The sequence below is a fragment of the Schistocerca americana genome, chromosome 1, assembly GCF_021461395.2.
Source record: "Schistocerca americana isolate TAMUIC-IGC-003095 chromosome 1, iqSchAmer2.1, whole genome shotgun sequence".
In the NCBI taxonomy this organism is placed as follows: Eukaryota; Metazoa; Arthropoda; class Insecta; order Orthoptera; family Acrididae; genus Schistocerca; species Schistocerca americana.
In genome coordinates this window covers 864090744-864234922 of record NC_060119.1, presented here as the reverse complement: position 1 = coordinate 864234922, position 144179 = coordinate 864090744, and the positions used below count along the sequence as shown (strand labels likewise).

Here is a 144179-nt window from a genome sequence, read left to right as displayed (position 1 = left end):
CAGTCCGATTATAATTACTTGATTAGTTGATGTCTGTTACTTCCCACCACGGTGCGGCTACGTTGGCTGCCGGCTACTGCTCGATTATAGGTGATACACAAAAACGGCAAACAGCAAATAAAAAAGTCAATACAATGATGAGAATGACGTCAAACAATTAGAAATAAAACAGTTACTTTCAAATCCATTAATCGAATAAAAATAATAATCGCACTCTTTGATTAGATTTAGAAATAAAAAATTCATTGTATTTGATGAGATTAGAACCCACGACCTTCTCCATGTTAGGTTTATGCGGTAAGTGTTGCGCTACGTCACTGAGTGAAGTAGTTGTATTTATGACTGTGGTGTCCCATTCACAACGATGAATTGCAACCTTCAAAAATTCAGCTTTTGTCGTGCGAAGCTGATCTAATGCATGCGGATCTCCGTGTTTATGATGAGTGTATATGCGACGCTGGATTCCGTCTTATGCAGAAGTGTACACTAGTGTTTGGTTAGTGCTGTGTATGAAATCTGTGTATTCTATTAGCATCGTGATGTGTGGTGTTATTTTTCGTTTGGTTATGATATGTGATGAAATAAGAAATAAAAGTGCCAGACCGATGACTCGGCATCCTAACACTTCCTGAAGGATGCAGGACAAGGCCTTGAAAGGGACCTGACCAACTGTCGTGGCGGTTTGGCAACAGCGAACGGTTCGGGCGTGACGTTGGGCGCTCTGATTGGAGGAAATCAACTTCAGCGCGTGAAATGTCAGCCAATTTTAATAGGACTACCAGAGAACACAGCCCGAGAATCAGAACGACTTGAGTAATCATTTATATGAAGTGTGTAATGGAAATGATTACAGGGGAGAACATAAGAAAAAGAAAGATTTTACAACTCTCATAACGGTTTAACTCATGAAATATTCAGAATGTTGTCAGCGCCTAGTTGGGCAAAACGGCCAAGTACCCAGTTCCACATTAGGTGTAATTTGTGCAGCTGCACTTTTAACAAAATCTGAGTCTTGTACAAGATCTTGTAAGTTCAGCATTAATGTGCTCTGCTGGTCTGACGAAACATACACTCACAGCCAAAACATTGTGACCAGTAGCTTAACAGCATGTTGCTCCACCTTTGGAACGCAGTACAGCAGCGATTATGCGCGCCATGGATATGAAAGGTCCTCGGTAGATTTCCTGAGGTACGTGGCACTAAGTGTACTACTTACACGTGGCGCAATTTCCGTAGATAGCGGGCCGGGGGTTTGTGGGCGCGGAGCTGTCCTCTGATAACGCCCTAGATTTGTTCCACCGGATTCAGATGAGGCGAATTTGATGCCCAAGACAATAACACGAGCTCACTATCGTGCTCCTCATTATAGCTTTATGCCATGGACAGTTACTCTGCTAGAAGACCTCATCGGGGAAGACAAACGTGAAGGGACGGAGGTGGTCCTTAGTACTGTTCGTGCAGTCCACAGCCGTCATTGCACGTACGGTGACTGCAACTCCTATGAGAGTACAGGCGAATAACCCCCATTGCATTACATTGCCCGTACCAGCCTTGGTTTTACTGTCCATCAACCACTTTCCACGGACACTCGCGACAGGAGACGTGAGCAGCCGACCAGCGTCGACGTTTGCTAGATACGCACTGAGCGAGGTGGAGCGGTGATTAGCACACTAGGCTCTCATTCAGGACGACGTGTCCGGCCATCCAGATTCAGGTCGACGTTCTTCTCCATCCGCGACATAATCAGAGCTTGTGCTCAGTCTCAAGTGACCTCTATGTCGATTGGACTTTGAACCCTAATCTTCCTCCCATTTTCTACGTGCTCATTTCCAGGAGTCGAGCAATAACAATTCGATCTTTGTCGAAGTGCCTAAACGTCATTGGTTTTCGATTTGCGTCCTTTATCATCACTATGAAGATTACCCATTCGACTCTGCTCCAGTTACAAACTTTCGTTACAGAGTCACGTGGCCGCAACGCCACCAGGTGGGCAGTGGTCATAATGTTTTGGTTAATAATTGTAAGTTCAACCAATGTTGGAATTAACATCGGTTAAATTATCATTTAATCACGTTACGTTTTCATGAAAAGTTTTATAAAAAAAGCGTAAGCGCTGTTAAAAATTGGTTTGGAGTCAAGTACGACCACAAAGCGGAATTAAGCGATTCGGTTCTTGAATAAAATTTTCCGCGCGATGTTCGGTTGGTTGGTTGGGGGGGGGGGGGGGGTGGACGCAGGGGTTGCAAGGGACCAAACGACGACGTCATCAGGCCCCTCGATTCAAGGGTAATCCATCCGGAAGTAGAGACGTCCACCGAAAGATTTTTCTGATCTAGTCGGGAATTTCACAACAGTAAAAGCGAGAAGGCTAAAAACTTACTGGACATCTTTCGTACCGTGATTAATAAAAGCAAGATCTAGGAAATAGGGACGTTAGCAGGTCGGCGTCCCTGGGGCTCTGCGTGCGAGAGGAAACGTCCCACCCTCAGCTGTCCCACTTCTGATCCATTGCGGTCAAGAGCGCCCACTATCCGTGATGTTAGGTAGTTGAGTAAGGTAATACAGAAAGCAGGCGGAACATACGAGAGTCGAGGGGCAGGAAAGGGAAGCAGTGGCTGAAAAGCGAATGAGACTGGGTTGTAGCCTATAAACGATGTTATTCAATCTGTACATTGAGAAAGCAGTGAAGGAAACCGATGAAAAATTTATAGTTGGAATTTAAGTCCAGAGAGAGAGAGAGGACATAAAAATTTTGAGGTTTGCCGACGACATTTTAATTCTGTCAGAGACAGCAAATGACTTGGAAGACACCTGAACGGAATGAAAAAGGAATATATAAGATGAACATCAACAAAAGCGAAACAGGGATAATGGAATGTTGTCGAACTAAATCAGCCGATGCTGAGGGAATTAGATTAGGAAACGAGACAATTAATGTAGTAGATGAGTTTCGCTATTTGGGCAGCAAAATAACTGATGATGGTCATAGTAGAGATGATATAAAATGTAGAAGAATGGCAATGGCAAGAAAAGCGTTTCCGAAGAAAAGAAATTTATGAACATCGAGTATAGATTTAAGCGTCAGGAAGTCTTTTCTGAAAGTATTTATATGGAGTGTAGCCATGTACGGAAGTGAAACATGGACAATAAACAGTTTAGACAAGAAGAGAACAGAAGCTTCTGAAATGTGGTGCTACTGAAGAATGCTGAAGAGTCGATGGATAGATCGCTTAACTAATGAGGAGTTACTGAATTGAATTGGGAGATAAGAAATTTATGTCACAACCTGACAAGAAGAAGGGGCCGGTCTATAGAACACATACTGACACAACAAGGCGTCACCAGTCTAGTGTTGGAGGGAAAAGTGAGGTAAAAATCGTAGACGGAGACCAAGAGATGAATACAGTAACCAGACTCAGAAGGATGTAGGTTGTAATAGTTATTCGGAAAAGAAGAAACTAAGAGGTTTGCACAGGGTAGAGTAGCATGGACAGCTTCATCAGTCCAGTCTTCGGCCTGAAGACCACAACAACAACGACAACAACAACAACAGCAACAGTATTATGGTAAATCCTTTTAGAAAAAGTCTGGGAATGCGATTCCTAGCATTGCCGCTTGTTACGTTCGCTCGAGGTTGATTAGGAATGATTTGCAACAGCTGCCAGTGTCGCGGGTGAGCACCTCGTATAATAACCAATAACGGTACCACTTTACGTCACAGTCTTGCCACAAGCTGAGGCTGTACGTGGACTCGTATTTTGGAGGTAAGAAAAATCCCAGGACCAGTTGAGAGATGAAGTCCATACGATTCTCGTGTTGTATCGATGCTTGCAGAGCCAATTTGCAGATACCAGGTAATAAATTATATACTTTAGTTAAATATAACTGGACGAAGACTCTTCTTTTTGGTCTCTCACGAGAGAAAAAATACTTGCTCGCATTCTGTTCCCTCTCGCGGAGGAGTCCGTTTCGTCCATGAATAATTTAGACGGCGCTGTGTTCCGACGCGCGTTATTTATACCGGACACGACCGCGGGGCACGCCGGGAAATAAATGCTGACAACATCTGTCTGGAGGAAGGAGCCGGCGGAATTCCAGAGACGCGGCCTGGAACGGGTCCAGCGCCGGGACAACGACAGGGATCACCGCCCGTCTCCAGCCAAGTACAGAAGCGCCGCTAACAGCGATACAAATTTCATCACGAAATGTGTGACCCAGGACAAGTATTGTGGGAATCACTAATATCCTATTATTTATAATCAAGAACGTGACCCAAGAGTACAGAAAGCTCAAACTACAAAGCATACACGTTACGCGACTTCTGTTATCATAGTTTCTCAATGTGTATAAACTGATCGCTTTCGGTGTTTCATTCTTTGTCAGCTTGTTTATGCCTCTGGCTCTTAAGGAATAAGTACGACGAGAAGTCCATGTAAATAATGAGAAGAAACAACGTACCTCGCAAAGCTGTTGCCGCACAGAATTTACATCAGGCTTATCAACTGGGACTGAAAAAAAATGCAAGTCTTGGCTAACATCAGACTTTTACACTGGGGCTCCACGTTAACGTTTTAGACGTGCTAGCACATGCAGATATTTACGGCTCGTTCTGATATAATTATTTCGGTTGCGTATCTTTCTGTTTGTGTTACGGAATATTTCTGTTCGTTAACAGCTTTCCCCTTCTGCGTATGTGTTAATACATTTGCTAGATTCTAGATACCGAAAATCACATCTGCTTTACTATAACGTAAGTGATCCTGCTTGTGCAAGCTATTTTATCCTCGTTCCGGGAACTTAACATTACTATTGTCTTTCTTTCGTTCCTCTGTAAGCAACATTATTTGTCGAGATGGTATGTCCAGCACTTTCTGCAGTCGTAAATATTTGTAAGTTGGCACTAGGACGACTACGATATTTGCGAACTGTCACACATTACTATTTTACTTTGATTCATAACGTCTATTTCTCTTCTTTCATTACCTCTTCAGCACTCGCGCTAAACAAATAAGCTGATAAAGTACATAATTGTCTTAAAACTATTTTGCATAAAAAGTTGTATGTTAACTTGTGTCAAATTCAGAAAAATCTCAACCTTTCGGTTATTGAGGCAGTCATAGACGTCAGGGGCAGATCAGATTGCCCTGAACCTGGCAAGGTTCACACTTTTCTTCCTTGAGTATGACATCATTGTCTAGATTACGCAATGCCACCCTTTGCATCCAGAGATTACATTTTCGCTCGCCGTACAGCGTCGCTTGCGGCGCCTCCACTCGCGTGGAGCGATAAATTGCATGAAGTCTTCCCCGGTGATCTGTCTTCGTCAAGCGCACGGTTCCATGGAGAGCAGGTGTCCTTGTTGAAGTTTCTGTCAAAAAACCTTATTTTCTTGGCCTTCCTAATCACAGATTCCCAATGCGTAGTTAGAAGTGTTAGTCAGAATCTTCATGTATTCAGACATAATCTTGTGTTTGTTTATTGGGCTATTAGTGGACATCGCTGGTTTTTAAAGATAGTCGAGGTGACGCTGATGTTTGGTACGACACGAAGCAGTAGTCCGTATAGAGTGACCCATGAAATTGCTGAGACATTTGCATCCCCCAGAGAGTTCCAGGCCGAGATTATCTTCTACAGGTCACAAAATTTAATTTTTCTAGGTGGCTGGAATAGATGTCTGATTCCTTACCTGTTTAAGCGCTGCACGAAGGCATTATCTGAACAGGGTGGAGCCGGCCGGGGTGGCCGAGCAGTTCTAGGCGCTACAGTCTGGAACCGCGCGACCGCTACGGTCGCAGGTTCGAATCCTGCATCGGGTATGGATGTGCGTGATGTCCTTCGGTTAGTTAGGTTTAAGTAGTTCTAAGTTATAGGGGACTGATGACCTCAGCAGTTAAGTCCCATAGTGCTCAGAGCCATTTGAACCATTTGAACTGGATGGAAATCGGTAGGTGCGATGTACATGTTCAGCCAAACAAATGATTACAATTTCGGGAAAAGCGATGATTTATTTGAAAGAAAGAGCTTCACAAACTGAGCGACTTAATAGCGCGTTGGTTCACCTGTGGCCCTAACAAGCAGTTATTCGGCTTGGCTTGACTGATAGAGTTGTTGGACCTCTTCCTAAGGGATATCGCGCCACATGCTGCCCAGTTGGTGTATTTGTCAAAATCCCGAGCTGGTTGGAAGGCCCTCTCCATAATGCTCCACATGTACTCAGCTGAGGAGACATCCAGCGACCTAGGTGACCAAGATAGGGTTTGGCAAGTACGAAGAGCAGCAGTAGAAATTCTCGCCGTCTGCAAGCAAGCATTATCTTGCTGAAATGTAAGCCCAGGGTGGCTTGCCATGAAAGGCGAGAAAACGGGAAGTAGAATATCGTGGACGTACCGCTGTGGTGCAAGGGTGCCACAGATGACAACCAAAGGGCTATGCTAGAGATGAAATGTCACCCCCGATCATCACTCGAGGTTGTCGGGCCGTATGGCGGGCGACGTCAAGGTGGTATCTCACCGCTGTCCTGGGCGTCTCAAGACACGTCTTCGATGGTCATCGGGACTCAGTTCGAAGCCGATCTTACGACTGAAGACATTTGTGTTCCAGTAATGAGTTTACAAGGCGAAGAGGAGTCGCCCAGGATAGCTGTGGGATACCAGCCTAACTGTGGCCCGACAACTAGGAGTGATGGCCAGGGGTGCCACTTCTTTTCACAACAGGACCCCTTTGGTTTTCATCCGTGGCACCCTTGCTGCACAACAGTACGTCGTCGATATTCTACACCCGGCTTTTGTTGCCCTTCATGGTAAGCATCCTGAGCTTACATTTCAGCAAAATAATGCCTGTCCGCTCACGGCGACAGTTTCTACTGCTTGTCTTGTTTGTCAAACCCTATCTTGGCCAGCAAGATCGCCCCGGATCGCTCCCCAGTTGAGAACATTTGAAGCATTAGTGGGAGGGCCCTCCAACCAGCTCGGGATTTTGACGATCTAACGCGCCAATTGAACAGACTTTGACACTATATCCCTCAGTTGGTCACCCAATAAATCTGTCAATCAATGCGAAGCCGAATAAGTGCTTGAATAAAGGCCAGAGGTGGACCAGCGCGTTATTGACTCGCTCGATTTGTCAAGCTCTTTCTGCAAGTGGGCTGCTTCTGTGTTGGCAGCGCTGTGTAGAGCTTTGCATTGGATCTCTGACTCCGATTTCTTTGTAAGAGACTCTGTGGCTGGTTGGACTCGTCGTTGGAAGTTAATCGCCAGTAGTGTTGGGCAGTTGGAAGTTAGTCGCCAGCAGTGATGGAAGTACTGTTGGGCAGTTGGAGGTGAACAGCCAGCAGTGATGGATGTTACATATGAGAAGTTAGCATTGATGGAGGGTAGAGGTATGAAGTGTTAGCGTAGGCTAACGATCTGTACATGTTCGAGATCGAATATTATTCATGATTGTACTAGATGTACTAGATGTCAATGACGATTTATATTCCTATTTGAACTAGATGTCACATTACTAAGGTAAAAAAATACATTATTTGGTTTGCAACAAAATCTTTTCTTTGCTAACCACATGCCTATTAGAAACTAGTGGCTTTAGTAGTTAGACTCTTTTATTTAGCTGGCAGTATTGACGCTCGCCGTATTGCAGTAGTTCGAGTAATGAAGATTTTTGTGAGGTAAGTGCTTAATGAAATGTATTGGTTATTGTTAGGATTTCTTTTTAGTCAGGGCCATTCTTTTGATTAATTATTTGAAGTCAGGTTACCTTTTTTTTTTTTTTTTTAGCAATCAGATTGCGATGCGCTAGGATGTTGTGGGTCTCAGTCATTTAGCAATTTAAGTACAGATTCACTCACTTAAATAAAGAAGTTTCATTTCTTTTGAATAAATCATCCAATTTTTCTGAAACTGTCATCACTTGTTTCTCTTTACATGTACATCACATCTACCGATTTATGTCCCATTTGGCTAATTCCTTCGTGGTGAGTCGTTTTTTCTTCTTTTTATTTATCTTAGAGAATAGAAATCTTATTCGTTCTTGTACTGCAGAATGGAATTCGCACTGTGTGTTGGTCATCCTGCCTCGGTTGAACTGTTGATGTGTTGGCTCCCCAGGCAGCACGGACTTAATGTCACGGACTGAACAGACTTGTCCTCGGAACACTGTCTTCGTGTCATTAATTCGGAGCCGAAGAGACCCTCGTCCAAATTTGCGCTGGCTCTGTGTATTAGGCTATTCAACATATTTCTTTTCTGAGGTGGATGATGCAAGCTATATCAATTGAGATAAAGGTTCGTGTGCGCCTATTTCCAATACAGAGAGTGCTTTTGTTCATTCAGCACGTTTAAGAAAGGCAGCTTTCCTCCTCCTCCGCCCTCCCCTTTCGTGTATCACCGCTGTATACATGATGTTTGGGTATATATTGTTTATACGGTAGTTAAGTTGTTGTATCACCTCACCACCATTTGACAAAACTAAATGTCTATCGTCAATATACCTTAAGAAGCGAATGGTCGGAAGGATGCTCTGTTCAGTGCTCGTTTTTCGAAAACCTCCATGGAGGAAAAAAAAAACCGCTAGTTTGATACGTAGTATTTTCCCTTCCAGATCTGTTAGCTGACTGTTGCATTTGTGGTCACAGCAGAGCATTAATGTAGCGGAGTTCTTAATCTCCATTCCCTTTGTAAACACCTCATTCTCAAAAATTTCCGTGGGTATATGAAGGTACGCTCGTTTCTCGTCGCACTTCGTTCCCTTTTAAATCAAAATAGTTTCTCCTGTGTCTCTACCTTCCTTTCGGCAAAGCTTACTGTCCAGGTTTCAACATTTTTGTCGCCTTTCTTAAGGACTAACCTGTTCCAAACATAAAAGTGTGAGATAGAATGGTCTGACAGTGGTTATCACATACATACAGGCCATTTACTTCCAAAAATATCCATACGTATATGTTTAGATAGCATCAATGCATGTACATCTGAGACCGCTGTCTTTCAGTCAGAAGCAATGTTACGCCACGCATCTTCTGTAAGCGGCAGTTTAGTCCTTTCCCTTCAGGCTGCTTTGTGGCCAGCAGGCAAGTTCCGGACCAGCTGTGACGTGTCTGTGTCTGCTGCGGACCGGCGTCAGATGCCCCGTGATACCACAGGGGGCCAACTGAGTCATCGTCTGGCGCTATTACGCCGCCTGCCGGAAATGCTGTTGATCGTCGCCATGGGAGCTGCTCGGCTGGAGAGCAGAGCGGGCGCGCGGGAGGGGGCGCAAATGTACTCTGAGGAGCGCTCACAGGCCTCGTGTTGGTCGCTCCTACTGCCTAACTTGCCGTCTCTTTTCTATTTTCTATTTAGTTTTTTAAGCGTACCACCGAACACCGAATCCGCACCGTGAGGAAAACCCGCCCATCGCGCAATGCGAGTATATGCTTTCTGGCCGTCGCCTCTAACTGCTTTAGTTTCGACGGAACGCTAAACCCTAGGCTTCCTTCTTTCTGCTCGGATATTCTTCCTTCTGCCACAATGTCACTACAGGCTACATTTGTAGAGAGGAGGGACATACCACCGCCATAAATCTTGTTAACTCTGCTCTACGTTTGTTCTTGTGTGAATTGCGTATAGTGCACAGAGGATGAAAATGGGTGTCCAATCTGTGTGTAGCTTAAACGAAAGAAAATGAGTTTCACGATCCATCAACTCCAAGATAACTGTAGACCGGTCAGGTGGAGGAGATGGACGAGGGAAGCAGTCGACCGTGGTTTCACTGAAGGGAACATCCCGACATCCGCACGAAGCGGCTATGGGGAACAACGGAAGAGTTTCATCAGGAAGGAATAACCCTACTTACATCGTCAAGGCACAGCTGCTAAAATTAATTTGTCTTACAGACAGAAGGAAGAATTTGCTTCATTCCTCTCAATCCCAACATGTGCAGACTGTTGAAACGAGCAAGCAAGTGAACGATGAAGTCGACTCCATTCGTAATATCACTACTAGGTACGCAGAGTCGAAGAAATGGTTGCCCGCCTACTGACGAAGATATCGTTCAGCTACTTGGCGAAAGGACGAATTCTACCTCCGGCTGGTAGTGTAGATTCCTAATTTGCCCAACTGATAGTTATCTACGCTACCCCATTTTTGTCCTACACAAGATCATTTAATTTTATTGCAATACAGCTTTATCAAGTGAGGTGGGTCAGTGGTAAAGACACGCGGTCCGTACTCGATGCCAGCGAGTTAAAAACCCCTATACTCGTCTGATTTCCTTCCTTCTACGTACCCAAACGAGCACTGCGACGTCTCCCAGCCTTCAGACTCCACTTCCTTTTGTGTGCCTGTCAGTCGTTTTTTGCCTCTGATTTACATAACGTTGTAGTATTAACAATTCGAACTTTTTGTCGGAATAGTCAAGTGGCCCCTATCACCCCATCGTTCTCCGCACACTGTTAGTGTCAACTCATTGATTGGCTGGAATATTGCAGTACTTTGCAAGGCATCGTCCTGGTGGATATGGTATGACTTTGCCTTCCTCGGACCTTAGAAGTGACTCAGATAGCCAGTTATACGAGGGTATACAGTTAAATGAGGACTCCGAACCATGTTTCCCGTTCTAATGACATTGGCCTAATCTTCCTTCCTTCGAACCGTGGTGCAGTTTGGCGTTTTTCACATTAGGACATCGTCGCATGAGGTGAAAGAAGCGATAAGTTGCTGAAGAAGTCCTAGGACCTACTGGGGGTATAACACCGGACATTTGCATTTTAATCTTGGCATTGAGCCTTCAAGCCATCGAGCTGGTGCACACATTCATAACCTGCACGTCAATTGTTATGAGTCTGAGTACCGAGTAAGTGAGCTTGTTTGGTCAGTCCTGCGTACAACAACAAACTAGGGGAAAAATTCAAGGGGACATGTTTGAGAGAAAAATTCCTAGGCAGCTAGTCCATTTTAATAAACAAATAAATGGGGCATCGTTATAGATAGGCGCATATTACACTCTGATAATTGCAACAAACGAATATCAACTGCAAACCATCATGCGAAGGTTGGTCCAACGAAGCAGAGAATGTGGTCTGCAAATCAACAACCAAAAGACCAAAGTGAAGTCGTAGATTGCTGTAATGTCAACAGACCTGACATCACAAGAACTTCCTGCCACGAGAACTCTAATCTTTCCTATCATGACTTGTACTGCAGAAACTTGGACGATGAAAGTGGTGGATCGTCGCAGGATTGGTACTCTGGAATTTTGGTACTGTAGAAATTACTTAGAATACCATGGACAGCACATCGGACTAATGAATCGATCCTGAGGCAGCTCGGATTCAGAGGAAGACTGTTGACTACTGTCAAACAAAATCAGTTGAAATATTTTGGTCACACTGCTTGACGGCAACAGGCAATGGAAAGAACAATCATAGAGGAAAAAGTTGGCCGCCGAAGATCTAGAGAATGGAGCAGATTAAGAGCCTCACCGGGATGGGCTTGCGGTAAGCAAGTCGTCATGCCCAAGACAGCTTCGTGAATGCAGGTCGTCAAGGGGCTTACCCGGTGATGCTACTACACACTTGCATAGGTTAGGCCAAAGCGAGAGAGAGAGAGAGAGAGAGAGAGAGAGAGAGAGAGAGAGAAGGGTGGGGGTGGGGGTGAGGGGAGTGGCTGCAAATTTTTACTGTCGCTCGGTTTGGCGAGGTGAGCGTCCAGACGGGAATTCCAGTGAGGGGTCCAGCGGCGCTCCAAATATACCGACGCCGTGTGCTCGCTCTCTCCAGCCTGGCAGCGCGGCAGGAATAGCAGAAACAGCGGCAGCATTAGCAGGCACTGCCTACTGGCCAGTGTCCGACGGGCCGGCAGCCTGGGGGCCGGGTCTGGCGTACTCCGTAGGCACAGGGACGCTGGTGACTGGAATTTGCACGGACACGTTCCTGTGACGCGGAATGACATCGTATGCATTGAAAACTTCTTACTGTTACATTTGTGCCCAGATGAAAATTAGAAAAGCTGTTTTTGCAATGCTTTGTAGGAGTTTGATATGCGTTCAAAAATTGGAACCGCCTTTACAGTATGAAAAGAAGTAAGGTAAAGTCTCTCCGTGAGTACTCAGCGATACATGAAAGAAACAAATCGAATCACAAGTGGCGATACATGATAGGAATGGTCGGTGTTCTTCACGAGCCAATTGTTGACGGGCAAGCAGAGATGCACAAAATCTACGTGGTACGACACACCTATTTATTTTCTTTCTGCAAATGAAGGTACTCGCGGCCGTGAAAAGACTTAAGCTTCAATAATACGTTCTCCTCCAACAACAGTCTGCCAATACTGTAGTAACTTTTCGATTCCGCGACTGTCGGAATGTGGTGGTTTTGAGGCTAAGAATTCGTCGAGACGTGTTCGGAGCGCATTTAAAAAAAAAAAGTTTCAAAAGGCTCTAAGCACTATGGGACTTAACGTCTGAGGTCATCAGTCCCATAGACTTAGAACTACTTAAACCTAACTAACATAAGGACATCACACACATCCATGCCCGAGTCAGGATTCGAACCTGCAACCGTAGCAGCCGCGTGGTTCCGGACTGAAGCGCCTAGAACCGCTCGACCACAACGGCCAGCGGAGCGCATTTTACTCCGTAAAGGTAGTTACTTGAAGGTTGTTCGATAGTCTGAATTACAAAACTCTTTACTTTAAAACAGTCCAAGACATCTACATTTCTATTCTCCTGTAGATTTTCCAAGTCTCCGTAATGAGTTTACAGAAGTGCTACAATATTTCGGTTGACGTATTTGTGTGAAAGACCTTCTTTCGATTGTGAAATTAAATAAGTCAAGATTACGTGGCAACTTGAATGCGAAACTCTGTGAAATTGCCTGCATCAGTCCGTATGCTGACAGTTTGTACCAGATAAAAATTATATTATGACTTCAGCGTGCCAAAAGTAATTAATTAATATTAGAAACTTGTTTCGTTTGCCATCTAAGTTGTTGATAAATGTGAAATATAAAACCAAGTAGTATGCAGTACGCCTGTCCTGCCATTTAAAGGCGGCGCGTTCCCTGTTTTCCCCTCTTCACCCTCCTCGCGCTCAGACAGTGCGGCGTGGCGGTGGGGGAAATGTGAAGCACGTCTGAGAGGCCCCTGGATCACATGAACAACTTACTTTAATGAACACGTATTACAGGATCCGCGCAGGAAACGAAGTATTTCGCTCCACGCAACAAACAATGAATTATCTGTTCCAAACACAGCGTTTATTCCCGCACAGAATGTCTTCCCCATATAAAATATTGGTTGATCTGGTGGAGAGAACCAAACAGCGAAGTATAAAGACGTTCCTGTCATTTGCTGTTGACCATTGGAACTGTGTGTAGAAGGCTTACTTTATGTAGGGCAAAGAATGTGTCTGCTATCAGGGAATAAAGTATGTCACAGGAGTTAATAGGCATACCCTATATAAAGTCATAATGTTTTGCATCCGGTAAAGAGTTATGCTGAGCTTTGTCTTTCTGACTTAGGATGTCAGTCGCTTACAATGAACTTATTAGAAGTATTCTTACATTCATTGAACAGAAGACGATTGACATGAATTGCACTAATAGACTACTACGAAAGTGTTTCAGTAGTGCCTGATTTATTTTAGTATTTCAAACTAATTCCCCCCTCCCCCTTCCCCCACTGCACCCGCACACGTGATGCATCTTTTCCATCATCCGAAACTATTTCTAAACGTCTAAATCTATTTGCTGACTGCGAGTTCGTTGCCATCAGGTTTATCTACTACTCGATATTGAGATACAGGGTAGTAGGTATATATGATACATCTGATGTCATCGAATTCGCAGCCACTGAATAAATTTCGAAGTATTTCGCACAGCTGTGGATTGCCAAGAGTGTCTGTTCTTTCAGACGTGCATATAAGTATTTCTAAAATTACCTTCAAATTGCTGAGATCATTTATCGTCCCATTCATGCCTGGGCTTTCATCCTAGAAAAGCGTCTTTGCGTTTCTTTCCATCGAATCTTTACTTTGTGAAATACTTTACCTCAAAACTGATCGCAACTTAGCTTTCTTCCACTGGCAGCATACATTCTTGTGAAATGACAAGCGGCTACAGCGGAAAAGAAATTAGAGTTCCTTGCTGCAGCTCCATTCGGAAGCAAGATAAGTCTTGATCACCACGTGCGCCTCACAGTACAGAACTTCACTGGTAACCTTTGTATGGCGTGGCTGCACAGGAGCCCAAATAATCGAATGAGTGTGTGCGGAGAAAAAAGGCTGCCATATTTCTGTTCTCGTTTGGAAACAGGAATCTTGTGTTAAAGCAGTGGTTCCAAAGAAGCCCCAGTTTACTGCTCATTCATATTTTTGCATACGTTTCAGATTATGACGCAAATTTTGAAGCGCTGTTCTCCTAAATTAAGGTACACTATCTGATCAAAAGTACCTGGACAGCTATTAGAGGACATTAATATCGAGTGTGTCCACCATTCGCCTTCAGGACGGCTTGAATTCTGCTGGGGTCACTTTCGTTGGGGCACTATCAGTCAGGTTTATAAACGTCTGTGAAGCAATTGCAGCCCCTTCTTCCTCGAGGGCCAAATACAGATAAAAATGTAAGACGCTGGGATCAGGAGGGAAATGGAAGTTCTAAATCATCCAAAATGTGTCCCATTGGCCATTGGGTTCAAGTCGGGACTCGGGGCAGGGCAGGCCATTTTAAGAATGTTATTGTCCAGACACCATTGTCTCGCAGACACTGGTTTTTCGTACGGTGCTTTGACATGCGGATACAAACACCGTCTGTGAACTGTTTCTCTGCTGCATACAGTACACTGTCTTTTCGCATTTAGTGTTTTCACAAGCGCAGTAAAGGGAGGACGCCTTCCCATACCGTATGACCAACTCCTTGGTACGTCACTGTTTTCACTACACGTGATGGCACGTAACGTTCCCGAGGCACTCGCCAATCCGGAACCCTTCCATCGGAATGCTACAGGATAGAGCGTGATTTATGAATCCAGATCACTCGTTTCGAGTCGTACACTTTAAAGTGGCAACAGTCTTTACACCACCTCAAGCATCACTTAGCACTGACTACAGAAGTGTTTGGCTTATGAGGAACTGATCGACCACTGTATACCCAATTCTCCTTAACTGCGTAAATACAATCATTGTACTAACTGGACTACTGGTGGCAGTTCCGAACTCACGAGTGATTTCTTCCGCTGATTTCATGAGCTTTTCTGCAACCGCCCTAGTGCTCGACTGTCCCTGATCGTCAGTAGACGAGGTCTGACTGGTCTTGGTTAAACTTATTCCTTCGCGTTTCCATTTGAGAATCACATCACTAACAGTCGACTTTGGCAGCCTTAGAAGGGTTGAAATGTTCCTAACGGATTTGTTAGTCATGTGACATCTAATGACTAGTCACCGAGTTCTCCTGACGACCCATTCTGCTGTCAGCGCTTCTCTACTGACATCACAGTACTCCTTGTATCCGTTTATACTCGCAGGTTCATCCCTCGTGGCATGTAGAAGTCAGTTCCAAACTACATAAGGGTGTCCGGGGACTTTTGATCAGATGGTGCATATGTGATTCTACCACGTATGGATTCTTAGCGTTATGCGTGCAGAAGCGTTTAGTTCTTTGCAAGAGCCTAAAATTGCTGCTGACTGAGGACAAATGGCTCTGGGAATCACTTGATGTTTCTTATGTCAGGCAGACAAAAATCAGATGTCCTCATGACTTCAACATCTTGTCCCTATCTCTTTGGCGGCTAATAATAACAGAGCAGCCTGGGTGCGGTTGGACAGCCGTACGTATCTGCGGGACCAGGCAGTGGGGAACGCGGAAGCAATCCAGCACGCTGGGTGGCGAGTGGAGCGCAGTGGAAATAGACTGCGACGGCCGGAGCTCTGTCTGTAGCTGTGCCCGCTGCTCCGAGAAGCTGGCGGGGAGTGGACTGTCCTCGGTGAGGCCGATGAGTCAAGAAAGAGCAAAACCTGTCACATGCAACACAGATGCGAAATTTTCTCCGTTGAAGTAAATGACAGGTCAGTAATGGGAAATTACAGCTGTTAAGGCGTCAGTATGAAGAAAGCAACTTGCAGTTATCACATGCTGCGCCTGCCCTAGAAGATCATAGACTACGATATGACAGACATCCGTATTTTCTTCCATTCTTCCAGAAACATAGCGAAGAGATCTGTTGCTTGTGAAGCTGTTTGATCTGACCGCCAAAGGGCCCTAATATTAGGTTCGTGCGTAAGTCCGTAGCGTTTCTCCGTAAGTTAAACAGCTACACGTAACCGATACTGTTACCGTCAGTAATACGTATATTTTCCTTCACCATTTACAACTGTCTTCCAACGCTGGGGTAATTTTCCGATTCCGCGACTGTATAAATCACGTGTTTTGATGTGAAGAAATCGTCGATCCATGTCTGGAGCACATTTCCACCCGGAAAAGAAGTCCCTTGAAGATTGTTCTGTAGAGGGCGGAAAAGGTGAAAATCTGAGGCCGCAAGACCGGTGAATAAGGTGGGTGCGGAATGAATTCCCATCTCAACTCTCGAGCTAGAGTTTTTGTCAGTGTAGCAGAATCGGGGCGGGCGTTATCGCAGAGCAGCAGCATCACCTCACGCAGTCTTTCTGGTCATTGTTCTTGGACTACGTCAATAAAACCTCCCTGTTGTTGACAGTAAATGTCAGCAGTGACTGTTACATCTTGGGGAAGCAGTTCGTAGTACACCAAATGCATAACATCTTTTATGGGTATGGGCAGGTCTTTGTACGGGGAGATGCTGCGTGGCTTGTGTTGGCGTAAAGACGCCAATTGTCGTCACCAGTTACGATACAGGATATTAATGGTCTGTGTTGTGTACGTGCCGGCCGAAGTGGCCGTGCGGTTAAAGGTGCTGCAGTCTCGAACCGCAAGACCGCTACGGTCGCAGGTTCGAATCCTGCCTCGGGCATGGATGTTTGTGATGTCCTTAGGTTAGTTAGGTTTAACTAGTTCTAAGTTCTAGGGGACTAATGACCTCAGCAGTTGAGTCCCATAGTGCTCAGAGCCATTTGAACCATTTTTTTGTTGTGTACGTGCAGCTTGATGACCAGCAAGCAGAGATGCACATGGGAGAGATGCATATGGGATACGTGGAGTGGCCGTGCGGTTCTAGGCGCTACAGTCTGGAGCCGAGCGACCGCTACGGTCGCAGGTTCGAATCCTGCCTCGGGCATAGATGTGTGTGATGTCTTTAGGTTAGTTAGGTTTCATTAGTTCTAAGTTCTAGGCGACTGATGACCTCAGAAGTTAAGTCGCTTAGTGCTCAGAGCCATTTTTTATTTTATTTTATTCTTTTTTTTTTTTTTTTGGAGATGTGAAACTGCGACAAGAATTTGACAGAGCACTGAAAGACCTAAGCCGAAACGAGGTCCGTAGAGTAGACAACATTCCGGCAGAACTACTGATAACATTGGGAGTGCCACCCTTCATAAAACTCTTCCATCTGGTGTGCAAGAATATGAGAAAGGCCGAGTACCCTCAGACTTCAAAAAGTATAATTTCAACTCCAAAGAAAGCAAGTGGAGATATATGTGAAATTTACCGAACTATCAGTTAAGTAAGTCATAGTGAAAGAGTACTAACAGGAATTCTTTATAGAAGAATGAAAAAATTGATAGAAGCAGACCTCGGGTAACATTTCTTTGGATTTCGGTGAAATGTAGGAACACGCGAGGCAATTCTGAGACTATGACTTATCTCAGAAGATGGATTAAGGGAAAGCAAACCCATTTTTATAGCATTTGTAGACTTAAAGAAAGCTTTTGACGATGTTGACTGGAAAAATCTTCATGAAATTCTAAAGGTTGCAGGAGTAAAATAAAAGGACCGAAAGGCTACTTACAATTTGTTTAGAAACCAGACGGCAGTTTTACGAATAGAGGGATCATGAAAGGGAAGCAATGGCTGAGAAGGGGGTGAAACATCGTTGTAGCCTATCACCGATGTTATTCAATCTGTACATTAAGCAAGCAGTAAAGGAAGCCAAAGAAACATTTATGGAAGGTGTTGAAGTCCAAGGAGAAGAAATAAAAACATTGAAGTTTGCCGTTGACATAGTATTCTGTCAGAGACGGCAAAGGACTTGGGAGAGCAGTTGAACAGAACGGACAGTGTGTTGAAAGGAAGATATAAGATGAAAAACAACAAAAGTAAAACAAAGGTAATGGAATGTAGTCGAATTGATTCCGGTGATGCTGAGGGAACTAGATTAGGAAACAAGGCACTTAAAATAGTAGATGAGTAACAGTGAAATAACTGATGACCGAGGCAGAGAGGATATAAAAAGTAAACTGGCAATAGCAAGAAAAGCTTTTCTGAAGAAAAGATATTTGTTAATATTGTATACAGATTTAAGTGTTAGGATGCGTTTTCTACAAGTATTTTTATGGAATGTAGCCACGTATGGAAATGAAGTTTGAGCGATAAACAGTTTATACAAGAAGAGAATAGAAGCTTTTCGAATGTGACGCTACACAGATGAAGATTAGATGGGTAGATCATGTAACTAATGAGGAGGTACTGAACAGAATTGGAGAGGAAAGAAATATGTGGCACAAGCTAACTAGAAGGAGGTATCGGTTAATAGGAAACATTCTGAGACATCAAGTGATCACCAATTTAGTACCCGAGCAAAGTGTAAGTTACTCGGAGATGATGAGCCTTGCACAGGATAGAGTAGCGTGGAGAGCTGCACCAAACAAGTTTCTGGACTGAAGTTCACAACAACAACAACATTTTACCCCTAGAACTTGATGTGTCATGTCTTATTATTCTGCTTTATCTCCGTAACTTTTACATGTTGATTAGGATATATTCCATGCTATTCTGTTTTCATACAGATTTCCAACTGACTAAAAAAGGATGGTTCAAGCGAATGTCTCAGTGTAATAAATGGGACATCGCCTGGATTCTCTCTCTCTCTCTCTCTCTCTCTCTCTCTCTCTCTCTGTGATATGCAAATGATTAGCTTTTCAGAGCATTCACACAAGGTTGACGCCGGTGGCGACACCTACAACGAGCTGACATGAGGAAAGTTTCCAAACAGTAGTTGACCGGCGTTGCCTTGTGAAACGTTGTTGTGATGCCTCGTGTAAGGAGGAGAAATGCGTACCATCACGTTTCCGACTTTGATAAAGGTCGGATTGTAGCCTATCGCGATTGCGGTTTATCGTATCGCGACATTGCTGCTCGCGTTGGTCGAGACCCAATGACTGTTAGCAGAATATGTAATCGGAGGGTTCAGGAGGGTAATACGGAACGCCGTGCTGGATCCCAACGGCCTCGTATCACTAGCAGTCGAGATGACAGGCATCTTATCCGCATGGCTGTAATGGATCGTGCAGCCACGTCTCTATCCCTAAGTCAACACATGGGGACGTTTGCAAGACAACAACCATCTGCACGAACAGTTAGACGACGTTTGCAGCAGCACGGACTATCAGCTCGGAGACAATGGCTGCGGTTAGCCTTGACGCTGCATCACAGACAGGAGCGCCTGCGATGGTGTACTCAACGACGAAACTGGGTGCACGAATGGCAAAACGTCATTTTTTCGGATGAATCCAGGTTCTGTTTACAGCATCATGATGGTCGAATCCGTGTTTGGCGACATCGCGGTGAACGCGCATTGGAAGCGTGTATTCGTCATCGCCATACTGGCGTATCACTCGGCGTGATGGTGTGGGGTGCCATTGGTTACACGTCTCGGTCAACTCTTGTTCGCATTGACGGCACTTTGTATGGTATCGATAGTAACGATGCCACATAGTTAAAAAGGTTGGCACTACCACGAGACACCGACGGCAGCGCCCTCTAGCTGGTGCTGTGCAGGTCTACGAGCTCCGCTACAGATTCTGCCCTTTTCATCAGGTGCAGCGAGCCAGGACACTTCGCTTCTGTTTCGCACCTCATTCCAAGTTATGTATTCTTATTGCTTGAGTAAAGGGGATTTAAATTCATACAGCAGTACCGACGTGTTTTACCTGTTCCTGCTCCTTACCCACGCGCCGCCTCCCAGGCGGGATATAAAACTTTGAACAGTGGACGTTACATTTCAGATGTGTTACGACCCGTGGCTCTACCCTTCATTCGATCTCTGCGAAACTCTTCATTTCAGCAGGATAATGCACGACAGCATGTTGCAGGTCCTGTACGGGCCTTTCTGGATACAGATAATCTTCGACTGCTGCCCTGGCCAGCACATTCTCCAGATCTCTCACCAATTGAAAACGTCTGGTCAATAGTGGCCGAGCAACTGGCTCGTCATAATACACTACTATTGATGAACTGTGGTATCGTGTTGAAGCTGCATGGGCAGCTGTATCTGTACAAGCCATCCAAGCTCTGTTTGACTCAATGCCCAGGCGTATCAAGACCGTTATTCTGGGTACTGATTTCTCGGGATCTATGCATCCAAATTGCGTGAAAATGTAATCACATGTCAGTTCTAGTATAATATATTTGTCCAATGAATACTCGTTTATCATCTGCATTTCTTCTTGGTGTAGCAATTTTAATTGCCGGTAGTGTGTGTATATATATTTATATAATCTCGTCCTCGAGAATAGAGGAAGATGAACGGAAGGAAGAGAGGTTAGCGCCCAAGGACTCGTCGACATCAAGGTGACCATACACTCATTCCGTTCTCTTGATAGAGCGGGTTGTATGAGAAAGTGCAAAGCAGCCTTTCTGAATCACGTATCTCGGTATTTGCCTGTAGTAACTCAGGAAGATCGAGGAGAACTTCTTCCCGGATGGCGCAATGTCGAAGGGACGACCTGAAGCCTCCCCTCCCCTTATTCCAATCTTGACCAATGCTCTTGTCTTCGCCCAACAATGGCATGTTTACACACCGAAAACAGTACTACATTCGAGGAAAGTAATCGTGACTGATTTGTGACATCTCGCTCATGTTAACACAATTCGCTCATGAAAACTTCGTAATCTTTCGAGATGATAAAGTACATTGAGATTTATGGACTAAACGCAGCGCGTAGATACGTACAATAAGTAAAATAACGAATTTTGTATATGAACGTGGGCTATACAGGGTGTTACAAAAAGGTACGGCCAAACTTTCAGGAAACATTCCTCACACACAAATAAAGAAAAGATGTTATGTGGAGATGTGTCCGGAAACGCTTAATTTCCATGTTAGAGCTCATTTTAGTTTCGTCAGTATGTACTGTACTTCCTCGATTCACCGCCAGTTGGCCCAATTGAAGGAAGGCACTGTTGGCTTCGGTGCTTGTGTTGACATGCGACCCAATGCTCTAAAGTACCAGCATCAAGCACATCAGTACGTAGCATCAACAGGTTAGTGTTCATCACGAACGTGGTTTTGCAGTCAGTGCAATGTTTACAAATGCGGAGTTGGCAGATGCGCATTTGATGTATGGATTAGCACGGGGCAATAGCCATGGCGCGGTACGTTTGTATCGAGACAGATTTCCAGAACGAAGGTGTCCTGACAGGAAGACGTTCGAAGCAATTGATCGGCGTCTTAGGGAGCACGGGACATTCCAGCCTATGACTCGCAACTGGGGAAGACCTAGAACGACGAGGACACCCGCAATGGACGAGGCAATTCTTCGTGCAGTTGACGATAACCCTAATGTCAGCGTCAGAGAAGTTGCTGCTGTACAAGGTAACGTTAACCACGTCACTGTATGGAGAGTGCTACGGGAGAACCAGTTGTTTCCGTACAATGTACAGCGAGCGCAGGCACAATCAGCAGCTGATTGGCCTCCACGGGTACACTTCTGCGAATGGTTCATCCAACAATGTGTCAATCCTCATTTCAGTGCAAATGTTCTCTTTACGGATGAGGCTTCATTCCAACGCGATCAAATTGTAAATTTTCACAATCAACATGTGTGGGCTGACGAGAATCCGCACGCAATTGTGCAATCACGTCATCAACACAGATTTTCTGTGAACGTTTGGGCAGGCATTGTTGGTGATGTCCTGATTGGGCCCCATGTTCTTCCACCTACGCTCAATGGAGCACTTTATCATGATTTCATACGGGATACTCTACCTGTGCCGCTAGAACATGTGCCTTTACAAGTACGACACAACATGTGGTTCATGCACGATGGAGCTCCTGCACATTTCAGTCGAGGTGTTCGTACGCTTCTCAACAACAGATTCGGTGACCGATGGATTGGTAGAGGCGGACCAATTCCATGGCCTCCACGCTCTCCTGACCTCAACCCTCTTGACTTTCATTTATGGGGGCATTTGAAAGCTCTTGTCTACGCAACCCCGGTACCAAATGTAGAGACTCTTCGTGCTCGTATTGTGGACGGCTGTGATACAATACGCCATTCTCCAGGGCTGCATCAGCGCATCAGGGATTCCATGCGACGGGGGGTGGATGCATGTATCCTCGCTAACGGAGGAAATTTTGAACATTTCCTGTAACAAAGTGTTTGAAGTCACGCTGGTACGTTTTGTTGCTGTGTGTTTCCATTCCATGATTAATGTTATTTGAAGAGAAGTAATAAAATGAGCTCTAACATGGAAAGTAAGCGTTTCCTGGCTCGTGTCCACATAACATATTTTCTTTCTTTGTGTGTGAGGAATGTTTCCAGAAAGTTTGGCCGCACCTTTTTGTAACACCCTGTATATCATCAGTGGAGAGGTTCCAGCATTACTGCTTAACGACACCCCGCCGTACAACCTAATGCTTTCTACTGTACTTTCACGCTCCCAACCACTTCTCGGACACTCCCGTGGTACCATTCTACATCGGTTTACTTCATCTGGTACAAGAATTCTCATCAACAACAATTTCTTTATATTATACATATTTAAATATTAATTCGTTATATTATACATATTTAAATATTAATGATATTTAAATCTATCGAAAAACTTGCAAGTAACTATTTAGTTTTTTCAGTAACTGAGCGAAATTTGTAGGAACGAAAGAGAGTTACTGAGGAAGCGTTAATATTTATCGGATATAGATGATAAATAATCAGTGTAATACAGGCAAATCTCATAAATGATGAGCGGTTTAATTGTTTATCCCTCAAAAATTTATTTGGAACGCTACATTCGCAAAAACAAAAACTGTTTTGTTTCGATTGCTACCAGCTGAAAAACTAAAGCGATATATTTAACTGCTTTGACAGTTGCTACGCAAAAGCTTATTACCTTTCACATCTGTCAAATGACATGAATTACACCCGCCTGAGTATTGTATTTTTATTCTTTAACGCTGACAGACTCTTTGTAGTAAAGTACGACGATTAGAATTAAACCTTTTACGTAATAAACCTTTTAATGTTACCTTTCCTGGGCCGTTTAACTGTTAGCAAACTCTTAGGAAGGAGAGCAATGTGCGCTTGCTGGAGGCGCAGCATATCTACAATATCCTCGGCGGTAAACGTCCACAGTGTTTGCTACCGAGATAGCGTAATTCTAATAATTATGAAGCACACGTGCGATTTACAGACCGTCGAAGAGGTGCTTTATGCGTCTTTATGAGTAGCATACCTTACTCCAAGCCAGGTGCATCGCCATAATTTCTTGATTAAGGGTAACTGCATCCACAGCTGTAGCACGATCATCGTAAAACCATGATGACGCAGTTTACGAAAGGTGACATTAAGGCGGTGTTAACGGCGGTGATTAAGAATATGAGACGAGCGCAAAGCAATTACTCACGAATCCCATAAAAAGTAAAGTGGGTGGGAGTACCTCAAATGGATTGTCCAGTCGTCTGTTTTAAAGTTGTTTCAGTTTACTAGGGAAAGCTCGTCTATGGCCTAGTGTGAAATCCGAATCATGTGCCGTTCCTGGAGAATCTCCTAACGTCTATCATAAAGGCAGACTGAAAAATTTCACTGTCTGACCGGGATTCGATTCGGTGGCCCAAGGACGTAGCCAAAAAGGAGAGGGGGTGTCCAGAGCCCCTTATCACCTACATGAAATAGTTACACATGACCTAGTTGCCATTTAGTGTAACTGAAAGGGATTTTGATTTTCAGTCATACGACAAGATAGGGTTACGCACTGTAAATAGTGAACAAGACCATCGGCAGATTTAAACTATCGATACATAGCTAGCACTATCAGTTACCGCCCATCCCTACTTTTGCCAAGACCAACTACCGTACACTGTTGACCTTACTTGAGCTCACTTGTTGTTACGTTACTTGCAGTTATGCAAGAGCTGCTGTTTATTGTTTTCGTGCTGTGTGCTGTTGTGATAGTTCCCAATTATGCATAAGTTTGTAAAAGAAAGAGGAGGAAAACCGATTTTGATTCGTCCACTAGCGTTATGATAAGTCAAAAATTTGCACGCACTGTTGTCACAACCTAATTAGCTGTCTACAGCAGCTTAATGCTTGCAATGGAGTCGTTATTTGGAGACTGGTAGAGCTCTGGGGCTGCAATAATTCAGTATTTCACATGCCAGCGGAGCGGTAAACATCATTACATATAAGTGTATTAAAATAGTGCATAAACTGCTTTTGGATTTGCCTGTGTCGCCCAAGCATCGCGTTGATCTACAAAAATGGAGCCAAAACAACGGTGCTTGCATTTGCTTAAAAAATTTTGCTGAAAATTCTATCATTAGTATCCCAGATGGCAAAATATCGTCCAGTCTGGTTACCCGAGCGGTATTTAATTACGAAAATCGGTTCCGAAACGGAACCACGGGGATAGCTTTATGAAGAGCTGAAGGGGTATGTGATTACAGTGCACTCTCTAATCCGTTCGTTTCTAAACTATTTTTTCAACGGGCTGCTTGAATTCCTCCGAGCCGACTGCGTCCTACGCTCCTCTCCCCTTTTATGGCCAAAATCTGTTTACGCTCTTGTAATACAATAATAACTAAAGCCAAGAATTCTGTGCACGTTTAAATGTTAAAGCATGCATCCATTAATACACTGACCAACCATGACATGATCAAAGAGAAATCCATATTTTGTTGTGCTCTGTTCTTCAAGTTTTACTACAAGAATAATATTTTTCTGTGAAATTAGAGTTATTCGTAATATCCTTGGAACAGTCAGTTCAACCATCATAACTCTGAGGTAATTGTAAATTAATGTGATATAAACGAACGACTAAGTATGTTGTACAGCGTACAGGGGTTTATTAGCATCAAAGACAACATAATCATATTACCATGGATAAACGCAAACTCATTTATGAGGTCACATACATCAGAAGTCTAATTGAAATCAGTGCTTGTATCAACGTTAAGATCCAAAAAGTGTAGCCTCACAGAATTCGTGTACTCTGTTTTGTTTTATAAATAAACTAGCCAGGTACCCGTCGTTGCCTGGATACGTATTATTTATTCCAATCTTCTATTAGTCCATCTCCTTCTTCCCCCTCTCTCTGGCCATCACTTCCACTGCCCCCTCTCTCTGTCTGCTCCCTCCTCCCCCTCCCCCTCTGTCTACTCTATCTTCCCTTTCTCTCTGTCCATCTCCTCCTCCTCCTCCTCCTCCTCCTCCCCCCTCTGTCCATCTTCTCCTCCACCCTCTTCCTATGCATGTCCTCCAGTTCCCTTTCTGTGTCCATCTGCCTGTCTGCGCTCTCTCTGTTCATCTGCTCCTCTTTCTTTTCTCTGCCATACCCAACTGTCCCCTCTCGCGGTCCATCCCACCCCACCCCTATCCCTAACCATCTCCTCCTCTCCCTGCTTCTGCCTATCTCGTCCTTCATCCTCAGTCTGTCCATCTCATCGTTCTCCCTTCTCTCTCCACGTTATCACATTTATCTAAATAGGAGGCTGGTGGTTCAACCCATACGTTATTTCTTTCCAGATTGTAACTAATATGTATACCAAATTCGACTGAAATCGGTCCAGGGGTTTAGCATGATGTTTAGAGAACTTTTAAGTCATTTTCAGTCAGGTGCCCGAATACTTTTGGTCACATAGTGTGCATATATATGAGGTCGATCTGTCAACTGTTACATCCGTAACGATTGAATAACCCTCCAGTGTCTCCAGCACCGTTGGATTAAGCTGTTACGAAGCTTCAGCCAGAATAACATGGTACCGCTGAGATTTCGTCTCCGGCTAACAGACGTGTCTCCATCAAAAGTATGACAAGCTGTCATTCCATAACGCATTGCGGACAAGTTATGAATTCAACGCCTGACATTGACGTGTAGTCTGGCAGTCAGAAACAGTCTGACACCACCTTTCCTTTCCTTGCTAACGAAATGATGCCGACGAAAATACTGTCCAACATCCAGTTTCGAACCGACTACCTATCTAACGCACAAGCACGCGCTTGTGTTGACAGCTACTGTGGTGGGTAAAGGGTTTAACTGATACCTATCATGTCGTTACTCACCACTGATTCCTGAACGATTAGTATTCTATTTTTATACGGCAGCTTCGCTACATAAGAGTCCAGAATTAGAACACAGTTATTTCACTAAATACACCTGTTGAATGTATTTACGGTGAGAGCTAAGAGCAAAGTTCAGAAAGACCTTTTTATCCGTTGCTGCTGCTAAGGTCATATAATTCATGAGATTTCACGTAAATTTTTGAGTCTGTTTCAAAAATAAATAATGTATCCGTGAGAGACAAGCGCTATCCATGTATTTAATTTAAAAAAAAAGAAAAAACTAGTGAATTCCTCACAAGGAATATTTGCACAAACACGTTCAACACGGGCGCGATGCAGAACACAACCGACGAGAAATGTGACAGCCTTCGATTGCTGTGGAGCGGTGTGTGTTGTGGGCGGGCAGTGGAAGAGCGACCTGTGAAGTGGGATAAAACACACAAAGCTTCATGGAGTCTGATAAAGATATGGGGTATGGCGAATGTCCATAGACAAGTGTGGACGAGTACTGTCCTGCCGAAAAATAGCACTGTGCTATCGAATGAGAGGTAACGCACGAGGACGCAGGCTGCCTGTGATGTACCTTTGTGCTGCCAGTGTTCCCTCAGTCATTACCAGCCGCGACCTGAAGTCATACCCGATTGCTCCCCACACAACAACACCAGGAGTGACACCGCTGTGCCTCTCCAGAAGCCGGCCGGGAGTGGCCGTGCGGTTCTAGGCGCTACAGTCTGGAAGAGAGCGACCGCTGCGGTCGCAGGTTCGAATCCTGCCTCGGGCATGGATGTGTGTGGTGTCCTTAGGTTAGTTACGTTTAATTAGTTCTACGTTCTAGGCGACTGGTCCTGTGGGACCAAACTGCTGAGGTCATCGGTCCCTAGTCTTACACACTACATAAACTAACTTATGCTAAGAACAGCACACACACCCACGCCCCAGGGAGGACTCGAACCTCCTGCTGGAGGGCATACTGTGCAACATTGGCTCAGTGTCACATATGAATGCGTCACAAATCTGGGTACTGCAGGACTCGACCAGACGGCCAACTGGAGATCCTCAATAAGGTCCCTTTCAAACTCCTGTCAGGTGCCGATAAAGCCGTCTCATGCGAGTACGCATCATCTGCGTGCATTTCACAGTGGTCACTTCAACATTTTATCCTGTTCACGCCTCTTACATACCCTACCAGGGCTGGTAAAAACACTAGAGGCAAACAACACCAATGCACTCTCGTGCTTCCACAGAGAACTGCAACTCTAATCGTATACAGACCAGCCGATAGCGTGTACGAGTACGAAGGGTCAGTGACCTCAGACCACGTCTTCTAGATGATTCTTAATTTTTTTTTTTTGTGTGTCAGCCGGTGTACATGGACATATTACAATTACTTTGGAGCGAGACGCACTGCCTGGCGCTATTTGGGAATAGAGAACTTCATTATCCTGAAATAGGTTGCGTGCGGAGCGAGCAGATAGCTTTAGTGGCGATACGCCTTGTGTGTTTGCCTGATGTGTGTGGCGTGTGTTCCAGACGCTGATGAGGTGAGCAGCCGCGATGGAGGCGAGCAGCGACGCGGTGCCGGCGCCCGCCGCCGGTCCAGGCGGCCACGTGGACGTGGACGTGGACGTGGCTGCGGACGCGGATGCGGACGCGGGCGGCGGCGGCAGCGGGCCGGACTCCATCTTCCTGCTGGCAGACTCTTCCGGCCTCGACCTCACCGCCCTCTCCAATCCTGACTACAAGGTGCCTCACCGCACACCATTTATCACGTATACACACAGCGGTCCTTTCTTCTGAACTGCTTCGACATTTCGCGAGCATTCTGCTGTCATGCGTGGTGTAGGTACCCTGTACCACTGCTAGTAGTTTCCTTTTCTGTTCCACACGAAAATAATCCTAAGAAATTTTGGCCTTATGTCAAAGCGGTAGGTGGATCAAAACAAAATATTCAGACACTCTGTGACCAAAATGGTACTGAAACAGATGATGACAGACTAAAGGCCGAAATATTAAATGTCTTTTTCCAAAGCTGTTTCACAGAGGAAGACTGCACTGTAGTTCCTTCTCTAGATTGTCGCACAGATGACAAAATCGTAGATATCGAAATATACGACAGAGGGATAGAGAAACAATTAAAATCGCTCAAAAGAGGAAAGGCCACTCGATCTGATGGGATACCAGTTCGATTTTACACGGAGTACGCGAAGGAACTTGCCGCCCCCCCCCCCCCCCTTCTTGCAGCGGTGTACCGTAGGTCTCTAGAAGAGCGTAGCGTTCCAAAGGATTGGAAAAGGGCACAGGTCATCCCCGTTTTCAAGAAGGGACGTCGAACAGATGTGCAGAAGTATAGACCTATATCTCTAACGTCGATCAGTTGTAGAATTTTGGAACACGTATTATGTTCGAGTATAATGACTTTTCTGGAGACTAGAAATCTACTCTGTAGGAATCAGCATGGGTTTCGAAAAAGACGATCGTGTGAAATCCCAGCTCGCGCTATTCGTCCACGAAACTCAGAGGGCCATAGACACGGGTTCCCAGGTAGATGCCGTGTTTCTTGACTTCCGCAAGGCGTTCGATACAGTTCCCCACAGTCGTTTAATGAACAAAGTAAGAGCATATGGACTGTCAGACCAATTGTGTGATTGGATTGAGGATCTCCTAGATAACAGGACGCAGCATGTCAATCTCAATGGAGAGAAGTCTTCCGAAGTAAGAGTGATATCAGGTGTGCCGCAGGGGAGTGTCATAGGACCGTTGCTATTCACAATATACATAAATGACCTTGTGGATGACATCGGAAGTTCACTAAGGCTATTTGCAGATGATGCTGTGGTGTCTACAGAGGTTGTAACAATGGAAAATTGTACTGAAATGCAGGAGGATCTGCAGCGAATTGAAGCATGGTGCAGGGACTGGCAACTGAATCTCAATGTAGACAAGTGTAATGTGCTGCGAATACGTAGAAAGATAGATCCCTTATCACTTAGCTACAAAATAGCAGGTCAGCAACTGGAAGCAGTTAACTCCATAAATTATCTGGGAGTACGCATTAGGAGTGATTTAAAATGGAATGATCATATAAAGTTGATCGTCGGTAAAGCAGATGCCAGACTGAGATTCATTGGAAGAATCCTGAGGAAATGCAATCCGAAAACAAAGGAAGTAGGTTACAGTACGCTTGTTCGCCCACTGCTTGAATACTGCTCAGCAGTGTGGGATCCGTACCAGATAGGGTTGATAGAAGAGATAGAGAAGATCCAACGGAGAGCAGCGCGCTTCGTTACAGGATCATTTAGTAATCGCGAAAGCGGTACTGAGATGATAGATAAACTCCAGTGGAAGAGTCTGCAGGAGAGACGCTCAGTAGCTCGGAACGGGCTTTTGTTGAAGTTTCGAGAAAATACCTTCACCGAGGAGTCAAGCAGTACATAACTCCCTCCTACGTATATCTCGCGAAGAGACCATGAGGATAAAATCAGAGAGATTAGAGCCCACACAGAGGCATACCGACAATCCTTCTTTCCACGAACAATACGAGACTGGAATAGAAAGAACCGATAGAGGTACTCAAGGTATCCTCCGCCACACACTGTCTGGTGGCTTGCGGAGTATGGATGTAGATGTATGTATGCCTCCATATGAGCCTTAGTCTCTCTTATCTTCATGATCCTAATGCGCAGTGTTGGCGCAATGTTGGCGGCAGCTTCAAATTCCGGTTCTCTAGATTTTCTCAACAGTGGTCCTCGAAAAGAACGTCGCGTTCCCTCCATTGATTCCCATTTGAGACTTACGTGTCATTCGAATCTATCGCAACGTCATTGTCGATGTGTAGTGAGCATTTGAGAGATATACACTTGGGAGTGTTGCTGCTGTGTGACAGTAACAAATCTAGCAGCCTCCCGTTGAATTGCTTCGATGTGTTCGCTTCATCCGACCTGTACGGATCCCAAACACTCGAGCAGTACCGAAGAATATGTCGCACCAGCGTCCTATATGCAGTCTCCTTTACAGATGAACCTCATTTCCCTAAAATTCTCCCAATAAATTGAAGTTAACCATTCGACTTCCCTACCTCGGTCCTCACCTGCTCGATCCATTTCATATTGCTTTGCAAAGTTGCGCCCAGATATTTAAAGACGTGACTGTTCAAAGCAGAACACTACTAAAGCTGTATTCGAACGAGCCTACACAACCGCATTAACTTACATTTTTCCACATCTAGAATTAGCTGCCAATCATCACACCAACTAGAAATTTTGTGTAAGTCATCTTGTATCCTCCTACAATCACTCAACTGCAACGCCTCACTGTATACACAGCATCATCAGCAACCAACCACAAACTGCTTCCCATGCTGTTCGCCAAATCGCTTCTGTATATAGAGAACAACTGCGATCGCACCCCCTGGGGCACTCCTGACGACAGCACACTCATCAAAACACGTTTTGCATCACCCCGGTTCCCAGAAATCATGAAGATAGACGTTGCCTGTGGATATTGTATCACAGACACAGTCCCTTTGACTGTTCAGAGATGTCACTAAACTCGCCAACCATGCATGAGCAGCGCGTATTAGACGGAGGGGGTCCGACAGCCGATCAGTTCCAGTCATTCCACCAGGAAGGAGGTACACGGATCGTGTTGTCTGTAGTTCAACCATGCCTATACGGTCAATACCGCGGTTCGATCGCGTCCGCATTGTTACTTTTTGCCAGGAAGGGCGCTCAACAAGGGAAGTGTCCAGGGTCTCGGAGTGAACCAAAGCAATGTTGTTCGGACATTGAGCAGGTAAGAGAGACAGGAATTGTCGATGACATGCCTCGCTCAGGCCGCCCAAGGGCTACTACTGCAGTGGATGACAACTACCTACGGATTATGGCTCGGAGGAATGCTGACAGCAACGCCACCATGTTGAATAATGCTTTTCGTGTAGACACAGGACGTCGTGTTATGATTCAAACTGTGAGCAAGAGGCTGCACGATGCACAACGTCACTCCCGACGTCCATGGCGAGGTCCATCTTTGCAACCACGACACCATACAGCACGGTACAGATGGGCCCAACAACATGCCGAATGGACCGCGCAGAATTGGCATCACGTTCTCTTCACCGATGAGCGTCGCATATGCCTTCAACCAGACAATCGTCAGAGACGTGTTTGGAGGCAAACCTGTCAGGCTGAACGCCTTAGACACACTGTCCAGCGAGTGCAGCAAGATGCAGGTTCCCTGATGTTTTGGGGTGGCATTATGTGGGGCCGAATGTGCTGAATGGAGAAACACTAGAACAGGTGCAAAATTTTAAGTATCTTGGAAGCAGGATAGACACCGACTGGAAGTGCACCACAGAAATTAAAACAAGGATAGCAATGGCAAAAGAGGCGTTTTATAAGAAAAGGAGAATCTTCTGCAGCGGTCTCGACAGAGAACTCAGAAAGAGACTCATAAAATGTCTTGTATGCAGTGTTCTTCTATATGGCGCTGAAACATGGACTATGAGGAAAAAAGACAGAGAAAGGCTGGAGGCTTTTGAGATCTGGACATGGCGGAAGATGGAAAGAATAAGTTGGATGGACAGAGTAAAAAATGAAGAGGTACCGAGAAGAGTGGGAGAGAAAAGACAGTTACTAGATGTAATAAAGAGAAGAAAAAGAAATTGGATTGGGCATATATTAAGAAAGAATGACGGACCGATAAAAACAGTTTTAGAAGGTTATGTAGAAGGGAAAAGGAAGCGAGGAAGGAAGAGATTCCAGATACTGGATGACATGATAGACGGTACAACATACAGCAGCCTTAAGAAGGAAGCAATGGATCGCAGAAAATGGAGAGGCAAAGGACCTGCTAATATAGCAGATAGCTGATGATGATGATGATATGTGGGGCCGACGTACGCCGCTGGTGGTCGTGGAAGGTGCCGTAACGGCTGTACGATGCGTGAATGCCACCCTCCGACCGATAGTGCAACCATATCGGCAACATACTGGCGAGACATTCGTCTTCATGGACGATAATTCGAGCCCCCATCGTGCACATCTTGTGAATGACGTCCTTCAGGATGACGACATCACTCGAATAGAGTGGCCAGAATGTTCTCCAGACATGAACCCTATCGAACGTGCCTGGGATAGATTGAAAAGGACTGTTTATGGACAACGTGACCCACAAACCACTCCGAGGGATCTACGCCAAATCACCGTTGAAGAGTGGGACAATCTGGACCAAGAGTGTCTTGATGAACTTGTGGATAGTATGGCACGACAAGTACAGGCATGCATCAGTGTAAGAGGACGTACTACTGGGTATTAGAGGTACCTGTGTGTACAGCAATCTGGACCACCACCTCTGAAAGTCTCACTGTGTGTTGGTACGACATGCAATGTGTGGTTTTCATGAGCAATAAAAAGGCCGGAAATGATGTTTGTGTTGATTATTCCAATTTTCTGTACAGGTTCCGGAACTCACGGAACCGAGGTGATGTAAATCTTTTTTTGATGTGTTTAGTTGGATGCCATCGTGTGGGATATCGTGTGGAATTCTGTTCAATAGGCGCGCTAGGTCGTCAGAATCCTGAGCCGGTTCGAGGGCTCTGCTCATGATGCTACAAAGGTTCTCAGTTTAGGAGAGATCCGGAGATCCTGCTAGCCAAGGTAGGGTTCGACAAACACGAAGACAAGCAGTAGAAACACGCGCCGCGCGCGGACAGGCTTTTATCTTGCTGAAATGTAAACGCAAGATGGCTTGCCATGAAGGGCAACAAAATAGGAGGTAGGATATCGTCGACGTACCGCTGTGCTGTAGGGGTGTCGCGGATGACAACCAAAGGTGTTCTGCTGTGAAAACAAATAGCACCCCAAAACATCACTCCTGCTTGTTTCGCCGTATGGTGCGTGACAATCAGGTTGATATCTCAGTGCTGTCCGGGGCGTTTCCAGACACGTCTTTGCTGATCATTGGGGTCATTTCGAAGCGGGAGTCATCACTGATATTATTCCAGTCATTGACGTTCCTGATGGAATGTGTCCGACACTACTGCAGACGGTTTACTGGTGTACAGAGGTCAATGGTAGTCGGCGCAAGGGGTGCGTTGACATCAGCCTCCTTTCTGTTTGCCGGATATTAATGGTCCTCGCGATCACTGACGCACTAGTTAAAAGTCGAATCGATGATAATAATGAACCCTGGGCTCTGCATGCCTCTCTAGCGGTTGCTCGGTCCTCACGTTCTGTCGTCTCTCGATGTCGACCGTTTCTTTCTCGGTGCTTTGTTCGGCCATTCCTGATAACGTCGTCGAATAGTGGCATCGCTCCTGTTCAAATGTCCAGAGATTCGCCGTCCAACTATCTTCTTCGAACCGAGCTAACGTGCTCTCTCAAATGCTGACATCTGCGTACATTGTTCACGCGCCTGTCTGCGAGGTATAGCTACTGTCCATCTGAGTACACGGAATGAAATTCGTAAGGATTTTATGCCCTGGTATCGACATCTCCCATATTTACTATCCTAGCCAGCTGTGCGGTGAAACTGCACTGGAGCGTCACATATTCGTCCATCGGCCGCCACAGTTAACAATTTTGCATTTTCCGTCAATACCTATACAAACATCAAAATGTGAGCAATTTGCGTTAGTTCCTCGTAGTGCATCTTGTTTTCTTTTTTTTCAAAGTGTATATCATTGTGACGGATGTAAATAAAGTAGCGGTAACAAAAGCTAGACACTTGCAGGAGATCGGGCATGCGCAAACAGGGTGTGGGAGTTGTCAGTTGGCGCTGTTGTCTTTGTCGATGTGTAGTGTGCATTTGAGAGGCGTACACGTGGGACTGTTGCTGCTGTGTGGCGTTGAAGTGTAAAGCGTCGATTTCACCTCTCTAAAGCATGTTTTCATCTTGACTGAATCAGTCAAGATGGTATACTTAGTGACAAAACAAAGCAGTAGGCTTTTACCAGAAATATTGACCCTTACAGAATGTGTCTAATAGTGTATTTCAAATCCGACAGTATTCCATCTTAGGCACTTTATAACATTAAAACACTTGATAATGGCATTGTAAAGCCGAAATCATGATCTTGTAAATGTAACACTGCAAATAAAAAACAGTCTAATGGCGATACTGACTTCAAAGTGCTGCCAGATTAAAACTGTGCGCCGCACCAGCCTCGAACCTAGGACTTCAGCCTTTAACAGGCATTATGTCTTTATATTCGGACCAGGGAATACAGATGAGTGTAGTAGCTGACTCAAAATTGCTAAGGAGTAGATTTTAATGTGCTGTTGTGGAATTAGGTACGCTATGAACAGGGATTGGACAAAACCGCGAGAAATGCGTACTTGAAAATAAATGCAGGTACTAGTCACGGCCGGCCATGGTGGCCGAGCGGTTCTAGGCGCTACAGTCTGGAACCGCGCGACCGCTACGGTCGCAGGTTCGAATCCTGCCTCGGGCATGGGTGTGTGTGATGTCCTTAGGTTAGTTAGGCTTAAGTAGTTCTAAGTATAGGGGACTGATGACCTCAGAAGTTAAGTCCCAAAGTGCTCAAAGCCGTTTCAACCATTTACTAGCCACGCTAGTAGATTGCGCTCTTGTATTTGACCACGAATGGCAGCTGTGCAATGCCCTCAACAAGTTGCAAGTGCTCGTATATCGTTGTCAGAACACATTTATGAGTGCATTCGGTCAGAACTAAGTGGATTAGAACGGGGCAGATCGTTGGCGCTGGTATGGTGCGTACGTGCGTGCTCCCCTAGCCAAGGTAGTGGAAGTGTCTGGTGTTCCAAGAAGCACCGTATCGAAGATTTATACGGCATAAAGGGAAGGCGGAAAAACATCATCAGCTAATTTACAACGAGGACGAAAGTGTGTGTCGAGTGATCGTGGCAGACGATAGGTAAAGAGTACTGTGACGAAAAATAAGAGGATGACAGCTTCAAAAGTCGCTGTAGAACTGAATGTCGCACGGGGAATTGTAGAGCGAGGTGCAACTCCAAAACCACACATCAGTGATGCAAATTCCCATAACAAGTAAACGTGGTGCTGAAGCCTTTAAAGTTGGACTACGGAGTCAGAGTTAACGCTCCTCCAATGGTGATACGTAGTAGGGGTTTGGTGGTGATTTGGGCTGTCATGTGGTATTCCATGGGTGCCATGGTTACTCGGCAAGGTCGCATTCCTGTCAGGTATTTTGTGACTATTCTGGCTAATCTGGCATATTTGATGGTACAATATTTGTTCGCTACAGAAGAATGCTGAAGATTAGATGGGTGGATGACATAACTAATGAGGAGGTATTGAATAGAATTGGGGAGAAGAGGAGTCTGTGGCACAACTTGACGAGAAGAAGGGACCAGTTGGTAGGACATGTTCTGAGGCATCAAGGGATCACAAATTTAGCATTGGAGGGCAGCGTAGAGGGTAAAAATCGCAGAGGGAGACCAAGAGATGAATACACTAAGCAGATTCAGAATGATGTAGGTTGCAGTAGGTACTGGGAGATGAAGAAACTTGCACAGGATAGGGTAGCACGGAGAGCTGCATCAAACCAGTCTCAGGACTGAAGACCACAACAACAAGAACATTTGTTCGCCAGTGGGAATGGCGTGTTCAACACGACAGGCCCCCTTGTTCACACAGCTATGGTTTTGTGAACACGACGATGAATTGTATAATCTCCCCTGGCCACCACAGCCACCATATCTCAATATCATCGAGTCTGTGTGGTCTACTTAGAGGGAAGGGTGCGTCACAGCTACGTGAACGGTACGCTATTTTGCAGGAAGACTGATATAAGATTTCCTCGAAAACCATACAGGACCCGCAGTTATCCATTCCCTGACGACTGGACACTGTTTTGGGTATCGGCGGGTTTCTTACCCAGTATTAGGTCTGGTAATGTGTTGTGTCTGTGGTGTTCATGTATTTTTATAATACATATTTATAGTTGTCACAGCTGTACACGTGCCGCCGGTCCAGGACGTGTAATGAGTTACGCCCTGCCGCAGGTGGACGGCAGCGACAGCGGCGTGGAGGCGGGCAGCGTGCGCGGCGCCACCCCCGCCGCGTCGTGCGACTCCAGCCTGCTGAGCTGCTGCTCCGACAGCGACGACCCGCCGCCCGCGCCGCCCTCGCCCGGCCGCCGCGCCTCCCCGGCCGCCTCCGCCGCCTCCTCCACCGCCACCAGGCCCGCCAGGCTCTTCCGGGGGTCAGTACACTGGGAAACCTCTACTTCTCATGAAAATTCTAACTTACTGCTCTCACGAAAATTCTAAGTTACTGCTAAAGGCAGGGATATCGCAACTTTGTTACAAATCACACAGACGAGGGAATCATTAGACCTGTTAATCGGGGATTTTGATGAGTCTTAGATGTGTTGTAATGTACCTGGCTAGCGGCTTTTCAGGCGACGGCCCTGTTTCCGAGAAAATCGATGTTCAAGTTTCAACTGCTATACCTATAACGTTATTCATGTTACGACGAAGGCTTAAAGTCCTCTAGGTGCGTAAACGTGCGACAAACCGTCGCATCATTTTGCATAACAATGCGCGTGTAAAAGATATGAGTGCAGAGCTATGGAGCGCCACTGCTGCGAGCGAAACGGCGCGGTCGCCTATTGTGCACTGTCGCGCGACCGTGCACAAGCTTCAGGTCGGACTGAATTTCTTGTGCCAGTGGCGCGGCACAGTCGTAGACAACGAGAAGCTAATCAGTCTGGTACAAACACGAAGATGCTTGTGGGATCAAAAGACGCCTCAGAATCACACGAGGAATGTTACTTACAAGTTGTGGGAGGACGTAGCTATAGAATTAGATGGGACAGGTCATTTTGTTTGCTCTCGTTTGATGGATGTGTTGCCACTTCTGCGTGGGGTTCCTTCACATAGGAAGGCGAGTGTATGTGCAGAACTAATGAACATTCTCGTAAGGAAACAAGAGCAGCTTGCTTGAACAATATTCAAGTTTGTCATCTGAAAGTTTCATGTGTTCTGGATACATCATTACAGACGGCAACCATATTACGGATTTCTCGTACACTGAATTTAATCCTCATTAAAGGTATCGTTTCTACGAATTCGGTTTTACATTATTTGTTGACCACTTCTTTTGTAAACATTTGATGGTTTTTTTTAATATATGTAACAGCAATGGATAAAGCACTTACCTTGAAGTGAGAGTGCGCCACAGTGTTCGCGTACAGTAGTTTCTCTGAAGTTGCTATATATCTTCAAGCAATGCACAAGGCGTGTCAGAAGGTATCCTAAGGTACATTTACTGATTCTCAAGTAGACAAAAGGGTGTTTATCATTTTCTTGCAGTTCCGTAAATAAGTGACCAAATTCTCCCTACGTAGTTCATTTGTATAAGGTATCATTCACCTATTTTGCTTCCGTATTCTGTTTCACTGTGTAGTAAGCCCTGGCGTGTCCCATATATTCATAAAAAAAATCGGATAAAGGAATAACAACCGCACTAGCCAAAAAGGCCGACTGCACTGATTTAGGCGGACGATACCGTGAGCAAAGGACACAGTGTTCTCGCGTGGTAACGTACACATGTTAACGTGCGACGGTCTGTCGCATGATTACGCATCCAGTGGACATAGCCCAAGCAAGCGTAGCGCAGCGGCTAAGGTTCAAGTGCACCATGCCGGCGCTACAAGTTCAAATCTTTTTTTTTCTCATGTTCATCGTACAGAATATTAATAAATAATACATGTCATGAAAAATTATTCAAAACATTCATTAATAAATCAAGCACTACAGCAAACCTTCTTTAAATGTGTGTTTAGTTTGGCATATAATAGTTAACAGAAACATCTTCCTCGCTATGAATTCGTTGCTTGCTGTGCTACAACAGAATCCCGGATGTTATTTGTCGCAGAAGCAACCGAAACACAAATTCCCAGAACACTGCGCAGACTTAATGAAAGTTATTGTATTGCAAGCACACGGATTTTTCAGAAGCCATACCGGAAAACACAGTTAGTTTAAATTCAAAAAGATGGTTCTGCCTTCTATCAACATCGATGCGCACCACACGTATTTTGTCATTCGTATGAAAGCAGGTGCACTAAATTCATGCAGAATTAAGGAAAGCATTTTTATGGAATCTTCCCTCGAAGCGACTTCTTTCTTACTATTTTGCAAGTCAGGAGCATTTTCAATTTTTTGTGAAAATTTTATCCTGTCGTTGGCTTTGGCAAGCTTCCCATGAACTAATAGTGTAAAGAAACTTTTCGTGTCCCAAGTACGGAAGAATATCAGATTTTAAAACACTTCGTACATTATTTTTGTGAACTTTCCTGAAGGTCACAGTCAAATTTATTAAAATTGTAAATCAGCTCGTTAATTTTTTTTCAACAATGTGACCAACTTTTCCAGATGTTACCTGTATACATAAGAAAACGTAAGGGCATATCTTTCCTGAAGCAATTGCAGTAAGCGTTGCTTTGAAGGAATAACTAAACTTTTTTTCTGCACAGGGACGGCTTCGCTCCTTTTTCCGCAAGGATCTATTGCATGTCGGTTGGTACTGGCAGCTGATTTGATCGGTATTGATAACATGATTAGGGCCAAAATTAGGAATGAGTACTTTCACCTGTATTTGCAATCCTTCCGTAGCTGCTAATACTTCGTCCATCGTTGCGAACTCTTTGGGACAGTCCAAGTATTTAGAATTTTTTCTTCGAAACACAAACGAAATACACATTTGAAGAAAGTTTGCTGTAATCATTGATTAACGAAATTACTACCGTGAAAATGACTGATTTTTAATGATTTTGCATGACTTATACTATTTAATAATATTCGGCACCATGAAACTGACAAATAGTGCAGGCTTTGCACCAGTACCACCAGCAGCCTTTAACCTTAGCCGCTGCAGTACGCTCGCTTGGTCGAAACAAGACTAACGTTACAGGTATAGGACATAAGCATAAAAGAATCAACATGGATTTTGTTGGGAAACTATGGGCCATCGCAAGAAAAGCCGCCAGCTGATGATCAGGACAGGTCCGTCACCAACACACTGTAGACTCATCAAAAGTGGCCGAGTGCTTCTATACGCGTCAGTCCGGAACCACGCTGGTGCTACGGTCGCAGGTTCGAATCCTGCCTCGGGTATGGATGTGTGTGATGTCCTTAGGTTAGTCAGGTTTAAGTAGTTCTAAGTCTAGGGGACTGATGACCTCAGACGTGAAGTCCCATAGTGCTTAGAGCCATTTTTGAACCAATTGAACTCGTCAGAATCCTTCATTAACAGATCTGATGGCCTCCTTGTGAGGTTCTGCTTCGGAAACAATCGGTTGTGAAATCGCGTAAGAATAGGTGAACAGGGGCATTGAATATTATTATTGTGATGCTTGTTGCTCGATCGCGGCTATCTGCGGTGCGCACGCCGACTTCGTAAAACATGCCTTCTTTCTTCCTTTCCTGTTATTCTCCTTTTTAATTCTGTCCCCCAATTTTTTTATTCCTTATGATTCTGTAGACTTTCTTTTTCTGCTTGAGACGAGGAATATTATAAAGGAACAAGCGACCCGCCCCGACTTCGCACGTGTAGCACTAACAAGGAGACCACCCGGCAATCGGGTTTTTGTAGTCTTTTATATTTATGGTACGTGAAGTTCAGAACTCAGATATGTTAGCCAAAGCATTCAGTGCAGCTCTAAAACATTCTTGAGAGAAAATCGACTTTGAAGTTTTCCGAGTAACTTTAATTCACTATCTTTAAGGCGATTTTCACAATTGTCTGTGTTGCTGACTCGATATCGTCGGAGACTCATTAGATCGGTGGCTGGAATCTCTTCTTTTTTCATCTCGTTTGAATACCTACATCATCTATATACAAAATCATCAATATGTGCTACTTAACACATACCTAATCATCACTTTTTATGAAAGATGTATGTCTTCTTGTTTGTAATTACATATTGCAGGTAACATTCCAGTTTTCGTGGCACATATAATTTCTTAATTATCGATATTTTACAAATGAATGTTAATAAATTTGTAATGTTTTCCTAATTTAAATGATCTTTATTAACGATCTTTTATAAAATATCGATAATTAAGAATTTATATTTGTAGTGCGCTTGATATGTAATTTTCGTAAAAGAGATGGTTCGATATGTGTTGATTAGCATACATTTATTGAATTTTATTAGTAACCAAGTTGAGTAACCAGGCGTTGCCTGGCTATTTCTTTATTCCACAAATCTGTTAGTCAGTTTCCTCCTTCCACCTCTCTCTCACTCCCTCTCCTCTTGCCCTTCTCTGTATCCACCTCCTCTTGCCTCCCCCACCCCCTCTCTCTAACTGTACCCTCTCTCTTCATACATCTCTCCTCCCTCCTTTCGTATCCATTCCCCTTCACTTCCACCGCCCCCCTCTCTCTGCCCACTTACTCCACGCCTACAGTCTCCCCCCCTCTTTGTCAGTGCTCTCCTCCCTCCCCTCTTTGTCCATCTGCTCCTCCTCCCTCTGTCTATCTGCTCCTCCCCCCTGTGTCTATCAATTTACTCCTCTCCACTCTGTCCACTCCTCCTTCCCCTCTCCCTGTTCATCTTCTCTCCTTTACTTTTTCTGTCCATCTTCTCCTCTCCCTTCACATTATTCATATCCTCCTAACCCTCTCTCTATTTATCTGCTCGTCCCCCATCTGTCTACCTGTCTCTTCCTCCCCCTGTCTCTGTCCATCTCCTCCTCTTTTTTTTTGGTTTCTCTGTCCATCTTCTCCTCTCCATCCACTCTCTCTCACTATGCCCTCCCTTATCTCTCTCTCCATCTCCTCCTCTTGTCTGTATCTGTCTCCTCCATCCCTGTTGGTGTCTGGCCACCTCCTTGCCCTCCCTTCTCTTTCTGTTACCACACTTACACCAAAAGGAGGCTGGTGGTTCAACCCCTACAGTAACTAATATGTGTACCAGATTTGATTCAGATTCTTCCATGGGTTTAGAATGAGCTTTTTATCTGTGACTTTCCTCGTGTACAATGTCATGTCAAGTTTATTTTACAGATATTTAATGTATTTCACGCAGCTTAACCTTTATATCGTCATATCTCTTGAACTATGTGTCGTAAAATGATATTCTGTCTGCAAAAGATTCAGTTAGTAGTAAGGATATAATAAATTTAAACGTCTTGTATGATGTAATTTTTCACGTATTGAGTCGTATCTCCCGAACTAAGTGTCGTACAATAACATAATTTGTATGGTATATTCAGTGGTGTATGTGAACACTATCTGCAAAAGTCACGAATACAGTCAACAGTAAAGAAGTAATAAATTAAAATGTCATACTTAATGTGGCAGTTTTACTGAATGATCAGCAAAAATTTAATAAGCGACACACTTTTTCCCTTTCATCATTTTGTTGGGGTCTTCAGCGACAAAGAGTTTCGTAAATATTTGAAATTATGTGTAAAGTTGTTGCAAGTCTCTAAGTGCGCTCATTTTCAAGTACTCGATGACTAAAGTATGGGTATTCTTGCGTCGTGGGCTACACTGCTTTTTCACTCCCAGCCCCGTGACAGGAAGGCAATTCATACCAGACAGTGATTCCTTCCAGATAGTAAATGATATGTGTACCAAGTTTAGTTGAATCCGTCGTTTGGTTTAGGAGGAGATATGGAACATTGGTACATCGAGTAGATACATTCATCCATCTTTATAATTTTTATGGATGATTTAGGTATTCTAATTGAACGATAACAATAAAATGAAAAAAAGACTATAGAGAGATTCGAACCAGCGATCCATTGACAACACAGTTACCATTCTCCGACGCTCGTTGTAAGAAATGACCAGAATTTTATTGAATTATAGTTCCTGGGAAATCTTCAAAGCCAGTTTTCTCGAGAATTTTTTTAGAGTCGCTTCAAGCTGCTTTCACTGATTGGTATTTGTGTTCTGAACTCCACATAGCATAAACATAACAAGTTACAAAAACCCTGTTGCAGGGTATGTACGGCCGGACAACTTGTTTGGCGCAGAGGTAACTTTTTAATTTTGTTTACAGGCGACTGCGCAGAGTTATGACTAGAAATCAGATAATAACGTTATGTAAATCAAAATTATCGCTTTCGTATAAATTAAACAATTCAAGCAGCACACACCACTTGCTGTCGTGCTGCAGCCCCTAAAGGCTTGGGGAGACTGGCCTAGCTCAACCCGCTAACAATGCGAGCCCTGCATCAAAGACACCGCAACTTCACGCCTACTCACAAGTCTGCCGCGAGTTATCAGAATTTCTACAGTAGCTCCTGTGAGCAGCCTTCACACGCAGACTGAAAAACACGGCGGGGGACTGTGATTCATCATAGTTCGGAGGAATTGCACCAAAATTTATAAATTATGTACACGAACCTTCTTTGTGAACCAGTCTGTCTATTAGTTAAAACGGTATCACGACCCCATCGCAGTTCCTGAGGTTAATATTGATACACAGGTAGAAAGGAGAATGATAGAATGAAGGCTTTCACGACCGTATGACATTGCTATTGGTAAAACTTTCAGAGTATAAGGTCATGGCCCACGAAACTGCCCTGTTCCTAACGTTTCGTCCAGAACTGCGCTCAGAGGTGTTGCTCCTCCGTTGGGTCTTACCGATTGACAGGTCAGACGTGCGAGAGCGACATACGTACTGCACAATAGAAGCGTGGTCGGAGTTACACGTGATACGCAGGGATGATCCTTGTCAAAGATAAAACTTAATTATTTATTGCCGACTTGTCAAAGATAAAAAACTATTTAGTGATTCTGCAGAGGTACGGTCCATATGTCGCTAAATTTCATGGTCTCTTCTTTCATAAAATTGAAACTTCCTGGCAGATTAAAACTGTGTGCCCGACCGAGACTCGAACTCGGGACCTTTGCCTGTCGCGGGCAAGTGTTCTACCATCTGAGCTACCGAAGCACGACTCACGCCCGGTACTCACAGCTTTACTTCTGCCAGTATCTCGTCTCCTACCTTCCAAACTTTACAATTCATAAAATTGATCTTCCTCTGAGACCCATTGTTACCCTACCAATTCTCTCACGTATGAAAATAGAGAAATATCAGGCAACTAATTTACAGCCGTATATTGGGAAAACTGACTCTTATATATGAGGCTCCCGTCATTTTATAGAGAAAATTGAAGGGCTAAATCTCGCTGCGGCAGATACCATAAAAAGTTTCGACACAGCGTCTTTATCCACTATGGTCCCAGTCAACGAAGTTGTGATTTTTATAACGGATATTTTTCCAGGAGATTTGTCTGCTCTTTTCATACATTGCCTTACTTTCAGTCTGTCCCAGTTGAATGATGAATTTCATGAACGATTTGCTGGCGTAGGTCCTACTATAGCTAATTTCTATATAGAGATATTCGAATAGTCAGCTTTAGAAAAAGCAAACAAGAAACCATCTCGCTGGTATCAGTTTCTGGATGACATTTCTGGTCTGGTCACATGCCAAAAAATTTTTGGATGAATTCTTTGGTTTTCTACGTAATATAAGTCCAAAAATCCAGTTCACCATGGAAGCAGAAAATGACAACACAATCCCTTTCTTGGATGTTTTAATTCTGAGACAGACCGATGTAAGTATGGAACATAAGATTTTTCGAAAGGTAATGCACACTGACAGATAATTACATAAGGACTCTGAATACCACCCACAACAAAAAGAGAGGTGTCATTAAAAGCCTTGTCGATAGAGCCAAAAGGATTTGAACACTTCCTGTTTCCTTCAATAACGTACCTATCCGGCGAACGGTCCGGACACTTGGATGACGTCGTCCAGGTTACCGAGCAGCATACATAGCACACGCCCGTTGGGCATTTTGATCACAATAGCCATACATCAACACGATATCGACCTTTTCCGCAATTGGTAAACGGTCCATTTTAACACTTGTAATGTATCACGAAGCAAATACCGTCTGCACTGGCGGAATGTTACATGATACCACGTTTGTGACTATTACAGCGCCATTTATCATAAAACGAAAAAAGTGGTCCAACTAAACATTCATATTTCTTTACGTACTACACGAACATGTAAAAAAAATTGGGGTTCCTATTTTAAAAGAACGCACTTGATATCCGTTTGACCTATGACAGCGCCATCTAGCGGGCCAACCATAGCGCCATCTGGTTTCCCCTTCAAGCTAGACGAGTTTCGTTCTTTGTAGTTTTTTCGTTTGATGCTTATTTCGTGAGATACTTGGCCACGGTCACTATCAGTGGACCACCCGGTATATGTCGCTCTCAGACGTCTGACAGATCAGTCGGCAAGACCCAGCGGAGGATCAACGTATCTGACGATATCCAGCGCATTCCTGGACGAAGAGTTCCGTGGACCACGACCGTATACCCCGAAAGCTTAACCAGCAGAAAGGAGAAAGTTTGTATTACAGTACAATAATAATGACCTGGTGCAAGTTTTTCAATTGGACGTCACTTCGGCAACTTGCGTCTCCGTAGCCAATTATGCAATCGGTAAAAGGCGGCCAATTGTTCAACGCGGAATCCGAACCACGTTTCGTGTCTGGCGAATCTCCACATCACTGAGAAATAAATTCTACATTAAAAGGCAGAAAAAATCCGTGGTCCTGCCGGAATTCGATCCCTAGACCTTGCGGTTACCAGGCAAAAGATAGAAAAAATGTCTCACTTCAATTGAACAAGTACTCATACCCCTTAAGGTATGCATTGGAGAGGTCATGGTTACTATACTGTGTTCATCATAAGAATAAACCTGTGAAAACATTACACCATGAATTCTCCCTCGTTTGCTGTAATCTTATTGGATCTTGTTTCACGTGGAGCGGAAGCCAAGTTGCCTCGAGTACAGTCAAGTACGATAATACGGATACGTTTTACGCAGTGCGTTACGCGCACATCGTCTGAGCGATAACACGGGACAATAGCTTCACCGTCGTTTGGACAGCATTGGCCAGGCAGAGGGTACAACCAACCTGCAGTGACTCAAACAGCTGCAGTTAAGGTGTAGAAAGAGATGAGCAGAGAAACAATATAGCTTCGAACGTCATATGATTTTTAAAAGGAGTGGAATAATATTCAGCAAAATTCCAGCTATACCGTACGCTTCTTAGGCGACCAGATGGAAAGCATAACACGGTCTCGTTCTTAGCCAGCATAATATTTTATTAAAAAGGAATGGTGATGAAAATTCCTAATTTAAACACTGCGCAATTTTTCTGAGCGAGCTATGCGTGACGCAAAAGCGTATCGCAGGAATTTTACCGTATAGTTAAATACTGAAGTCACTGAAGGTATTAGTGTCACTCGTCTGGTAATTTCTTAACTCCTTCTATATCCGAGAAATTCATTTCAGTTCTGAAACTGTCATCTGCGACGTTGATAATGAGTCGATCAACAACAGAATCGACGAAGAAAGCCAAGCGCCACATTTCCCCCTCTTCTTTTGACACAGCCTATCGTCGTGTATCCCACCAGCGTTTGGCAGTAACCTGTGACAGAAAGCTTCGTCCATTAGTTCCAATACGTCTCGCACCTAAAATGTCGTGTTACTTTTCGCGAAAAATCCTTTAACTTAACTACAGATCAGTGGTGTGGGTTCATATTGCGATGGTACGGCGGCAGCTGCAAAATGCAGCATTTGTATGGTGCTCGATGCTCAGAAAATTATTATTTGTACCGAGCGAGGTGACGCAGTACATTGGACTCGCATTCAGGAGGACGACGGTTCAAACCCGCGTCCGGTCATCCTGATGTAGGTTTTTCGTGATTTCCCTATATCACGTCAGGCAAACCCCATCGCACCCCCCTCAGATCTAGTTATAAGTTGGCACAGTGGATAGGCCTTCAAAAACTGAACACAGATCAATCGAGCAAACAGGAAGTTGTGTGGAACTATGAAAAAAATAAGCAAAATATATAAACTGAGTAGTCAATGCGGAAGATAGGCAACATCAAGGATAGTGTAAACGCAGGAGCGCCGTGGTCCCGTGGTTAGCAGTGAGCAACTGCGGACCGAGAGGTCCTTGGTTCAAGTCTTCCCTCGAGTGAAAATTTATTTTCTTTATTTTCGCAAAGTTATGATCTGTCCGTTCGTTCATTGACGTCTCTGTTCACTGTAATAAGTTTAGTGTCTGTGTTTTGCGACCGGACCTCAAAACCGTGCGATTAGTAGACGAAAGGACGTGCCTCTCCAATGGGATCCGAAAACATTTGAGCGCAAGGTCATAAGTCAACCGATTCCTCCACAGGAAAACACGTCTGATATATTCTATACGACACTAGTGACGGCATGTGCGTCACATGACAGGAATATGTTGTCGACCCTCCTAACTTGTACACTTGGCGAATGGGTAAAAAGATTCTTCTGCCTTGCCCGATTGAAGTTTTCTTGTGGATGTGATAATCACTCCCAAAAAAGTGGTGAAAACATAAGAGTTTGTCACATAAACTGAAACAAATGAATGCAACAGTTTCACAGTCGCACAGTTTTCCCTGTGCTCTGTCATATTTTTAACGTTTTCAGTTTTTTCCGTGTGTAGACCGTCAAATCCTTCATATGTCCAAGCAAGTCTGAACATGTCCTAGAATTTTGGAGAGCGAAGTTGATTATATAAAAAATTAAACTTTTCACTCGAGGGAAGACTTGAACCAATGACCTCTCGGTCCGCAGTTGCTCACGCTAACCACGGGACCACGGCGCTCCCGAGCTCACCCACTCCTTGATGTTGCCTATCTTGCGCATGGACTACTCAGTTTGTATATTTTGCTTATTTTTTTCATAGTTCCACACAACTTCTTCCAGTTTTTTCGATTGATCTGTGTTCAGTTTTTCAAGGCCTATCCACTGTGCCAACTTACAACTAAATCTGAGGGGGGTGCGATGGGGAGGTTCCCTTGTTAGTAATACTCGTAGGATATATGAACTAACAACTTTCGACTCGTTCGTTTCCGCACCAGGATATCTTACCACAAATTGACACATTTAACCTTCTCCATCATCCATGAAAGTTTGTAACATAACCACAGAGTTCCCGCATATAACGGCGTTCACAGTAGGGACGGTAGCGGGCCGTGCCGACAGGCGAGTTCACGAAATGATACTCTAGAGATGGTCCAACAAAATTTTGCGAATAGCTGTTTATTGGTGGAGCGCGAGACAAGCAGTTTGTTAATACCTCTGTTTTTAGGACGGACACACGACACTGGTGTCATCTGTCGGCTTTGCGATGAAACGCTTTTCGAGCTTGTAGGGAAGGTGTCTGAGCGTCCCGTGGTGCTACAGCAAAGGCAGCCCCGGCGGCGGAGCAGGGTCCGGCGGCAGCGGCAGCAGCGGTGACAGCAGAGGCCGCGGCCGCGCGGCGCGCCCCGCCTCGGCCGCCTCCTCCGCCTCCAGCGGCGGCCCGCAGCCCCACCCCCACCACCAGCGGCCGCGCCCCCAGGCTGCCTCCCGCGCGCGCGCCGCCCCTGCCGCCGGCTCGTCGGGCACCGCAGCAGCCGCCAGGGGCTCCGGCCGCCGCGGGGGCGCCGCCGCCTCCGCCTCCGCGCGCACCACACCCGTCGCCGCCTTCGGCCGCTGCACGTCCGCCACGCCCAGCCGCAGGGACAAGGCCAACGCCGCCGCCGCCAGGTAGGCGCGCAGCTGCCCCCATCTCACTGTCGTCCGCTGCTTCACGCGTGTACTGTCCAATCCAAAGAGCTTCTGGCCGTGTGTAAACTACACTATCCGATCTAAAGCATCCGGACATCTATTAGTAGACTTAATACGGCGTCTGTTCACCCTTCACTTTTAAGACGGCTCGAACTCCACCGGGTGCACATTCGTCGAGGTGCCCGAACTCTAAAGGGCCGGCGCAAGCCCAAGTGCCGCCCCGTGCGAGCTGCTAAATTGCCGCCCTCCCCTTTTCTTTTCTTTTCTTCTTTTTTTTTTACGAAACGTTTGTGGAATTTTATTTAAACAAATCTGTAGGAAATGTCAGCTGTCAATCGCAATTTTTGTTTTTACTTTTCAGATCTACCTAGGTTTCGTCCACTGACTGGCCAGTCTCAAAGCTTTTAATATGTGCTTACGTCTAGTGTGCGAGTAGTATTGTCAAACAAAAGTGCCGGTCAGAGTTTAATTGTTGCTCATGCAGGTGGAGACAGGTGTTTCGTGGCTCAAAAACCAAAGGGTCCGACTATCACTCTGAAATAGATAGCAAAAATTTTCAAAAATACGTCAAAACCCAACCAGGATTATTAGCAATGTCTTTATCCCTTGTAATTACTCACAGCATATTTACCCATTCGGAATACTTCTAGTCATTGTAGGTGTTGGACATGTTTGGCTGTGGTAATGTTCAACCATTTTTTTTTTTTTTTTTTTTTTCCATAACACGGGTAGAATAAAACACTCAGAAACTGCCATTGAAGTGCTTAACAAAATTGCTTCAGGCTTAACATGTAACCGTAGTATCGAATATTGCATTCGAATTTCCAAATTAGATTTTGTCTTATGCAAAATTTGTTGAGAGTAAATGCACGGTACGTAACAGGCTGGCAGCGCTCCACTTGTAAGAATACTGGCTTATACGGCTGTACGCCAGACCGCTTCCATCTCTCTGTTCCTCTGGCATAAGCACAACGGTGCGGCCACAGTGGCGAGGAAGAAATTAGTCCACTTCCCTCCCCTTGTTCAACAGGGGCGGCCGGCAGGTAGTCGAGGCGCTGTGCCACAGTTCCCGAAGCTACTCCCTCAGAGGTTTGATTTCGAATCCTCTCTTGGGCATGAATGTTCAGTTTGTCCTAAATAAGAAAAAAAAGGGGGGGATAGGGGACGGCAAGTTTGCCACCCCGTGTGGCCGCATGTTTCGCTTGTGCCTTGCACCGGCCCTGCCCAAACGTCTGTGGAGGGATGGGTACCCGTTCCTCCTGAGAGTTGAAATTGGGAAAGGTAGTGAAGCAGGACACTGTCTGAAGTGAAGTTGACATTTTAAGTTTTTCAGAACATTTCCATTGGGTTCAGGTCAGGACTCTGAGCGGGCTACACCATTTCGAGAATGTTACTGCCCACAAACCACTGCCTCAGAGATGCTGCTTTATGACAGGGTGGATTGTCACGCAGATACGATCGGTCATTGTCTCCTTACTGTTCCTGTTCTGTATACTGTTCACAATGCTGTAAAAGTGTTTGTATCCTTCAGCACTTAGCGTTTTCTTAGGCACAATGTGGGGACCAAACCCTGACTATATGAAAAACACTGACATAGTGTAACAAACACCTCTTCTGTATTTCCCTGCTGCACTGCAAAGTGATGGTAGGTAACATTATCTATGCTTTTCCCTTCTGTGGGATTGCCTGGAAGCACAGTGTGGTTCATCACGCTAAATCACTCATTTGCAGTCATCCTTTCCAGTGGTGTCACTCTTTACACCACACTGAGCATCGGTTACCACTGACTACAGAAATGTGTAGCTTGTGAGGAGCTGCTCAACCGTGTGCTGTTCTTTTTAACTCCCTATGCACAGTCATTGTACTAGCTGGGCTGCTCATAGCTGTACAGAACTTGTGAACAATTTAATTCCTTCCTCTTATTTTATGTAGTTTCTTACAACCACCTTGCACAATGCAGGGCATTGTTTCTGTCAGTATTTGAGGTCTGCCTGGTCTCGGTTTTGCTCTAGTTGTTCCTTCACCTCTCCACTTGATAATCACATCACTAGTGTTGGACTTAGGCAGCTTTAGACAGGTCGATTTGTCCCTGACGTATTTGTTATTCCGGTGACATCCGATGACTATTCCACATTCGAAGCTACAGAACACTCGTGACAAACCTGTTCTCCTGGCACTGTTTCTCTACTGAGAACACACTACTGCCACTTCCCTTTTATACTGCCAGACCCACCTCTCATGGTGTCTCACGGCCAACTCCGCAGTACATTGGGGTGTATGGATACTTTCAAGTGGATAGTATATGCCAACAGCAGGGCACAATCAAGATCTTCGCTCCACAATAGAAATAGTAATGTTATGGACAAGCATACCACAGAAGCAGAGTTATTAAACAAGGTTTTCCACAACTCTTTTTAGTAAAAATTTCATTCAAGAACAGCTGACAACATGAATAACTTGAAAGGAGATACCCTGTCCATAGCAAAGCATCTTAAGTCACTTGATGAATAAAATGGAGGAAACAGAGAGGGAATGGAAAAATATAGAAGATAAAATCAACCAGCCACTTTTTACAATGCTATTTATTTATTTAAATAGCACCATTAGTGGTTTTTAACTGACGGGTTCATCTTCAGATGGCTAGTTCACATTAGCTTTCACCCTTTGGTTTCTTAACTGATGAAATTTCCATGGGGTGGTGGTGCCCTACAATCAACACAAGATGTGAGACAGTATCTTTTTAGCTGTAATTGTACTTCACAATGATTTTAAGTGACGTAAACAAATTTTTAAAGGAAAGATGTTTTGATTATTTATGATGAAAACTCCATGCCATTATGTTCCAGTGCAGACTGCTTCTATGCAGGGGTCAACCTATATTTTGTACACAGCCACTGGCTCAAAATGTCAGTTTTTGACAAAATAATGTTAGAAATTGCAGTTAAGAAAGTAGCTGAAGAAGCCTTAGGAAAATAGAAAAAGAAGTTGTAAAGAGTTTAAAAAGTTGTACATCAGAATTATATAAGGTTGTAAAGGAAAGACAAGATGCTTATTTTAAGAATCTCCACCAATCAATGGAGCAGAATCATCCGATTTACAAACAAGAGAGAAATGCAGTATATTGAGCACTGAAATGAGCTCATCAACAATTTTGCAATAAGTTTATGAGTGTAATAAAAGGAATTTTGAATAGTCAAGGAAGATCAATGATAACTTGTAAAACATTGAAAATGTTCAGTTAATTGCTCAAGTAGGAGGGGTGTTCACAAATGATTCATAGTACTATTTTTTTGTTCCTTATTTATTAATGAACATGAGTCAGTTTACATGGTATCTCTCAATAAACTCTCCACCAACACGGTACACTGCTATTACCTTCCTGGAAACTTCATTATTGCATCATGAAACCACTATGTGGGTTTACTAAATACCCTCTCATGGACGTCTGTGTGCAATTCTTCATTCTTGCTGAACGTCTTACCTCACAGCACAACCTTCATGTTATCAAATATAACATAGTCAGATGGAGCAAGATCTGGTGAATATGGTGGGTATGGCACAACAATGAACCCTAGTGATGTCAACTTTGCAGTCAGTCATGGCATGAGGCTGCCATTGCCATGTTGTAAGAGCACTTCCTTCAACCACTTTTACAGGCTCCTTTGCAAACAGCAAAGCAGCTTCATATAAATGGAGTGTCATGTTTTAAATTGTGGAAGCAATGTTTCTGTGAAAATACATTGTTGTAATTTTTTTAAATAAAATGGTTCATTCATTTATTTGGTGCTTACACAGTCACAGTGAGGGGTTTTTGCCTGTGATACTAGCAAGCATTTACACCGTGGTCTAGATGTATATAATAAACCACCCAAACATGCACTAAAATTGGATGGTAGTTGTAGGTTTGAGCCACTGTAGTTCCATGTTCCCAGTTAGACAGGCCTGTCAGTTTGTCAAAGAATATTTTACTTCTTTCTCTGTATATTGGCTGGTGTTGACGAAAACTTCATTCATTTTCTTCTACTGTGATAAATGACATGTTGTAATTCCAACTGATGTGGTTGGAGCCATATGTAAATCATAAAATATCAGACATACTGTTATCATTCTGCCATATCAAATTCATTATAGTCTCTGCAAGTGAGCAAAGGTGTAGGCTGTAGGCTGTGGTTAATAAGTAGTGCTGGGAGGGATGTAGCAACCCCTCTGAATTTTGAATTATATTTGTCAAATTTGTGTGTTGGTGAGAGGGGGAAGGGCATATGGCGATTGAGTCCACGCACCATGGTTTTGCACCCATTCTATTTTGCAGCTTGCTAAGGTTGTGTACAGGGGAGTAGGAGATAGCAGTTCTTAGAATTTCTGCATGGATTTAGAAAACATCATTTATGTGAAGTACAGCGTCCCCTTTTCACACACAAAATCATGTGAAACATGGACCCAGATAAACAGGCAGGTTCTGTATTTCTAGATTTCCAATAATCTACAGCACTGTAGATTGGTAACAGATGTCTGAGCATATGGAATAGGTTCTCAGATATGTGACAGGCTTGAATACTTTTTGAATAATACACCCAGTACACTTTCCATGATGACAAGCGTTTCTGAGAGATGAAGGTACTGTTAGAAGTGCCACAGTGAAGTGTCATATGACTGCTCCTATATCATGTGTATGTCAGCAATCTATCAGATGGGATGTGCAGCAATCCAAGACACTCGATTATGATGTGCACTGGAATATATTATCATGGAGAGAATGTCGTGCTGTATCCGCTAGAAAGGGCTTGATGAGAATGGGACTATCATCTGGATATCTGTCACATTTCAAATGATGTTCAATCTTGCAGTTATATGTTCTTCTTTGACACAGAGGTAAGATGGTATGTTTTCATTCAGTACATGTATAAAATTGTACAGTTACTTGTACACTGATAGAATACACTTCACAGACGGAGTGCAACACCAACACCAGTACCTACACCGACATCTGCGGCTGGCTCTGGCCCACCATCGCTGGGTGCGACCAAGGCTGCTGGTGCACCACCTGCCACATCACCACGAGGCCAACCGCCATTGCTGGTGGGCTCGACTGCTACGTGTACTGCAGAGGCACGTCATGTGCTTGCCACCTATGCCACCCTGCCCAGGCGCTCTCGCCGTCGCACACAGTCGCCACCTGCAAAGGTCAGCAACACCCTTTTTTGCACAATATCATTCAAACTTCTCTGAGTGATTTAAGTAATAATGAATTTAACTAAGAATTTGGAATAAAACACTTAAACACTAGTCACCTTCATCTCAATAATGTCTGACACCTCAAAGGGCCCTTGTAGCAGCTACTGCAAGTCCTGGAGACATCAAAATAAGCCACACATGTGTGTATTGTCCAATTGGTCTGGATGTTTCCCTGCCATTATGTGCTTCTAGGTGAGCTCAGAGATTATCAATACAATTCAATTCAGAACCTCTTCACTGCTGTCTAAACAAATATACACACTGAATGTTTTTCATGCCAAGCAGTCATAGATAACTAGAGAATTTTCATCTTGGAAGACACAGTTAATTATCTTGCCCTTATTAACATGATGGACGAACAGTAAATTTGCTCATACAGTTGTTCTGAAATGACCAATTTCCATATAGTGAAGACATTTGCCATAACTCACAGTGCCTTCTGCAGACTGCAGCATCTCTTACATACAGCTGCCACAAGACTGTTTGAGGTCTATAAGCCAGCATACATTAGTCACATACAAGTATGAATAGGAATGAACAAATAACACATTTCCAGTTCTCCATTGTGTTCACTGGGGATTTCTTTGCCCTCTGGAATCAGATATTGTTCCTGGCAGGAGTGACCAATGGTCTCTTACATGCAACATTGCTTCAAATTCGTTCATCCAGTGCACTCCATCCCCAGTCGTCATCTAGAAACTGGTTGGTGAAAAGCAGTGCTGATAAACTGCTGATCTCACATGTGACTAATAAGTTTCACAATTAAAAATTGGTACTTTCATAAACATTTACACTGTCACATTTTAACATTATAATCTGACTCCTACTCTTTAGACAATGCAACTTCTCTTCATCCACTTGTATCTTTGCTTATGTCTCTCTTTTTTTTCCTCCATTGCACATAAGTTTGTTGCAACAACAAAAAGCAGGATGTGTTTTTCCATGGCCTCATGCTGGGGATGTAAATTACTGGTGGATCAATTTCTGAAATGAAATGACATGTTCTCTTCAATGCTTTCTGCAGTCCATTCATGATTCAATCAGTGGCATATATTTGCTGAGCCTACACTGCGGGACATCTGTGTTGGCATTTTAGATTTTCCACCCCAATGCATGTTTTTGGCCTACTACACACAGTTAGTTAATTATATCAATTTCTCTTTTTTAACGTATACATTGGTTCATTCGTCCCTGAATGTTCCCATTAATGACATGTTCTGCAGAGTCTGATGAATGAAGTGAAGAAAAAGATTGAAATAATGAAAGATAATTGGATTGCTAGCTTTTTATTTGGCATTCAGTACCATTAAAACCATTGTTAATTTGTTAGGTACATTTATCACTGTTTTATTTGGCATTGTATGGCATTTTGAAATCTTGTGATTCCCACTGATGGGTTGAGATTAGAGATTAGATTAGATTAGATGAGATGAGTTTTTCGTTCCATAGATCTGTGCTGAGGAGATCCTCGTGGATGTGGAACATGTCAATTTTTTTTTATTTTTTTAAAGCTGAAATAACAATACTAATAGCATGAGTATATACAATACATCATTTTTTTAGCTGAAATAACAATACTAATAGTATGAGTATATACAATACATTATTTGTTTCTATTAAAAATTTCGTCAATGGAGTAGAAGGAGTTGACCACTAGTAAGTCTTTCAGGCTCCTTTTAAACTGATCTTTATTGTTCCTTTCATATCTATGCCAAGACTTATGGCGTGGTTTACTTCCAGTTGCATTTTGACATTGTCATTATCAGCAGCAGCATATGTTTTCAGTATCTTTATATGCATTATTTCACCATATTGAAAACTTCACAAAGAATGCTTCTCAAAGAATAAATTCATTCACAAACCTCTCAAGTAATATCAACTCATAGCAACTAGTTAAGTGCTATGCTATACAAGTCTTTGTAGTGGAAAAGACACCAGCCTTTTATTGTGAGGAGTGGGGCTTAGATCTCCACCTGGCCTCCTTGACTTAGATTTTCTACACATATAATAATATGAATATAACATAATAATATGACTAAGTAGTTACTATGCTACTAAGCTGAGGCGAAATTCATATTATAACCTTCATGACTACACTGATGCACCGTATCTGATCATCTTGATTTAAATGAGATGCTAATCTCTTAACTACTTCTTCCTCTGGGCCCAGTTACAAAGTGTTTTTGTATGTGTTTTTGGTTCAGGATTACTTCCACTGCATTCTACCCATCTACATCTAAAGTTGTTGTTGCCCACATATTTATGAGCTAAAATGCTTCACAGGAGCTCTTTTTCTGAATAGATAAACTTATAACCTTCCTAAAAGACTTGTATTTACCCAGCTGATTAATAATAATTTTGAGTGTGTGATCTTTGAAGAATAATACATCTGAGCATTGCAAGGATTATAGTCTCCACTTTTTGTAAATGCATGCTGTATTGTTTCATAGTTTTATCGTGGCACTTCATTATAAAATTCAGACCACTTCCTAATGTAAATTAAAAATATGTAGACGATGGAACTGCAAATTTTATTCGTCATCCTCCAGATCCCATCAACAGCTTCTGGCCGAGCTCAGTTAGTACGAAGCCTGTCGGCCAGCCGTGAATCATCTGCAGGTGGCTCTTCACTTGTGCGAGCTGCCTCATTACGCCGTCCTCAGTCGCACACCAGCTCCACTCCCAGTCGCTCTCTGCCACCGTATCCTCGGCCACGCGTCACACGGCGTGTCTTTTCGGCACCATCTGGTGTCACTACTGTGGATGCTGCTGCTCAGACTGATAGTCTTCCAAATGTGAGACATACTGATGGAATCAACACTAGTGTGTGTGTGTGTGTGTGTGTGTGTGTGTGTGTGAGAGAGAGAGAGAGAGAGAGAGAGAGAGAGAGAGAGAGAGAGAGATAAGTGTAAAGTAAAACTACCTTGCTTTATTATATATTACACAAATTTACTCATCTTTAAATAATGGACTCTCCTAATTAAAATTAAACTTTTAGTTTCATGGTTTATTCTTTTAAATATAGTGATATATGTGTAAACATAAAAGGAATCTAACAATGATGCTTTAGGCGGAGGAAGTTCGTCATCTAGAGGCACACATACGCTTGCTGACAGAGGGTCAAGCAATGCAACAAGCTGAGTCTGAGAGACTGACAAAGCTACTGCAACACGAGCAGTCTCTGCGGGCTTCTCATGAGGAGGAACTAACTCGCACACTGAATAGAGTCCAAGCCTTGCTCGGAACTGAGAGGATTGGTAAGCTACTTTACTGCTTCAATTATGAAAACTTGCTTAGATTTAATTTGTATATCATACTACAGTAAATGATTTTGTAAAAAGAAAAATTCTCTCCACAAGGCTGTAGAAATCACAAAGAGACTGAAAGGCTAGCAAGTTGTTATCTTCAGGCTGTTTAACTTCCAATATTCTCAGTGTAAATGCATTAAGTATATCACAAGTCTATAGCTTTTGGAACAATAGATTCCTTCTTCAGAGAGGAAAGAGAATGGCTGGGAAGAGTTTGGACAAGAAGGCAGGTCATTCAAGACCTCAGCTAAGAGGGACCCACCTTGTATGAGAAGGAAGGAAGGCAAATAGGAGGTCAAAGATAAAATAGGAGGTCAAAGATAGTACAGAAGTAAACAAAGTGCATCATTTGAGAGGTTATAGAAGGGACATATAGGATGAGAAGTAGAGATGAATTAAGATTAGCAGTGGAAGAGGAATGCCATTTAGTAAGAGTAATGCAAATAAAGAACAATGAATAGAAAGAAATGAAATGAAGGAGAAAAAAGGGAGACATTAGCATGTGGGAAGATGTGTAGGTTGTATCTTTGGGGAAGAAGAGTAATTAAATAAATAAAATGGATATCAGTCCTCACTTAATCCAAACATGGGAGTGTCACAAATACTTCAGTGTCAGTTTATCTGTTAAGATCATGAAAGCCTTCCACTTTCCTGTTTGCTGTTTCTACATTTGTTGAATACAAGACAATAACTGGCTGTTCCCACCAATTCCTTGCCAGAATGTTGCGAATAAACTCCTTTAAATTTTAAGCATGTGCTTATACTGCTTTACCTGCCTTATCATGTGTCAAGTTTTTACTCATATTATTTAATTTTGTTTGCCAGCATTTAAAAAACTTCTGACAGATTAGAACTGTGTGCTGAACAGGAACTTGAACTGAGCACTGTTACCTTTTGCAGACAAATGATCTATCAACTGAGTATGCAGGCTTGGATGGCGTAGCTGGCAGAGCATTTGCCCACAAAAGTCAAAGGTTCCAGATTCAAATAGTGGTCTGACTGACAGTTTTGATCCACTAGGAAGTTTCGGATAAGTGCACTCTTTGCTGCAGAGTGAAAATTTATTCATGTACAAAATTATTCAAAATTCTGTTATTGATTTGGCATTATTGTACGGAATAATTCATGGAAATAGTATGTTTTGTTTAGCAGTCTGAAATCAGTTTACAATAAGTAAGTCAGAACAAAGCATCAACTAATAATTAAAAAAAAATTGCAATTGGACTGAGTCCTAGTATATGACAGCTCTAATGATAAACATTGGCTTATCAGAAGCCCATCTTTATGGCAAGAAGTATGGACTTAATTGAAACTGTTGGCTCTTGCCCACCCGTCTCCTATGGGGTGCTACCGGGATGCTTTATTCTCGGAATGCTATACAACTATTCAAGCAAATGAAATTTGTTGCTTTATTTCTATAAAGCAAATTGACAATACTTGACTTAACTTGTGTTTACAAAGGTGTCATAAGTGATGGGTGACATACAACGTAAGTCCAAGTTCTTGCTATACACAATGTTCCTGTAAGTTGACACATGTCACTGATAGTTGATCTGCAAGTGCCAGTCTGCAACTGTGCCTATACTGTCCACTAATGTCTGTATACAGAGCTGATCTGAGCAGCTGAGGCTGGCGGGAGTGGTACTTATATTCACTTCTCACTGAGGTGATCATGGTGCGGCGCAGTCCTAATCAGTGCACCATTTTCTAACATCATTTCATCACCTAAACATCTCCCGGAAAACAACCAGAAGAGTGTGTGTCCACCTCCTGCTACCGTGAACCAGATGAAGAAGGCAGCGATTGCTGCAGTGTGGGTGGGTCCAGCTCTATCAGTAGGTTGAGAGGAGGTGGAGGAACTGAAGGCTCAGTCTGCATGAGGTCATCACGCGGTGTCGTGATGACACCCTCTGACAGTTGCTGTGGCCATGCTGTCCTCTGGATCTGCAAATCTGAGACAAGAGAGACTGAAAGATCGTTGTGTACATGACAGAGGTGAAGTTGATTTTGATGGCAGTGCTGGAAGCCATTTGGATCTGAAAGATGATATTGGCAAGCACCAAGTCGGTGGATGATCTCACCTCCTGCCCACCGTATGCTGCTGCTAAAAACCCTGTAAAAGACAATATCATGCTGCGCGAAGTGAGACTTCGGCCTTCCTTCAGTGCCGGATACTGAGGAGGGTGGAGCAGGTGGAGCAGTGTCTTATAGCAGTGACCGTGAAGCAATTCCACCAGTGATGGTCCCTCTCATGGGTGTGAATGATACGAGGCGAGAAAGAGTTGCAATGATTGATCCCTGGTGTGTATGGAGTGGAGTTTGGCCATCTCCTGCTAGAATGTCCTGACAATATGTTCTGCTTTTCCATTTGTGGATGGAATGGTGCACTAGTCACCTAGTAAACCTTCTAGGCAAAAAATCGATGACAATACCTGAATTGTGCTACGTGATGTTGTTGAGTTCATTGGCACAGCAAAAGGAAAGTTGCTATATAATTCAACAACTATCAACCAGCGAGTGTTCCAAAAAGGTCCTGCAAAGTCTATGTGTACATATTGCCATGGCGATTGTGACTTAGACCAAGCATATAATTTTTGTGGTGGAACGGACTAATTTTTTGCACATGCGTGACACTGTGACGTCATCTGTTCTATTTGGGCATCCATACCCTGCCAAGTACAGTGTCGACATGCTAACTGTTTCATACGAACAATCCCCCAGTGTCCTTGGTGAAGTAACTGCAACACTTCTTTTTGCAAAGTTTTAGGGATCAACACCCGTGACAGGGTACTGTTATTCTGGACAAGAATCACATCTTTCTGTACGGTGAGACTATGCTGACATGCAAAGTATCGGCACGCTACAGGCCAAGATGTGCAAATGAAGTTGAGCAAAATGTTCAGATCTGGATCAGCTTTCATGGCCTGTGAATTTTCCTACAGTTCAGCAGAAAGGATTGAAGCAATTCAGAATCCTGAACATCAATGTGACAACAAGATGCAGCAGAGGTGTGAAAGTCTGTGCCAGGGTCAATCGGAAGATGTGAAAGCATGTCAGCATTACCATGTTGAGCTGCTGGACTATACACAGTCTCGTACTGATACTGAGGCAACAACAAAGGCCATCTTTGCAATTTATGGGCAGTTTGTACAGGAACTGGTTTTGTTGGATTAAACAAGGACTGAAAATGCTTGTGATCCAATACTAATTAGAATTTTCTGCCATACAAATAGTGCTGGAATTTGGTGACACCGACACCATACACAATAGCCAAAGCCTCTTTTTTCCATTTGTGAATGGTTACACTGAGCTTTGGACAACACTTCTCACGCAGAAGCAATAGGTCTGTCTTTATCACCAATTCTGTGTGAAAGCACTGCACTGATTCCGTAAGAGGAAACGTCAACTTCCAATACAACTCGTTTAGGATCAAAGTGAACTAAGCCTTGCTCACTTAGCAATGCATCTTTAAGTTTTTGAAAAGCTACTTGGCACTCATCTGTCCAAACAAAGGAGACAGATCTGGGGAGCAAAACCAGTGGACTTACCCATTGACTGGCTGATATGGATGCAAATAACTCTGCTATCCTGCAATTCTTTAAGTTCAGCCACAACTTTGTCCTGTAATGCAATGGGAACAGTTCTGCCCTGGTAAAATTTCGGCTGAGCACTGTCTTTCAGAGTAATATGTGCAACAAAATTGTTAGCTTTGCCTAAATCTTCAGAAAAGAATTCTGGGAATTCTTTTAGCAACCTAGCTACACTGTCTTTTGCATTGAATGCTGACACTGACAACACATTGTCCTGAGTGTTAAAGCCAAACATGTCAAAAGAATCAAGACCAAATATGTTCTCACACTCACGTGATTGTATGATTGTAGCACTGTAAAAGTCACTGTTCTGCGTATGCAAGCAATACATGGCAGGCAAAGTACATTTCCGAGAACGGTAATGTCTTGTCCATTACAAGCTGTTAGTTGCATGCTGGTTTTAGACAGGCGTGGGGAGCCTAACAGTTCATATGTGTGTGATGATTAAGCAATGTGACAAAGGCAATGTGTTTCCCACAAATAAGTTAATGAACAAAGAGTTTGTTTGATGGGTGTATCACTGAAGAAACTGCACACTTGCTAGGTTTGCTAATTCCTGTTGCAGACTTGGAATATACTGCATTAATAACTTGGGCCTTGTAATTAGATTTTTGTGAGTGGGCCAAATTTTTATGATTGTTCCGTTGCAAACATACAGATTGTACATGTTCTTTCCTACCACAGGTGAAACACTGAGCTTGTGGGGAAGGCCAGTCTTGGCATTTGTGTTGTGAATAACACTTATGGCAAGATTTAATTCTATTCACCTGTGTAGTCGCCTGTTCAGCAAACTGCTTATGCGGCATGGAAGGTTGTGTACTCAGTGTGGCCAGCGCATGCCACCGGTGCGGAATGGCACATGCACAGACAAGGGACTCTACCTGGAAAATAGCTGTATGAGCCAACAGGGCACTGGAATCATACTGATCTAATTTTAGCACTACCTGCTGAAATGATGGATCGGATTGTTTCAAAATCTGTTCTCTGATTTTGACATCAGGCACGTTGTACACAATTACATCATGTAACATAACATCTGATTGTTAAGCACCGCAAGCACATTTAAATTTGCATTTCCTTGTGATACCCTGCAAATCTGTTACCCATTTGCGATAAGTTTGTTCTGATCATTCTTTGCAATTAAAGAATTGATATTTTGCTGCTACCACATTCACTTGTTGGTCATAAGAGTTAGTTACAGACTGTATTACTTGGTTGTATGGCAGTTCACTCAGAGTGGCATTAGGAAAGAGTTTTTGAATTAATCTGAACACTGCACTTCCTACCATGGATAATAGATATGGAAGTTTCACAGTACCTGGGATGTTGTGGGCAATGATGTGGGTGTCAAACTGAGACAATCACTGTGGTCATTCCTCATCTTGTTCTCTAAACTATTGAAAAGGTGGTATAGCAGCTGTAGTAGGCAGTGCTTGTTCTGTTGGGTGTGAAGCATTGGTGAGTAGCTGCTGCACCATGTTGAGTAGTGCTGATATTTGCTGTGTCTAAAACTGAAACATCTGCATTAGCTGTGTGGCATCTAATGCTTGCGGCGGTGGTGTCTGAGCTGAGGGTGGGACAGGTGGGATGGTCATGTTGGGAGGCACAAAAGTAACAAATAGATAAGGCAGGCAATCTAAATAACGACAAAATCAAAGAATTTATCTCCAATGCCCACCTGAAAACACGAATCAGCATATACAACAAAGAACTGTTAAAGCAATAAGCACCCCTGCAAAGTAAAGACAAGAAATAATTAAGGCACCTGCACAAAATACACGAAATTTTGTGGCCATCAAGAAGGCACGGATGTTGGTGGATACTCGTCACCAGTTGTTGGGTCTTGCCCACTTGTCTCGTATAGGGTGCCTAAGGGATGCCATGTTCTCAGAATGCCATATAACAATTCAGGCAAATAACGTTAGTAGTTTTATTTCTATAAAGCAAATTGACAGTACTTAACTTGTATTTATAAAGGTGTCACAAATGATGGGGTACATACAATGTAAGTCTAAGTTCTTCCTATACACAATGTTCCTGCTAGTTGACACACATCCCTGATAAATGATCTGTGAGTGCCAGTCTACAACCGTGCCTATACTGTCCACTAATGTCTGTAAACTGAGCCAATCTGAGTAGCATAGGTTGGCAGGGGGGGCACTTACATTCACATCTTGCACAGGTCACTCCTGGTGTGGCACAGCCCTAATCAGTGCACCACTGGCTGACATCGTTTCACTGCCTTCTCTGGTCTTTCAATTTTCGTCTTCGTTCTGGCACTTGTGTGCGCCCGTGAGCTCGGCTCCAGTTCACCACCGGCAATGGAGGGTGAAGCTTTGACAATGCCAGCCACTTGTGCTGGCGAAACGTCAGAAAAATCATTAGATGAACGTCGGCCGAAGAACCCGACACAGAAGCCAGTAGGCAGTTCGTCAACAAGTGGCCACGAAAGCCTCAACAATTTTGTACTTGTGGTTATGCCAGGACAGAAACATTGCCAAAATTATGCATAGAGGAAACATTTTTCTTGATTTCACCTGTTCCAAGGAATTGGTCCTGCTGCACATAGACAAAACAGTATATGCTAATACAAGGACACAGAGCGAGGTGTCGCAGTTGTTAGCACACTGGACTCGCATTCTGGAGGATGATGGTTCAATCCAGCATCCGGCCATCCTAATTTAGGTTTTCTGTGATTTCCTTAAATTGCTCCAGGCAAATGCCAGGATGGTTCCTTTGAAAGGGCACAGTCAACTTCCTTCGCTAATCCGATGACCTCGCTGTCTGGTCTCCTCCCCCAAACAACCCCACCACTAATACAAGGGTGAGATGCATTGTCCTTGGCTCAGAGATTGGTGTTGATAAAGTTTTACTTTTGTTGTGTTGGTACCTATGTTAGTAATGCAAGTGAAGTATTGGTCGAGGCACTGGAAAATGTTCACAAATCCTACATGAATGTGTGCTACTGCTGCACCAAATTCCTCCAGATCACCTTTAATACTACAGTGGAACTTCAATTTTACGTTCTCCAATTTTACAATTTTCAAGATTCTGCACCATAAATTCATAGCCCCTGTGAAAAACCCGTAAGATCAGAGCTAAAAATTTCCCAATTTTACATTTCTTCCTTTAAGGTTTACCTCGATTATAAGTTCTTACTCAACATCTCGCTTGACTTTGTCCCATTTTCTTCCTATTGACATTTGATGTAACTGGACGAGCCATAAATAGCACAAAAGACAAATGGTTTGCAACATGGGTGGTGGCAGATCTAGGGGATATTTTAGGTCATTTGATGTAACTGGACGAGTCATAAATAGCACAATAGACAAATGGTTCACAACATGAGTGGTGGCAGATTTTAGGTCATAGTGGAGAGGGGAGATGTGAGAGAGGAACTGCTAACATAATCACAATCTGTGTTGCCAACACAACTTGCAGCATTTAGCTTCACCGTGCTATTATGACACAATTACTGCTAGGTTTCAGCGGTAATGGAAAATCAAGACAGTCAATGTGAAGTATTCTGGACTGAGGCAATACATGGCAAAGTTGCCCAGTCACCACCATTTCTTGTGCCACTTACAACTCAGTCTCATCATTTTGTGTGTATTTCTGAACTGTGTTCAGCAACAATATCAATCACCAATCTTTTAAATTCTGACACTGAGTCTCGAAGAATATGCTCAGTCAAAATTGATGAAAAGTCACCCATTACCAGCTAGTGAACTCTTATCAGCTGGTGACTTGTTAAATCATTGAATAGCCAGTGCAGCCACCACACCACACTAATACACATAAGATGAGCTCACCTACCTTCAGTGACCAGTGTCCAGGTAGGGGTGAAAACTTTTTGTGAAGTGCTCAAAATATACTTTTCATGCAGATGATGTACTGTTACACAGAAATAGAACAAGGGTTTTGTGATAGCACATTTTAAAGACTTGTGTTCAAATCTGACCTGATACAGTTGCAACAACCACATACACTTCTCACGTACATACTTAGCACCCCCCCCCCCCCGACCCATCCCCCCCCCCCCCTTCCCCCCCCCCCCCCCCGCCCTCCGCTCGCGCGCGCGCGCGCACACACACACACACACACACACACACACACACACACACACACACACACACACACCACATACTGTAGATCATAAAGATTGGTGGCAGTGATAGAAGGCATGAAAAGAAACTGTAGCACCTGAGTTTTCTTTCAAATTTTACATTTTAGACAGTATACAGAAATTCACTGAGCCACTAATAAGCTTGTAATGTCATTTGGAGAAGTAAATTCATTCTTTTCACATCTCCGTTTCCCTCATCAAGCCTAAAATAATACTTTAGCAGTTGTGAGGATATGAAATGCGGCTCTTTAAGTTAAAGCACTAAAACAGGGTTGGCGAACCTTTTCGGCAGGTAGGCCAAATTTTTGAAAGGGGATTTCCCCCATGGGTCGTATCACCAATTTTTGTTTTGTGAATCAAAACAAGCAAGAAGTATTAATTTATTTTTTAAATAAAATAAAACAAATCTGAGGAAAGAAAATTTATTACCCTATTTAATAGAACACTATGTTAGTGCGAGGTCTGGCTTTGTTTGACTGAACTGAGTGAGTCAGTGTTGATGTCAACTGAAGTTGTTGCTACATGCTAAGAGTATTCCAGATGAACATCAGTTATTCATGTTCTCATTTGTGATTTGATGTAATTCATCTGACTAAAAAGCTGTTCACACATACAAGTGTTTCCAGATGATGAAATCATTTTTAAAGTATTTTTGTAAATTGATGGATACTTATTCTTGTCCAGATATATTTTATAGAGCTCTTCCAAACCAGCCTGATTAAATTTCTCTTTTAACTGTGCATGATACTGCATTTCACAGCATTCCGTTTGCAAATGTTCCAGTAGTGAACTTACGTCTACGGAGAATGGCATAGCAAATACAGAAAAAAAAGCAGACAATGTTTCCATAAATTGCCACTTGGGTGGTATTCAACATACCTGCACATTCATTCAAAGCCAGAAAATAAAATATAAACTCAGATGCAACTTTTAAAAAATTATCTTCAATTTGTCTTTCAATTTCATCCACACATCTAGTAATAGTTTGACAAGACAGGCTTATTTTTTAAAAATCCGTTCACTTTCACATAGCATGTTGACTCTGAATTTGCCCTTGTAAATGTCTGCTGTTGAGCTGAAAGTTCCCTTTTTAAGTCGTTTACCTGGTCTTTGATATTGTCCCTTGTACTTATCAAACATAACTGCATGTTTAGTCTCATAATGCCATTTGTACATATGGTATGTGAAGTTCAGAATCAAATATCAGGTACCTAAATTAATTTGATACTACTGTCGAAAATTTGCTACAAAATCCTCTTTAAAGTGTGCAGCTGTTAGTGACAAATGTAGAACTGAGTGTCTGGTGTCAAGTATATGAAACTATTTAAAAGAAACGGTTTCTCCTGAAAGCCTGTATTTTATAGAACAATAATTTATATTCAATGATTTAGCATTTGAGATCAGTGTAGTCTAGTCATACAGAAAAAGAGGATAGATTTCTTTTAAGAAAATCCAAGTGCACTGAGGGCAGCTAGAAAAGAAAAATTACAGAAAGTAACTTAGATAACAATGATTTGTTCACTTGGGAAATTAAGTTCAGGGTAAAGCTTTACACATCTGCCTAACTTCTTTCATTCTTAACAAAATATATATTTATTATCTTAATTAAAACCACTGAGTACTGTGTAGGAGTTAGTATGCACTAATGATTATGCTATCATGCATCTTTGTTGAGAAAAGAAAGAAGAAAAAGATAGTGAACTCGGTTCTTTTGAGAACTCTGAAAAACATATGTATTCTTGACACTTGCTGCTTTTTGTTGCATGATGATTTAACAGACCACATCAGTGACTCAGTGCCTTGTTTTTGAAAGTTATTATTCAGGAATGTAATTTATCTTTCATAGACAATGCTTATTGTTTTCTAAGTGTGTTCTCATCTATGTTACAGACGTGGATGAAGGAAGTGATAGCTTACAAGAGCTTGAAATGAGAGTGCAAACATCTGATCATATAGTCCTAAGGCAGCAGCGAGAGATATCAGAGCTTCAAGCACTATGCACAACCTTGCAGAGGGTAAGCTTTACACGGAGACATGAATTAACAGCAAGTGATAGGCAGGGGTCATCAGTGACTTTAGAGATTGAGAAACACTTGAGTAAATTTAACAGGGAAGTGGTACTTACAGTACAAAATGACATGTGATTATTAATAACTGATAATAAAGGGCAACATCAACATGAATAAATATATATATATTTTGTGTGTGTGTGTGTGTGTGTGTGTGTGTGTGTGTGTGTGTGTGTGTGTGTGTATGTGTTTTAATAGTTGTTACAGGGGTTGGACAAAGACATGGACACACCATGAAAAATGCATTCTTTTGAACATAAATGCAAATGCTAGACAAGCCTGCTGGTTGCACTGTTGTGTTGACCATGAATGGCACCTGTACTGTGTCCTCAGTAAGTTGCAAGTGTCATCTGTGGTCAGAGCAATGTTCTGTATTGTTGTGAGTGCATTATGTCAGAGCTAAGTGAATTCGAACATGGGCAAATTGTTTCTCCCTATATGGTGGGTGTTTCCATAACCAAGATGATTGAAGTAATTTGTTTTTCAAGTGGCCCTATATTAAAGATTTATATTGCATGCAGGGAACATGGAAAACATCATCTGCTAAGTCACAATGCAGATGAAATTGTGCGTCAAGTGACCATGACAGACAGTCATGAAGAGAATTGTGATGATAAATAAGAGAATGGCAGCTGCAAGAGTCACTGCAGAACTGTATGTCACACTCGCCAACCCTATTAGGACTGAAACAAAATGATTGGAGCTCCATAAACAGAAAATTGTAGCAAAAGCTGGAATTTCAAAACCGTCTGTGATTATGGATGCACATAGCAGGGAAAGGTGATGCTGAAGTCACAAAACCTGGACTGTGGAGCAATGGAAGAAAATAATTTGGTCAGATGAGTCTTGTTTCACACTGTTTCCAACTTCTGGCTGAGTTTACATCCCAAGAGCGAAATATGGTGGCTGTTCACACAACTTGCTTCATCCAGGACTAGTTTTCTGAGCCCGAGGATGAATTGTCGCATATGCACTGGCCACCAAAGTCATCAGCTCTGAATATTACTTAGCCTTTGTGGTTCACTTTGGAGAGAAGAGTATTTGATCGCTATCTACATCCATCATTGTGATCCAAACTTACCACAAGTTTGCAGCAAGAATGATATAAGACTTATACAGGACTTGTATTTATCCACCCCAAGAGGACTAGAAGCTATTTTGAATGCCGACGATTTTCCCACACCGTATTAGGCATTTGTTATTTTTTTTCTGCCCCTAAATTGCTTCATCTGCAGTGACATGATTCACTTCCCCCAAGTGTGAATAACATTTTGCCTTAATTATAATTATTTAATAAGAATGCTAGTGACCAATATGAAGACTCGCTCCACAAATATCTTGTGAAAGGTATTACAAGGCTTTTTGAGACATTGTCTATCTAGAATGAATTTTCACTCTGCAGCGGGGTGTGCACTGAAACTTCCTAAAACCGTATGCCGGACACTCGAACACAGTCCGAAGTTTGAGTCTCAGTCCAGCACACAGTTTTAATCTGCCAGGAATTTTACATTGTCTATCAATTAAAAAATTAATCAACAGACTGTAGACTTTCTTGGCATATGCTACTGGGGAAAAGCTCTTGGATTTCCAGCTGAGTGGTCATTTTAAAATACTGTGACATCTGGAAGAGTGTCATCATACCTGTGGGGATTCAACCAGTGAGACTCCCCAGCACATCTCTGACTATTGAGTGCTGCTGGTTTACGATACATAAGGTAGTGAACTCTAATGAGTGGATTTATTTCATATCTTATTGGACCCACTGTACCTGAGTTCCCACATTGGTGACCCATGACTCCTGCATTGGGTCCTATTTCCTCACTTTACTACCAAACTGGTTACTGCGCAGTGACAATGCAGGCATAATCATATTCTGCCTCTGTGCATTCACATGAATTGACAGTAAATTTCCTGCATCCTTGTTTTACATACCATGCTACAGCATAGAACATTCATGTACAATGCAACAAACTGTGTTCGAACCTGAAACAATAACACAGTTGTGTAGTGTACCGACCACGTGGTGCATCTGCAGTATCTCACCCTCCATTAGTGTGCAAGAAATGGCTCATTTAGATATGGAGTATATAGCTGATATGTTTTTCTCTCTGCAACAGTGCTTTCAACACTTTCCATGGGGCTGAAATTCAGGTATGAAGTGTCAGTACAGTTCCAGATGTAGACATGCTATCCAACTACTTAGACAGTGTGCTCTTATTGATGCTTTTGTTTTGACCGCACTGTGTTTGGACAGTAAACATTTTCACATTGTGCCTTCTAATCAGTTTAAATGTGCTCAGGTGCTACTTTTTGCCCTACTATTGTGAACAATTGATAGTGTGTCATTGACACTGTCAACAGTGACAGCCATCTAGCTTCGTCACAACCTCCACTTGCCTCTTGTGATGGCAAGAATTTGAACTCACACAAATGCATCCAAACATCATCAATCATGACATCCTTGTCACCATGCCATTCAAGCTGGTTGATGTATCATGGCTCCGCCCAAATGCTGCTGAAGAAGCCAGCATCCCCTCCCTGCCATGGCAGTCAGCTGTGAAGTCATGCCTTCATCTGAATAACAATGATACTATGCAATTTGACCTGATTACCATCTCGTGAGGGGATGACATTTCCCTACAGCTGGTGTCAGATGACATAACAATGTGTTGCATGGTGGACACTGATCTCCTACCAGGCACCACATGTCTGTGCTGTTTCCACCAGTGTTTCAGCTCTTCCGCACACAAGTTCCAAGGGCTGTGCACACTTTGCCACCTTGTTGTGTGCCCCACAGCACACACTCTGAACCACAGGTGTTACCCAAGGTGCACATACCAGATATGACATCATCCTCAACATAATTGTCCTGCAGCATTTGCACTTCCTGGAGAAAAATGTTATTGGACTGACAAGATGTTCCAGTAGTGGCACAGTTTCTCCAACATCCAGTGGGCAACTTGTTACACACCAGAAGCCACCTTCACAACATCTGTTCCCTCCAGAATGACTGCAACAGCAGCATGACCAAGTCATGGCATACAATTTGCTGCTTTCAAGTAGCCCTTATTGCGATCTGCTGCCTCTGTCATAGTTATGAATTGTCAAACTGATGACTCATACCCTACAATACTCTCTGCCAGTTTACTGAGGACTAGAGCTGTGTTATGTTAGGATGTTTGGTACATGACATTGTGCATACATAGTGTAAACAAAATAGTGAAGTCTAATGTATGGAATTATGTCATATCCCCACCCGGCCATACCTGAGTTGCTACATCCTCATCATCTTTGCCAGAAGTTATAGTGTTTTAAAACTGCCACCTGCCTGGAAACTTGAAAGCTTTTCATTGCTGTCACTATAATGTTCCTTTTTGGCATGCTAGTGTCCAAGGCATCACAGATTCAGATTTAGCATTGGAGGAAAGCTATGTGGACTCTTGCTGTGTATGTCAAATCTTAGATTCAGTGGCATAATTTAGTATCACAGAAAGTAGAATCTTCATCAAACACTTTTTATATACACATTACATTGATTTATTATCTTTTGCTTTATTACTCCCTACTGTTAACTTCTTCTTGTATCACTGCAGGTCATACATTAGCTAAATTTAAATAATATGTTATAATCACTTCATTACATTGCAATTTTCACATAGGATGGATTATATCTCCAACAAGGCACTAAAAATTGTCACCTTATAGTACATTATGGTTTTGTCCCGTAATTAAGGTCCATTTTCCTGGATAGATTGAAATATGCCATTTTTAGGCCACTTTACAAGAAAGGTGACTCCATATATATCAATAACTATTGTCCAGTATCACTCCTTACATCTTTTTTTCAAATTTTTGAGAAGGGAATGTGTTCCAGTGTTGCCACCCACCAGTGTAGTAATATGGTACCTACCCACTCACAGTTTGGATTTCAAAAGGGCCACTCTACTGACTCAGCTATTTATACATTTACTGAGTACATAATAAAATATTTAAATGATAAAATATCACTATTTGGGTCTTCTGTGACTCACCAAAGACATTTTATTGTGTCAGTCATAATATTGCATTAATGAATTTAAGTTGTTTATTCCTCATTTAAGAAACAGAATGCAGTAAGTTTCCCTAGGCTGTTTGAGTAATACAAAGAGGGAATAAAATCATCTGCATTGGTAGAAATAACAATGGAAATCCCACAAGGTTTGGGCACTGGCCCACTACTGTTCTTGCTCTGTCTTAATGACCTACCATTTTATTTGCCTCAAGAGGCAGAATTAGCCCTGTTTGCACAGATGGGCTAGCTTAAAAAATTATCCAGTTTTGTATAGTAAAAATATCCCATCTCCAGTTAACCTAGTATACCAACAATAAATAATAAACAGTGTAGGAACTTCTAAGTTCTTTGGTGTGCATATTGCTGAAAATGTAAAGTGAAAAAACCATATATCAGAGCTGCTAATAGTATGAATTTGTTTGCTTTTGCCATAAGAATAACTGCCCTTTTTGGGGACATGGAAGTCAGGAAGTTAGCATATCTTGCACATTTCTATTCACTGATGTTATAGGATGATACTTATACAAAAGGTATTCATTGCAAGAAAGAAAGTAATTAGAATTGGGGTTCACTCGAGCATCTCTGTAAGTGCTGGGAATATTAACCACAGCCCCACAGTATATTAATTCATCCATGGAATTTGTTGTCAGTAATCCATCTGAGTTAGAAATTGACAGAGATATTCACAAACACAACAGCAGAAGGAAAAATGATCTGTGTTACCCTTTAAAGAATCTATGTATGGCACAGAATGAGATGAAATATGCAGCTATGAAACTGTTTGACACACACACACACACACACACACACACACACACACACATTCTGTTGCCACATTCCATATCATAAACTTAATTTTGAATGTGATCAATGGAGCAAGTAATTAATCAACAGAGTTTAGATCTAGAATTATTTAGTCTCTTCTACAATAATTTTAAGGTGCCTATTAATTTTTGTAAATGGTTGTCTGGAGAAAACACATTGATGCTGGCTTTGTAAAGTATTCATATGCAGCAGAATGCACAATAGGAGAGCACCGTGGTATACAAGTACGGAAGACTATTAACAGCTGGGTCTCACCCCACTTATATTTTGCTACAGTGTTAATTCTATTATCTGATAAGGGTTGTAAATGTCGTTAGTCTGGCTAATAGAAAAGTGTGAACAAATAAATGAAGGCCATAAAAATCGTGTTCCTTCTAAATGAGTGTTTGTGACTCTGAGGTACATTCATGTGTTTGTTGAGAGATTAAATTCTCTCATGAGCAGTACAATAATTGCACCTTGTTTGTCTTTGGCTATTAGTAGATGTGTCTTTGTTTCCCAGATGCGGGTAGCTAAATATGAAAGTTTGAGTTTTGAACTACTTTTACATTAACCTGGAAAATTAGCTCATCCTTTATCATAACTTTACTATGAAATGACACCAACATATTATTTATTAGTAGAAATTGGTGACTGGTAGGAATAAGGGGACTCAAGACATTTCATGCTTATTGTAATTTGTGGTGAGACTAGAATAAAGAAGAGCAATATTGACTGCATCCCATTTCTTCAGGATCTGGACAAGAGCCTGGCAGCACAAAAGATGTTATTGCAACAACAACAAGATCAGGAGGCTGAATCTATGGAGCTTCAAGAATTCCTTCAGGCTGAAAAATCAACACTTGCTGAAGCCCTCCGTGAAGCAGAAAATGAGGTGTGTGATTCTTAAGTAACACAGATATAAATTGTGCAGATACATACATACATAAATACATACTGTGTTTGTATGCCAGTTTTCAAAAGCAATTGAAATATAAACAAAGTGGGCTAAATTTTTTAAAAATTGTTAACGGTTTTTAGAGCCAAACACTTTTAATATTTTTGAAGTATTTTTCATATGTTGGAGTAGTCTGATATCATTGCATGACAAATGAAAATTTCATAGCAGTGTTCTCCATTCATATTTGAATGATTTCACACCATCTTTTCCCTTTACATGATTTAAAGAAGCGTACTGTTTATTTAAAGTAAAATTTGTTTAAACACTTCAACTCACGAGAGAACAAGTATGGCAGATTGATGTCTTATGTATTGTCAGCCATTCAAAGTGACCTCTGTTGATACTCTATCTATGAACACCAAAAATTACTCTTACTGTCTGTTGAATTGAACTGGAAGTGTTATGGTAGAAATTGAAGTACAATATTATGGCTGCAATACTTGTAACAGTGAGCTGTGCAGTGTTGTTGAAACAGTATGTGGTATACATTATGCTAAATTACACATACTGCATGTACTGTTAATATTTTCAGTAGAGCAATCATTGGAATTTTCATTTAAAGTTCTCATCAGTGACTATATTCTACGTCTATGCTTTGCAAACCACTGTGAAGCACATGGCAGATGGTACTTCCCACTGTACTAGTAAATAGGACTTTTTCCTGCTCCATTAATACATGGATAGCAGAAAGAATGATTGTTTAAATGCCTCTGTGCATGCTGTAATTAGTCTGGCCATGTCTTTGTGACCTCTATGGGCAATATGTATCGAACTGGTAGTACAGGGTGATCAAGCCTTAATGCAACTACCTGGTGGACATTTTAGTGCCCCACTAGCAGCCAGCAGGGAGTATATTTCACCTCTGCTGTGAGGCCTTTGTTTGTGTAGAATCATTGCACAGGTAGCATGTATCTGTTAGGTGACAGAATACAGTGTGTTGGGTGAAAGTGTTTCAATTGAAATGGTGAAATAGAAGTATTCTAGTTGCCAAAGAGTGCATGAATGATTCCTACGTGTGTATAGAACCAGCATGTGCCATAAGGAGATCATTTTAAGAGGAATTTCCTGATCTTCAAAAAGCTAATCAGAGTATGAGTCATTGACAGATAAATGAATTTCCTGAAATGGGAAGTGTTCATGACAGGAACCATAGACAACCACTTACAGTACTCACAGAAGAAACTCTAGATAACATTGAGCGTGTTCTCAGAAGGTCTCCTAGAAAATCAGATCAGCATATTTCTCAGCAAATGGGAACTACCTGTGACTGTTCAAATGGCTACAATGTTACTAAAGTTAGAGCCCTATAAAATAATTGCAGTGCAAGAACTTAAACCAGTTGACTCTGCAAAAAGATTACAGTTTGGTGAATGGATTCTGAATAGGGTGTGTGACAGGAAATTGATCCTCATCTAACTTTCTTTTCAGATCTCCACATTTCCCCCTAAGTGGATATGTTAATTCACAAAATTATTTTTTCAGGAACAATGAACAGTGAGGTACATATGTGGAAAATATTTTTCAGTCTTTCTTTGCCCAATTTACTTTGAGAGACTGTGCTTTTGTGACCTTTCGGCAGGACTCTGGCACAGCACATATAGCCAACTTCTCATTACAGGAAATTTGTGGCATGTTTCAAGACCTGTGATGATTTGTGCTCTTCTTTATACAGGGTGTCACAAAAAGGTACGGCCAAACTTTCAGGAAACATTCCTCACACACAAATAAAGAAAATATGGTATGCGGACATGTGTCCGGAAACGCTTAATTTCCATGTTAGAGCTCATTTTAGTTTTGTCAGTATGTACTGTACTTCCTCGATTCAACACCAGTTGGCCCAATTGAAGGAAGGTAATGTTGACTTCGGTGCTTGTGTTGACATGCGACTCATTGCTCTACAGTACTAGCGTCAAGCACATCAGTACGTAGCATCAACAGGTTAATGTTAATCACGAACGTGGTTTTGCAGTCAGTGCAATGTTTACAAATGCGGAGTTAGCAGATGCCCATTTGATGTATGGATTAGCACGGGGCAATAGCCGTGGCATGGTACATTTGTATCGAGACAGATTTCTAGAATGAAGGTGTCCCGACAGGAAGACGTTCGAAGCAATTGATCGGCGCCTTAGGGAGCACGGAACATTCCAGCCTATGACTCGCGACTGGGGAAGACCTAGAACGACGAGGACACCTGCAATGGATGAGGCAATTCTTCGTGCAGTTGACGATAACCCTAATGTCAGTGTCAGAGAAGTTGCTTCTGTACAAGGTAACGTTGACCACGTCACTGTATGGAGAGTGCTACAGGAGAACCAGTTATTTCCGTACCATGTACAGCGTGTGCAGGCACTATCAGCAGCTGATTGGCTTCCACGGGTACACTTCTGCGAATGGTTCATCCAACAATGTGTCAATCCTCATTTCAGTGCAAATGTTCTCTTTACAGATGAGGCTTCATTCCAACGTGATCAAATTGTAAATTTTCACAATCAACATGTGTGGGCTGATGAGAATCCGCACGCAATTGTGCAATCACGTCATCAACATAGATTTTCTGTGAATTTTTGGGCAGGCATTGTTGGTGATGTCTTGATTGGGCCCCATGTTCTTCCAGCTACGCTCAATGGAGCACGTTATCATGATTTCATATGGCATACTCTACCTGTGCTGCTAGAACATGTGCCTTTACAAGTACAACACAACATGTGGTTCATGCACGATGGAGCACCTGCACGTTTCAGATGAAGTGTTCGTACGCTTCTCAACAACAGATTCGGTGACCGAATTCCATGGCCTCCATGCTCTCCTGACCTCAAGCCTCTCGACTTTCATTTATGGGGGCACTTGAAAGCTCTTGTCTGCGCAACCCCGGTACCAAATGTAGAGACTCTTCGTGCTCATATTTGGGACGGCTGTGATACAATACGCCATTCTCCAGGGCTGCATCAGCGCATGGGGGATTCCCTGCAACGGAGGGTGGATGCATGTATCCTCACTAACGGAGGACATTTTGAACATTTCCTGTAACAAAGTGTTTGAAGTCATGCTGGTACATTCTGTTGTTGTGTGTTTCCATTCCATGATTAATGTGATTTGAAGAGAAGTAATAAAATGAGCTCTAACATGGAAAGTAAGCATTTCTGGACACATGTCTACATAAAATATTTTCTTTCTTTGTGTGTGAGGAATGTTTTTTGAAAGTTTGGCTGTACCTTTTTGTAACACCCTGTATATGTTTAATACAGGTCCCACAAGTGTATTGTGTGCAATTTTCTTTGTAGACTGATTACATCAAATAGAAGCACAAATAGGAGAACTGGAGGAGCAAAATGGGTTTAGAGTGGGGATGCTCATGGACAGATGGCCTCGGAAATGCCACCCTAACTTGGCAATGGTTCTTGCTTGTGATGCTTTGAGAAGTACTGATCTCATTTTGCTATAAGAGGATTTTTTAATATTTGCTACATCAGTAGAACAGCATATTGAACACCTGTGGCAGCTTTTTTGAGAGAATAGTACACAATTATTAACAAAACAAAGTGTACATTGGGAAAACATGAGGTTAAATTCCTGGGATACTAGGTCTCCACTGCAAGCCTGTCACCATTGCCCAAGTGAGTTGAAACAGTACAATGCCACAACTTACAGTGAGCTTCATAGAGTTCTAGACATGTTGAACTTCTACCAATGTCACTTGCCTAAAATAGATGCCATACAAGAGTCACTTACATCATTATTCACCACCAAAAATATTATAGGAAATCATAAAATACCATTAACTCCAGATGTGGAAACAACTTTTCAAGACCTAAAGAAACATCCATTGCATGCAACACTGCTGGGACACCCAAGATGGAGTCCCCTATGGCACTTACGGTAGATGCAAGCCAGATAGCAGTGGGAGCAGCACTGCAAAAAAGGGTGTTGGCAAGTGGGAGCCCCTTCCATATTTCTCTAAGAACTAGACTCAACAGCAACAAAAACGTAGTACCGTTGACTGTGAGTTACGTGCTATTTACTTCACTATCAAACATTTCTACCCATGTGTTGAAGAGAGACCTTTTGAAATTTTTGTGGATCACAAACTGCTAGTGGTCATCTTTCAGTGGAACACAGACCTCTTCAGTTCACCACATTAGTGCAGGCAGGTTGAGTATATTGCACAGTTCACAACTGATGTGCATCACATAGAATGAAAAGACAGCCTGGTTGCAGATTGCCTAGGCTATCTCAAAACACCAGTACAAAAGTTCACTGGTCAGAGTTGGCATCAAAGCAACAAGAAGATCCTAACTTGTGCCATCTTATGTAGTAGCAGCAAACAGCATTGCAGCTCAAATGTGTACCTGCCCCAAATGTTCCTGATGGAATTTGGTGTGAAGAAGTGAAAGGGGAGAAATAACCCACATACGAGAACAATATTATTGAGAAATTTTTGAGTCACTACATAACCTAGCACACCCAGGAATCTGAGACAGCCAAGTTAGTCTCTGGTGAAGTCATGTCACCTGGCGTGCAAAAAGATTGTTGCATATTGGCATATGCGCACCTGACATGCCAACATAATCAGATACACACATCTTCACACTTATTGCCCAGTTCCTGATACCATCGGCAAGATTTTTGCGTTTACATGTAGACATCACGGGACCGTACTCTGCAGGAAAATGTCATTTACTTCTCATTATTTACCATTTTACCAGCTGGCCAGAAGTCTTCATAATACGAGATGTATCTGCTGAATTGGTTGCAAGAGCAGAGTGCTCTCACGGTTTCCCATATTTGGCTTACCAAAAGACATAACTACAGGTCACAGAAGGCAGTTTGCAAAACAACTTTTCAACAAATTTTTACTACTGAGCAGCTGCAATCTCCTCTGCAGTGTAATCTGCTATACTGCCAGCAGCAGAATGGTAGAACGGTTTCACTGCACACTTGAAACTGCCCTAATGTGTAGCTCATCTTGCGGTCTGAAGCCCTCTAGTTCTACAGGGATTAATGATGACAGTGAATGGGGACGTTCAATACTCTCCTCCATAATTGGCCTGCGGCAAGCAGCTGAGGGTTCCAGGAGAACTGAGGACCATTTTCACAAACCTCTTCAGCTACAAAAAATAAAACTTTCAGAAAACACATTTTACTGACTTGTTTGAACAATATAAATTGCTGATGTCTTACAAAATTACATTGCCTAAATAAACTCTAGACACATAATGGAGTGGTGGAAAATGTTTCTATTAGCTTCCAGCTGCATATTAAAAATTGTGAAGATTGTGAATTTTTTTACAAAGCTGATTGTCTGCAGGTTATTTATTTTATAGCAGTAATTTTGTAGTTTATTTTAACATACTGAACAAATATTAATTTAATAAATTTGTTCATTAACGTACTGTACTTCATTATTCCCATTGTCATATTCATCACCATGCTCTAGGGCATACCTGTTGAACTCTTGGGCTTCTGATGAAAGTATCAAAAAATCTCTTTAGATTTTTTAAAATCTATTTTCACAAAATGGGTTCTTGGTTTTATTACAACTGATCGATCAATGTCCATGAAACTATTTATCCATACAGGTAGCATTGTGGCTCAGAACCTCATAATAATGTGATGTTAAGGTTATGTCAGTGGAGTGGTACCAAGTAACCTATCAGGAGGCATCCCTGATTGGGAAGTAGTGGTCTACTTTATTGAAAACTAACAATAAATATCTACTGCAAGTGGTAGCTGCTCACATTTGGCAATCAGCAAAGGATCTGTCTCATTTAGAAGTACACAAACATATATGTAACTCATTTTTGCAAATTTTATAGTTGCTGAGTTTTGTCAGAACAGACCTCAATTAAACGTGCCATTATCTGCGCAGCTGATTGATGCTGAGCTACGTACATAGTTCACAAACTTGGCACCAGAGTGAGGAACCTTAAACCTACCAACCCTGTCAGACACTGAGGCTAGAGGATGTTCATGCACAAAGACCTGAAAGAGAAAAAAAAGAACAAAAAATCCCACGTGTGGCTTAGGCATGATATAGTGCACCAACTGCTTATTTCCTTATATTCAGGACCCTGCAGAAACATGCAAGATGACATCACAATTTCAGAATTGAAAAGGACAGCAAACAAGAGATAGTCTCAACTGAGCAGCTCAAACTTGCATTAACCAATAGGGTACACTCCTTAGTCAGCCTACATCATCACAGTCTGACATGGAGGCTGATGTTTAGGCAAACGGTTTCACTGCACTTCCAGTACCAGAAGGATGCCAATGTGACAACAGTAGAACTGGAGCAACCCTTGCCTGCACCAGTAGTTCTCATGGGAACAGAGAGACAAACCAAGTGCAAGTTCTCCTATATACCAGGAGCACCCCCTTTACAAGAAAATGGAGACTGATGTGGCGACATCACTAATTCACTTTGTCACAATGAGTGGTGAACCCATAAATTTAACTTTGCAATGGTCAGCATGGTTACGGTATTTACTCTCATTTCTGTTTTGTCATATGTGAGTACAAATAAAATGTTATCCCTTAAATAACTGGGCAGTTATTTTATGAGGCTAATGCATAATATATGAGCTCCCATAAGCATGTATGTGAGAAAACACTTAGGAAACATTGGAAATTATTTTTAAAGTTGTTGTTAGTTGCTAAATGCTCTCATTATTAAAGACTGGATGAGTTTAGTCTTATGTGAGTACAAATAAAATGTTATCCCTGAAATAACTGGGCAGTTATTTTATGAGGCTAATACATAATATATGAGCTCCCATAAGCATGTATGTGAGAAAACACTTAGGAAACATTGGAAATTATTTTTAAAGTTGTTGTTAGTTGCTAAATGCTCTCATTATTAAAGACTGGATGAGTTTAGTCTGGGTAATTTGCACTCCATTTAAGCAAAAACTAGTTTTTCAGACATCTCAATGCTTATGACATATCTCCTGAAGAATGTGTCGTACAATGAAACAATTTTGCATGTACATTCAGTGGTATACATGGATACTATCTGTAAATGTGTTAACTAATAGAGAAATAAACTGAAATGTTATGCTTGATGCAGCAATTTTACTGCATGAAGGACAAAAATGTAGTAACCAGTAAACTTTTTTCCTTTCATTGTGAGTGTTGAGGGGGGAGGGGGGTGGGGTGTCAGTGAGCAAAATTATTTTAAAAGTAAAGTTTTCCACTAAATTCTTTCATTCTCAGATTTTGGATGAATACAGTCTGGGCATTTGTGCATTGTGAATTTCTCTATCTCAAGACATACACACAGTTTCTAACTGTAATATTTAAACCTTTAACCTGTTAATGAGTACATGATGACAGTATTTTGAATGCATCATATCATGAACCATTAATGTAACAGCTTAGTAATGTAGATTGCTAGTCAAATAAAGTGGACAGTCAAATTACCTTACTTCTCTTGAAGTCATGTAGATAATTCATGTGAATGAAAATGAGCTTAATGTGGTAGGCAGTTGAACAGGGCAGTTCCTACATATGAGACTCATGTCTTAACCACATGGCCACTACCATTGGTTTATTTGAAAGTCAAAAATAGACAAAATACCAACAGATTAGTCCCTGATTGTAAAAATAATTGGGTGGAGCACTATCCGTGTAATGAAATATTTAAATTTGTTCCTTCAGTCCAATGAATTCTATGTAAATTGTGAGATTAAAGAGAAATGTTTCAGAATATCTGACCAATTTCACCAAAGCCCAAAGTTAACACAGTTGCATTCTGAAATGTTCAAATAAAATATGCTAACTGCTTTGGGAAACAAATGACACTAATTTCAAAGATATGAGGATGAAACATAGCAATGAATGAAACATGCTGCATTGTGTTTCTATTAATTCCACATAGCTGAAAGGTTTCAAGAAAATTATATCTTATGATATTTTTGCCATAGGAACGGTCTTAGAATTATATTACCTCTGCTGCTTACCCACCTAGTTATTCATGTGTGTTATTCTTTCTTCATACTGTATTGAGAGATAATTCTAAGTTACACAAATAATGTAATTTATCACTAGTTTTCTTGTAAATGTCAATGTAAAACAGACATTATTGATGGTGATGAGAGAACTGTGTGTATCTCTAAGATTTCTCGGCCATTGCTAATAACGATGCTCAGCAACATACCTTACAAACTACAGATTATTCTGTCAGTAACATGTCATCAATTCTGTATCAGAGTTGTTCTGTTTGGCTATTGCTGTTCATGCATATTCAGATGTACTGCATCTGTATAAGAATATACATTTTGTATGTATTGAAGATGTGGACATTTACTTTCTTTCTTACTGATAAATACCTGTGTTCCTTGTGAAAGATCTTAGTGTACTTCTTTGCAGCCTGATGAATAATTTAACAGTGCGCTGACTGGTCAAAATAATTTGAAGGAAATGTAGGTGCTCAAGTTGTGCTAAAGCACATTTCCAGTCATTGGACTATTACACAAAACACACTGTTCATGATTGAAGATATTGTAAGACAAGTTCCTATAACTGAATTTGTCTTCATGGCAGTAGTAGTGATAAAACTTCATTTACATGTTTCAGATTAGCAGACTGAGTGCAGGCTTGCAACAGTCACAGGAAGAGTGCAAGCACCTAGTAAGAATCAGTGAGCAGCGCAGGTATGTTCCTCAAAAAGATAGCAAGATCATAATAGTCCATCAAGATTCTTAACTCTTTTGGTCTTTTTATCATCATCACTGTCACTGTGGTGATTTGCCATCAACTTCATATTCTATCAATTCTGTGATAATTTTATTTGCATCATCCCTTTAGTCTGCCCACACATATTTTATTTCATTCATTTTTTTTTATCAAATAGGAAATTCAGGTCAGAAAACTGTTAGGTGTGGTTTCCACTGAAGTGATATGATATGCAAGAAAACACACTGCAATAAAGGTCATGCAATGCAAGGCTTTTATTTATGACTCTTTTATTTGTGACACTCATGTTCCTACTAGACCAGCATGACAAAAAACAAGGCGGCACAAATCACATTTCTGCCAAAGTTGCAATCATGAGCTCTTCTGAAGAGGACATTGTTGCAGCTTATCAGCTTTTCAAGCACAGAGAGAACTGAAAAGGGAAAGAAATACTGGATACACCCATACCTTGCTATAGATATCAAACAGTTCAACTGTAATGCCTCATGAGCCCTCTCAACTTCTGAACATGAACACAAATTCCATGAGTTTTTCCAAATGATTCCATATAGTTTCCAGATTTTGGAGAAATTAATATCAGTTACTGTGACAAAACAACACACAAATTCTCTACTTGCTATTTCTCAATCTGGAAAGTTATTTATTACAATAAGATAAGTTGGTGCAAGTGATTGAGTGACATTAAAAATGCCACTATGAGAAGTTTACTTTTAGTAAGACACCTAGTATGGTACTTTATTCAATGTGATATCTGTATAAATAATGGTTTTCAGTTAATAAAGCTAAGATAGTATTTCCACAACTGTTCAGTTTCACAAGGTAGTATATGATTCAGCTTGAGGTGTCTTCAGAAGAATCATTGGTAGATTTGAAGTGAGATGAGTCACCTTCAATGGTGTAGCATTGGATGGTGAACTCTGCAAGGTGTAGGCGATGCGTTTGAAGAAATAAATGTAGCCTATTATGATAAGGAAGATCCTGACATGTCCTTCTGGGCTTCATCCAGTTGATCATTCAGAAATAGCAAGAATTTAACTTTCAGATTTCTCTTATGCCTGTTTCAAAGTTTCCAGAAATCAAGGAGCATCAACTGAGAAAAGAATCCAGTCAGCATCATCAGCTGATGACATCCAGTGTCTTTCCATTTCCATCTTATGCTTGTATGGGCATCATCTGAAAAATAGAAAGATAAGGGAGCTCTCCATAGGAGGCAAGAGTAGTCTCGTGTGGCATGTCACTGCCAACTTCATCATCGATATTCTCAAATATATATCACTTATTTACACAACACTGGAAGGAAACATGTCTCTCTTTCCAGCATTAAAAATAATTTTGACATATTAGTAATGTTTCATATGCAGAAATGTATGACCTGAAATGTACGAAATGTAAACTGTGACTACATTTTTTTACTCTAAACTTATCAAGATAAGTGCAGTTGTTTACTTAATTTTAAAGTATAACAATAACTATGGGAAATAATGAAATCTGAATCTGAATCAGGTGAGAGGTTTGAGATTCTGTGTGGTTAGGAAGGATTTCTCTACATGGTCCATGAATATGTTGGTACAGGACGGTGCATTATGGGTGCCTCACTGTATCATGCTTTCGTTTGTAGATAATGCCTTCAAAAGAGAAGTAATTCTTTGTGACAATATAGTTGTTCATGATGCCCCATTGTGGCCAGTTACTATGCCCCACTGAGAGAATCTCTACTCTCATCGAGCAACACTGTTAGCCTGTTATATATAATCAACCCTCCTATATATACGATACCAACCATTTCCTCCACTGACCCTCTACAGTTCCTGTTCCTTTACCAAATGGTGCCCTGCTCATCAATATTGATGCCACGTACCTCTACACTAACATCCCTATGCCAGTGGACTTGGTGCTATTGAACACTACATTTCCCAATGCCCGACTGACTCCTACCCGACAACCACCTTCCACCAGGATCAGGTGAAGTGAATGAGGTTCTGGGGGAATGTGGATAGGGTCTCCTCACCCTTGGTCCAGATCACGAAAATATCATAAGTGAATCTGAATCATGTGAGAGGTCACCATGATCAACCATAGTCAAAGAAGTCCCTTCCATATAGTCTAGCTACTCATGGTCGGAGTATTCATAGAGATGAGCAGTCCCTCTCCAAATATACCAAGAATCTCACTGAGGCCTTCACAGACCAGTATTACCCTCCCAACCTTGTACAGAAACAGGTCTCCTGTGCCTTGTCTCTCCAGCCACATACCACCTCCCACATGCCCACTGTCTGGCCACAAAGGAGCATTCCCCATGTGATTCAGTACCAACCAGGACTGAAGCAACCAAATTTCATTCTCTGCCAGGGTTTCAACTACCTTGTGTTGTGCCCTGAAATGAAGAATATGCTACTCGCTATCCTTCCCGTCCCACCCACAACAATATTCCACTGCCCACTGAACCTACACAACATTCTTGCCCATCACCACTCCATCCCTGCTACCAACCCCTTACCCTATGGCTCATATTCCTGCAATAGACCTAGATGCAAGACTTTACCCATACATCCCCCACCACCACCTACTCCAGTCCAGTCACAGGCATCTACTATCCCATAGAAAGCAGAGCTACTTATGGAAGCAGTCAAGTGATTTACAAACTAAGCTGCAACCATTGTGCTGTGTCCTACGTGGCCATGACAAACATTTGGCCCACCCAGTTGCTGAAGATACTGCCGAACACCATATGCTTTACTTCAATGACTGACCTCCGGATCCTGCACCTCTGGATCCTCCCTACCTTCCTACCAACACTAACTTTTCAGAATATCACGGGTGGGAATTCTCCTTGCAGTATATTCTGTGTTCCCGTAACATCCTGGCTCCAACCTTCACTAGTCTCTGTCTCTCACCTATCTATCCCCTGTCTGCTCCCATTCCCGATCTATGCAATATTCTGTTCAACCAGTGCACACACTATTCTTTTTCTTGCCCTCTCTACAAGACTCCTATTCCACTTACCACCCCCCACCCCCCCCCCCCCCAAATCTCGCGACTGTATTTAGCATTCCTACCCTGCTCCCAGAACATCCCTGCATGCTTTCACAAGCAGCACTACATCTTACCCCACCCTTATCCTGCTATCCCTGCCCCTCCCCACCCCAGCCTCCTCCTTACTCCCACCACCCACACATTGCTTCTCTCATCACACACAGTCGTAGTACACAGTTTAGCCTCAGCATCCAAAGATGGTGGTTATTTGTGTGTGTGAGAGTTGTGCTTGTGTGAATATGTTTTATACTTCAGGAGAATGCCTTTTGGCCAAAAGCTTAGCATATAGCATTTTTTTGGTTGTGGCTGCCTGTGATTCAGTGTGTCCTTTGTATGATAACTAGCAATCTACCTTTTTATTCTATGCAATTTGTTTTTCTGATCTCCACCATTCCTCATATTTTCCATGTGAACTAATTAAAAATGAAATTTTGGTTCAATGACATCACACGCTGAGCCCATTTCAGAGTGCTGTGTTTGACCCCACAGATTTTTTTACTCAAGTTTTGGCACCTTATCAGTCTGTTTTATTTTTTTGTATGCATCTTTTATCATTATTTCTTTCCCATATAAATTTCAATGAATACCAGTTTTTTTCTTTTTCTTTTTGGAACATAAGTAAGCAACTTAAGTCTATTCATGTATAACATGTCAAATTGTGTGTAAATCAAAGGACATGATACAGTTAGGGACCAACCAAATGAGGCAGCACAGTTGTTAAGACATTGATATCGTATTGAAGAGGATAGAGTTTGCTGTGCCTGTCTGTCTCGGTTTAGGTTTCTGCAGTTCCCCTAAATCATTTCAGGCAATTGGCAGGAAGGTTCCCTCAGCAAGGAAACGGCTTACCACTTTTCCTATCCTCATAAAAAAAAAAAAAAAAGTATTTTCATACCAGTATTCCATGTGTATGTATATTGTGAACTATTTATTTTCATTGCATTACAGTTACAAATCCTATATCATTGTGAAATGATTGTTGGATTAATAAATAAATAAAATCAGAATCAAATGTACATTGGTTGGCAGCACTTATCCAATTAAATAATACTTGGATAGATTTACACTTTGTGGCCTCCAGAGACATGGCGTTATTACACTTAAGATAGAAGTTATTGCAGCTTTAGACTGTTAAGGAAATTACTGTAAACAATACTGTTCTGTTTCAACTCTAAAAAGATTATAATAGCCACTCTAAATAGTAATGCGTAAGACAACCAATCTTTGATTTTGTTACAGATTCAGTTAGTGTACATAAGGACCACTTTTTTCAAATATCATATGAGTTGTGCATTTGTGCACTGTACTGCATGCTACACACATAATAATACCTGTTGGATTTTCATTGGCTTAATTCATGGGATCTCTTGTCAGCCTGAGCCTTTCACATTTGGTTGCAACCTCAATGCTTTGTATCAAAATAGAAGTGAAGTCAACAATAAAATTACTTTCATTTCTCCATGACAGTCAACCAAATATTCATTCCAAATGGTGAAAAGTGTCCACATTTTAAGCACGTTCTTAGTGTAGTACCACTGCTTTCATGAAAACTCATGTTATTTTCCACCCTCCATTGTGTACTTTACATGACAGATACATGTTTTGCGGTATTATGCAGGCTCATGACTACCTCAGACTATACATTTACATGTGTGAAAGTGTTACAAAACAAATGGAATGCTAGTCTCAGATTTAGGTTATAGCAGTTAATACTGTAACTAATGAAAAATCTTAATAAAATGAAGTTTTATATCAGGCAGGAGAACATGGCACTGCAGGCAAGGCTGGGAGGCCTGGGGGCTCGAAGTGAGGAGCTGCTGGTGCAGCAGGGTGCAGCTGTGTCGGGTGCAGCGGTGCAGCTCCTAGGCCTGGGCTCACGTCTGGAAGCTCTCATTGACCAACTTGTTGCAACGTACAACATTTCTGAGAAGGATCTGGAGGTAAGCTCCAAAATTGCATTGAAATTCTTTCTCTTCAGCAGGATTAGGGGCATATGAGAATATGGAGTAGGAAATCTGTCTATATCTGTCTATATCTGTTTGGGGATATTGCCTGTCCTTGAAGGCCTTAATGAGACCTTCAGCGTATTGGGCATGGAATTTCTCATCATTGCAGACGGAGTCCATGTGTGGCCAGACTATGTGGGAGTGATTTTTTTGATATGGGAAGAATGATGGCTACCAAAATGCAACTGCTGTTGCTTGTTAGTGGACATGATAAGGAGGACAGAAATATGGATAGAACCATCAGAGAGGTGGAGATACCGTTCAGGAAGGTGGCACATTGGGTTGATTAGATATCACCAATGAAACTGAACCAGACACTGGGTTTGGGTGGCTAGGATATTTGCTCTAGACAGCCCATAAGATACACTAACAAATCTGCAGCAGAGCCATAGGGGGCCACTTGGCATCCTCCTATGCCAGCCCTTGTCAACTACTCCAGGTCTGTATTATTTGATGAGTTTATTCCTAAATTATTTACATTCCACCAGAACCTTATATTATCATACTGTAATTGAATAACTGACACATTCCATAACATAATGAGAGGTTGCAATTATGTTCCACAGAACGTGCAAATTACCAACCACCCAGCCTCCCTTCCCATCGGGTGGTCTCAGTTCTCGTCTGTTTACAATTGTAGTCGACTGCCACATTATAGTATCCACAGTATAGTTGGTGTTGTGTTCTATGCAAGTTGTCTTCATTTTTGTAAAGCAAAATTGATATTTTAGAAGTGTCATATGGTTATTTTACAATTATTTCTAAAAGAAATCAACTAAATTAATGGATTACATTTACAAGTTATCCATGCTTCTCACCTTTTTTTTTTCTACCAAGGAATATTTTAAAAATTTTGGTAATAGAGGCATGATTTTGTTGCCACTGTCTTTCATTACTTTTAAAGTGTCATTAATGCATACTTTAGTACGACATTTGTTATTATGTTGCTCATAATGCCTTGAAAATTATAAGCCAGCAGCACTATTCAGCTCTGTTCAAGGTATACACTTATTTTGAAGAATTTTATCCCCTTGAATTAAGGCAATGGGAGAAAAGTATCTTATACAGGGACATTTCATGAAGAAAGTTGCTTGATGGTTATTTTTTGCATGGCATACACAGTGATATCTACATAGTTGAAGATTGAATAAAACAGACTAGTTTTGCTTACACAAGGTAGCATTATAAGCTGACATGCTCTTTACTGCACACTGTCTGCTTATGCAAAGCTGCCTGCATTGATTTTTGTTGTTTGTGAATTTTGGTGGTCACAGTGGCAAGGTTATCAGCATTCTTATCTTCACCTGAATAACATTTTCTTTATGTCATGGATGGAAATGCAAAGAGAGATTTTCTTAAATTGTGATTGATATTACACCAATATATAATGATAATTCTATTCTACAGGATGTAATATTTCATAATGAGGCTTACAGCAAAAGTGAAAGCAGTGTAGAGGCAAGCCCTGAACACAGTCGTGGCAAAACTCCGCCACAGCCTCCGACTTCAAATGCACCACAAGCTACAAATGGGGAGCTGCCGTCCATTCAGCCACAATCATCATTTGTGGCAGCTGTCATTGGAGCTATAAAAAGTGCCACAGGTGGTGGAATTGCTAAGAGATTATCAGTCTGTTCTGAGCCTGGTACTGGTAAGAATCAATTTCAAAATAAATTAATGAAAGCAAGAAAATATTTAAAAAATGTTAACTTAATAAGGCAAAATCAACAGTATATTATAGAGTATGATTAATCACTCTAAAACAATGAAAATATGGCACACTTGACAGAAACACAAAAAAGGAGTAAGCTGCATAATCTCAAGTGTATGGAACTTGTATTTCTCGATACTTAAAAACAAATGGAGAAGTAGTATATGGAGGTGAGATGTACAGGTATTCAGTCAAGAGCAAGAGAACCCATCTGAGGCAGGAAAGAACAAAAACATTACGAGGAAGATTTCTTTCCCTAGCCTCTTCACTATTTGTTTCATGAGACAAAGTAACAAAACCAGTAGTGACACTAAGTTTTTTGTCAAGTTTGCTCTATTTTCTACATTTTGTAATAATTTCTTTTGTTATAAATTTTCTAGAGCTAATAATCTGTTTAATAACAGCTACAGAGTGAAAATGAAAAGTAACATATGATTCTCCAGGACAGAACCTGTGGTCTAGGGATAAAGTCTTTGACCAAATATCAAAATGTTGTATGTCTGGGGTTAAAAACCAGTCACTGCCCAAGTTTTGAATAAAAATCAGCAATAGTGGCCAAACACCTCTGACGTCAGAAGCCACCCTCATTCTGCCAACAACCTTGTTAAAGAGGGCAGAGGGGTGGACAGAAGTTCAGGGCACTCTCTTGTCCTTGTGATGAGAAACTGCCCCTAAAAGTTAGAAGAATGAGTAGTTGTCAAAAGCATGAGGATGCAGAAGACAATGGAAACCAACACATTAAAGGCACACAATGGGTATCCACAGGACATATGGTCTGTAATCGAAAATCTGTCATGACAGTCTCTCTATTGGCAAAATATTCTGGATCAATCCCCCATTCAGGCTACTGGGAGGGGACTGATAAGGGGGAGGTAACCATGAGAAAAAGGTGGAATAGCCAGAATAACCAATGATGGGCTAACATTTTATGAGTCAGTGCATGGAATGTCAGAAGTCTGAATGTAGCAGGAAAGCTAGAAAATTTGAAAAGGGAACTGCAAAGGCTCAATCTAGATACAGTGGGGGTCAATTAAGTGAAATTGAAAGAAGGATTTATGGTCAAAAGAATGTAGGGTAATAGAGTTCTACAATAAATGCTAGCTAGTAATAGCAAATCCTCTGTTCAGTAATCACAAGAGCAGGTGGTATACTTGGAAAAGGCCTGGAGATGCTAGAAGATTCCAGCCAGATTACATCATGGTCAGAGATTTTGAAATCAAATACTGGATTGTAAGTTATAACCAGATGCAGATATAGACTCAGATCACAATTTAGTAGTGATGAAGAGTAGATTGAAGTTAAAGAGAGTTGTCTGCATGAACTAGTTTGGAAGGAAGTGGAATATTGAAGCACTGAGGAATGATGAGACATGTTTTAAGTTTGCTAAGGATGTTCTAACACTGGGATTTCACAAGTCCAGTTAAAAGTTTTTTTTTTTAATAAACACTGTCCACAAACTGACAAAATTTTATTACGATTCAGATACGTTTTCAGTTAAAAGTCACACATCTGAATAAAAATAATGCACACAGTGTTCACTGAATTCACAAAGTATGTCACACTCCTAAAATAAGAAATATCTTGTACTTTTTTCCTTGTGAAGGATTTTTGTGAAAAATTATAACAGTTCTTAATTTAATGAAAAATAAAATGTTATTAGAAAATTTTGTAAGCAAAACTTACATAATGCAAAATATATGCTAACTACGGCCACATAGAAAAATGGAATTTAGAGGATAATTTACTTTTTTAAAATCAAAGGTAGTTATGGGTTTCCAAATTGTTACAGAAAACATGGTAAAGAGAGACATTTAAATGATTGTTGCCATTCAATACATCAATCCCATAGACTCCTTCTCTAAAAATAAAATTTGCAATTTAGAATAAAACAAAATTGAAAAGTAAGTCTGATTGCACGCTTTGTCTATCAGAATAGGTAGCATAAACTACTGTTAATACACATTCACTATAATGTTGATGCTGTGTACAAAAATTAGAAAGACAGAAATAGGTACAAGGAACATGAGTGTGATGAAACCTTAGGTGACAGAAGAAATATTTCAACTGATCGATGAAAAAAGAAAGTACAGAAATGTTCAGGAAAAGACAGGAATATACCAACATAAATCACTTAGAAATGAAGTAAACAGTAAGTGTAGTGCAGCCAAGGTGAAATGGCTGCAGGAAAGATGTGGAGAAAAAAAAAAAATCAAAAAAGAAATCATATACAGGGTGTTACAAAAAGGTACAGCTAAACCGTCAGGAAACATTCCTCACACACAAAGAAAGAAAATATGTTATGTGGATATGTGTCTGGAAACGCTTACTTTCCATGTTAGAGCTCATTTTATTACTTCTCTTCAAATCACATTAAACATGGAATGGAAACACACAGCAACAGAACGTACCAGCGCGACTTCAAACACTGTTACTGGAAATGTTCAAAATATCCTCTGTTAGCGAGGATGCATGCATCCACCCTCCATCGCATGGAATCCCTGATGCGCTGATGCAGCCCTGGAAATGGCGTATTGTATCACAGCCATCCACAATATGAGCACGAAGAGTCTCTACATTTGGTACCGGGGTTGCGCAGACAAGAGCTTGCAAATGCCCCCATACATGAAAGTCAAGAGGGTTGAGGTCAGGAGAGCGTGGAGGCCATGGAATTGGTCCGCCTCTACCAATCCATCGGTCACCGAATCTGTTGTTGAGAAGCGCACGAACACTTTGACTGAAATGTGCAGGAGCTCCATCGTGCATGAACCACATGTTGTGTCGTACTTGTAAAGGCACATGTTCTAGCAGCACAGGTAGAGTATCCTATATGAAATCATGATAACGTGCTACATTGAGCGTAGGTGGAAGAACATGGGGTCCAATCAAGACATCACCAACAATGCCTGCCCAAACGGTCACAGAAAATCTGTGTTGATGACGTGACTGCACAATTGCGTGCAGATTCTCGTCAGCCCACACATGTTGATTGTGAAAATTTACAATTTGATCACGTTGGAATGAAGCCTCATCTGTAAAGAGAAGATTTGCACTGAAATAAGGATTGACACATTGTTGGATGGACCATTCGCAGAAGTGTACCCGTGGAGGCCAATCAGCTGCTGACAGTGCCTGCACACGCTGTATATGGTACGGAAACAACTGGTTCTCCCGTAGCACTCTCCATACAGTGACGTGGTCAACGTTACCTTGTACAGCAGCAACTTCTCTGACACTGACATTAGGGTTATTGTCAACTGCACGTGTGTGTTAAGACATCAGGGAAAAACCTCTATTGGTACTAGAGGGAGTTCTAGAGAATAGGAGCTTTAGGGGAGGACAGCGATTGGAATGCAGTCAACAAAAGGTTTAAATGCTCCTCTGAGATGAAGAGGTTAGTACAGGGGAAAAACTCATAGTGGGCTGCATGAAACCAGTCAAGGGGGTGAAAAAAGATCTGCCATATTTTTGTAGGCATGATTAACGGTTTGCAGTTGAGTGTTATGCCGAGTTGTATCCAATTTATGCACTTTAGCTATTGTGTGTACTTTCTGGCTGAACTCCAGCCAAACTCGCAAGAAGACAGCTCAGTTGGTCACCAAAATACAGGGTGTTTATAAATGAATATTGAGATTTTAATGCTTTACAATATTTATTACATTAAATCTGCAGTTATAAATGATATGTCAAATGAAAGAGCAACTCAAACAGTTGTGTTAGGCACCAGTGCACATGTGCAACACGCTTTGTTGGTTGATGCGTTTGGTTGAACTTCACTGTACCCAAGCGCTGGATAGGCCGCAAGGGGCCCAATGACAGGGCTTGCTTTGCAAGGCCCCCATATTAACCCGACCTAACACCATGTGATTTTTTTTCCTTTGGGGCTTCATCAAGGATTGTGTGTATGTGCCTCTGCTATCAGCAGACCTCCCTGAATTAAAAACCGGATTGAAGCAGCTGTTGCTACAATCACTGAAGACACACTTATCAACGTTTGGGAAGAACTTGGCTATAGTCTTGATGTGTGCCGTGTGACAAATGGTGCTCACATTGAACATTTATAAGGTTCTTGATAAAACTGTTTGAGTTGCTCTTTCATTTGACATTCCACTCCTCATTTCCTCCTCCTCCTCCTCCTCCTCTCTCCCCACCCCTCCTCTTAGCCCCTTGTCTCTCAACCAACTCATCTGAGATGGAATTGTTGATGATAACCTTGTAAAACTATGTATGCATTCCTGAACACAGTACAGTTTCACGATCAGTTTATTCACTTGGTTTTCTTTTCTATAGGAGAATGTCAGGAGTATATTTTTCATTAGTCTAATTGTGCCATGCTTGACAGGATTCAATGCTCATTGTTGTCAAGGTATCAGACTTTTCATGTGGCTCAGGGCAGACTGCTAGGAACATCTGTTGTAAATTTATGCAGACATGCATTTAATCAAATGTAGTTTATGTAGAGCTGTAATTCTTACTCACAGCCTCAATGAACATCTCATACATACAGCTTGTAAACAACAGGTTATGATAGAATGTTTCTTTAGCAAAAAATATCCTCTGTGTGTGAGACCTACCATTCTCCAAAACATATTGGTGAGGCTCAGAAGTACCTTGCTTGTGTTACTATACCGAATTATGTGTCATTTTTACACAACTGCATTGTACATCTATTTTACAGATACTGATATGGAGAATACAGTACAGGATTCCGTCCAGAAACACAATCAACACAGCTCAGAAGCTAATGGTCGCTTAGTCAACAGCCCATCCCTACAGGACCTTTCCCAGGCCATTCTGGAACGACAGCAATCTGAGGGTGACAGCTCTGGACCTAACAATCGTCTCCCCTCTGCACCAGCTTTGGCTCTTGTTGATCAGATTGTAGAAGCTGACAACTTACTGACACGTTTGCTCAAGGTGTTACGTATTGTGCAGCTGGACAAAGATTCTGGTTATACGGATACCAGCGACAGGTATGTTCAGTATTGAGTGGGTGCATGCTAGAGCAAGGTTTGGTATGTTCAGTATTGAGTGGGTGCATGCTAGAGCAAGGTTTTTATGTATTATCAGATAGTTGTTGTATGGTTACTAATTTTCAAATAATTTATGTAAATACAATAAAGGATTTCTCAACCAGCTATCTTACTTGCTGGTGAAACATGCAAGTTGTATAGTCATGCTCCATGAAATCTTACTGCTGCTGACAGATTATCTAGAGCTGCATTCGAAGTCTTCAGAGGTGCTCCAGGTTCAGCCAAGTCTTAACAATTCTGCAAGACCCTGTGGAACCAAGAGCATGTCTGAAGTTGTACAGTGTAGCTCTGAATGATCTGTGAGGAACAATAAGGTTTCATGGACCACATTCATACAACCTGCGTATTGCATATTTCACCAGCAAGTAATTTATATAAGGCTGGATTTTCTGTGATTTGGCTGCAATTGTTCCAAAAGTAATTAATATTTGAATAAGTCTTACAGCTTTAAAATTGTCTTATTCATTTTCATCATTACTGTTTTCATTGCAATTGACTGGTCTCTTCAATCATCTTAGATTACTCAGTTTTAGGTTTGTGTGAAAAATTAGTTCTAGCCGGTTCCTTTTTCCTGAATGTATTTTTTTTTAATGAAAATGAATGTTCAGCTGTTTTTATCTGCAATTTTTGAGATAAGTGTGATCTAAAATCTCTCTGATCAATCCGTGGTGTGGAAAGTTTTATTAGTATGATAAACAACATAAAGGATCCATTGTTTATAAATGTTACTTGACAACTGAGTAAATATAGTATATTTTTCACATTACATAAAAAAAGCAGCAGCACGTCTCTTTCCTTTCCATCAAGAAATAGTATTGCCACTGTCTCTAAAACATAAAAATATTTTCTTATTACAGTGCATCTGCAAAACCAAATTGAAGAACACAAAATACAAGAATTTGAATCGAACACACATGCTTACTACACAAGTAACTCAGAAAAATTATATCCCTGCCTAACATTTGTTCCACAATATCAATTTTTTGTGAAGTCATTGTGATGTGCAGCATATTGACAAACTGCCTATTGGCTTCTGTCTCGGGTTCTTCGGCAGACGTTCGTCTAATGATTTTTCTGACGTTTCGCCAGCACGAGTGGCTGGCATTGTCAAAGCTTCACCCTCCATTGCCGGTGGTGAACTGGAGCCGAGCTCGCGGGTGCAGACTATATGTACCTGGCGCGCCAATGTCCGAGGGCTTCTCCGCGGTCATTTCCGGTGCGGTTCTCCTCTTGCTACCTGCGATGGTCGTTCACTGCAGTATGGGAAGCCAGGATCCATTTACCTTAAGGCTTTCCTCTTTCTTGTCCAAACTGTTCATGTGTTTTTGTATTTCTACAGCTTCTCTGAACAAGCGCGTGTGATAATGCTTCTCTACAGCCAGAACTTCCGTGTCAGCGAATTTTATTACGTGGTTGGTCTCATTCAGTGCGTGCTCTGCCACGGCCGATTTCTCCACCTGCCCCAACCTGCAATGTTGCTTATGCTCTTTGATCCAGGTGTTGATGGATCGTCCAGTCATTCCGACATAAACTTTTCCGCATGTGCATGGTATACGGTATATTCCCGACATTGCAAGTGGGTCTCTTTTCTCCTTCGCCGATCTAAGACACTCTTTGATCTTCCTTGTCAGTTTGAAAATCGTCTTTACGCCATGTTTGCGCAAAATACGGCCGATTCTGTCTGTCACTCTGGGAATGTATGGCAGAAAGGCTGTACCTGACATTTCTTTTTCCGGTTTCTTACTTCACCGAGTGTTTGGCTCTGTTACACTTCTAATATAATTTGTGGAGTACCCATTGCTCCTCAGGACAGTTTCCAGGTGTTGCATTTCTCGTTTGAAGTGTTGCGGCTCACATATTCATCCTGCTCTCATTACGAGCATACTAATCATGCCTCTTCTCTGGCTCGGGTGGTGGTTTGACAGTTTGTGCAGGTATCGGTCCATGTGTGTCGGTTTTCGATACACGCTGTGTCCCAGGTTTTCGCCGTCCCTTGTGACCAGCACATCTAGAAATGGCAGTTTCTTGTCCTTTTCTACTTCCAAGGTAAATTATGTTGGCATGGAGGCTGTTCAAGTGTCTTAGGAAGTCACCGAGCTGTTCTACACCATGGCTCCGTGACTTCCTAAGACACTTGAACAGCCTCCATGCCAACATAACATTTACCATGGAAGTAGAAAAGGACAAGAAACTGCCATTTCTAGATGTGCTGGTCACAAGGGACAGCGAAAACCTGGGACACAGCGTGTATCGAAAACCGACACACACGGACCGATACCTGCACAAACTGTCAAACCACCATCCGAGCCAGAAAAGAGGCATGATTACTATGCTCGTAATGAGAGCAGGACGAATATGTGAGCCGCAACACCTCAAACGAGAAATGCAACACCTGGAAACTGTCCTGAGGAGCAATGAGTACTCCACAAATTATATTAGAAGTGTAACAGAGCCAAACACTCGGCGAAGTAAGAAACCAGAAAAAGAAACGTCGGTTACAGCCTTTCTGCCATACATTCCCAGAGTGACGGACAGAATCGGCCATATATTGCACAAACATGGCATAAAGACGATTTTCAAACCAACAAGGACGATCGAAGAGTGTCTTAGATCGGCGAAGGAGAAAAGAGACCCACTTGCAATGTCGGGATATACCGTATACCATGCACATGCAGAAAAGTTTATGTCGGAATGACTGGACGATCCATCAACACCTGGATCAAAGAGCATAAGCAACATTGCAGGTTGGGGCAGGTGGAGAAATCAGCCGTGGCAGAGCACGCACTGAATGAGACTGACCACGTAATAAAATTCGTCGACATGGATATTCTGGCTGTAGAGAAGCATTATCATACGCGCTTGTTCAGAGAAGCTGTAGAAATACAAAAACAAACGAACAGTTTGAACAAGAAAGAGGAAAGCCTTAAGGTAAACAGATCCTGGCTTCCCATACTGCAGCAAACGACCGTTGCAGGTAGCTAGAGGAGAACCACACCAGAAATGACCGCGGAGAAGCCCTCGGACGTTGGCGCGCCAGGTAAATATAGTCTGCGCCCGCGAGCTCGGCTCCAGTTCACCACCGGCAATGGAGGGTGAAGCTTTGACAATGCCAGCCACTCGTGCTAGCGAAACGTCAGAAAAATCATTAGATGAATGTCGGCCGAAGAACCCGAGACAGAAGCCAATAGGCAGTTTGTCAACAAGTGGCCACGAAAGCCTTAACAATTTTGTGCAGCATATTCTTGAAACAGCTCACAGAACACTGACTGCCTCTCTTGTTTCCACTGATATTAAACAGATTTAAGTCATAGTATGTGCATTCAGATTATCCAGCTTTCAGAAATGATAGGATGATGAAGTTGAACTGAAATAAGGTATCCACCACTATACTATTTGTGATGCCTTCAATAGTAGAAGTGTAGACACTATTGTCAAAACTTGTTTTTTTATTTCTTTCCAAAACAGCTTCATGTGATAATTTAGTATTTTCTTCCAGAATTCTTTGTTACTTTAACATGTGGAATGAGCTACTGCAGTTAAATGGTAATGTTCTTATTATTGGGTTACTTCCAGCATGCAAGATAACAGGACTTCCAAAGTATTTTAGACCTTTCTCCCATTTGAAATTTTTAGTGTTCTTATTCAAATATCAGTGAATGAAAATTACTGTAATCGCTTCAATTTTTTTGTGGAGAAGTGCCGTAATTTACAGCTATAAACAATAATGGTCTAATTTTCCATTATGTTTTTTTTCTATATCATTCAAATATGTTGTATTTGTGTGTAAATGAGGTCATGTAGACTTCTTTCCATCTGATCATCTATATGGTAACCAGCCAATATTATTCTCACAGTAGCAAGTTCTTCTTTTCTTGTTGTTGATATCAGCTATATTCTCACCCAGTAACAACAGAATAAAAAAGATATACAATAAAAGAAAGGAGACAAAAATTTCTCATTGGTTATCAAGTACATAATTTGCTTATTAATTAATTAATTAATTAATTAATGAACCAGTTCTCTGGTGACTTCACCTTTCAACAAGTATTTCTGCTTTTATAACAAACATTACCTGTGCAGGTGATATGCCACATTGGCACATAAACAAAGTAAGTGAAGTACATGAACTGCAGTACATGAACTGCAGACCAGTACCCTTTACTGTTATAAAGTTTTGCAATGATTGTATTGGCTGTTGACAGTGATATGAGCCTTAACTATTATCTGAGTATTTATTCAAAGATATGTGCACAGAATTAGTTTTTGGCATATTGTTTTTTCAAGGGATATCAATAATGACATACCTTCCTTAGCTGTGCTGGTGTATAACAAGTAGATTGGGAAACTCAGTCATATAGTGGGTTCCTAGGGGCACAGATGGACAGGGTGGCCAACACAACTGACTGGTGATTAGTCAGGGAGCCTGGCCCTAGCACATACAATCCTAGAGGCCATGGCTACAGCATACACAATTGTAGGAGCCCTTGCTAAAATCCAGGCCTTCCACATATTATTACATGCACTGCGATAAGCATGTAAGTAACAGCTGATATAGAATCCAACAGTTATAAATTACCGTCGTCATCATCATCATCATCATTATCATTATCATTATCATTTTCATTTTACAGTTCGAGTTCCTATACTACTGTTAAGAAGCCTCTTCCACTTACTTCCATTCATGTGTAACCTGCCATGGAGAACGTTGTCCATTGTCCTTTCTCTGTCATCATGGTCATCCTTAATGATGTTCATTGTGGATGTGCTGATTGAGTTTAAAAGGAATGTCTTGTTTCCAGCTTTCTTCCTCACCTCCTCATTCCTTAACTTATCATTCTTGGTCTTCTGGTAGTGGATCTAATAAATTTCATTTCTGATGCCTGGAGTCTCAATGACTCTCTCCTTGTTAGGGTGTGTGCTTTGATACCATAGGTATCAAAGTATCTGCTGAACATCAGTGATTTTGTTTTTTATGGAGTCATGTTGTCCACCAGAGGGTTCTCATTTGCTGGTAGAATTCAGAACTCTTTTGCACCCTGTTGGTAATCTCTTGTCTGATCACACTGTTCCTGGAGATTACACTTCTGAGGTACAGGAATTATTACAGTGAGAAGAAGAAAAACACAGATTACATTCGTTCAAGAGAAGTACAATAATAAAGACAAATTACAGGTAGGTGTATTTAAACTATGAGCACTAACAGCAGTGGACATGAAACAATGTGTTCCAAACAATGTGGTACAGTGATTAGTGCACTGGACTCACACTTTGGAGGAGTATGGCTGAAATTCCGCTTTATCTATCCAGATTTAGGTTTTGTGTGATTTCCCTAAATCACTCCATGCAAGTGCCAGGATGGTTCCTTTGAAAGGAACTCATTCTTGAAACATTCAAAGTGTGTGTTTTGTCTGTAATGACACTTATGTTGGTGGGACATTAAAACCTAATCTCCTCCTCCTCCTCCTCCTCTCTCTCTCTCTCTCTCTCTCTCTCTCTCTCTCTCTCTCTCTCTCTCTCTCTAACCTGTTGTACCTTTTTGTTGTCCACCTTATTTACACAATCTTTTGTTATTTGATGCATGACAACTTTTAAGCATTTGAACATAATGTTTCTTTTATACCAGCTCTAGGTTCCAAATTTGCCCAGCCAGCACTTCTGTTGCTACCTATTCTGACCCTACTGTTCATAACATTTATTTTACCAAGCAATAACCCACTTGAGAAACTAGGCAAATTTACATAAACTCACATTGTACATACAATGAGAGTGAAATACATTGATAGACTATATTTACTGGTAGCACAGTAGCAGAGATCTACACTGAGTCTTGTATAGTCTTCTTTTCCTTCTTGTTCTTGTTATTTTTCCTCTTTTTTTTTCCATTGTTATATGAATGGGTTTTGGCTGTGCTAGTGACAGTTGGTGGCCTGATGCCCTTCGTGACACCACAACACAGCTGGAACAGAATTTGTATAACCCATCTGTCTGTCTAGAATAAATAACATCTTCAAGTGTGAGAATATTCTTTGAAATGTTTGTGCAGTGTGTATCTGAGGGATGGCATGGGTACCAGTGTGGTAATTATTTAGATGGATGTGGGAAGTGGACCAAAACCCTCTTCCAAGCTGGCTGGCCTACCAGCCCATGTCATTAATCCACTATTTGACCCAGGGCAGGTTCGCCTCTCCAAATCGCGGAAGTGGTGTATTAATGTGCTCAGCAGTCTGGGTGTGTTGCATTGTGTTTTGTAAATACATTCCACAAAACTGATAACTCCAGACACTGCATTAGAAGGCTCAATTTTCATCACAAGTTTCCTTCAACACTCTGGTCATATATTATCCTGTTATAATCTTTTATAACTTATTGTCTAGCTCCATATTTCCACTTGTAACTCTCTGTACATATTTTTCTTGGCTGTTGCCCTTCTGTCCATAAGTTTGAACCTTCCCTCTCATTACACACATTCATCTTTTTCTGACTGCCTTAATATTTGAAGTGTGTTCTACTACTCTTTGAGATAGTGCCTTGTGACACACTGCATGCTTCCATTGTGTGTATTATGTCTTTTGTTAATATAACTTTCTTATTTTTGTACTAGTGGTTTTGCTCTGATTTACAGGTCTGCACTTCTAGAGAGACTGAGACATCAAGAGGAGCTTACTCGCAACTGGGAAACAACAAGTGAACAGCTGCGTGTGGAACTGCAACGTGCCCATGAGGATCTTGCAGTTTGCACAAGGCAGCTGGAGAAGGCACAGCAACTCCAGGTCTGCTACAACAACCATACTCCTGAACACTTGCACTAGGTCACTCACTTCATTTGGTGGTCTGTTCCCTGCACTCATGTAACACAGTTTGGCCTGAGGTTTTATTAAGTGTTTTGGTTTTGGGTAAATTTTGGAATGAAGTGCTCAGCTGTTTAACCCTTGCTGTTGCTTGATGGAATCCTAATTTATACATCATGAAGTCTAATTATGCACTTTTAATAATACATTTCTGCTGTGTTCCCTTTGCTTCCTGCACTGTGGTGTGTATAACAGCATAAAAGTTTTCAATAGAGATGCTATAAATACAAACAAAATGACAGAAAGTGTCAAACAGAAAGGTACTGCATGTTCCACATGTAGCACTAATAATGAAAAGGAGTCATGAATACATAGAACAAATATTGTGACTGGAACATGCCAACATTAAAAATTTGTACAAAATTTTAAAGAGCACAGTAATGCACTGTTGACTACAAACTTATTTTTTAAATTATATTATACAGCTGCTGGTATCAACAAACAGTTACTGAGATTGTGGTTGAATGTATGCAAGGGTTTTGTTCATAATTTGGTTGTGGAAGTTTTATTTACTAGAAGAGGGTAATTGTTTAAAATATTTGCCTATCTTACAGATGTAATTTATCATAGCATAACATACAAATAACATAAATATTTCTATGCTGATTTGATAAGTTTCTCCCTATTTCAGAATTAATGTGGTTTTTAATTTTGAAATGATTTTATGGAATTTAGGGTTCCAGGTGTTTCTGACACCTTAAATGAAGTTGTACTATCATGACTTCTGATGTATTTACCATTGCAGTACATTGCTGATTAAAGTTAGAATTGATCTCACCAGTTGATTGAAAAGTTCAATTTTCCATGACATAGCTGTCTATATAATTCATGCAGATACTTTGTGTGAACTCAAAAATACTCTGCAGGCAAGTCATTTGCATCATAAAACTCTGTAAAACCTTTACTTAGGCTGTGGCCACACTGCGTTATCGTACACAGGAAGTACTATTCACACAAATCTTTTAGTATTCCTTGCCATCTTATAGCAGTCATTATTTAGTGAAAAAAAAGGACCACCAATGGATAGCTCATTGTGCCTTTAATGTTCACTTTTCTCTATCGTTCCAGCACAGATGTGCAGGTTTTTCATTTCTGCTGAACCATAGATTTATATTTATTAACTGTATAATATGTAAAATTCGTTTCTGTTGCAGACCACAGAATATTGTTCAGTAATTTCTGTCATCCACCATGTGATTCAAGAAAAATTTAGGATGTTTACAGTGACATTGCAACGTTCTTGATGCTTGTCATATTGTTTACTTACATCAGTATGGTTCTAATTACATAAACTTTCGTGAAACCCTTAATTACATGACTTTTGTGGATTCCTTGTGAATATTTTATTGGGAGCACTTTTTTGAAAGGATCTTCATGTGTAATTGTTATAAAAAATTCTCTCATGTACAGATATAACGAATCAAATATCTCAAATTCAAACAAGTGGACCTAGAAGGCATTTAAAGGGTCTTTAAAAAGACAGGTAATGTAAAGTACAATAATACTTGCAATGTATAGATAGGAAATGCATCACTTACAAGGATGAAGTTAATGAATGATAGACATCAACTGGTTTGTGCAGATTTCAAAACTGGCCGGGGTACTGTTACACAATATTCACAGAACAGCATAGGTAATGATGCCCACTAGCAGCAGCCTTTGTCCTCAAACGTGACAAATTTGCCCGGCATTATTTCTAGAAGTTTCATTTGAAATGTTAGTAAGCATTATGTAATTGGACTCATCTTATTTTTATAGCTGTCACCTGCAAATAAAAAAAAAAAAATACCTGTAGCTGTGTTCTAGAAAATGAAAAAAGAACAATAAATGATAGTTGGTTCAATATCTCAGCTGATATAAAGTGTTAGAATTTCAAAGTTGTGCATTAGTTTCTTTCAATTTTGTGCCACATTTTCATCAGGAAGTAATTTATACACTCTGTAATTTGTCGAATTTGTTTAATTGTCAAGCCTGGACTATTAACCATATGTTTCACAAAATTTTCCACTTATTGGTGTGGGTCTTTTTAAACATTTTTTGCTTTACCAAATGTTTCAAGTGTCCCTAGTTTTCTCAATTCACTTTTCACTTTCAAGCAGTGCTATGTCCCAAACACATATTTGAAAAATTATTCCACAGTTTGACTAAATTTGTTCTAGAAAATTTGCTTTGTCTGTGCTAGTCTATTCCTTGCATTCCTTTGTTGCTACTTGTATGAAATTCTGGCCTTAGGTAATAGATCACTTCATATTTATGATAGCTTTCCCAATTTTGGCACTGAATAGTTATGTTGCTCTTCTTAATTTGTGCTTGACCCATCAGTTTCACCATTGGCTTTAATAGCTCTTGATAGTCATTTTTCTTTTAGGACCTTATCACTGATGTACAATTATCATGGAATTTTCTGTATCTCTGTTATACCTTGCAACATTTGATTGTCCAAAGCCTTTAATGATATCCCACTGTTGATCTTGGAAATCAGCTGTTGATGTTGTGCAACAGTGATCATCTATCCCTAACTCATTCTAAATCTAATTTACTTCCAGATGCATCAATGATTTGGTTTTCCATTAAGGTGCAGTAACAGTTCTTCTTTCTTAATGAAAGAAATACAAGCATTAAGCCCTGGTTTTCCAGTGTCACACTCTTTAGTAACATGTCCCAGTAGCTTTATATTTGTTGGATTTTGGTTTTCAGTTTTAATAGCTCAGAATTACACTCTTTTTACATTGTTTTGGCATCCTCCACTACACAGATTTGTATTCCTCATACTTGTTTCCTATGAAATTGTAACACTGGTATTAAGAAACGGTACCTTCATATTTCAGTTTATCATCATGTTTCACCCGCAAAGGAAAATTGTAGAACTTGCATCTCAAACTCTACCTCCAGGACTTGAATGTTGTTTAACACTTGAGTGGAAACAAAATCAGTTAACAAATAATTTTAAAAAACCACAATTGTTCAATAATGGGGAGTGGCTTGTCAAACTCTGTTTACATTACCCTATAGTGCAAAAAGCAGACTGGTCAAAGACTTACTGCCATTGTTTTGATGCTGCATGTTTCATAGATTTGTTTTTGATTAAGCACTTTGTTTCTATTTGTTTATGATTATGCTCCATTGCAATCACTTTGTTTAGTGACTACTAAATTTTCAATCTTATTTTGTTTGCCATGTTTTAGATAAGTGTATAATACAGCACTGTTAAAGTTGAAATGGAGACAGGGACAGAAATAACCTTCCCCCTATACACCTGGAGTAAACAGTCGTACATGTAATTGTAAAAAGACAGTTTCCAAGTTAGAATCAGAGTTAAAAGCTTTTGCATATGAATATACTCACTGCTTTTGCATTCATAGAATGTATGATTTGTTTTATACTGTCAAACAGAAGTTTTATTCATAAGGTTTGTGATTAGTTACATGGGTGCTTTTCTGTACACTCTAAGCCTGTACCATCTTTAAAGGTGCTAGTTAAGATTGCCCTTTGCACACGATACATGCTTCTGGCTGTGTGAGGTATATGAAGTACATGTGCAAACTCCATGTATGTAGACTGCAGGAATAGTGAATACTGAGTAAAAAAATCAGTAATTGTATTTCTTTCTCTTTACTGAGATTTATACAAACAACTTTGTATTTAATTTTAAATACCCTGTATTTTTGCAGTGGACTTATTTTTATTACTCTTAGCAACACCTTCTATAAATGATGTATGTTTGTATGAGATTCATAAATTTTTAATACAAAATATAGTTTTTTGTCTGTATATGTTGGTAATACACCCATTTTTGTACCTAGTACTTCATTCCCCCTGTTTTCCTTCACTCATTTGTGTACCTAGATGTAGAAACTTCTTACAGTTAACAATACTGTGTAGATAAATTTCCTTATTTTGTTTTCCTGTATTTAGAGTTTATAATCCAGTTACAAAAACAACCTGCTCTTGTTTATTAGGTTCCCCAGTAATGTGAGTAATAGAAACAGAAATATATTGATAAAATGTTCAAGACCATGAGTGAAGATGTTGCTTCAACAAGGCACAAAAAGAGGGAGTGTAAAAACATGTGTTGTAATGTGAAGAATTTATCAGTTATGAAATTGTGTATACCCATGTAATGATGTCATAGAGAGAGAATGACATGGAAAATGACTGGACCTGATTTTCCCATGTAGGGCAGAACTTTACCATGTATCTGTAGGCATATGTGAGTCATTCAGAAGGACAAAGATCAAACAGTGGAAAATCCAGGATGGAATGTAACAATATTATAAAAGGAAAGTTGCTATTCACCATATAGCAGAGATGCTGAGTCACAGGTAGGCACAACAAAAAGACTATCTTTTTGTTGTGCCCATCTGCAACTCAGTATTTCCACTATATGGTGAGTACACACTTTCCTTTTCATAATATTGTTTCAGTCAGAAGGAAGTTAGAAATATAAATTAGAATATTTGTGGCAAAGGAGGAACATGCTCTTAACCATTTACTGAAACATAAGTAAATTCGACAGGGAGTGGTAGTCGGATTTAAACATACAGTAGAATCTCAGGATTTCAGAATTTCCAAAAATTCCCAAATCAGGAGAACAGATAAAATTGGTAACAGGAGAAATAACAGACATGATTTGCAGGTGCATTTCACTGGAAGATGACTCACTCTGGAACATTTAAAAAAATTGAATTTGAATGTATTTTATCCATAATGGATGTAGTTGAACTCCATGACTGTTGCTTTATATGGTGTAGAACTTGTCACTTTCAAATGTTTCCTATATCTTGTGTTGCTCCAGGGCATGGAACAACTTTTTGTTCCTTACGATGCTGAAACATTTAGTTTCCTTTTCTTGTTTGAGATGTTTACCTTTCTCCTAGTGACAGATTTTTGAAAGTTATCAAAAACTGGAAATTAAACCATGTTCTTAAAGTTGTATGTCTGTCATCTCTACTTCCGTGTAATTACATGTTCTTAAAATTTCTATGAATGCCCTTGATGCAGAAAATCTAATTAGAATTTAGTAAGTACTTATGCATTCCATTCATTCCAGCAAAATGAGTGTTACAAATTGTACACCTCTTCTTTGAAATTATTCATTATGTCACCTAATCTGAATTTGAATACAGGTGAATTATCTGACACTCATATCAGGATGAATGACACAATATTCTGGTAAGCCCCACTATGTGCCCACAGGACTCTGCACAGGCACTGGTGCCCATTCCAACAAATATCAATCATGTAACAAATAGCCTGTTAGTTTTTATTTACAGAATAAGCTTTCTGCAATGCTGTGGTGCACATAAAGAATTTACTACAATTCTTCCAGATGGATGGTGAAAAATTGATTTCACACACAATCAAAGCTGTAGTGCATCAAGGTTTGGTTGAGGTTATGGATAAACCATTACAGAAAATAGTTTATACATCCATTCTTACTTTGTACTAGTGCTTTATTTGTAGACAGGAGTATTATCATACTGTGATAAAACCATCACACCATCACTACTTAATTACTACAATGCTATTCACCAGGAATTTACCAGAACCACAAACATCCATCTATGTTACCCACTATGTACTGTGACTCTGTCTGTAAACATTCTTCCACTGCTCCACGGAACAAAAATTGCATTGTCTGCACCATTCTAGGCAATAACACACATTCACTTCTGTACACAGCCAGTTATTGACAGTTGAACATTGAATCCTGTCATATTGTGACAGTTTGTCTTGTTACTGATGTCTGCACCTGAGCTGCAGTGGGAGTCCTGCAGTAACTGACAGAAATGCTGACTAGTCCACGTCTGTTAACTGAAGACTTGAAATAAAAAAGGCTCTAAGCATCAAAACATGAATTCCAGGAAAATTTCCTGAAAGTGGAAATGCGATGAATACCTCTAAATGCCATAGTTCAGTACCCACCAAAAAGATAGTAAAGAGGACAAATGAATGAAACAAGTATGTTTTTTGTTCATACTCCCAAAGTTCATTCTGTAGTAGTTTTATAAAACTATTTGTTGTCATTATGTGTCGGGTACTGCATTATTTCTGTGAGGTCTTCCTTCTTTTCTTCAGAGATGTGGCATGTAACATCCAGGGCAGGGAGTTGCATTTTCTTGATGTCCTGCAGTTGCATACATTTTCTCAAAATAGCAGTAACTTCCCAGGCATCAATTTCAATTAAGCTTATGCTGGTTTAAGTGCACAAGACTTCTGTCTGTCCACCTGTAGCCACTGTACTTTGGAAGTGTGCCTGCTATAGTGATTCACTCTCATTGAAAAGACCGTGTGTGCCGTATCACTTGATTTTCCGTTTCGACACTGAATTTTCGGAGTTGTGTTTTGTAACACCTGGTCTTCTTGTAAGTGGTAAGACGTTAGATAGTACCTGGATTTTCTTTTGAATTAATGAAGATATTTCAGCAAACATTCCTCTGTAAATGAGCACCAAAGACATTCCTCTGTAAATGGAACAATGTAATGAACAGGTGATTGTCTCCTGCTCTGTGATGGATCATTAGAGGTACGATGAGATCTTCTTTTAACGTGCAGTATTTGCATCAACACCATCAAGTAACTCTCTTATCTTTAAATATCTTACAGGGCATAAACGTCTTCAAAAAGACTGAATGTGTTCATAGCTGAGGTTCTTGCATTTATACTTTCATGCGCACTGACTCTGAAAGCAAGGAAAACTCTGTGCACTATACCTCATGATACTCTTTTTATGTTTTTCTTTCATCAAAATCAGCATGATTTAGTTAGACTTCATTGTTTCTTTCATGCAAAAAGAACAAAAAGAAACATTCTGTCAAGGTACGGTGTAGTTATCAATCGGTAATAAGACTTTCATCCTGTGCTGGATGAGCTTTTTCAGGAATATGTTTATTGCTGAACCTATGTACTCATTCCCTCCATTTTTCAGCTTTTCCTGATTGCAGTCGCAACATCTTCTTTTTTAAAAATGTCATTTCTTTCCAGTCAAACTGTTATAAACATTTGCTGCCTCTGCCGTTTTATCTAACCCCGAGGAATAATCGTATGAACCCAGTGCATTCTACATGTTGCTGCAATGACTGTTAAAACTGTGTGCCATCTGTTGATTGATTGCATTTGGTGCTATTTTTTTATTTGTGGCAGTTGGAGCCTTTTATGTGTTGTTGGGTTTGGCAACTAGATCTCATTTTACGCAAAACTTCAGAATTCCTTTTCACGGCACTTATAGTGTCATTTTTTTTCAAATTTTAAGTCTTAAATTTATTACAGAGGAACACTGTCTGGCAGTGTGTGCAGGGACTAGAATGCCAACAGGCACAGACATGTGGGAACAGTAGGTTACTGTAGGTTGAGACCAGAATAATTACAGGAACAGAGAATGTGCTGTAAAAATAACTCTCATATAGGCAGTTCAGAAAAACTGGCGATGGAAGGGAGGGACCTGATGGCTTGGGTTGTGAAGCACCCATTGAAATCAAGGATGTTTATGTAGCTGCATGTTATGCCACATGATGGCCTACTTTGCTCTCAGCCGTAGCTTGGCGGTGGCCATTCAACCTGGTAGACAGCCAGTTGGTTGTCACACCAATATAAAAAGCTGTGCAGAGGTTGCAGCACAGGTGATAAATGACAAGGCTGCTTCACAGGTGGCCCAGCCCCTGATGGCATAGGATAAACTTTAGCCCTACACCGAATTTAACCATGCTGGACTTGTCAGAGATCCACTTTCCTTCTCCCAGTCTGTGCAATGGAAGCACTTATATGCCGCCAATCCTTCCAATCAAAACCAACCTAATTCAAACATTGAACCCCGGGTCTCCCATTTCAATTTCATACCACAATCCAACCATGATCTTCCACCCCCCCCCTCCCCCCCCAAAATCTAACCAGCCACTGGTCACCATCCAGGAATTCCTTACCTCCAACTTAGCCTCACCATCCTTCCTCAGGTCCTTTCCTCAGAATACCAATCTTTACACAGAAGAAAGAATATATACATATATTATTTTAGTGACCAGTCTTCTAACTGGTTTGATGCAGCCCGCCACCAAAAATTCCCCTCCTTTGCCAACCTCTCATGTCTTAACAGATATCCTATAATCCTGTTCCTGTCGGTGGTTTCCGCATATTGCTTTCCTCTCTGATTCTGTGTAGAACATATTCATTCCTAACCTTATCAGTCCACTTAATTTTCAACATTTGTCTATAGCACCTCAGCTCAGATGCTTCAATTCTCTTCTGTTCCAGTTTTCCCACAGTCCATTTTTCACTACCTTACAATGCTGTGCTCCAAATGTGCATTCCCAGAAATTTCTTCCTCAGATTAAGGCCTATGTTTGATACTAGTAGGCTTCTCTTGGCCAGGACTGCCCTTTTTGCCAGTACTAGTCTGCTTTTAATGTCTTTCTTGCCCTGTACGTCATTGGTTATTTTACTGCCTAGATAGTAGAATTCCTTATCTTCATATATTTTGTGATCATCAAGCCTGGTGTTAAGTTTCTCACTGTTCTCGTTTCTTCTACTTCTCATTATTTTCGTCTTTCTTCGGTTTACACTCAATCCACATTCTGTACTCATTAGACTGTTAATTCCATTCAGCAGACCATGTAATTCTTCTTCACTTTCACTGAGGATAGCAATATCATCAGTGAATTGTATCATTGGTATCCTTTCATCTTGAATTTTAATTCCACTCCTGAACCTTTCTGTTATTTCCGTCATTGCTTCCTTGATGTACAGGATGAACAGTAGGGGTGAAAGACTATATCCCTGTATTACATCCTTTTTAATCCAAGCACTTCGTTCTTGGTCATCCGCTCTTACTAGTCCCTCTGGGCTCTTGTACATATTGTATATTACCCTACTCTCTCTATAGCTTACACCCCACTTTTCTCAGAATTTCGAACATCTTGCACCATTTTACATTGTCAACCACTTTTTCCAGGTTGACAAATCCTATGAATGTACCTTGATTTTTCATTAGCCTTGTTTCCATTATCAACCACAACATCAGAAATGTGTCTCTAGTGCCTTTACATCCCCCAAAGCCAAACTAACCATCATCTAACACACCCCCAATTTTATTTTCCATTATTCTGTATATTATCCTTGTCAGCAACTTTGATGCATGAGCTATTAAGCTGATTGTGTGATAATTCTCAGCATATCTTAACCTACAACTACTTCTCCTTTGAAGGAAAGGTATACAGACGAATCTGCAGCACAGCCATGGGCACCTGCATGGCACCCTCCTATGAAAACCTGTTCAAGGGCCATCTAGAGGAGACCTTCCTAGCCCCCCAAAACTCCAACCCTTAGTCTGGTTCAGGTTAATTGATGATACCTTCGTGATCTTGATTCAGAGCAAAGACATCCTATCTTCATTCCTTCACATCCTCAAGCCCTTCTCTCCCATCCACTTCACCTGGTCCTCCTCAACCCAGTGTGCCACCTTCCTAGATATTGAACTCATCCTCTCTGATGGCTTCATCCTCACTTCTGCCCACATTAAACCCACTGACCACCAACAGTACCTTCATTTTGACACCAAAAGTCCCTTCCATACAGTCTGGCAGTGAGAAGAACTGTCTTGCTTAGTATGCTGATCATCTCACCAAGGCCTTCACGGAAAGGTACTGTCTGCCAAACCTAGTCCACAAACAGATCTCCTGTGTCATCTCCCCTCAAACCCCCAACCCTCCCACCACCTCCAAGAACTGGCCATCAAAAATTGCCTCTTCGTCACCCAGTACCATGCTGGACTGCCAACAACTGAACCACATACTTCTCCAGGACTTTGATTACCTATCATTATGCCCTGAAATGAGGGATATCCTATTCCAGATCCCTCCTACTCCTCCTAAAGCGGTGTTTCATTGCCCACCCAACCTCCATAACATCCTAGTCCATCACTATGCCACTCCCAATCCCAGTTCCTTGCCACAAGGATCATATCCCAGTGGGAGATCCAGGTGCAAAACATGCCCTCCATCCACCCAGCACTTCCTATTCTAGTCCTGAAACAGGTTTATCCTACCCCATCAGGGGCAGGGCCACCTGTGAAAGCAGCCATGTTATTTACCAGCTCTGCTGCAATCATTATGCAGCTTTTTATTTTGGTACAGCTACCAACCAGCTGTCCACCAGGATGAATGACCACCACCGAACCATGGCGAAGAGCAAAGTAGACCACCCTGTGGCACAACATACAGCTGTTCATAAAATGCTTGATTTCAGTGGCTGCTTCACTACCCAAACCATCTGGATCCTCCACTCCACCACCAGCTTTTCTGAACTGCTCAGACAGGAGTTATCCTTACAACACATTCTCTGTTACTGTAATTATCCTGGCCTAAACTATGGTAACATGCTTTCCCCACACCCTCTACCCAACCGTTTCTACCTCTGTCCTATCATCACCTCCCCATTCATGTCTCCCAGCCTCTTTGTTTGCTGCCCTCTGTGAATGCACCAGCCCTTCTTTCCCAGCTCCTGTCCTTTTTGCTCCTTTTTCCCCTCACCTCCCTGCCCCACAACTTTCTGATGCTGCACCTGTTGGCATTCTAGTCCTTGCACACTCTGTCCCCCCACCCATATACTACTATCCCTTACCCTTCCCCACCCCCTCCAGATCACTGCTGCCATCCCACATGATAGTCGCATTCTGGCTTGAGCTACCAGTGCTGGTGGTCATGTGTGTGAGAGTTATGCTTGCTTATGTGTTTGAATGGTGTGTTTTTCTCTGTTTATCATTTTCTGATGAGGACTGTGACCGAAAGCTTTGTGTAAGTGTCTTTTAATTGCGCCTGCTGCAACTTAGCATGTCTTCTTTTAGGTAAGCAGCAATCCATCTTTTCCTTCATTGTTGAAAGATACTCTGCTGCTCGTAGCAATTAAAGGATCAATCAGTACATTGTGATACACATTGAGAGAATATGTGTCTAAAGCACACTCACCATTACAACAGGAAGTGGGGAAGGGCTCTTGCACTCACTTCAGACACTTGAATAGTTATCAGTATACTGCATTAATGTTAATTTTCATATGAATTAGAGTGTTGTGATGTCCAAAAATATAATTTGCTAGGATCGCTGGTGTTTCAGTCCACTGGTGCAGTAGAATCCATTTAGTCATGGCATTACATAACAAATACTGTTGGAGAACCCTATGAAATTACTTAAAAATGGGAAATAGTCAAAGTAATTAAGACAAGGTCATCCCCAAGCAACCACTCCCAGAGACAAATGTTACATATTTCTCAAAGACCATCAGAATAAATGGAAGAAAGGAACTTAGCTGCATTGGGCACTACTAACAGCAATACAGACAGATATCAGCTCAAGCTTCATGCATTTGTCAACAAATGTGTTTTGCCACACACCACCTTTTATTTTTATATATATATATATATATATATATATATATATATATATATATATATATATATATATATATATATATATATATATATATATATATATATATATATATATATATATATATATAAAAAACAAAGTTGATGTGACTTACCAAACGAAAGCGCTGGCAGGTCGATAGACACACAAACAAAACACCGTTTTGTGGTGGCAGATTATGAAAATGAGCCTAACAATTGTCTAACGAAGAAATAATGACGTTAAAACCTGTGGGAAGTGGCTAAAAATTATCAGTGATGTGGGAAAAACGGAAATGGAAATAAAGCGAACGTTATTAGAAATAGCTGAAATTGTTGTTTAAAAGGTGAAAGGAACTGTTTGTGAACTAGAAACGGTGGATTTTATAGCAGTTCACAAACAGTTCCTTTCACCTTTTAAACAACCATTTCGGCTATTTCTAATAACGTTCGCTTTATTTCCATTTCCGTTTTTCCCACATCACTGATAATTTTTAACCGCTTTCCACAGGTTTGAACGTCATTATTTCTTTGTCAGACAATTGTTAGCCTCATTTTCATAGTCTGCCACCACAAAATGGTGTTTTGTTTGTGTGTCTATCGACCTGCCAGTGCTTTCGTTTGGTAAGTCACATAATCTTTGTTTTTAGATATATTTTTCCCACGTGGAATGTTTCCCTCTCTCTCTCTCTCTCTCTCTCTCTCTATATATATATATATATATATATATATATATATATATATATATATATATATATATATATATATATGGAAACATTCCACGTGGGAAAAATATATCTAAAAACACAGAATATGCACATGAAATTCAAGCTTTCGCAACAAACTGTTGCCTCATCAGGAAAGAGGGAAGGAGAGGGAAAGATGAAAGGATGTGGGTTTTAAGGGAGAGGGTAAGGAATTGGAATGACTCCTTACCCTCTCCCTTAAAACCCACATCCTTTTGTCTTTCCCTCTCCTTCCCTCTTTCCTGATGAGGCAACAGTATGTTGCGAAAGCTTGAAATTAATGTGTATGTGTGTGTTTGTTTGTGTGTCTATCGACCTGCCAGCACTTTCGTTCAGTAAGTCACATCATCAGTATGAAATAAAAAACTTAGATTTCCATAATGTTTGATCATTTGTCTGATATAATTGTTTTGACCGTTGCAGACAACTTAACATGCACATTTATGCACGGCACCAGAAACAAATATCAGAAGTTTGGCTGAATTTTCCCATTTGATTTTCCACAAATTTCAATAATGCTAAAGGGTCATTGAGTAATGGTAAACATAATTCATTTGATATGTATCTTATGCTGAGTTTTGCTAGAGGGCAAAGCCAGACATGCAGATTAGAAATGCTTCATTAGCATTGATAATTCCTGCTATTAATTAGTTGTATTGTGGGTTTATGTCTGTGAATGCAGCAAGAGAGTTGGCAGGAGAAACAGCAGCTGCTCCGTCAGTGGCTGACCAGTGCAGCTTCCCGGGAGGTGAGTGTGATTAGGAAACATGACCAAGAAATTGCTGTTAGAGATTAGATATGTGCAGATACAATTCAATTCATTATGGCAAATGCATTTGCCAGATAAGATGTTAGAATTTGACAGTAAAATTCTCAACTGTAGTGGATCAGATTTTACTGGCCACTGTCTGGCAGTTTCATCATCTGGAATAAATGAGGTTCTCAAGGACTCCCCATGACTGTGATTTATAATAGCAAATAATGTTATAAACAATCCTTAGAGGAACAACAAATAGCACTCAGCGTATTACAAATGTATATTTGCTAGAGCCTCTACGATGTTTCTGTTCTTGTCACCAACTGATAAATGACCTTTAAGCTCACTACAAATTACTTCCAGTAGCCTCTGTATATTGTGTAGCCATAGATATTTGTATTAGTCTGTTTTAAAACATTAACAAAATATGTAAACCTAGGGAATATACTGTTTGTCTAGTGTGTGCATGGGTTTGTGTTTGTGTGTTTCCTTCAGATTATTTACTGTCCATCCACTGCTCTAGTAATTATTTTCTTTTAGTACTAAATCCTTCTCAACCAAAAAATTCTTAAGACATGTTAACTCATTATGTTAGTCACCTTGTGACTTTCATTCTTACATGACTAGGTAGTAAAACTCATGTCAAGGAGAGTCCAGTGCTTCTGTTGTTATGCACACAGGAAACTGGAGAACTTCAAGAGTTTCTGTTTGAAATGTCTTTTTTTATAATATAAGTCATATCTTTTTTAAATACTGATAACTAGTTTTATACAGATATTGGATGTCTTCAGACTCTAGTAGTTGCAGAGCAACTAATGACAACAGTGTTTCTGGGAAACCCATGGTTGCTATGCACATCAATTGCAAATGCTTTGCAACTACTGCGATCTGAAAACTGGAACAAAAGCTTCCATGATTTGTAACTGAACAATATTGGAGTGCAATGGTGGCTACCCAAGAATTTTTGGATCTTAAGTTTAGTTTGACCTACAGCATTTCGTGTATTTTTATAAAATTAGGTAATGAATCGAGCATTTGCAGATGAGTAGAAAACGCCCATAATTCCTAACTTTTGGAACATGCTAATCTTCTTGTTCCAAAACTGTGGAGAGCAATTAGATTAGGAATTCAGACATTAAAAGTACCTAGTGGATGAGTTTTGCTTTTTGGGGATCAGAATAACTGACAAAGGCTGAAGTAGAGAGGATATAAACTGCAGACTTGCTCTCCTGGAAAAGAGAAGTATTTTAACATCAGATATAAATTCAAGTGTTGGTAGATATTTTCATGGAATGTAGTCTTGTAAGGAAGTAGAATATGGACAATAAACAGTGCAGGGAAGAAGGGAATAGAAACTTTGAAATGTGATTCTAAAAAAACAAAAAAACAAAAACAAAAACAACAAAAAAAATCCTGAACAGTAGATGGTTGATTGGATAACTGAAGAAGAGGTACTGAACCAAAGTTAGAAGAAAACAAATTTATGGTACAACTTGACTACTGAAGGGATCATTAATATCACATTTCCTGGGGCATCAAGGAATGGTCAGTTTGTAATAGAGGTTAGTGGGAGGAGGAGTATAAGTTGTAGAGTGAGACCAAGGCTTGACTGCAGCAAACAGGTTCGACTGGATGAGGAGACTTATTACCATGGAGAACTACATCAAAGCAGTCTTCATACTGAACACCATAACAAGAATATGTTTTAGCTATTTTGTTATTGATATTGCAATTTGATCTGTTTTCCATGGCTGCCTTTTTCAATCCTAATACTTTTTCTTCTACATTAAGTACATTTGTTTTAAGGACACAGAGTACTTTTTTGGTTCCATATTACATGAAAACAGCACCTACTTCTTTCATGCACTATTTAGGTATTTTGTGTAAGTTTTACAGTTTTGTAGTTTATCCTAGTAAACACAGAACACTTTCTAAACAATTTTCATGTATTTTGAACAATTTAGACTGCACTGAAGCTTATAAAAAACAATAATTAAAAAGTGATGCACTAAATTTTATAAAATTCTTATTCAAATTTAGGTATCATTCAGTCTCACAATCCAGACATGAAGGAGACCAAATATTTACCAAATATGTATGATTTGTTGGCTGAGATACTAGATCTATTTAATAATTCTGCACATTAACTATATCAATAAGAATAAAAATTATTGTGTCTCATATTTTAATTTTTAGAAAACTTTTTATTTCTCTATTATTTAATTGAACCTGCAATAAAGTTTAGGTTTACTAGATAGGTATAGGCTATTGTAAGTTACAAGAAAAAATTAGTTCATTGCTTTGTGAACTAAGGAGGTATGTATACCTAAATTCCGATATGCACAACGTGTGAGAAATAGCGAATTAAGATTTGAGTCATACTACATTGTGCCTCAAAACATTACTGGAGCATCCACATCAACATCTATACTCATACTCTATACTCTGCAAATCACCATGAGATGAAGGGCAGAGGGTACATCCCACTGTACCAATTATTAGGGTTCTCCCTATTCCATTCTTGTAAGAAGCATGGGAAGAATGATTGTTGGAATGCCTCTGTGCTTGCAGTAATTGTTGTAATCTCACCCTATGATCCCTGTGTGAGCAACACGTAAGGTTTAGTAGTACATCCCTAGAGTAATAATTTAAAGCTGGTTCTTGAAACCTCATTAATAGAGTTTCTTGGGATAGTTTACATCTGTCTTCAAGAGTCTGCCAGTATCTCTTCAGTATCTCTGTGATTCTCCCCCATGGATTAAACAAACCTGTGACCATTTGTGATGCCCTTCTCTGTATATTTTCAGTATCTTCTGTTAGTCCCATCTGGTACGGGTCCCACACACTTGAGCAATATTCTAGCATGGGACGCATGAGTGATTTGTAAGCAATATCTTTTGCAGACTGATTGCACTTCCCCAATATTCTACCAATAAACCAAGGTCTACCACCTGCCTTACTCGCTACTGAACCTAAGTGATCATCCCATTTCATACGAACATTTACAGCAAGTTGCCAATCTTTGCGCCATGTTGAAATCTTATAAAGATCTGTCTTAATATTTATGCACCTTCTCTCAAATAGTACTTCATTATAGATAACGGCATCATCTGCAAAGAGCATTATATTACTATTAATATTGTCAGCAAGGTCATTAATATACAACATGAACAGAATGGGTCCAAGCACACTTTTTTGGGACACACCTGAAGTTACTTGTACATCTGACAATGGCTCTGTCTCCAATATAACATGCTGCATCCTCCCTACCAAAATGTCCTCAATCCAGTCAAAAATTGCACTTAATGATCACATGTTTGGCAATAAGCATAGGTGTGGTACTGAGTCAAATACTTTTCAGAAATCAAGGAACACTTTGTCTATCTGGTTGCTTTGATCCAAAGCTTTCAGTATGTCACATGAGAAAAGTGCAAGTTGGGCTTCACATGATTGATGTTTTCAAAGTTGATGCTGGTTGGCATTGAGGAGGTCATTCTGTTCAAGATACCTCATTATGTTTGAGCTCAGAATTTGTTCTAAGATTCTACAACAAATCAGTGTTAAGGGTATTGGATGGTACTTTTGTGGATAACTTCTACTACCCTTCTTGTAGACCGGTGTAACCTGTACCTTTTTCCAAGAATTGCGCACAGTTTTTTGTTTGAGGGATCTACAACAGATTGTAGTTAGGAAGAGGGGCTAACTCAGCCACAAATTCACATGAATTTCATCAGGGCATGGACATTTGTTCAATTTTAACAATGTCAACTGTTTCTCAACACATCTGTTTCTCACACTAATCCTTATTTCATTCATCTTTTCAGTGGTACGAGGATTAAATTGGTGCTGTTATCCTGGGTTTTCCTTTGTAAAGGAACATTTGAAAATTGAGTTAAGCATTTCAGCTTTTGCTTCACTACCCATGATTTCATTTCCTGTCTCATTCACTGGAGGCGACTCACTTTGGTGCCACTAACAGCGTTTCTTTGGATTTTGAAAAATGTAATTTGACAATATTCTGCTACGATAGCCATTGAAGGCATCATGCATTGCTCTTCATGACAGCCAAACATGTTTCATTCAGTATCTCTCTATCTATAGCCCTCCACTTTGTTTTACATCTAATATGCAGTAATTCTGTTTCCTTAGACGTTTTGTTACAGTGACCATATACCCTCGAGGTTCCCTCCCATTATGTACTGTTCTACTGGGCACATATCTATTCAGTGATTGGTCAACTAGTCTTTTAAACTAGAGCCAGAGTTGCTCTACATATTCCTGGCATGTGCTGAAAGGTTTTATTTCCTCTCTGAGATATGACACTAATAATTTCTATGTAGTTTACTGAACATATACAGGGTGATTCAAAAAGAATACCACAACTTTAGGAATTTAAAACTCTGCAACGACAAAAGGGAGAGCTAAGCACTATCTGTCGGCGAATTAAGGGAGCTATAAAGTTTCATTTAGTTGTACATTTGTTCGCTTGAGGCGCTGTTGACTAGGCGTCAGCGTCAGTTGATGCTAAGATGGCGACCGCTCAACAGAAAGCTTTTTGTGTTATTGAGTACGGCAGAAGTGAATCAACGACAGTTGTTCAGCGTGCATTTCGAACGAAGTATGGTGTTAAACCTCCTGATAGGTGGTGTATTAAACGTTGGTATAAACAGTTTACAGAGAATGTGTGTTTGTGCAAAGGGAAAAGTTCTGGACGGCCAAGAACGAGTGGTGAAAATGTAGCACGCATCCAGCAAGCATTTGTTCGCAGCCCAGGAAAATCGACTCGCAGAGCTAGCAGAGAGCTGCAAATTCCACAATGAACTGTATGGAGAGTCCTACGAAAAAGGTTAGTTATGAAACCTGAACGTCAACTACCCGAGGCGATGGATCGACCACCAGGCAGCCCGTGACAGAGCACTTCATCACTGGCCTCCAAGAAGCCCTGATCTTACCCCCTGCGATTTTTTCTTATGGGGGTATGTTAAGGATATGGTGTTTCAGCCACCTCTCCCAGCCACCATTGATGATTTGAAACGAGAAATAACAGCAGCTATCCAAAGTGTTACGCCTGATATGCTACAGAGAGTGTGGAACGAGTTGGAGTATCGGGTTGATATTGCTCGAGTGTCTGGAGGGGGCCATATTGAACATCTCTGAACTTGTTTTTGAGTGAAAAAAAAACCTTTATAAATACTCTTTGTAATGATGTATAACAGAAGGTTATATTATGTTTCGTTCATTAAATACACATTTTTAAAGTTGTGGTATTCTTTTTGAATCACCCTGTATATCTTTCTGATTTGTTTAACTAAACTTCGTACTTTGTTAATCATTGTTGCCGCAACTGCATCATGTTCGCTGATACCAGTTTCGATGTGGACATCCTCAAAGAGGTCAGGTCTATTTGTTGCTATTAGATCAAATATATTTCCATCATGAGTGGGATTCCTAACTATCTATTCTAGGTAGTTTTCAGAGAAGGCATTTTGTAATGTTTCACAGGATGTCTTATCATGCCCACCACTAACAAAACTGTAATTTTCCCAATTAATTGTTGGATGATTAATGGATTACATCAGGAGATGAGTGTGGTGGGCGATAGATGGATCTAATTATCATTTTATGCCCACCCCAATACTGAGTCTTGCCCAAACAGTCTCACATGCAGCTTCAATTTCTGTCTTGCTGGATTTGAGTTTCTTGTCTACTGTCACAAATAAACCATTTCCATTTTTCCCCATTTGCTTATCCTTTCAATACACACTTAAGTTTTCCCCGAAAATCTCACTGCTATCAATTACAGGTTTCAACTAGCTTTTTGTACCTAGTATTATATGAGCTTCACTGCTTTTCATGAGTGCTTCCAACTTTGTTACTTTGTTGTGAATGCTTCAACAATTTACCATTAGGCTTTTAATACTCTCACCTGTGGGAGTCATTTCATTCAGTATTACACTGACACTTCTGGGTTTCCTACGGCTATCATTATCTGGATTGGACAGAGTGTCACCTAATCTATAAAACCATTGTGTGCACCTCACACACAGTCAGCTACCTGAGAGCAGCCTCCGATGTGTAGTGCACACCTGACTTATTTAGAAAGACCCTATATTTCTCAACCCTATAGCACAAGTCCAGGAAGTCACAGCCTAGTTTGTCACAGAATCTTTGAACTCTTTGGTTCAGTCCTTCCACTTGACTCAGAACCAAAGCACCAAGATCAGTTCTGGGGACAACACTGCATATTGTGAGCTTCATTGAAACAGAGTCTACACATTGCTGCATTTTGTCTCCAAGCTTCCTCTTGTCATTCCTTTTGGTATTTATAACTTACTTCAGAGAATGTATATTAATTATTTTTACATCAACAGACTTCAGCAAAAATAACTATTAAATCCCTTTTTTGTAGCATGAGTTTACTAGGCAGATAAATAAAGTTTACATAAATGTTGATTGAAAGAAATTACATGTGCCTAGCAGTACACTTCTACACCTAATTCACTTTTATGTGTAAAATTCTGGGAGGTTCTGTGACATAATTTCGTAATTAGTTGTTGATTATCAAAGCATCCTTGAAAAAGGAAGGGGTGATATACAAACAATGTGATGCTGCAGATTGCCTTAAAGTAACTGAGGAACAAAGTAGTAACAAGGTTTGGCATCCACAACAAACAGCATCACTAAACCAGTGAAGTGACACCCAGATTCCTCTCAGTACTATGGACTGCTTCATTTGTAAACTATTTAGACTAGAATTTTCTTTTATCAAATTTCCTGATGGTTGTCATTGCTAGTATTTATTGCACACTAATGAACATCTTCACCCAAATTATGCAACAAACTTTCAGTAGTATGTAAACGGAACATTCCCTCAGAGCAAAAACAAACAGGAGCAAAAATGATCCTATATAGGTGCTGGAAACCAACTGTATTACTAACATACACAATGTATCACAAACAGAATTGCTACAAGCAAATATTTTGCAGTTATTTTGTGAAATACTAATGGTTTTCTGCAATTTAAATAATGGTTGCATGGCAGTAATAAATGACTGGGACTCTAAAATACACTCCTGGAAATTGAAATAAGAACACCGTGAATTCATTGTCCCAGGAAGGGGAAACTTTATTGACACATTCCTGGGGTCAGATACATCACATGATCACACTGACAGAACCACAGGCACATAGACACAGGCAACAGAGCATGCACAATGTCGGCACTAGTACAGTGTATATCCACCTTTCGCAGCAATGCAGGCTGCTATTCTCCCATGGAGATGATCGTAGAGATGCTGGATGTAGTCCTGTGGAACGGCTTGCCATGCCATTTCCACCTGGCGCCTCAGTTGGACCAGCGTTCGTGCTGGACGTGCAGACTGCGTGAGACGACGCTTCATCCAGTCCCAAACATGCTCTATGGGGGACAGATCCGGAGATCTTGCTGGCCAAGGTAGTTGACTTACACCTTCTAGAGCACGTTGGGTGGCACGGGATACATGTGGACGTGCATTGTCCTGTTGGAACAGCAAGTTCCCTTGCCGGTCTAGGAAAGGTAGAACGATGGGTTCGATGATGGTTTGGATGTACCGTGCACTGTTCAGTGTCCCCTCGACGATCACCAGTGGTGTACGGCCAGTGTAGGAGATCGCTCCCCACACCATGATGCCGGGTGTTGGCCCTGTGTGCCTCGGTCGTATGCAGTCCTGATTGTGGTGCTCACCTGCACGGCGCCAAACACGCATACGACCATCATTGGCACCAAGGCAGAAGCGACTCTCATCGCTGAAGACGACACGTCTCCATTCGTCCCTCGATTCACGCCTGTCGCGACACCACTGGAGGCGGGCTGCACGATGTTGGGGCGTGAGCGGAAGACGGCCTAACGGTGTGCGGGACCGTAGCCCAGCTTCATGGAGACGGTTGCGAATGGTCCTCGCCGATACCCCAGGAGCAACAGTGTCCCTAATTTGCTGGGAAGTGGCGGTGCGGTCCCCTACGGCACTGCGTAGGATCCTACGGTCTTGGCGTGCATCCGTGCGTCGCTGCGGTCCGGTCCCAGGTCGACGGGCACGTGCACCTTCCGCCGACCACTGGCGACAACATCGATGTACTGTGGAGACCTCACGCCCCACGTGTTGAGCAATTCGGCGGTACGTCCACCCGGCCTCCCGCATGCCCACTATACGCCCTCGCTCAAAGTCCGTCAACTGCACATACGGTTCACGTCCACGCTGTCGCGGCATGCTACCAGTGTTAAAGACTGCGATGGAGCTCCGTATGCCACGGCAAACTGGCTGACACTGACGGCGGCGGTGCACAAATGCTGCACAGCTAGCGCCATTCGACGGCCAACACCGCGGTTCCTGGTGTGTCCGCTGTGCCGTGCGTGTGATCATTGCTTGTACAGCCCTCTCGCAGTGTCCGGAGCAAGTATGGTGGGTCTGACACACCGGTGTCAATGTGTTCTTTTTTCCATTTCCAGGAGTGTATAATAGACAGTAGTCATTTTGCATCCTAAACCCAGGACGTATATGTCAATGTAATCAGTAAAGGCTATAGAATTTATTAAAGCTATTTAAAAAATCAATTTTTCCATCATTCAGAAGTACCATGTGTCCTTAAGGCTGTTCTACTAGTTTTTCACATTATTTTCTCCTGGAAGTTCAATTATTACTTTTATCACTTCCTTCATCTTGCCTAGGTTACAGGTATTGGTTGCTTTTCCTATAAGTTCTTGAATTTAAACTGGCATTTTGCTAATACCATATTATGACCACTACAAATGTCAGCACTTCAGTAACTCTTGCTGTTACTGATTCCTGAATCTTTGTTTTACCAGAATGTAATCAATCTGATATCATCTTTGATCCCTCGGCATCTTCAATATATACCTCTTTTTCCAAGGTTTTTTTTTTTGTTTTGTTTTAAAGTGTATTGACAGTTATTAACACTTTCAATACTGACCTCCTCAGCACTTGGCTGTGAATTGGCATAATTTTGGGTTTTACTTAAATATATTGCAATATATGAAAGTGTGATAAGAATATGATTCTTAAAGCATTTAAAATGGAAAAGTAAGTAGACAAATTAGTTTATTTCAGAATGTACAATTCAAACTGGCAATATAATTAGAACAAGAAACACATGAAAAGCCTGAAAAAAAAATTTCCATGCTTTCCCTCTAGAGTGGTACAGTTATGTTCCTCTCTGCAGTTACAAAAATAGGAATGTTTAAAAAGTAGATATAGGTAACTGAGAATATTTCATGTGGTTCAAATATTATTACATACCAGCATGTCAATTTGTTTCACCTTTGATGTGTTGAATCATTCAGTCATCAAAGATGTGAGTAAAATAATCATACTCCTCAGCTGCACCTGAAAACTGAGAGGCTATACCAACACTCTCAATCTTGCTCACCGTCCTTAGAGATATGCACACAGCTAGATACTATAGATGATGACTGATGGTCTGTGCCATTACCAGAATAGAGCAAGAGCACTTAGATCAATATTCAGAAGTCACAAATGGAAATAAAGACGTGTATATCACTCACAATACAAAATACGAGAATGAGCTACTTGCTTCACAGATAACTGAAACCCTTGTGTGAGTGATTCATCATATGTATTTTTGCCTGGAAAGTATGAGTCTTCTCTATCAGTATCTTCTATTTCTGATCCTGGTGCTCCATATAAAATATCGAAAATATCCAAATTTCTTGTTAGCTTCCTTCATGGCATTTCTGTCTTTGTAAACATCGATGAAAGAACTACAAATGAAGTGCTCCTTGTACTTCTCTCAATCACCACTAGGTTGACAGAGCCTGTAAGTTCAGCCTCTGACAACAGAACAAGAAACTACCTCTACAACAAGTGCTGAAACAGCTTCCATTCTCCACTAAATGACCTTGAGGCAGATGGTAGATTCTCAGTCATACCTGATATGGGTGCCATTGGGAATGTGAGGGTGGGCCCTCCGGTGTTGCATACAGGCACCATGCTGGAAGTGTTAACCTATGCCCAACAAAGAAGTCTATTAATTTTACTCTCCTCTCATCTTACTTGCTGAGACTGTACACTCTTGTTATTTTCTGTTCCCTTCCTTTGCTGATGATCGCAGTCTAATCTGCCATTATGATTAAATTCTCATCCTCTTTGACATATTTTAAGAGGTTCTTATCATCATACAATTCAGTTTCACTGTGATTTAAATCTATAATTACGGTGTACATATGAATTATTGAAGTATCTATTGGATATCCACTGACTTTCACAATCGGTATTCTTTCTGCTTGCTGTAGATAAACTTTTTCTCTGTTACCAGTTTCCCTACTCATTAACAATTGTTACTCCTGCTCTGCTGTTATCTGTTCTAGTATAAATGATCCTACCATCCTTGTTCCAAAAATGCATGCCTCCTGGAACTGCATCTCACTGCTTTCTAAAATACCTGTGTACTTTCCATTTCTGTCTCTCTCCTCTCAATCACCACATGGAGGTTTGATGGAGTATTTTAACTGACACAAAGCCATCATGACACTTCTATCGCAGGGCTGCATGTACCAGGGAAATACAATGGGGTGGTTTCTCCATTACCTTCAATACTGCAATACTGTCTCTGTTTAAAGTCATCCTGACCATGCATGCAGTTAGTTGCTGTACCTCCTCCCTGATTTCCTTCAACCTTGACTATTGGAGTAATTGCTGACTTATTCCACATGAAGCTTCTCATTGTAACAATATCAATAGAGAAAGTTGGTGCTTCCAGTGTGTGAAATATATTGGTGTTCACTTTGACTCCTTCATTATTCCCACTGATTTATCCTGGTTTATGAGGGTAGTAGTCTAGCCTCCCTAGTGAGGTAAGATTGGCAGGTTTTCCTTCAATACAGCATCTTAAAATAGGCATAAAAGAAATAAATGAAAGCTAGTAACTGTGGAAATTTAGATAAAAAGCTATACTCTCTGACTACAAAACCTGAAGTAAGCCTACAAAGGCAATGAAGATATAATTGGCTGACCTGAGCATTTGACACCAAGTAAATCTTTTTAAAGTGCTGCAGTTAAATAAAACTGGTAATCGTGTACAAGATTCAATAAGCAAAATGTAATTGAAACAGAACATGGAACCAACAAGATTATACTAGTGGCATCATCTGTAGTCAGATGGTTTGAGATTAGCGTAATGAGGAAAATGGAATGTCAGAAACAAAGGTATATAGTTATAGTTAAGCAAACAACACTCAAATACAAGGAATGTTATCAACAGCTACATGTTTTGGGAGCTGTGCTCCCATCATCTGCCTGTCTATTTTTAACTCTTCATGCATAAATGCTTAAAAATGCATAAAAACAGTTGTAAAATGAAACAGAAGTAATCAGAGTTGAAGCCCATGTTTTACTTTAAAATTGGCAGCATTGTCTCTCTGTTTTGCTTCCTCATATTACTGCCCTTTTGCCAAAGTGTTCCTTTTTTGTAACAGTACCTGACTGTATCGGCGTAGTATCATACCAGTTGCCTTCCAGTACACTGGCTTGTTCTGCAAACATAAGGCACACAGTGCCACTGACTGCATTAAGCCACCAACCATTCTTCTCTATTCCAGAAATGACACAGGGGACATCTGTAAAAACAGCTTATGTATATCATATTACCTCTAAATTCAAAAAAGATCCATGAACCTGTTGAAGAATCTGTTACCACTCTCCCATTTTTGCATTGAGCACATTACCAGACCTATCCTGGTGAACTTATATTTCTAGTTCTTCAAGCAGGTTAACTTTCCTTCCTTTCTTCACTATTTGTGCCACTTTTAAATCCTCCTCAGAATCTTTTAGTAGGTGACATATCTCTCATATGTGTAAGTTTGTTAGTTACTTGGTTTCTTCTTCCGTGGATCATTTTGCAAGACGAATCGTAATGATGTGGAATGAGTCATTTCACATTCACATCACAAATTGATTTGTAAATCTGGCTACATGCTTAACATTTCTATTTTTTACAAATACAGTGCTGGAAAAAAATTACAACACCAAAAAATAATTAATGTAAAGTAATGAAATTATATTGTGACAGTCTTTTTCTTGTACCTATCTGTGACTCAACCTCTCCACTATATGGTGAGTAGCAACTTTCCTTTTCTTAATATTGGTGTGATATTTTAAGAAATGTCATCTTTCAGATGTAGAAACTCAACTATGAACTTTTGTTTATGTCCCACAACTCCACGTTGGTGTTACGATTTTATTCCATCAGTGTATACAGACACGAATTAGTAATTCCTACTCACCGCCTTTTAAAACATTAATAGAAATTATTGTAAAAAATAGGAGTTGTCAAGAATAAATTTTTCAGCTTGTTTTCAAATTTTATTTAGCTGTCACACATTTCGTCTCTAGGTAGGTGAAAACAATTTTTTTGCAGCATTGTGTGCCCCTTTTTGTGCTAAAGACAACCTTAGTATGGACTGATGAATGACATTTTTCTTTCTGGTATTGTAATTATCTACATCATTGTTCCTTTTGAAATGTAGTGGATTTTTTACAACAATCTTCATGAGTGAATACGTATACTATGAAGCAATAGTGGAATGCCCAACTCTTTAAGCAGATGTCTACAAGATAATATTGGACAACCACCAGCACATTTTTGAACCCTGAAAACTTTCTTTCTTAAGTATGAGTTACCCCAGAACATTATTCCATATGACATTATTGAATGAAAATATGCAGTGATTCTAAATGCAAATGCAGCTGAACTAAGTTGTGTTAGGAGTTCGGAAACGTCCTTTTTCCAGTTTAAATTCTCTTCAGTATGAACACACAAGAATTTTGAAGTTTCAACTGTATTTATTACTTCCTCACCAAGTGTTACACTTATTGTTGTTGTAGTACCCCAAACGTGCAGAACTGAATACGCTGTGTCTCTAAAATTGAGGTTGATACCATTCATAAAAAACCAGTAAATGATATTTTCAAGGACATTATTTACCATTTCTTCTGTTTTTTTATGTGTACTTGAATTGATTGCAGTACTAGTGTCATCTGCAAAAAGAACTAATAATGTATATGACAGCAGATTGTTTACATATATGAGGAACAATAGTGGTCCTAAGACTGAGTCTTGGGGAACCCCATACATGATTTCTCCTGTCAGAATAGTGTCCCCAGATTGCATTGACTGAATTACTAAGTACAACTTCCTGCATTATTTTGGTTACATATGACATTATCCATTGTTTGGCTGTACTATCCGTCCCACAAAACTTCAATTTATCTAGGAGAATGCTGTAATTCACCCCTTCAAATGCCTTAGTTAGGTCACAGAAAATACTAATCTGCCCATTTAATTATTTAATGCTTGTGAAATTTGGTGAGGGATCGCGGAAATGCGTTCTCAGGAGAGCAACTCTTCTGAAACCCGAACTGTGATTTCCTGAGGATATTATTGTTGCTAAGGTGAGATACTATTCTAAAATACATCACATTCTCAAATATTTTGGAAAATGATGTCAGCAGTGAAACAGATCAGTAGTTATTGACATCTCTCTTACCAAATTTCTTAAACAGGGTTTCAACAATGTCTCTCTGGCAAACTGCCTTGAGTTAGTGAAGCATTACATATTTCATATAAGACTGGGATTATCATGTGGAAATAAATTTTGGTACTTTATTGGAAACACCATCAAAACCAGATGAGCTTTTATTTTCAAGAGAATGTGTAATTTTCTTAATTTCAAAAGGAGAAGTGGGTGATATATTCAAGTGATTAAATTTCATGAGAGTTATGATTGCAAAATATTGCTCTGATTTTCTCTTGAAGTCTTTGCTTTCTACTATATTTAAGAAACGATTAGCAAATATATTTTCTACCTGTGACTCATCATTTATAACCATTCCATTCAGTTCAATTGTCATGTTTTATTCTGTAGCTGGTTGTCCTGTCTCTCATTTCACTACCTTCCATAAAGCCTTAAGTGTTTGGCTCCAACAAATTTCCCAGATGTGCCCAATGTGAAAGAGTCTTTGTGCTCTTTATACCTGTCTTGTACAAGGTGATCCAAAATTTGTGCATTCGGATGCCACAGCATTATTCCTTGCACACTGGCAGTACAAAAATGCCTGTAACGAACTTCTGTTTGGTGAATATTTTTGGTAGAAAATGGACAACAAAGAAAGGCAGACTGTCAACACTGTAGTCACCTATACAACAACTGTTTTAAAGCACTGTCTACCTGAACTGTACAGTTAATGAAGTAGGTAGAGTTTCACATGAAAATACTCGAGGTCAGTACCAATTATAGTGCATTTTTTTTATTTTTAAACAATGGAAAATCTGGGATGGAATACTGACAGTATTATCAAAAGGATAGATTGCTACTCACCATATAGAGAAGATATTGAGTCACAGACAGGTAAAACAAAAAGATTGCTGTACATGTGAGCTTTCGGGCAAAAGGACTTATGCTAAAGTAGAAAATACACACACATTCACAACTCACACACATATTACCCCCGTCTCTGGCCACTGAGGCCAGACTAATGGCTTCTCTTGCCAGAGACAGTGGTCATGTTTATATGAGTTGTGCTTACAAGAATGTGTGTGTGTTTTTTTATTGTATTAGAAGTTCTTCGGCTGGAAGCTCACATGTAGAGCAGTCCTTTTGTTGTGTCTGTCTGTGACTCAACGACTACTCTACATAGTGGGTAGCAGTCTATCCTTTTCATAACATTATTTTTTCATTTTCTTTCAATCCCGCGTCCGGCCATCCTGATTTAGGTTTTCGGTGATTTCCCTAGATCACTTCAGGCAAATGCCGGGATGGTTCCTTTGAAAGGGCACGGGCGGTTTCCTTCCCCATCCTTCCATAACCTGAGCTTGTGCTCAGTCTCTAATGACCTCGTTGTCGACGGGACGTTAAACACTAATCTCCTCCTCCTCCTTCATTTTCTACTTTTAGGCTGTGTTGTGGCATCTTGACTTAATTGTCATACAGAAATTATAGCACATCTTGTATAAACATGTACAGTTACTGAACGCTAACATATAAATGAAATTACAATCATTCTTATTGTTCCCCTTTTAGACATATTTTGTCTCATATACTCCATTCTCTTCTATGCCCCTCCATGCTTTTTGCCTTATTGTCAGTGCTGATGCCCCTTTTGTCAGTTAAACTTCTTACCCCAGAGCAAAAACAGGAAAAAAGGATTCCACCATTCTCTTTCTTCACCTATACCTGTATCTTTTATCTTAGGTACTTCCCATGAAAATCACACAGTCACATTCTTTAATATAACTTCATCAACTACTTTCAAACACAGTTTGCAGCACACCTTCCAGCAATGGTGCTATTGATAAGTACCAGGTACCAAGCTTACCACTTTTATGTCCATCATATTCGTTTAAGGTGTTAAATCAGCAGTACGTCTAAGAAACCCCTTCACAAGTATTTACGAAACTCAGTAATGTTTATTGTACTTTACCGATGGATGTAGAAGAACTGTTACTGTGCTTCTATGCTGTTCTTGTAACTGTGAAGTCCAGAGAGGCACTTTAAGCATCTGCACCGAAGACTGTTTTGTGAAAAACATGCTGTCATTGGCAGTTTATTCAAAATATTTCAATCAGGTGCTCTTGCTGAAAGTAGCATATTAATGTGACCACTGTGATTAGTTTTGTAGTTATTTCTGTCCTTTGACAAATTATTTTTAATTGATTACTACTCTTCATGAATATTTTTGACATATCTTACCAATAATTGTTATTTACAATGTTAAAAAAAAGTTGCAATAATAGAATATGTATCATTTAATAAACAGCATATGCTAAAGCATATTAAAATGTGAAAATAAAAGTTACACCTAGACCCGGAACTGAACTCTTGAACTGAAGTATGCTAATCCAAAATTCTATCCAGTGCTCTAACTATGCAGTGCAGATATACAGTACTGAATAACCACTCGTGTGATACGTGGATTGACATATTTTTTTGTACTGAAAATACGTATGGGATGAAAGTTTCTTCAAGGCATTTTTGAAATGTTAGAATGCAAGAAATTGCGCTGTGGTGTCCCTCACATTGTATTATGGAGAGTATATTTTGCATACTCTTGCTTGTTGTTCTAGTTTACGTTTCCCATTCCCTACCATATGTCTTAAATTATATCTAAGTTTTTCACTTTGAATTCCAATTGGACATTGTATGGTTTAAATGTATTTGCCAATTTCTCAGAGATTTTTCCAATATACAGCACAGTAATGATCTTCTTATTAGCCTTAGCTATTTCCTCTTCCTCTTGTGGATAAGGCAGTTCATCATGCGTAAATCAAATTAGTTATTCATTGCTGGTTGCTTAGTAATGTTTTAACTCATTCAGTCTATCCACTGCACCCATTCACGATCTCCTCCCTTTGTTCACTAAAATCTGAGCACAGCTCCTTCGTGTGGGTAACATGAGTCATTAAGAACCACAACATTTGCTGCTGTTTGCTTTCTTTTTTAAAAGCATGCAGTTTGTCTTGTCTCATTACCTCAGTGTGTAAAAACTGAATATGATTATTGCATTTGAGCTCTACAGTGAAGTTAATTTTTTCATGGAACCCATTAAATTTACTGATTATTTGATTGATGTCCTCCTTAGTTGTTTCTATGAGTAATGTGTTCTCAACATAGTGTTTGTAATATACTACCTTTTCCATTAAAGGACAGTCAAATTTTAAAACATTCTCTTCAAAATTGCAGGTAGAGAAAACAAAAAAATGGCTTCTCGTATAACCATCATCACCACCAAAAAATGTAAATATGATTCCCAAAATAATGTTGTTGACTTTGTTGGAAGGATGCAAGTAATGCCATGGATTCCTTTGGAAAGCAAAGACCTCAGCACATTTCTCTGTTCCAGTTATAGCTGCTGTTGTACAATCTGATTTCTACAGTTTACTTGACAGAATTCCCTTATTTTGATGCATGGAACAAGATATTTCTCTTGTCAGACATAGTTCTCTGCTTCTTTGTGAGTCTGTGTTTGTTGAATGGTCATTTATTCAGACCTTGCTATTTAATGTGTTGTAGAATTTTCTGAAATTGTACATATGGACTGACCAATTTGATTGCCAGCACATTTGTAAAAAATGTTATAAATCTCAAAGCTCTAAGATTGTCTTACTGAACGTAGCATATCCTCTTTGACTTACATGGTTGGTAAATAAGCTTATCTGCCCAGAACCCTGTTTAAGTTACTCAGTGTAGTTCTGCAGAAAGGAAGGAGTGCTATATCATGTGCTGTGACGATCTATGTGTTTTCATTTTTTAAAGAGTGCTCTATTAATGTTGTATTTACTACAGCTGTTCTTTGATAGCACATTCTTCAGTCATCCAATGACTGAATAAAGGTGGTTCTTAGAGAACGTCATTATAGCCCTATTCTCTGACACTTAGGGAGGTGGTGCAGTGGTTAGTACACTAGACTTAGGTTGGGGAGGATGACGATTCACATCCGCATCTGACCATCTTGGTATAGGTTTTCTGTGGTTTCCATAAATTTCTCTAGGAAAACGTTGGGATGATTCCTTTAAAAAGCAAGGCTTTTTTCCTACACCATCCTTCAGACAGTCCAAGCTTATTGTGTGTCTCAAATAACCTCTATGTCGAAGGGACATTAAGCCTTAATCTTCCTTCCTTCCTATTGACTCTCTTTTGAGATATAAGTCAGTGTGGACCTGATTGTGGTACACAGATCTGCACTATAACTTGGCGCAGCAAGTAAACCAAGAAAATTTTGCTGTAGAATGTTACAGTTAACTACTAGGTTACCAATACAGGTGTGTGCCACAGTTTATGGAGACTCCAATGGGCAGTAGGTTACAGGTGGCTAGTATTAAATGTATTTGTTAAGATATTTATTGAGTTTATAGAATATAACTTGGACGCTATGGAGATATGTGCAACGTAGTTTAACAGTGTGTATTATGATGGAAAGGGGGGGGGGGGGGAGTAGCGAGTATAGTGGCCCGTGTTGGAGACACAGTAGAGGCCGGATATTACAAGGGCAACACATTTTTTTGTGAAAGCAAGTTGGCTTTATCCAGGATTCCAATACATTATATTATTTCCCCCTATTTTGGCTACCCCTATTTTGGCTATAAAATCCTGTTTCTTAACATAATATTTGTTCAGTGCAATGAATTATGCCACCTTATTGGGAGAGAATGTATGCTCTCGTGGTATACTCTGCTGGGTAACACTGGAGCAAACATCTTGCTGCATCAATAACCTCCCCATCAACCACATTCTGCTTCCCACAGAATGCATCCTTCACTGGGCCAAACAGATGGAAGTCAGATGTGAGATCTGGGATGTAGGATGAATGAGGAAGAACAGTCCAGTAAAGTTTTGTGAGCTGCTCTGGGGTGTGCAGTCTTGTGTGAGGCCTTGTGTTGTTGTGGAGAAGAAGTAGTTCATTTGCATTTTCATGGTGATGTGTAGAACTCATTTCTTCAATTTCCTAGGGGGTAGCACAATACACTTCATGGTTGATTGTTGCATCAAGAGTGAAGGCATCAAACAGAATAACCCCTTCAGAGTCCCAGAAGACTGGCACCATGACTTGACCCGTTTAGGTTGCAGCTTTGACCTTTTTCTTTGCAAGAACAGTGGTATGGCACCACTCTGTGGATTCCTGCTTTGTTTCCGGTTCAAAGTGATGAACTCATGTTTCATTTCCTGTGATGATATTTGACAAAAAATTCTCACAAGCAACCTCAAAATGCATAGGAAGTTCGTCACAGATGGTCCTTCAGTGCTCTTCATGGTTTTCTGGTAGGCAGCAAGGAACCTTGTGCACACACACCTGGTGAACTGTTGTGTCTCTGTAAATTACCTAGAAGGAGAGTTTCTGCAAATTCCAACATTGCAGAATTCACAGCTGTGTGCAGTTGACAGGCACGTAGGAGATCGAACAGCTTTGTGAGACCTTGTTGTTGTTCACTGTCAGATCTGTGTAGTCTTTTTGGTAGCACCTATGAATATCTGTGATGCTCTTGTTTTCCATCAAAAGAATCTCAATGACAGTTTTCTGTTTGGAACACACCTCAGTTGCAGACATAATTTTGAAGGCTATTTATAGTGCTGTCACAACTGGAACTCTATGAAGGTCTTATGGGCTGAAGCAGGAATATTCCACACTGTCCCACAACAAATTCTACATTTTTCCAAACAAAATTGGCTGAGAAAAAAAGAATGTGTTTCATTACTTATTGAATGGCCCTCATACACAATCGCTCTGCATACACATAGTTAAAAGACTCACAATACAGCAAGTTTTTTTCCATTTGAGTAAATTCATTATGGAACCAGTATTAAAATTACAGATGACACCTTTACGTTTGAGTGGGGCTCATTCTTTTTCTCATGATCATGATCAAAACTTCTTTTTCATCTACCTGGGATTACTCAGTTCTGTTACAGCATATTAAACCTCTTAAAATATTATGAGTTCAGGGTGACTAGAAAACAACTAAAAAGTTATTTCTGTGGTGCATAGTGTGAAAATTGTCGCATCATTGACATACAGACCCTGGAGCTCAGGCTTTGAAATTACAAACAGATAACATAAAAGGAAGAAGGAATGATTTGCCAGAAAGAATTCATTTCATCTCTCTCTCTCTCTCTCTCTCTCTCTCTCTCTCTCTCTCTCTCTCTCACACACACACACACACACACACACACACACACACACACACACACACACACACACACGCGCGCGCGCAAACCAAGCGGGTGCACCAATTTTCTCAACACAAATGGACATACACTGTACTTCGTACTCATGTAAAGAATAGTTGTCTTTTTTACCAAGGTAAACATGTATGAGCAACAACACAGTTTAATCTTAGTTTAACTAAATGACAATAAAATAAACTTATACGAGGGCTATCCACAAAGTACATTACGTTTTGGAATTAAAAATAAATAAAGTATTGGAAATTTTTTTATTATATGCAGATGAAAGCCACACTTAAATACTGCTTTTCTACATAGTTGCCATTTAAATTAAGGCACTTATCATAGCGGTGGACGAGCTTGGAAATTGCTTCGTCATAAAATTCGGCTGCCTGTGCCTTCAACCACATAATGACTGTCTTTTGGGACAGAAAAGGTGTGATTTTTGTGGATTTCCTGCAAGGAGGTACTACAATAAACTCTCAAAGGCATTACCAAACTCTGCACAACCTCAGAAGAGCAATACAAAACAAGCGCAGGGGAAAGTTGGGCTCAAAGATCTTGCTGATTGACGACAACGCCCGGGCCCATACGGCAAATGCCACTCGTGAAGTTCTCGAATCTTTTAAGTGGTAGTTGTTTCCTCATCCGCCGTACAGTCCCGACCTGGCACCGAGTGACTTCCACTTATTCCCAGCAATGAAGAAGTGGTTGGCTATGCAGCATTTTGATGACGACGCACAGCTTCAAGAAGAGGTAACCACGTGGTTGAAGGCGCAGGCGGCCGAATTTTACGAGGAAGGAATTTCCAAGCTCATCCATCGCTACGATAAGTGCCTTAGTTTAAATGGCAACTATGTAGAAAAGTAGTATTTAAGTGTGGCTTTCATCTGCATATAAAAAAATTCCAGTACTTTATTTATTTTTAATTCCAAAATGTAATGTACTTTGTGGATAGCCCTCGTATTATACGAGCTAAATCAGTGTTTACTAAACAATAGTAAAATTAATTTTCATTATATCACATACTGTGTTACCCAATAGTAATGAGCCCTTTGGAGCATTAAACAGCTTAATTGCATCTGGTCTGAGCCAAATCTTAATTCAGTGACTAATTATCTCATAGACAACTGCCTCATTGTGGGACCATGCTGCTAGCTCTGATGCTGGGTCATTTTCTCACACGGATCATACATTTTCTCTCACACAGCTGACTTTCTTCATTACTGCTGCTCACTTGGATGTACAAGACAATGTTATTTGTGGTGCATTTAATACATAGGCACACCTGTTCAAGTGTCAGTTTAGAATAATTTATCCTTGCAAAGATAATCACATTATGCATCCTCATCTGAACTCAGAAAACAACTGAGAGACTGAGACAACAGAATTCCATTTTCTGCCTTACAAGCTGTGGAAAACCTATATTTATGGAATGTTATCTTTACAGATTCCAGACTTGAAACCTGAAAGTCTGACTGGTCTTGCTATGCAGGAAGTACGCCGACAGTATGAAGTTATTGATGGGGCACTTGAGGTAAGCAGTTCAACATTCTTGTGTTCTGCCACTGATTATATGTTGCTCCAACAGCTCACATACTCATAGAACTATGTAATGTATTTGATATGAAATGAAGAATTTGATTGCTCTCAGAAAACGTGGCAATAAATGGTATTGTTGTAGTTTCTGGAGAAATATCAACTATACTGATACATTTTATTCTGAGATAATATCCTCTTTGTAAAACGTCTATTGTACTCTCTCTCTCTCTCTCTCTCTCTTTCTCTCTTTCTTTCTTCTTTCTCTTTCTCTCTCTTTTGCAGTGTCATATATTTAGATTATATCCTAATACTATATTTATATTATTCTTTACAGACGTTGCAGGGCATCCAAGGCGTAGTGATGCAATGTCCATCATTGGCTAAACTCCAGCAGGAACTGGAAGAAACTAACTTCCACTGTCTCACTACTCTACCACTAGTTGGTGCTGATGTCAATGCTAATGCAGCTGTTTTAGGAAGCAACAGGATAGCATAAAAAGTTAGAGACTGGGGAAACATGACCTTACTTCTTTTACACTAGCAGAAATTTTAAAATTCAGTACTTTTAAATAATTTTAAGTGAATTTTACTGTTTTTCAAGCTACGTGTAGAAATGTGCTATATTTTATATTTCTTATTTTTAGGCTATGTAGTACCTATTGAGAATACTTAAGTATATGTAGGGATACAGATGTAAGTTTTAATGATTTTAGACTGGTTTAAGAATTAAAGTTCATTAATTTGAATGAAATAGTTACAATGTAGCAGATTGCCACAACTAGTGCAAATACTGTAACAGTTTAATGGTTCAAAGTGAAGTGATATAAAAACTGTGCCATGGAAGAAAGCTGCGCATTGTTCGTGCATTGTTGAATATTTACATAGGAGTCTAGGCTACAGCTGTCAAAGAGTACAGTCCTAGTTAACATTGAGAGCAATTGGTGCTTCTGTACAATAGAGTTGTAGGTGCTAAGACAGTCCTGGAAGATTGTTCACTAAAGCTACTTAACCAATTTTTCTAGTTTCTCTCACAACTGTATTTATTTACTAATACAGTGTAAATTGTAAGATGAGAAACGTTTTATATATTTGACCTATATTTTTACATAAACTTTATTTCATATATCTTAAAATTTGTCTTTACTTGTATATGTGTGCTACACAAGTCAGCAGCTCCTGTAAGGTGTCCACCACCTTATGTCTAACAGTAAACTGCACCAACTGTTTTATTTTTTGACATTAACATACATACTATTGCACTTATCTCTTTGTGATGACATTCACACTTAATGCCGAACTTGTCATTTCACATACAAAACTGTTTCCAGTCCTATTTTTGTACAATAAATTTGAGCTAATTTTATTTAATAAACTACAGTTTGCTATGTTTGATGAAATTCAGATTCTTTTTCAACACTTCAAATGTTCATGGATAAGAATTACATAATATTTAAAAAAGTCTTTTTGTTTTACATAAATAGCAGCAAATGCATGTGTAATATGCTTGATGAACTACTGTGTGGTACATGTAATTAGGTAAGAAAAGAAAAAGTGCAGCGATGTTCACCAGCATGGTTGTAACTATTGAGACTATTTTAACCACCAATCTGTGTTATGACACAAGAACCAATTCCTTTAGTTAATGTTCTTGTACAAGAATTCCATTTTATTTATGTGTGCATTGTATGTGTTTGATGTTATTTTAGCCATTGAAGTTTTTGTCAGTATGACCATTCTGATAACTTTGTGGTTTGTACTGCCAACAAGTATGTCATCTGCATGTGACCTCCCGTTGCAATTAGGCTACTTTTGTAGATTTTAGGTATAGTAAGGTTGATACAAAGTATGAAGAGACATATCTTCAGTGCTAGACAGTTGTTTCTAGCAAGAAATTATTCAAAGCACAAAGTCACTCCCATAAAGATTTGTGAACAAGAAAATCTTAAATTCAAACACATTATTATTATCAATGCAAATTTAAAAGAAGGAAAATGTTTTTATATTTTTCTAGCAAGACAGTGTTTCAACTACCTGTTGCGTAGATAGTATTGACATGTGTCCATCAGGCACTCTCACTGACATATGCTGGTCAAGGTATAAGACCTGACATGTATGCTTTATTTTACACTCTATATTTTTGTAGGCATTCAGGTTTTGAACTGTTAGCATTGGAGAAAGGAAAAGATAACATCCAATATAGACATAAATTAATCAATCAGAGAAAAGTTTTGAGGCAAAGTAAGTTTCAGAATTTGTACACATTGCTGACAAATCAAATGGGAGCTTTTCTACTGGCAAGAGTTATGTTGTGGGAAAAGTCACTTTCCCACCCTCTACCTTACCCCTCATCTCAAAGTACAGGGTGACAATTATTGAACTATATGAAAAAATGTTAATTATTTACAAACTGCAGCATGCACACACTTTATTCAAAAAGTAAATGTAACTACAGATACTTGGATTTAGGTTATGACATGTTCAATATGCGTGCCATCAAACAGTTCAAATGGCTCTGAGCACTATGGGACTTAACATCTGAGGTCGTCAGTCCCCTAGAACTTAAGAACTACATAAATCTAACTAACGTAAGGACATCACACACATCCATGCCCAAGGCAGGATTCAAATCTGTGACCATAGCAGTCGCGCAGTTCCAGACTGAAGTGCCTAGAACTGCTCAGTCACAGCGGCCGGCTATGCATGCCATCATTGGCAATGATATGGTGCAGGTGAATAGCAAAATCCTGCATGATCCATTGAAGTGTCAGAACATTGATGCTGTCAATGACCTGAATGGCTGTTGTCAGCTCTGAAAAGGTTTTAGGTATGTTGTTGTACACCTTGTCTTTACTATATCCCTATTGAAAGGAATCACATATATTCGGACCCAGAGAATATGGTGGCCAACAGAGGCCCCTGCCAGTGGCATCTGGGTATCCCAGAGCCAGAATTCAGGCCCCAAAGTGTTCTTCTAGGACGCTGAACACTCTCCTGCTTCAACGGGGTCGAGCTCAGTCTTGCAGGAACCATATCTTGCTGAAATCAGGGTCACTTTTGATAACGGGGATGAAATTGTCTTCCAAAACCTACATGTACCACTCGGTACTCACCGTGCCATCAAGGAATATTGCACCAATTATCCCATGACTGGACGTTGCACACCATACAGTCACCCATTGAGGGTGAAAAGACTTCTCGGTTGCGAAATGTGAATTCTCAGTCCCCCAGATGCACCAGTTTTGCTTATTGACAAACACAACCAAATGAAAGTAGACTCTGCTGCTAAACCAACCATACAGCGCATACTAATTCCCATCATGCATTGTGGCCAACCATGCAATTCGAATGTCCTAATGCAAACTGTTCAGCAGTTATGACAATTTTGTTTCATGTAGGCCAATAATTCTCATCATGTAGAGTCCTTCCTGGAGTGAGTCAGTGTACATAAGAAAGGGAAGTTTGAGCTTCATGCTTTAGAGAGAGAGAGAGAGAGAGAGAGAGAGAGAGAGAGAGAGAGAGAGAGAGAGAGTACTAGCTTCAATGGATAGATTCAGTTTGAAACTTTGGTAGCTTTAAGATGAATCCTTTTTTGAGTTAGAGTGCAAGTGCATGCGCGCGCGCGCGCGCGCGCGCACACACACACACACACACACACATACACACTCTCTCTCTCTCTCTCTCTCTCTCTCTCTCTCTCTCTCTCTCTGCTGTATACTGTATAGCTATATTGTGTGGCTGAATATGTTGCATTGGGACTGTAGTTCTGCAGCTTGACTTGGAGAGAAAATTGTTGGGGAGCAGGAGATTGGATTGGGGAAGGGTGACTGACAACTGTTACAGCTGGGAGGGAGGTAGCAGATCCACAGCATAGGAGTATGGTAGGGAAAGCCAGCAAGTGCGCTATATGAAAACAGCTCAGGCACCAGTACTGGCACTCATGAGTTTGTGGAGCACCTGAGGATGATGTGGAGAAGTGGCTTGTGAGGAACAGAGAAAGGGGGGATGCAGGCAAGAGTGAAGTTAAGCTCCAGGAGCAGGATGGAGGTGGGTATGGGTCAGGGAGTTAGCAGAGATTGAGGCCAGGTGAACTAAGTGAACAAAACATGTAATGTTCATGATTAAAACACCCGCCACAATTGTACGACTTACAGGGATGTAGCCCCATACATCTGAAGATGGAAGCTGAGACCTGACACCTGATAGTGTAAAAACTTCAGTCAAAAAATAACAGTACAGCTGTAGCAGATATTTTAATCATGAACATTACCTATAATAATTGTGGATGTCTGACAAATAAAAATTTGAAGTGTAGAATGAGTTGAAAGAGCATTGTTAAGGAAAACTGGTGTTGGGGGAAGGATCCACGTGGCACAAATTGTGAAGTAGCCATTGGTATATTTTTGGCAGTGTGTTACAAAACTGGGTGAGAAGCTCTGTTCTTGGAAACAGTTTGGTGATGACCATTCATTTCAGTAGACATATAGTTGGTGGTTATATTTACTTGGAAATCTGTGCTGAAATGTACCAGAAGGGTGTATCGGACAGGACTTGCTCCTGGGTCTTCCACAAGGATATGACCTGTGTGGCTAGGATTTGGGAATGGATGGGCCATAAACATGAACCAGGTCACTGCATACATTGGTTGGCCAAAACAGAACCATTTTAGTAGGGATGGGAAGGATCATGAATAGGGTATTCCTTATTTCCAAAAACAATGATGAACAGTCAAAGCTTTGGTTAATGATGTGTTTCAGTTTGGCATGAGACTGGGTGATGATGGGGATGTTTCTTTGCACCTGGTTCTTGTGAGTGATTAGAGGGTTAGGAATATGTGAGGATACGGTGTGAGAAATCTTTCTGTAGACTAGGTTTGGGGGATAGTGTGTGTCTGTGAAGGCCTCAGTATGACCTTTAGTGTGGTAGGCAAGGGAATTCTTGTCACAGTTGGCTGACTATAGAGGGAGATTTTGTGGTCTGGTAGGAATTACAGCTGTGAAAATGCAGATACTGTTAATAATTAGTGAGCTTCATATGGACAGAAATATCTTTGGAGCTATCAGACAGATGGAAGTCACATTTGCTATTTGGTGAATTGTTGCTTTTACTCTTAAATTGTTTACATTTTCCCAGAACTTTACATTAGAATATTTAAGTTTAGTTTTGACTCACACATAGGCATAACAAAAAGACTCTCTTCGTCTACAATGAACACACATTAACCCATGCACCACCTCCCCCCCCCCCCCCCCACACACACACACATTCTCAAACGCAACTCACACACACGAATGCAGTCTCAGGAAACTGAAACCACACTGCTCCTTCAGAAAATGTATGTCTTATTCACTGAGGTGTATTGCTCACTCAGTCACGTTAATATAGAAGTTTCCATTCCAAAACACAGTGCAGAGAAGGACTAAAAGTGACAGATGGTGGTAATATATAATTTTTTTAAATTCACTGTAACTTCATAATGCAGGATTTGATCCACAGTACTACAATAAATAAAGACAAGTTGTTCTATTTAGATAGGTGTTGTGGTATAGAATGCAACTTGTCCTAAATAAAGATGTCATTCATTGCTATCAGGATTATGTGACCAGTTTATAAAGGTGTATCCACATTTCAGCAAAACCACTGTAAATGAAGTTAAATATATTGTAATGCTAATTGAATTTGACATGAAAATTGTAAAGATTAAAGAGTTTTATATACTAAGACACCAGGAGTTACTTGAGGTACAAAATTAGCACTCCACTGAAGGTTCCACTATACAGGATGAATCAAAATTCATGCACTCGGGTTTCGCAGTGTGACTCCTCACATGTCAGTGATAGAAAAAATGTCTCTCACAAAATTTCGTCCACCGAGTACATCTGGCAGAAAAAGGATGTTAAAGAGTGGCAATCTAGCAACACTGTAACCACCTGTATGGTAACTACCCCAGTCAGCAGAACCCCAGTCAGCAGACTTTAGTCTTCTTGCTGGAGTATGGCCATGACAGCTGAGTGGCTGGCTTCAGTTGTAAGTGCAATCTGAATGTCTGGTATTGGGTGGGCTAGGACACTGCCATCACCAGAGATTCTTAACAGTGGTTGAACACCTTTTGCATTTCTGTGGTCCCCACTATTTTTTGTTTCCCCTCTGTGTGGAGGCCCACCAGGGCATTGGTCAGAGGTTCCTGCACTTCTGCTGCATGAGGTAAATGGTGTTGATAACAGTTGAGAATACCAAGAAACTAGCAAAGATCATATTCAGTTTCTGAGGGAGGCAGCAGGCAATCAAATTATGCTCAGTCTGGAGTTAGTTTGATTCTGTCTACATTGAGGGCATGGCCAAGGAAGTAATTTCATGTTTTTGCAACTGTGATTTATTGTAATTGATGATCCCTTAACAACTAAACTAAATGACAATGATGAAGCAGATAATTCACAAGTCGTAAATACAGAATTTTTAAGAATCATCTTCTAAATGTAGCAGCAAGTATAGGATTAATTGGTTCAGTTGAAGTAGCAAGAGAATATATTAAAAATGTCATTCCTCAAAACTCACCTGGTCTGAATCATATGTAACAAACAGAATGCATAAAGTTGTGCTGAATATTTCAGACAATGTCAGAAAGGTAGAAAATTTCAGTGACTGGGGAAAAAAGAAAAATTACAAATGTAGTCCCAGCAGGTTCAATTTTGTGTCCCCCCTATTTCTTATGTGTGTGTGAATGACCTTCCACTTAACATTCAAATAGCAAAATTGGTACTTTTTGCAGATGATACTAGTGTTATAATAAATAATAAATCCCATTAAAGAGGAAGGAACAGAAGATTTGGTAAGTGGTATTTTTCAAAGAATTGTTAAGTGGTTATCTGAAAATCATCTCTCCCTAAATTTTGAAAAACAGACTGTCTTCAGTTCTGTACAACAAATCGAGTCATACCAACGACTGATGTAGCACATTAGGAGTCAGTTAATAAGGTAGAATGTTCCAAACTTTCATGTGAACGTATTGCTGAGAAGTTGTACTTGAAGAAGTGTGTATTAAAGCGTCTCAGACAATTAAGTTTAGCAACTTTTGCTGTTCCTACAACAGCTAATCTTGGAAACAAATGTATCAACCTCCTGACCTATTTTGCATATTTCCACTTAATAATGCCACACGGAATAATTTTCTGGAGTGATTCATGACTTAGAAAGAACATACTGATTGCACAGAAGCGAGTAATAAATATGTGTTGTTCATTCACGGAAGTCATGTAGATATCTCTTCAAGGAACTAGGCATTTTAACTGCAAAATTCCACATAAATAACACATCACAACTTGAGAAGAACAGTGAAGTACATACCTACAACACTTGAGGAAAAAAAATGACTTGTATTACTCCCTGTTAAAGCTGTCAGCAACTCAGAAAAGAGTTCAATATGCAGAAACAAAAATTTTTGATCATTTGCCCAATAATATAAAATGTCTGACAGGCAGCAAAGTAAGTTCCAAATCTAATTTAAAATATTTCGGCTGGGCAGCTCCTTCTATTCCACTGACCAATGTCTTCTTAAAAGCTAGCAGCCAACCAAAAAATTTAAAAACAAATAAGTGTAGTTGCATGAGTATGTCCAAAAATAATAATGTGTCCTTTAATGTTAACACTAATCATGTATAAATATACTGTAAATTGACTCGCTCCTCATCACTTCTATAAAAGAACCGTTCAAATGACCTTTGGAACACATAACTAACTAACCAGCTAACTGATAAATGCATTGTGACGGGCAGTGAGAATGAGTTCGAAGTACCATTTGTGGCTGTTGGCGTCGACCAAAAAAATTGAAATAGCATCCGGGCAGGCATAGCAACAATCGGTCTTCAACAGTACTTCACTCACGAAACATCTTGTCTGTGCCTCATTTTTTAGTCCGTATGGCATCACCAAGAACACAAATAGCCTGAATGGTGTGATGTTGGCTGTTTTACGGGTATCATCTGGGTGTATGCGAATCTGATAGTACTATATGAATGCTTCGTGTCCGTACTTTCGGACATGTCTGAAATGGTATCCACAGCTGTGATACATTATACGTAAATTGAAGGTGGAGTGGGGGAAAGGAAATGAAATGGAAGGGACTGTTAATGTCAGCTGCATCGGCTCTTTGCGCGGAATCAGTGGCGACGAACGAAAATGTTTCTTGGACCGGAATTCGAACCTGACTTTGCAGCTGTGTTGACCACTGCGCCATCCAGACACAGTATTTATCCCAACTGTGCAGACTATCTCTGCCGACCCACACTCCCACATAGCGCCACCTATCCGAAAACCCTTCCCATGTCCTCCAAGCTCACTACTTCGCTACTTTGAGATTCCCACAGGTCAGACATAACTGAGCACCCGCACTGAAGGAGATAAAATCATTGTCCATCGAAGTGAAACAGTTATATGAATGCGTCATTCTGTTTTTTCGTGCATGTCCGAAAGAACATATCCACACACTCATATAATGCATATATACACTGAAGCGCCAAAGAATTTGGTATAGGCAGAATATGGCGCTGCAGTTGACAATGCCTATATAAGACAACAAGTGTCTGGCGCAGTTGATTGATCGATCTGGCGCAGTTGACTAAACGATTACTGTTACTACAATGGCAAGTTATCAAGATTTACGTGAGTTTGAACGTGGTGCTATAGTCAGTGCATGGATGGTGGGACACAGCATCTTCGAGGTAGCGATGAAGTAGGGATTTTCCCATACGACCATTTCATGAGTGTACTGTGAATATCAGGAATCTGGTAAAACATAAAATCTCTGACGTCTCTGCAGCCAGAAAAAGATCCTGTAGAAACGGGACCAATGACGACTGAAGAGAATCATTCAACATGACAGAAGTGCAACCCTTCCGCAAATTGCTGCAGACTTCAGTGCTGGGCCATCATCAATTGTCAGCGTGTGAACCATTCAATGAAACATCATCGACATGGGCTTTCGGAGCCAAAGGCCTACTCGTGTACCCTTGATGACTGCATGACACAAAGCTTTATATCTCCCCTGGGCCCATCAACACCGACATTGGACTGCTGATGACTGGGAACATGTTGCCTGGTCGGACGAGTCTCATTTCAAATTGTACCGAGTGGATGGACGTGTACTGGTGTGGAGACAACCTCAGTCCTGCATATCAGCAGAGGACTGTTCAAGCTGGAGGAGGCTCTGTAATGGTGTGAGGTGTGTGTAGTTGGAGTGATATGGGACCCCTGATACGTCTAGATATGACTCTGACATGTGACATGTACGTAAGCATCCTGTCTGATCACCTGCATGCATTCATGTCCAGTGTGCATTCTGATGGACGTGGTCAACACACTTCCGCTGGCCACCACGCTCTTCAGACATGAACATTATTGAGCATATCTGGCATGCCTTGCAACGTGCTGTTCAGAAGAGATCTCCACCGCCTCGTACTCTTACGGATTTATGGACAGCTCTGCAAGATTCATGGTGTCAATTCCCGCCAGCACTACTTCATACTTTGTATTTGCATTCAGAGGCCGAGGTCGACGTTCAACGAAAGACCTAACGGAGTTCCAAAGAGGGTAGATTGTTGGGGCCCGATTAGCTGGAGCATCAGTAATCAAGACAGCCAACTTACTGAATGTTTCAAGAGCAACTGTTTCAACAGTCGTGACAGCCTACACAAAACATGGAAAGACGACATCGTATAACCGTAATAGTGGGCGCAAATGAAAACTAAATGACAAAGATCGACGAACGCTAACACGAATTGTGTTAGCACAAAACTACGGCGGCTAAAGTGACTGCAGAACTCAGTAGCCATCTTCAAGACCCCTTATCTATCGACACTCTCCGCCGAGAACTCCATAAAGAGACCATTCATAGACGAGCTGTTGTACCGAAACCATTAGTGACGACAACCAACGCAAAGAAGCGTAAAACACGGTGTCAGGAGCATAAATCCTGGACGACTGATCAGTGGAAACACGTCATTTGGTCCGACAAGTTAACGTTTCCATTATTTCCAACACCGGGAAGGGCTGACGACTGGAGAACGCTGAAAGAAGCCTACAATCCTGATTGCTTGATTCCAATGGTTAAGCACGGAGATGGAAGTGTGACAGTGTGGGCAGCCATATCATGGTATTCTGCTGGTCTCATCATTACTCTCAAAGGCCATGTTATAGCCAAAGATTATGTGAACATTGTAGGTGATCAGGTACACCCAATGATTCAAATGTTGTTCCCCAAAAATGGTGTCATATTTCAGGACGATAAGGCACCCATTCACACAGCCAAGACAGTACAATCGTGGTATGAGGAGCATACAACTGAACTGCAGCGTCTTCCCTGACGAGCACAGTCCCCGGACTTGAACATTACCGAACCCTTGTGGGCGGTATTGGAGTGCAGACTCCGGAGGAGATTTCCGCCTCCCTCGTCACTACAAAAGTTAGAAGAGGCTGTGATCAAAGAGCGGCATAACATTCCACTGGAGACTTATATGTCAGTATTCCAAGAAGAATAGCAGCTGTATTACGG

At 41.0% G+C, this 144179-nt stretch overlaps 1 protein-coding gene across 1 annotated transcript; it reads left to right on the top strand.

The window, feature by feature from the left end:
• The first annotated feature begins 27927 nt into the window (after nucleotides 1-27927).
• LOC124594796 (AF4/FMR2 family member lilli) lies at nucleotides 27928-134899 on the top strand. The gene is made up of 16 exons (XM_047133220.1): nucleotides 27928-28142; nucleotides 36314-36436; nucleotides 47702-47986; nucleotides 52957-53191; nucleotides 55792-56037; nucleotides 56313-56499; nucleotides 66157-66281; nucleotides 71945-72085; nucleotides 80723-80799; nucleotides 85632-85815; nucleotides 87289-87532; nucleotides 92268-92562; nucleotides 99245-99392; nucleotides 112291-112356; nucleotides 133545-133631; nucleotides 133971-134899. The coding sequence occupies exons 1-16, from the start codon at nucleotides 27928-27930 to the stop codon at nucleotides 134130-134132; spliced, it is 2820 nt and encodes a 939-aa protein (XP_046989176.1). The 3' UTR covers nucleotides 134133-134899.
• The last annotated feature ends 9280 nt before the right edge of the window (nucleotides 134900-144179 follow it).

What these genes read in the sequence shown, in the direction of transcription:
- LOC124594796 (XM_047133220.1), top strand. Translation starts at nt 27,928, where the DNA reads ATGGAGGCGAGCAGCGACGCGGTGCCGGCGCCCGCCGCCGGTCCAGGC. An exon ending in AGAATCAGTGAGCAGCGCAG is followed by an intron (nt 80,800 to 85,631) that starts GTATGTTCCTCA and finishes GTTTTATATCAG; the next exon opens with GCAGGAGAACATGGCACTGC. An exon ending in TTATTGATGGGGCACTTGAG is followed by an intron (nt 133,632 to 133,970) that starts GTAAGCAGTTCA and finishes TATTCTTTACAG; the next exon opens with ACGTTGCAGGGCATCCAAGG.